Raw genomic sequence first — 144,179 nt, forward strand, 5'->3', positions numbered from 1 at the left:
ACTTCAGGTTTTCTACAACCAGACGTTAACAAATTCCCATCTGCCCATAACCGCGGGCACGGCTTTCGAAAGTTCAAATCCCTGCAGGGGTGTCCCAGCTTAGCCCATCACAAGCTCTCACGGTCAACGAAGGAATAGACCTCCTCCCGAGACATTCCAATCAGACTAGGTATCCCAGTTCTACAAGACATTTTGACAGGGTAAAACTAAACCAGCAACACCGCCCGAATGTGCCGACAAATCCCGATAGGAGCTGCACATATCTCGTTCTCAGGGCACACTCAGATGAGCCAGACGTCGGGTAGGCCAGCCTAGAGTTGCCCCTGGTAGCCCCGGACATCGCTCAGTTGGACCAACACTCAGAGGAGCACTGGCCCGGGAGGGGGGGGGGTTAAAATAATGATGACCCTCAGGAGCGCGACTCCCAAGGGAAAAGAAAAGGTCTAGGTGGCGAATGGTAAAACCAATGTTGGGCATTGCTGGAAGAGCTTTACTTAAGGCGAACGGTCAAGGGGTTCCCATTATTACCCAACCGTGTAAGGAACGCAAAATCCAGGAACATAACACCGATATGACGGAAACTAGGGCGGCAAGAGTGGAACAAAACACCAGGCATAAGGCCGAGCCTTCCACCCTTTACCAAGTATATAGATGCATTAATTAAAATAAGATATATAGTGATATCCCAACAAGTAAACATGTTCCAACAAGGAACAACATCTTCGTGTTCCAACAAGGAACAAACTTCAATCTTCACCTGCAACTAACAACGCTATAAGAGGGGCTGAGCAAAGCGGTAACATAGCCAAACAACGGTTTGCTAGGACAAGGTGGGTTAGAGGCTTGGTTCAACAATATAGGAGGCATGATAAGCAAGTGGTAGGCATCGTAGCATATGCATAGCGAAAGAGCGAGCATCTAGCAAGCAAAGATAGAAGTGATTTCGAGGGTATGATCATCTTGCCTTCAAAGTTGTCAGAGTTGACTGGATCCTCGAAAGCAAACTCAACAGGCTCCTCGTTAGAGAACTCGTCTCCCGGCTCTACCCAAACAAGACAAACAAGCAAACGGAACACAATCAACCACGTGCAAGGATCAAACAACATGATGCAACGATGGTATGCTAAGCGGGATGCAATACGGGATGCATATGCAAGATTTGACAAGGAATGCATGAACCTGGCCTCAACTTGGAAATCCAAGTGTGCCACTGGAAAGATGAGATGAAATCTCTTGAAAACGATATAAAGAACGCCGGAATCGGAGTTACGGTTTGGAAATGGCAAGCGATTCAAATATGACCACGATCTGCGATTTACAGCAAGTAGCCATATAAATGCAACAAGATGAACATGCTACAGCACTCAAACATGACAACAAAATACATGGCAGGGATCCATTCAAGATGACTAACAAAAGTCTAGCACTGAGCTACGGCCAAATCATCCATTAACAGGTTCAAACAAGCATGGCAAAAATGCATATGATAAACAGATTTCAGACTTAGTGAAATTAACACTTGTCTGGAATTTCAGATCAGATAGCACTCTTCGGAGCATGAAAACTATATGCTACAGGACCTGAACATGGCAAAGTAAAGCATGGAATGGAGCTACTCAAAGAGCTTAACAAAAGTCCCTTAGTGACCTTGAGTCAAAAGGGATCAGAAAATACATTTGCAAGCATGTGAACATGGCAAAAACATAATCAGTTCTCAGACTTAGTGAAAACTGGAGCATGCTGAAAACAGATATCAAGTAGGCATGTTAACGAGCTCGATGCACTCACTACAGAGAAAGGCATGACAATCTAAGCATACACCCATCAAGAATACACATTACACAAGTTAGACATGGCAAGAACAATAACATGGCATGCATGGATCAACTACAACATCCTCGGCAAAATTGCTAACAAGTAGACAATCTGCCCAGATTCATGAAATGATAAAAGTAGAGCTCGATTGACTCAAGCTAGGGTGCTCCATAATTGCAAACAAAGACATGGATGGATAGAGAACTACAAGATTAACAAATCATCCTTACTGATCATCCTCAAAAGAGGCACGGATCACTAGGAAACAACATGAACATATGGCCATATGGGATAAACAGATCAAGGACTTGGTGGAAATGCTAAGTCCCTGAAATCAGCATTACCAAGTGCCTCACTTAGCAAGCTTGTGCTAGTCACCACACACATCACAAAAATACATGGGTTGCACCTCTGGAAAGATGGCAAAACCCTTAACAAAACATATGTAGAGCTCATGGGCATATCATGCACACAATAATCATGGCAAAAATGACAAATATCTAAATGAAGCAGCAGATCTGACAATTATCTCAAGTAGCACTCTTCTAGCAGCATTTCGGGCATCAAGATGAACTCAAATGAAAATGATGTAATAAGATGAAATGATGTACTCTCTGAGACGAACATTTTTGATATGCTATATGCCCAAAACGGAGCTACGGATGCAAAGTTACGACATGATGAACATGAGCATATGAATCTGGGAATTTCGGGGACTTAGTAGAAATTTGGACCTCTCCGAGAAAGTCAACGGGACGGAGCAGTGCGGGATGACGAGATCCGGGACGGAGGGCGCTGTTTGGTTGGAGGAGGTGGTGGATCTGATCCCGGCGAACGGATCCGGCCGGAGTTCACGTCGGAGAGGCGCCGGAGTTGGGGAAGGTGACCGGAACGGTCGGATTCGGCGAGGTCGGGCCGCTCACCGGAGCCCCCGGGCGAGGTGCGGTGCGGGCAGCCGGGTGCGGCGGCGAGGCAAGCGCAGGCAGGCGGCGCGGGCGCGCTCGCCGGCGACATGACAGCGGCCGGAGCGGGGCGTCGGCGGCGAAGGGCGAAGACGGCGGCGGGGTTTCCGGTGGAGAAGGCGGCGACGCTCGGGCGTGGGTCTCGCGCGGGTGGAGGCAGTTGGCGCGGGCTCCCGCGGGCTCCGTGCGGGCCGAGCGGGCCGCGGCGGCGGTTGGCCGGCACGCATGCCACATGGCGAGGTGGGATTGGAGGGGAGAGGTGGAAGGGATGATGTGGCGGCCCCTGATTGGTGGAGGTGAGGTGGCCGGCGGCCGGACATGTCCGGGCGGCGCGTGGACGCGTCCGACGGCGCGAGGAGGGAGATGGCTAGGGTTCATCCGCGAAATGATCCGAAATTTCAGGGAGGGGCACATATTTATAGGTAGAGGGAGCTAGGAGAGTCCAAATGAGGTGCGGTTTGCGGCCACGCGATCGTGATCGAACGACCGAGATGATGGAGAGGGTTTTGGTGGGTTTTGGGCCAACTTGGAAGGGTGTTGGGCCGCAACACACACAAGGCCTTTTCGGCCCCTCGGTTAACCGTTGGAGCATCAAACGAAGTCCAAATGGTACGAAACTTGACAGGCGGTCTACCGGTAGTAAACCAAGGCCGCTTGGCAAGTCTCGGTCCAATCCGGAAATGTTTAACCCCCACACATGAAAGGAAAGTAGAAATGACCACCGAAGGAGAACGGAGCGCCGGATTGCAAAACGGACAACGGGGAAAATGCTCAGATGCATGAGACGAACATGTATGCAAATGAAATGCACATGATGACATGATATGCAATGCATGACACGCAAGCAATGACAAGGCAACAACATCGAATAACTGGAGGACACCTGGCACATCGGTCACGGGGCGTTACAACACTCCAGCACTACGAGAGGATCTCGTCCCGAGATCTAGAATGGCACCGGAGGGACAACAAAAGAGAAAGAGAAGAGGTAAAACTAAGTTGCTCCTTGGGCAAACGAGTGAAACCAAAGAACCTTGAAAAGGTTAAGCCATTTCGAGAAAAGAATACAACGAAGGTGAACTAGGTCGAAAACACTCCGTTAGAAAAGAGGGACAAAGAGCATTGCGAAAAACCTTGAGGTTGACGGGCAAGATATATATTGAAAAACTCCGGTTGAAGAAGGGGATCAAGGAAGACCAAATTTGGGCAGCACTCCGGTTAAATGGGCAATCATGAAAAGAACATGATCTTAGACAAACGAGATGATGGGTTGAGAAGAGCAACATCAATAGACCTCCGGGAGAAAGAATAGGATAAGGATAATTGAGACAAAAGAATGTAGAAGAAAATGCCAACTTCTGCTACAAAAGAGCTTGAAAAGGCATCTTAAGGAGAAGGGTCGAATGGAGTAGTTGGAAACACAACAACAAAAAGATAAGCTTGATATGGTCTTATGGAATACAACTCAAAATATGAGGTGACAACCTGCCACTCATGGGAAAAGGATTGGATTGATAAGAACAAGGAGACAAGAAAAAATATTTCCACCGGGAGGATAAAGAAGAACTTGGATCATTTATAAGCACCATAATTAGCAACAGTCCTTAGGGAAGGCTTTGGTGAAATATAACCCAAGATAATTCCAATGAAGAGATTGATGGATTTAAAATATCTCATTCTTGACAACATGTGAATCGTGAAAACATGAACTCAAATTATCAAGAATGACATAATACCACTTCGAATGATACGATTGAATGAATTGCACTTTAAAATGCAAGATAAAGAATACTTAAGCTCCTTTGAAAAGAATCTCAATGAACACTTGGAGAAGGAATTATTTCCTTGATGAACCATCATGTAGCACCTAGATGAAGTACTCCAGTAAACAAAAGGATGACGAAAGAAAGGGAAGTTGAAAACACAAGGTGAAACCTTGTAATGATTTAGATGGATCTCCGTGATAATTAGAGCTTTGAACTCCGGGAAAGAAATACGAGCACTTGAAACCAAGAATTTAATCATCGTGAACAAACTCCGGAAGAAAAGATTAACATATGGATGAAACAAGAATAAGAATTACATTATGCTTATCCTTCACCAATTTGATTGATGACAACCAATGGAATTGGCATACAACTTATTCTCGTAGGGAAGGATTAAAATAGATATGGCGCAAACTAGAGAAGGTCTTCAACGAACCACCGGTAGAATTGAAACCACGAATGAATTGATATAATGAAGAAGGAAGAGAACTCTTGAGCAAACCACCGTAAGAATTGAAAAAGAACAAATAAAACATGAAGAAACACCGGGAAGGATTAGCAAATAAACGAAAAAGCTTGAGAGAATTTAGACCCATGAGAACGAAAAGATTACGAGCTGATAAGAGAATACTTGAATGAAGCACCGGTAAGATTGGAGAATGATAACTGACAGCTGAGAATGAATAAGTCTTCTGAAATGATGGGCTCCGGAGAATCAAATTGAAAAGAATCTTGAATTGCTCCGGATAGGTGAAAAGAAGACAATCGAAAATAATTATGAGAGGATGGCATCAAGCTAGAATCACGAATCTTGAAAAGAATGGAGCAAAATTTAAGAGAAACTCTTCTTCGGTCTTCAAATGCAGAGAATGACGATGAGAAACACCACCATGAATTGTTGAGACACTCCGGAAGAATCAAAAGCGAAGAGGTTGAGCCAACGATGAAAAGAATTTGACAGATCTTGGAGAAAACATTTGACTGATGGTAATTCATTCTTACGTCAAACTTTGAAAAGAAATTTGAGGATATCTCCGGGAAATAAGAAGAGTCAGGTAAGATCCTGGGAAAAGACCTGTGGGTTAGGGCCCACTCAAAAGATACACCGTTGAACGATTACTAGAAAAGAGAGATTGCACCGGTTGAATTAAAAGGCTTAAATGATATAACATCCTCAAAAGAGTTTGAGCGAAAACAGAGTGGTAACATGAATCTTTGAAATATCTTGAGCACTCCGGGACAATAGGATAGCGAGAGGTGAATGATTAAGAATTGCACCGGCATGAGAAAACAATGAAACGAGGAAAGGATATGATCAACAAGCTTGACATGAAAACCACCGGAGAAGAAAAGAATGAAGAATGACGAACTTGAAGCTCCATAATAATCTTCGTGAGAACCCCCGGGTAAGAACATTGATGAAAAAGAATGGAGAGACTTCCATCAATAATATGACACTTGATTGAGAAATCTGAGTCCTTGAAGAAAAAGGGTGGGTGGGCGGGAAAACAAAGGCAACTTGGGGACGGATGAAACAAACACCGTTGAGAAGAACTGATAATTGATCTTGTGAATGTTGACAAGATTGGATCCACTTGAGGAGAGACACACCGGTGAAAAGGATTGACATGGCAAACTCGATGATCGAGAAGGGTTAGTATTCACATAGGAATATGAAAACACCATTAGGAAAAGGTATGGAATCAGCATTTGACTTCGAAGCAACTCGAATACCACAACTGAAAACAAAACAAAGGATTGGCTTGTAGAATAAGCCAGAACAAACATATGATAGAGATTTCGTTCGAAGTTTTCGTGGTGGGGCCTACACGGGCTCGATCGTACATCACCATCATGTACAAGGCAGTGCACATGACATACGAAGCGTCCCCGAGTCGGCATAGCCAAGGACTCTTTAAGACACAACGAGACCACTGTAAAACCAACCGTGAATAGGCGGACCACTAGACGTCGAACCCCAATTTCATATCATACATCTGTCGGAAAGATTTCTGAAGAGCTACTTGAATTCCCACTTATAAACTCCCGAAATTTTCCCAGTTATGCAATCAGGTGTTGGGGATACATGGGAAGCATAATATCTCACCCAAACTAGCAAATCCTACATCCAGCTGTATCCATCCTTCAACACATAACCAAGAAACCTTCGGAAATCGTCTACCTCAACCTTCGAAAAGCATCCATTATACGAGTTATGGCAATACTCACGAACTCCCGCCCCAGTACTGGGTGGCGTCGAGGTTATCTCACCAACGAACTGCATAAAGGAGATTTTAGATGTCGGCGTACTAAACTCAGGTATTCCAGAAATGCAACGATAAAATTGTGACGACAACACCTCGGAGCTCAACTCCCCGGGACACTGCCACAAAACCCCTGACAGGAGGCACCAAGACAATGTTCTCGTCACAAAACCATTGGAACGATTCCAAGATACCCGCGTGATCCTAAAATTTTTTTTAGTGAAATTTGAGAAGAGAAGATTCAAAACTCTACGTTGGGAAGCCTTATCAGAGCGATGAGGAGACTGGGAAGTAAAAAGAATTCCTAAACTCTCCGATATATAATTCCTAAATGACTCAAATTTTTTTTTCTAGACACAACTCGACCGCTAGAAACGATCAAGCAATGGGGCTCCTAAGGTCGGGGAAGGCTCTGATTACCAACTTGTAACGCCCTCGATGCGGCTATATCTCCCACGTGTCGAAGCACGACTTAGAGCCATAACCGCATTGAAAGCAATGTCGCAAGTGAGGTAATCTTCACACAACCCATGTAATACATAAGGGAAAGAGATACATAGTTGGCTTACACTCGCCACTTCACACAATTACATGAATAAAGCATTACAACAACCAAATACAATCAAGGTCCGACTATGGAACCAAAATAAAAGAAGAACCCCAAATGCGACAAGGTCCCCGATCGACCCCAACTGGGCTCCACTACTGATCAACTAGAACAAAACAACACAAAGGGGAAGATCTTCATCGAGCTCCTCCTGAGCTTGATTGCGTCATCCGCACGGACTCATCGGCACCTGCAAGCTGGTTTTGGAAGTATCTATGAGCCACGGGGACTCAGCAATCTCACACCCTCGCGATCAAGACTATTTAAGCTTATGGGTATGGTAAAGGTAAGAGGTGGAGCTGCAGCAAGCGACTAGCATATATGGTGGCTAACATACGCAAAAGAGAGCGAGAAGAGAAGGCAAAGCACGATCGTGAAACTATGATCAAGAAGTGATCCTAGAACAACCTACGTCAAGCATAACTCCAACACCGTGTTCACTTCCCGGACTCCACCGGAAAGAGACCATCACAGTTACACACGCTGTTGATATATTTCAATTAAGGTCAACTTCAGGTTTTCTACAACCGGACGTTAACAAATTCCCATCTGCCCATAACCGCGGGCATGGCTTTCGAAAGTTCAAATCCCTGCAGGGGTTTCCCAACTTAGCCCATCACAAGCTCTCACGGTCAATGAAGGAATAGACCTCCTCCCGATACATTCCGATCAGACTCGGTATCCCGGTTCTACAAGACATTTCGACAGGGTAAAACTAAACCAGCAACACCGCCCGAATGTGCCGACAAATCCCGATAGGAGCTGCACATATCTCGTTCTCAGGGCACACTTAGATGAGCCAGACGTCGGGTAGGCCAGCCTAGAGTTGCCCCTGGTAGCCCCGGACATCGCTCAGTTGGACCAACACATAGAGGAGCACTGGCCCGGGGGGGGGTCAAAATAATGATGACCCTCAGGAGCACGACTCCCAAGGGAAAAGAAAAGGTCTAGGTGGCGAATGGTAAAACCAATGTTGGGCATTGCTAGAAGAGCTTTACTCAAGGCGAACGGTCAAGGGGTTCCCATTATTACCCAACCGCGTAAGGAACGCAAAATCCGGGAACATAACACCGATATGACGGAAACTAGGGCGGCAAGAGTGGAACAAAACACCAGGCATAAGGCCGAGCCTTCCACCCTTTACCAAGTATATAGATGCATTAATTAAAATAAGATATATAGTGATATCCCAACAAGTAAACATGTTCCAACAAGGAACAACATCTTCGTGTTCCAACAAGGAACAAACTTCAATCTTCACCTGCAACTAACAACGCTATAAGAGGGGCTGAGCAAAGCGGTAACATAGCCAAACAACGGTTTGCTAGGACAAGGTGGGTTAGAGGCTTGGTTCAACAATATAGGAGGCATGATAAGCAAGTGGTAGGCATCGTAGCATAGGCATAGCGAAAGAGCGAGCATCTAGCAAGCAAAGATAGAAGTGATTTCGAGGGTATGATCATCTTGCCTGCAAAGTTGTCAGAGTTGACTGGATCCTCGAAAGCAAACTCAACGGGCTCCTCGTTAGTGAACTCGTCTCCCGGCTCTACCCAAACAAGACAAACAAGCACACGGAACACAATCAACCACGTGCAAGGATCAAACAACATGATGCAACGATGGTATGCTAAGCGGGATGCAATACGGGATGCATATGCAAGATTTGACAAGGAATGCATGAACCTGGCCTCAACTTGGAAATCCAAGTGTGCCACTGGAAAGATGAGATGAAATCTCTTGAAAACGATATAAAGAACGCCGGAATCGGAGTTACGGTTTGGAAATGGCAAGCGATTCAAATATGACCACGATCTGCGATTTACAGCAAGTAGCCATATAAATGCAACAAGATGAACATGCTACAGCACTCAAACATGACAACAAAATACATGGCAGGGATCCATTCAAGATGACTAACAAAAGTCTAGCACTGAGCTACGGCCAAATCATCCATTAACAGGTTCAAACAAGCATGGCAAAAATGCATATGATAAACAGATTTCAGACTTAGTGAAATTAACACTTGTCTGGAATTTCAGATCAGATAGCACTCTTCGGAGCATGAAAACTATATGCTACAGGACCTGAACATGGCAAAGTAAAGCATGGAATGGAGCTACTCAAAGAGCTTAACAAAAGTCCCTTAGTGACCTTGAGTCAAAAGGGATCAGAAAATACATTTGCAAGCATGTGAACATGGCAAAAACATAATCAGTTCTCAGACTTAGTGAAAACTGGAGCATGCTGAAAACAGATATCAAGTAGGCATGTTAACGAGCTCGATGCACTCACTACAGAGAAAGGCATGACAATCTAAGCATACACCCATCAAGAATACACATTACACAAGTTAGACATGGCAAGAACAATAACATGGCATGCATGGATCAACTACAACATCCTCGGCAAAATTGCTAACAAGTAGACAATCTGCCCAGATTCATGAAATGATAAAAGTAGAGCTCGATTGACTCAAGCTAGGGTGCTCCATAATTGCAAACAAAGACATGGATGGATAGAGAACTACAAGATTAACAAATCATCCTTACTGATCATCCTCAAAAGAGGCACGGATCACTAGGAAACAACATGAACATATGGCCATATGGGATAAACAGATCAAGGACTTGGTGGAAATGCTAAGTCCCTGAAATCAGCATTACCAAGTGCCTCACTTAGCAAGCTTGTGCTAGTCACCACACACATCACAAAAATACATGGGTTGCACCTCTGGAAAGATGGCAAAACCCTTAACAAAACATATGTAGAGCTCATGGGCATATCATGCACACAATAATCATGGCAAAAATGACAAATATCTAAATGAAGCAGCAGATCTGACAATTATCTCAAGTAGCACTCTTCTAGCAGCATTTCGGGCATCAAGATGAACTCAAATGAAAATGATGTAATAAGATGAAATGATGTACTCTCTGAGACGAACATTTTGATATGCTATATGCCCAAAACGGAGCTACGGATGCAAAGTTACGACATGATGAACATGAGCATATGAATCTAGGAATTTCGGGACGGAGCGGTGCGGGATGACGAGATCCGGGGCGGAGGGCGTTGTTTGGTTGGAGGAGGTGGTGGATCTGATCCCGGCGAACGGATCCGGCTGGAGTTCACGTCGGAGAGGTGCCGGAGTTGGGGAAGGTGACCGGAACTGTCGGATCCGGCGAGGTCGGGCCGCTCGCCGGAGCCCCCGGGCGAGGTGCGGTGCGGGCAGCCGGGTGCGGCGGCGAGGCAAGCGCAGGCAGGTGGCGCGGGCGCGCTCGCCGGCGACATGACGGCGGCCGGAGCGGGGCGTCGGCGGTGAAGGGCGAAGACGGCGGTGGGGATTCCGGTGGAGAAGGCGGCGGCGCTCGGGCGTGGGTCTCGCGCGGGTGGAGGCGGTTGGCGCGGGCTCCCGCGGGCTCCGCGCGGGCCGAGCAGGCCGCGGCGGTGGTTGGCCGGCGCGCATGCCACATGGCGAGGTGGGATTGGAGGGGAGAGGTGGAAGGGATGATGTGGCGGCCCCTGATTGGTGGAGGTGAGGTGGCCGGCGGCCGGACATGTCCGGGCGGCGCGTGGACGCGTCCGACGGCGCGAGGAGGGAGATGGCTAGGGTTCATCCGCGAAATGATTTGAAATTTCAGGGAGGGGCACATACTTATAGGTAGAGGGAGCTAGGAGAGTCCAAATGAGGTGCGGTTTGCGGCCACGCGATCGTGATCGAATGACCGAGATGATGGAGAGGGTTTTGGTGGGTTTTGGGCCAACTTGGAAGGGTGTTGGGCTGCAACACACACAAGGCCTTTTCGGTCCCTCGGTTAACCGTTGGAGCATCAAACGAAGTCCAAATGGTACGAAACTTGACAGGCGGTCTACCGGTAGTAAACCAAGGCCGCTTGGCAAGTCTCGGTCCAATCCGGAAATGTTTAACCCCCACACATGAAAGGAAAGTAGAAATGACCACCGGAGGAGAACGGAGCGCCGGATTGCAAAACGGACAACGGGGAAAATGCTCGGATGCATGAGACGAACATGTATGCAAATGAAATGCACATGATGACATGATATGCAATGCATGACACACAAGCAATGACAAGGGAACAACAGCGAATAACTGGAGGACACCTGGCACATCGGTCACAGGGCGTTACATAGATACTCCAATGTCACCTCAAGTATCCGTGGGTATGATTATACGATATGCATCACACAACCTCAGATTCATCTATTCAACCAACACATAGAACCTCAAAGAGTGCCCCAAAGTTTCTACCGGAGAATCGCGACGAAAACGTGTGCGAACCCATATGCATAGGTTCATGGGCGAAACCCGCAAGTTGGTCACCAAAACATACATCAAGTGAATCACGTGATATCCCATTGTCACCACATATACGCACGACAAGACATACATCAAGTGTTCTCAAATCTTTAAAGACTCAATCCAATAAGATAACTTCAAAGGGGAAACCCAATCCATTACAAGAGAGTAGAGGGGGGGGGAGAAAACATCATAAGATCCAACTATAATAGCAAAGCTCGTGATACATCAAGATCGTATCACCTCAAGAACACGAGAGAGAGATCAAACACATAGCTACTGGTACATACCCTCATCCCCGAGGGACAACTACTCCCTCCTCGTCATGGAGAGCACCGGGATGATGAAGATGGCCACCGGAGAGGGATTGCTCCCTCCGGCAGGGTGCCGGAACGGGTCTAGATTGGTTTTTGGTGGCTACAGAGGCTTCTGGCGGCGGAACTCCCGATCTATTGTGCTCCCCGATCGTTTTAGGGTATATGGAGATATATAGGCAGAAGAAGTACATCAGGGGGGCCACGAGGGGTCCACGAGGGTGGAGGGCGCGCCCAGGGGGGTGGGCGCGCCCTCTACCTCATGGCTTCCTCGAAGCTTCCTTGACGTGGACTCCAAGTCTCCCGGGTTGCTTTCCTTCCAAAAATAAGTTCCGTGAAGTTTCAGGTCAATTGGACTCCGTTTGATTTTCCTTTTGTGCGATACTCTAAAACAAGGAAAAAACAGAAACTGGCACTAGGCTCTGGGTTAATAGGTTATTCCCAAAAATAATATAAAAGTGTATAATAAAGCCCATAAACATCCAAAACAGAAGATAATATAGCATGGAGCAATCAAAAATTATAGATACGTTGGAGACGTATCACGGCTCAAGACACACTATGAGATTCCACTCGAGCCATTTCCCAATGCAGTCGTCAAGTACGTGAGCAAGACAAGAAGAAGACACTAGACGCGAAGAACAACAAGAAAGGCGAAACCGTGAACATATGCCTCGACCTCCTCCTCGGCAACCGGAACGAGTAATCCAAGACCCACCTCCACGGCACGAGCGACACCAAGAGGATCGAGTGCTTGAAGACCCCCAGCCTCGGCAAGAGCGACATCAACATCGTCACTATGATGAAGAACTCCACTATGGCAAGCTCAAGTTCACCATGCCCAAGTTCTCCGGAAGCAACGACCCCGAGGAGTATCTTTCATGGGCATTGAAAGTCGACAATATATTCCGTCTTCACAACTATGACGAGGAAAAGAAGATCGCCATGGCATCACTCGAGTTCCAAGACTATGTCCTCATTTGGTGGGAACAAGTGATCAAGCGACATCGTGAGAAGGATGAGCCACCCAACGTGACTTGGACACAAATGAGGGACGTCATGCGAGCACGCTTCGTGCCTACATACTACACACGAGATCTCTTCAAGAAGTTGCAACTCCTCAAGCAAGGCACAAAGACGGTGGAAGAATACTATCATGAAATGGAGATCGCCATGATATGAGCCAACATCAAAGAAGATGATGAGCAAAAAATGGCACACTTCTTGAACGACCTCAACCACCCGATAAGGAAAATTGCCAATGTCCAGCCTTACTTCAACCTTCTCGAGCTAGTTCATCAAGCGACCAAGGTGGAACGACAAGTACAAGAAGACTTCAAGTACGCTAGGTACTCATCCAAGACCTACGACTCATACACTCAAGCTACACCTACTTCGGCTTCGACACCTCGTACCTCGACTAGAGCATCACCAAGTTCCGGCGACAAGTCAAGTTTCAAGCAAGCGATGCCTTCCTCAACTCGTCCTCCAGAAAGAAACTACAAGAACAAGACTTCTTCTTCGGCACCACCAGACGATCCCGTTAAGACAAGTTCTATCAAGTGCTTCACATGTGGTGGCCGTGGACACAAGTCTTTCCAATGCTTCAACAAGTGAACCATACTTGCCAATGATGATGCCATGTACGACTCCATGAGCGAAGATGAGATGGAAGCTATCGAGCATGTCGCCATGCACCGCCAAGTGAACGAAGAAGAAGATGCTCAAGTCTATTGTGACAATGATTCAAGTCCCGCTCTCGTGGTCCCCAAGGTCTTGACGCTTCAACACCAATAAGACGAAGACCAATGGTGTCACATCCACACTAAAGTCAGCATCAACGGGCGCTTCGTGAAAGTCATCATCGACAGAGGGAGTTGCCATAACTTGGCAACTGAAGAGCTATGTTGCAAGCTGCAATTGGTCAAGAAGAAGATCCCTCGCCCCTACAAGGTTCAATGGCTAAGTGACTCAGGCACAATTCAAGTGGAGCACACCGTGCACGTTTCTTTCAAGATCGGCGCCTATGAGGACACCATTGAGTGTGACGTGGTTCCTATGTCTGTGTGCCATCTTCTCTTGGGAAGACCTTGGCAATTCGACCTTGGCATCATCCACAACGGGAGAACAAACCACTATAGCTTCAAGATGAAGGGAACGGAGTACGTGCTATGACCCATGTCTCCAAGCCAAGTGATCACCGACAAGCAAGCATCCACCCATCATGGAGAGACTAGTGAGAGAGTGAACCACCAAAAAGAAAGTGAGTGCCACAAGCCAAAATTGAGCGACTCTTCGCCACGAGAGAAAAACTTAATCCTACTTGCCACAAAAAAGAGAGATGAGAGAAGTGTGTGAGAACCCATCGAGTGTCATCCACTATGTCCTACTATGCAAAGATGAGGTGGCAAAGACTAACACTCCTAATCCTCTTCCTATAGTGTTGTCTCATTTGTTGCAGGAATTCGTGGACGTCTTCCCCGATGAGCTACCTCCCAGTTTCCCTGCTCTACGTGGCATCAAACATCGGATCGACCACATCCTCAGCGCACCCCTTCCTAACAAGGCACCATACCGCGTCAACCCCGAAGAAACCAAAGAAATACAAAGGCAAGTCCAACCACTACAAAAAAAGACACATCCGTGACATTTTGGGCCAAAGGATTTTTTTCCTGACATACATATGACACTTCTATGACGATAATTGTGACAAAACCCGGTATCATCATAGATGTGGTGGGCTCCTACTTCTATGACAAAAAATCATGACAGGAAATGGGCTTTTTGTCCTGGGTGGGCCGGAGACGCAGCTGCATGACATTCTTTGGGCCGTCCATGACGGAAAAAACCGTGGTAGAATCGAGGCGAGGAAAATTTTTGGTGAGTTCCCCGTTACGGTGGGAGGTCGGGGGCCGAGCGATGTGCGCTTCTCTCGTACACGTACGCGCGTGTGTGCGAGGCGTTGGCTCTAACTGAACCCGAGCGCGTTGGGCTCTAACTGAACCCGAGCGATTGCACTGCAGGCTACGCGTTACTGAACCCGAGCGATCGATCGATGGCTGTTAACTGAACCCGATCGAGCGATTCCTTCGCTACTGCTGCTAACTGAAGCCGATCGATGCTGCCTCTGGATGAACAGTGAGCGTTGCGGGGGGGGGGGGGGGGGGTTGGATGAACAGTTCCCGGTGGGGGTGGATGAACAGGACCCCATGGTGTTGCCTCTGGATGAACAGGACCCCGATCAATCGAGCCGGTTGGGGCTGGATGAACAGGACCCCGTGGAGGGCTAGATGAACAGGACCACCCCGTGGAGGGCAGGATGAACAGTAGACGGTGGAGGGCAGGATGAACAGTAGCCCGTGGAGGGGTGGTTGAAGAGGAGCTCGTGGAGAGGGCTGGTTGAACAGTAGCCGGTGGAGTAGCACGCGGTGGAGGCTGGATGAACAGGAGCCCATGGATGAACAGTCGCAGGTGGAGGCTGGAGGAGGTCGACGGTGGATGAACAGTAGCTCGTGGAGGCTGGAGGGGGTCGACGGTGGAGATGAACAGTATCCCGTGGAGTCCCGTTTTGCGGTACGCCACACCCCTCCCGATGAACAGGACCCTTGTTTCGACCGTAGCGCTCCAACACAAGTCCGTTTCCTCCGTTTTGCGGTACGCCACACCCCTCCCGATGAATAGGACCCCCGTTTCGACCGTAGGAGGTCCGTTTCCTCCGTTTTGCGGTACGCCACACCCCTTCCGATCAACAGGATCCCGTTTCGAACGTGGCCGGTCGAACACAAGGCCGTTTCCTCCATTCTGCGGTACGCCAGGCCTCGTTTCCATCGCCTGTTCCGTCCAAGCCCTCCCGATGAACATGACGCATTCCATTGCCTCCCCATGAACACGACGCATTCCGTTGCCTCCCCATGAACACGATGACGACGCTGTTTCTCCGTTCTGACCCAGCCATGTACACGAGCCCTGGCCATATGTATGCGCGAGTAGGCGTTCGAGACCCCGCCCGTATGTACACATACGTGGCCGTATTTTCTTTCTTGCACCCTGGCTGCTGTACATACGTGTACATGCTATGTGCGCGCCTCTACTACGACACGTGCACGCCTCTACATCCACCAGTATATATGTACGTACACGTTCGCGACCAGAATGACAACGCTACGTACGCTTCGACCAGGTGGGTCCCGACTGTCAGGCACTTCCTTGCGTGCGAAGATGTAGCTGGTGGGTCCCAGCAGTCAGGGGCAAACGTTTTTTTCGTGAAATACGGTGGCCCGTCCGGTGGGTCCATGCTGTCAGGTGGAGGAATAATTATTTTGCACGTAATAAGGAGGCACTTCCTTGCTGCGGCCGTGGACCCAGCTGTCAGCCTCTCCACGTATAGTCCACGTCCGATGGAAGCTGTTCCTTGACCACGTTGACCACGCCGTGCCGAGATCACCAGGGCGGTGGACGACGGCGAGGCCTAGGAAGGGGACGACACAGAGCCGGGGAAGACGCGGCAGTGGATGCCCACGCGTAGAGGAGTACGAGGGTTCACTGGTTCGCTGTGGTGTGAGGCTGCAGTCGCCGCAGAATAACAGGGGGTGTGGGTGAGTAGAGGGATGGCCTGGCCAGTGGTGGGAGTAGTAGGGGGCGGTGAGGCCTCCGCCGCATCGCAGCCGGCCACGGGAGGTAGGAGCACGAGGCACGACCGGCGCTGGTTTGGGCGGATGGAGTAAGAAGACCAGAGGTTGAAGAAGCACTACGGCCGTTGGATGGACATCGTACGATCACTGGAGCTAGAATCGTGCATATTGACTAAGTTGACAAAGCCCTCCGTCCCCGTCAACTTAGTAGGCCCACAAGTCAGCCTCCCACCAAGGTGGGTCCCAGCTAGTAGGGGGTATTCATTTTTTTGTGCGTAATAAGGAGGCACTTCCGGTGGGTCCAAGCTGACAGCAGGGGGAACGTTTTTTTCGCGAAATACGGTGGCCCGTCGGGTGGGTCCCATCAGTCAGGGGCAAACGTTTTTTTCGCGATATACTGGTGGGCGTCCGGTGGGTCCCTGCCGTCAGGTGGAGGAATAATTATTTTCCGCGTAATAAGGAGGCACTTCCTTGCGGCTGCCGTGGACCCAGCTGTCAGCCTCTCCACGTACAATATTCTTCCGATGGAATTTGGTCGTTGACCCCATTGACCAGGTCGTGCCGACAGCACCACGACGGTGGACGACGGCGAGGCCTAGGAAGGGGACGACGCAGATCCGGGGAAGACGCGGCAGTGGATGCCCACGCAGAGAGGAGTACGAGGGTTCACTGGTTTGGCTGCGCTGCCGTCGCCGCAGAATAACAGGGGTGTGGGTGAGTGGAGTGGAGGGATGGCCTGGCCAGCGGTGGGAGTAGTATGAGGGTGGTGAGGCCTCCGCGGCAGCACATCCGGCCACGGGAGGCAGGAGCAGGCGGCACGACCGGCACTGCTTTGGGCGGCTGGAGCAAGAAGACCAGAGGTTGAAGAAGCACTACGGCCGTTGGATGGACATCGTACGGTCAGTCGAGCTAGAATCATGCATATTGACTAAGTTGACAAAGCCCTTCGTCCCCGTCAACTTAGTAGGCCCACTATACTACGTCCCAGCTAGCAGGGGGAGTATTCATTTTTTTGTGCCTAATAAGGAGGCACTTCCTTGCGTGTGAAGATATAGCTGGTGGGTCCGAGCTGTCAGTGGCGGTAACGTTTTTTTCACGAAATACAGAGGCCGTTTCGGTGGGTCCCAGATGTCAGGTGGAGGAAATAGTTATTTTGCGCGTAATAAGGAGGCATTTCCTTGTGTGCGGCTGTGGACCCAGCTGTCAGCCTCTCCACATACAGTCCACTTCAGATGCATGTCGGTCGTTGACCACGCTGACCACGCCACGCCGAGAGCACCAGGGCGGTGGACAATGGCGAGGCCTAGGAAGGGAACAACACGGAGGCAGGGAAGACTCGGCCGTTGTTTTTGTTTCCCACGCGAAGGGGAGTACGACTTTACGAGGGTTTACTGGTTCGTCTGCCGTCGCCGGAGAATAACAGCAGGTGTGGGTGAGTAGAGGGATGGCTAGGCCAGCGATGGGAGTATGGTGGGGCGCTGAGGTCTGTGCGGCAGCACAGCCGGCCGTGGGGAGGAGGGAGCAGGCAGTCCCACCGGCGCTTGTTTGAGCGGCTGGAGCAGGAAGAGCAGAGATTGAATAAGCACGACGGCCATTGGATGGACATCCAACAGTATACAGGCCATCTGTGGAAAGCCTCAAATCTATGGAAAACATTATACATCCCATCTGCCAGTATTTCAAATAATTTACAACCCATTTGCTAATTCTTACGGTTTTTTTGGAGCCCATATTCTTTATGTTAGCATTACATCCCATATTGTGGCCATGGTTAAAAAATTATATGAAATTTTGCATATGTCGGTGCGGTCTGAACTGTTTTCAATCCCGAAATTTCGAGTCACATTCAGACTGATTTTAAAAATAAATGTATATCAATATAAAATCCAATAAATTTTCCACGCATAAAAATCAATGCAATTTAAAATCTCGAAATTAAAAAAAGATATTTGAAAATAATTGCCGGTTTGATGTGTTTTAAAAATGTACATCCCATTTCTCATTACTGATAGGCCATTTTCTCGGCCAGCCCAATGAAGCTCTCCCCGTCTTGAAAGATTTGCAGCCCAACAGGCCTGATAAAGCGACTTACTTGACAAATCACAAAATAACTGGGCTAGCCATTTTCAGAAAGAAAAAAAACTACTGGGCTGGTTTGTGGTAAACATAAAAGAAAAGGCTGTCTAGACAGGCCAGAGTGTCCCGCACAGCCCAGTTGACACCCTGCTTCCGTCTCAAAAACAAATTAGATAAATGCCATTCCAATTATGGCGATTCATAAAAATGCCACTGCAAGTTCCAAACTTTGAAAAATGCCACTGCAATTTTGCAAACTTTGAAAAACGCCACTGCAGTTTGCAAACTTTGAAAAACGCCACTCCAGACTTCGAAAAATGCCACTAGAAATGGCATGAAATGGCATTTTTCAAAGTTTGGAAATTGCAATGGCATTTCTCGGATACACCAGATTTGGAGTGGCATTTATGAAATTAATCCAAAACAAAAATAACTAGGCAAGCTGCTGGGTCCCTGGTGTCAGCCGCTCGTTGTGCAATTCTCTCGTTTATTGACTACATTGACAATGGCATGGGACCCAGATGTCAGAAATCCACTAGGAGGAGCCATTTTTTATTGGTTTGAAATAAGGAGGCACTTGCTTGCGTACTGCCATGACCTTGGCGGGTCCCTACTGTCATCCTCTCCACGTACAGTACCAGTTAGTCGTGCTTCAAAACTGATCGGCACGCCATTAAAAAAATAAAGGTCAATAACTAATGCGGCACCTCGGGCCAACGCGTCCAGATCGCATTTTGCATGAGAAATTACACACCATGTTTCGTTGACATGTGGTCCCGTTCCAACATATCAGTGAGACGACGGCGAGTAGTAGGAGTATTTCCGAATGGACGTGTAGGCCGGGGCGCCTCTTCGTGAACCGTGGCAAACTCGCAACCGTCCACCGATTCTTCGCCTTTCCCTCTCGATTTGGAACTGCTGTCGCACACTCTTCCTCTCCCTCCTCCATTTTCCTTCAACCCTTCACCCTTTCTTCTGCGATTGTTCAATCGTCTTCTCCATGGAGTGAACAGGCCGGAAACGACCCCGTAATTCTTGCCCCGATCTGAAAGATGACGTGGTGGAGGAACTCATTGATCGGTGCGACGTCATCACCTCGGCTAGCATGGCAGGTTCGTTCAAGCCCATTCTCGACTCAACTAATAACATCATTACAAAGAACCCAAGAGTCAAGGAGCGGTTTGATCTCCCCTATCTTCTTCGCCGTGACCCTGATGACTGGCGCCGGCACGACGGAGGCCTCGCCCTATGCCAGTTGATGCCGCTTGATAATGATATGTATGATGTTAAGATGCCATCGCTTGAGGGGAAGGCTTGGGCGGGCGCAAATGGAGATTGGGTTGTTTACATTGGGTCCAACTGCGAGTGGGAACTTGTGAATGTGTACACTCGTCACCGGGTTCCACTTCCAAAAATCTCAGCACATTGCCCAAATGTTGAGCACACCGGTAATGTACGCACGTTCAAATACGATCGTGGTGACTGTCTTCTACGGAAGATAGCAATTTGTCGAGTTCCCAACCGCTCTTGGAATTACAACAACTATCAAGTTGTTGCTATCTTCGACAAGCTTGTTACCGTCCTTCGGGGTTCGACTCGATGGATATTGCTCAAAAATCAGTTTCTGTACACGGATGAGTACTGTGATGCAATTCAATACGAGGGCCTTGTGTTTGCTGCCACCACTCGTGGCACTGTTTTTGCATGGCATCCTAGTAGTTTCGGTATGTTTGTCTTCCAGCATAATTATAATTGTTTCATCCACATGCATGTGGGTTAGCAAGTTTCCCTTTACTAATTAACCTTCTTCTTGTGTTTCCAAGGTCCTGTGAACATCCCACCACCTATACTTGAAAATTTTTATAACCAAGGGGGAGATGCTGATGGTGATGATCACGAGCAGCGCCCATATACTCTGTGGCGCCTGGCAACTAATTCCGATGGATCACCTCTTCTTGTGTGTATACAGCCCACTGATGATGTTACTGCTAAGGAAGCAGGTGTCTCCCATGGTCGCACTCTCCGGACCTATTCCAACACCCGTTGCATGGTATTTGGGATGGATACTAGTGTGCTAGCGCCAACTCCTTCTCCCTGGCACATAATTGATAGTCTTGGAGAAAACTCGCTCTTCCTTGGACAAAACTATCCGATGATGGTGAAAGGCGATCCAACTGCTATTGACACATTTATGAGAAGCAACTGTGTCTATACCTCGGACATTTGGGTGGTTCCCTACCCTGGTACTGATATAGTAGGCCGCTTCAGCCTGGATGATCGGTCCTGCGTTGGTCTCCAGATCAACAATGGATGGCCCCTCCCAGAGAATCACTTGTCGTTCAAAGCAAGCGTTTCCAATGCCGCGGAATGGTTGAGTTGAAGTTCATTTCATGGCTTGTTATTTGTTGTGTGGTGAAAACTTTAGTATTTATAATGTATCCTCGTTGTCGATGTGGGTTGATGACCTGTTGTATGTAATAAAATGATATGCCTGTGATAAACTTACTAATCTATGAATGGCTTTCGAGTCGCTTCTCTGAGTGAGTGGTGCGACGAGGCAAAAAAATATTTTCTGAATACATAATTGTACGTGCATTGCAACAGGTTATCGGATGAGGCCAATCAACAATAGTAGTACACTATTTGTACTAGCTTCACATGCTTCGCGCGTCGGGCAGGTGTTTTTACTGTAGCCATATGTTAATGTGTTCGCTGTACGTAACCAGCACCTCGAATCCTCGATACTAGTACTATATAGTAGGAGTAAGTAGTAGGAGTAGTAGGGTGGCATGGGCCAGAACAAGCATTCATGTCCAGGAGTACGGCACACGCCACCACCACGACATCCATCTGACACCATATTATTTCTTGGAGTCCGTGCTAGAGCAATCTCTTCAACCTCGTCGTTTCTCTAACTTCAGCCATCGTGCGGCGGGCGAGGTGGGGGTTTTCCGATAGTCGGTTTCCTTAACTGCGGTCCCACTTGTAAGGCCAACTCCAACGCACGACCCCAAACGCACCTCCGTTTTGCACGAACTCCAACGATAATTTTGACTAGAAAAGCAAGACCAAAGAAAACAAGAACCACAAGAATACATTTTACTACTCCTGTAAGTTGGATTAGTGCCTTCTCGATGCATTCATTGTTGATCTGTGGAGGCTCGATCTTGTGTCCGTGCTAGCTAAAAGTGATAGAACATCTACTAAATTGCGCTCTATCAATATATGGATGTACTCTTCTTCCCAATACAAAAACTTGCATCCATTCTACTCCCTCCATTGCACAATACATGCCTTCTATTTGTCAAAATATATATGTACCTAGACATGCCTTAGTATATAGGTACATCCATTTTTGGACAAATGGAAGTCAAGTATTTTGGAATGGAGGGAGTACACAATAAATTTTTTAAGTTAGCACAACTAGTCTAATCCGAGAGCAGAACCGAAGATTTGGTCGGGTTCTTCCTACTTTTGCCGACACGTGGGACATCCAGCATCCAGGTCGTGTCATGAAAGAAAATAGAGTGGTAGTTGAAGCCACGAGATGTGCATCTTGGGTTAAACTGTAAATAGAATCTTACTACTCTTGAGTAACTCCAAAAGCGGCCACCGAAGATCTTTATTGGATTTGTTTTTCATCACCAGCAAGTCGAGGTGAAAGATGTGCAAGTTCAGTGGGTCCTCTTGCATTTTCACTGACATGTGGGGACGCATGTGAGCAAACAGACGATGGGCTCCGCACGTCCACTGGCTGGCTGAGAAGAGAGATAGAGGAGGGCTGAGCACAGACTGCAGGAAATTTGTTCTACGTACCTCGATATAGGCTCGATATAGTGGGGTGGCATGGGCCATCCGACACCAATTTTCTTGGAGTCCGTGCTACAGCCATCTCTTCTCCCTCCTATTTTCTCAGCCATCGCACGATGGGCGGGGTGGGGGTTTGCCGATAGTCGGTTTGCTCAACTGCGGTCCCACTTGTAAGTGAAAATGCAACACCGCATGCATTCCCGCTTGAGCGGCGTGCCAGACCAACCGTGTGGGGGTGCGACGCGAACACGGCAGGCTTTTCCTTTTGAACTCGTAACTTGTAAAATTTGGTTCTGCTCCATGGCGTGACCGATAGATAGAAAATAACGATTTTTCCTAGAGTAATGAGAAGTTTGGTTCTGGCTCCGTTCATGCATGGAGTACGTACGGAAATTATGAAGTTGATGCGAAAGGTAAGATAATTATTGTAGTATCATATACTACTACATGGATTTGACGGAAAGATAAAAATACATATGCATCCATCAACGTTCAACGACATCCTCACACCCTAGTGCGCCGGGTCACCAACCGACGTGTGAGGAGCAGCGGCGTTGGCGGCGAGCTCAAGATGCTTCTGAACAGTGCCGTCCAAGGTTGCCCTGCGCTCCAAGAAGGCTAGCGTCCTATCGTCCTCCTCTTGCATATAGTAGTCCTTGTGGACAATTTGCGCGTAGATGTGGGTGATTATGTCGATGGTGTCTTGCCGCGCCAGGCGCTGCGCGGCGAGCGCGACCTCGAGGTGGACATTCTCCGGCGCGACGGCAGGCAGTCGCAGGGCCACCAGTGCGTCGAAGAGGTTGTTACCATAGTGGCCATTGAGGGTGGCGGGCATCGTAGAGCCTGGGCGCGTTGGCTGGAGGCTTACGTCAAAGTCGTCCGCAAGCTTCTTGACGACGGTGAACTTGTCGAGGAAACCGACGAGGACCTCGTCGAACAAGGAGACGAAGTTGTCATCCAAGCGGCCCCTCGCCCTGGCGGCCTCAAGCAATACTACCTGGAGACGTTCCTCGGTGTCAGGCCGCAGGCCGGCATCGTGGACCATCTGGCACAGCCGGCTGATGCTCGCGCTCATCTCCTCCATGGGTCTAGCGTAGCTTCTAGTCAACTGATCTTGCGATTCGAGTGATCACTCAGCCCTTGGTTAGCGTCCGTAGGTGCGTAGGATTTCGTACTACTCCTCAGCCCTCTACTGCACATGCCTTTGGCTGTATGATAGGTGGGCCAGCCACCCCTGGGGTCACGTGTCATTCACCCAAAGGCAGTTGCCGTAAGTCAATGAAGCTACGTCCCCCTCCGTGCCGGTGCAGTATAGTCATCTCACCGGACCTCTAGTTGGGGCCAAAAGAGAGAAGTTTGATGTTTACTGGTTTATTGGTCCCCTTTGCATTTTGCGCCAAGTTTTGACCTTTGATTTAACTAATAAAATGTTAATGCATGTAAACAAAAATGTTGTGTAAGTCACCTTACGAAAACCAAATAATCCCAAAATACTTAGGCACGGTGCATTAACTCCCTCCTTGTTTCTTATTTCGTGACATATCAACCAATGAGAGATGTGGGCCATGCATGCTTTCAATGACTTGAGAGTACCAAACATGACATGCGGTGTTTAGTTCATTGCATGTAATCCTATTAGTACTCTAGTTAGGAGTAGCAAAAAAACATTAAGTTCTCTCGCCGATAGGAATAAAACACCATGTATTTATTTACAGAGGGAGTAGTACATTTTTGGTGACATGCATTACTAGATATTGCTAGTCAAATAATAAAATCCAGATGGACGTGGTAGTACTCCTAAATCCAGACGGTGGTGCTACTAGTACTAGTAGTAGTACTACCAATGTAGTAGTAGGAGTACTAGCACTGTACTACCCGTTGGTCAAATTATTACGTGCTGCTCCTCACAGTGAAGTGACAAGACCCTGCACCGGAGATGACACCTGAGTATAGGCGCTGTGCATGGCATACCATAGTCAGCCTCACCGTCTACAGTCACTATCATCATGGCTGTAGAGCTAGCCTGCTTACAACTAGCCCTGTTCGACATAATTTCCCGTGCGTAGATGCCCGTGCATTGCACGGAACACCAAGATTGGGGGTGGAGGGCTCCGGCAGCGGCCATCGCGCCAGATTTTTCCACGGCCTTCTACTCCTAGATGTGATGGGGAGGAGATGAGGCTGATTGTGAGAGACAAGGAGTTGTTTGTAAATAGGGAACAAGTGCGGGCATCTTTTTGCAAAAATGGAGAAGCTTGGTTTGTATGCGTCAGATCTAGATCCGACGGCTATTGGTGAAAGATGGGAGGCACAACATCATCACCAACTCAGGACCTGTTTGATTCGCAGGGTTTTGAAAACGCATGAATAGGACACGGCAATATTACAAGTTTGAAACTGATATTACAAATGTTAGGAGTAATGCTGCACCTACGAAGAGGGAATTACTAGGAAGTTTACGTAAGAACTTTCGTTACTTTAGGTGGATGCAACATTATCGTACAAACTAAAATCCACCGCCCTGACAAGTCACTAATGGGCAAATAAGTTTTCGAGTCTCTGGCCACTTGATGTTTCAAAAACAAATTCAGCTTCTGCGGAGAAATGAGCTCCACCGTGTACCCGCATGGGTGTGGCTGGGCACGAAGCGTGAGTGCGTGCACGGTGCACCTATTCTCTTCTTGTATACGTACACCACCTACATGGGGTTGTGTGAGAGAGATACAAACCTAGAGAGATATAGTGTGTGGGTTCTTGAGAGCTTTTTTTTGGGGGGGGGGGTCAATAAAAAAATTTAACATATGCAATGTGTGTGAAATAGAGTCCTGGATATAACATATATATAGAGGGGGCGATCCACGAGAAGAGAGTGGAGGTATCATTGGCTTGAGGTGTCCATAGAATCAAAGAGAGGGATTATGTGTGTGTGTGTGTGCGCGTGCGATCGATAAAGAGTGCCATCGAATTTGTGTGTGCCCACGTCAAAGATATAGAGTGGCTGGCCTACTGGAACGTGAGATGGGACATGTGCAGTTTGTCTCTGTGGCATGGATACCTACCTGCAGCGCTCGACTATCAGTGTGTGGTGGGGGAAGCGGGAGGCCCAATTAACTATAGAGGTACAATGGTTGGTATATGTGTGGAGGAGGAGAGAGGCCTACCTCATGTATTAAGGAGATCGATCTGCCTGATGTATTAAGGGAGATCGATCGGCATCCATGCATATGTGCAGGAGATGAATAAGGTTGGGAGAGATACAGAGCTAGAGTGTTGGAGGGGGTGGTAATGGAGTTGCTTCTAACAAATTGTCGGCGTTCTGGGAACGGGGGTCCCCAGACTTGCCTGCCTGCGGCCTGCGGCGTGGCTCAAAGGGGGGCCCAGCACGGCCCGTCTTCACCAACACAAACCCAAGACCCTCGCGAGGGGCCAAGCCTCGCGGGGCGGACGACGCGGAGCTTCCTCAGGCACGACCTCGTCAGGCTGGCTCACGAGGAGGCGGAGAGATCAAGGCGGGGTACCTCACGAGGTACCCATGACGCAAGCCATGACGACTCAGGGCGCCAGGCGGGTGCCAGCCCGCGCAGTGTCCTCCTTTCCTCTTTGGTGCAAAGGGGGCAAGCGCAGCCGCGGAGTACCAAGGCATCAGGCAAAGGTTGCCTTTTCGGTGCAACGAGACCAAGACCAGGAGGACTACGAGACAAAGGTCACCGTGGAGCCCAAGACAGCGTCATCACCAGAGCTTTGCGCAGGCGAAGACTACTTTTGTCAGGATAGCTGATACTTGCTGTCCCCCTTCAAATTAGCCCGCCAATGTTGGCTCCCTTCCCGCTCGATATTTGGGAAGAGGACCAGGGCCTCTATAAATAGGACCAGCCACCCACAAAGCAAGGGTCTCTGGGAAGGGGTCGGTCGGTTCGGTCGGTTGGAGGAAGCAGAGAGAGAAAGAGAGAGAGAAAGGTGGTTGAACTCCTCCGAGCAGTTCATCGCCCCAGCCAAGAACAGACCCTCGCGAGGCTATTCTTCCTTGTATTGTTCATCATCATCAGCCCAAGAGGCAATCCACCACACCACACACTGGAGTAGGGTATTACACCACAACGGTGGCCCGAACCAGTATAAACCCTGTGTCTCTTGTGTTGTTCTTTCCTTAGTTTTAGTTCCTAGCATGGCGGAGGGGCGCAGGTAGGTAGGAGGCGAAATCTCCATGCGCACCCCAGTGTTCGAACCTCAAGGGTCTGCCGAAACCCGAAATCCGACATTTGGCGCGCCAGGTAGGGGTGCGCCGGAATTCGTCTTCCACCGCCCCGTTCTCCTCCGACCATCACGCCCATGTATGACGCTCGTCGGGCCCGCGCCGAGCGCTGGGCCGCACTCGCTTCCCGCGTCGCCCAGAAGGCCCCTGTCGGCGGGCATCCACGCCGTTCCCCGTCACCTGCCGTCAACACCGCCACCGGCCCGGCGGGGGGACAAGCGGCAAGCATCGTCCCAGCATCCATCCGTGCGGCAAGACGGCCGCACCGCCACTCCCTCGCTCTCCCCGGCTGGATCTTCGTCCCGCGCGCTTCGCGCGCCCATGGAGGCTCGGGCCGCGCTCATCGTGGCAAACGAGCTCCTGCGCTACCGTCCCGTCGACGACGTCTACGAAGAATGGCTCGACCGCGTCGCCGAGCTCATCCGCACCGCGGGGGGCTCTCCTGCGCCGTCCGTTCCACTGCACCGCACCCCGCCCCGCGCGGGCGACGAGGCTCTGGCAGCGCCCCGGCCGCCTCCTCCTCAAGAAGACGCCATGGATCCAAGGCGCGTGGCCCCTGGGCGGAACCCGCTCCGTCAGGTGCCAGCGCGTCAAGAACAGAGCTGCCAAGAAGTCCCTCGCCCGCAAGAAGCTGCCCGGGTGCTCCTTGCTCCAGCACGTCGCGACCATGCTCCTGCTCCCGCACGTCAAGATCCCGCGCTGCTCCCAGCTGCTGCGCGTGGGGACATGCAAGACCAAGCTCCCCGTCACCCAAGGCCACCCGTGCCACAGCAGGCAGCCGCGCCTACACCACCAAACTACGCAGCGTCGCATGGCCCGGCAAGTTCAAGCCAGACTTGCCTCCTCGCTACGACGGCATGGGTGACCCTGCAGAGTTCCTCCAGCTCTACGAGCTAGGCATCGAAGCTGCCAACGGAGACGAGAAGGTCATGGCGAACTGGTTCCCCATGGCACTCAAGGATGGGGCCCGCACCTGGCTCCTGAACCTAGCGCCAGGCACAATCTCCTCCTGGGACGAGATGCGCACACGCTTCATCGCCAACTTCCAAGGCACTCGCGACCGGCCACCCGCCGTGAGCGACATGCGCCGCATCAAGCAACAGCCCGGGGAGACCCTGCAGAAGTACATCCAGCGCTTCAACAACGCACGCCTCAAGATTCCCAAGGTGACTGAAGAGGCCATCATCTCAGCCTTCTCTGACGGCGTGCGCGATGTCAAGATGAAGGAGGAGCTGGCGATGCATGAAGACCTGTGCACTTCCTTGGACCCGTTCAACCTGGCAAACAAGTGCGCCAGGGCTGAGGAAGGGCGTCTCTCCCTCCTCGAGCTGCCTGTCGCAGACCCAGAGGAGAAGAAGCTCAAGGCCAAGGATGTGAAGCGCAAGGGGGCTGCCGTGCTCGCGGCAGAGCCAGACACCAAGCGGGGCAGAGATCAGCCCGAACCTTCCAAGGGCAGCCGGTACTGTGTGTACCACGACCTCCACACCCACAACACCAACAAATGTCAAGAACTCCAAGCTGTGCGAGAAGGAAGGATCGGCCGTCGCCCTGACCGCGGTGACCGGGGCTATGGTCGAGGAGGAGGAAGGAACGCAGGATGCTGGGAAGACCGTGGCCCGCGCCAAGGGTGGCGCGACCTACCTCGCGAGGATCGCTGGCATGACCCGCCTCGCGAGAGAGGATGGAGGGATCAGCCTCGCGAGGGAGACTGGAGGGATCAGCCTCGCGAGGATCGCCCGCAAGGCAACGCAGGCCTCCCACCGCTGCCGCCGCAACCAAGGAGAAACGATGACCGCCACCAGGACGAGGAGGCTGGGGGCTTCCAGGAGCCGCGCGCGATCACCTGCATCCTGGGCGGGGCTCAAGCCCCAGCCTCTCAACGCATCTTCAAGCAGTTCGCCCGCGAAGTGAACGCAGTCCTCCCCAGGCTCGAAGCCACGCGCCCTCTCAGGTGGTCGGCGTGCGCCATCACGTTCAGCTCAGCAGATCAGCTCAAGTGTGCGGCTACAGCCGGAGTTCTCCCGATGCTTTGCTCCCCAATCATCAGCAACGTGGTGGTCACCAAGACCCTCATCGATGGAGGGGCAGGGCTCAACGTCTTGTCCTTGGAAACATTCAACAACCTCCAAGTGCCCTACAGCCAGCTTTAGCCAACCAAGCCCTTCTCCGGTATCACCGATGGCTCCACGGTCCCGATTGGGCAGGTCCGCCTCCCTATCACCTTCGGGGCACGTGACAACTACCGCACCGAGCTCATCGACTTCGACGTCGCCCACATTTGCCTACCGTACAACGCCATCCTTGGGTACCCAGCGCTGGCCAAGTTCATGGCCGTAACTCACCATGGCTACAACGTCCTCAAGATGCCAGGAAGCGGCGGAGTCATCACGGTGCCATGTGAAGAGAAGGACGCGGTGTGTTCCCTGGAACGAGCCTTTCAGGCCGCATCACTGGAAGACCCGGATCGTGGAAGTAGGAGGCTTCCCGAGGCCGCCCCCAAGAAGAAGAAGACATCGTCCGGCCCGGCCCCTCAGGAGGCAGGCCCCTCTGGGTCCGCGCCTGCCCAGGGGGAACCTCCCTCTATCGCATAGGAAAGCGCGCCCGGCGCCCTCCTCAGGCAGGGCTTGAGGGCTCTCCCCTGGAGGGCCACCGACCTAGCTAGGGTCACGAGGGAGGCGCTTGGGCACCACATGGAGGCGTGTTTTGAAGCATGTTTCCCTCAAGAAGGAGCAAGGCAAGGAGATCCAGACCCTCAGGAGTTCGTCAGCAAGGCCATTCAGGAGCTACAGGAGTCAAGAGTCATGAGAGGCAGCCGTCGTCTACCAGTAGTGGCCCCCCATCCGGGCGAGGATGGCGGGCTGCGCGTCTGCATCGATGTACCAGGGCTCAACCAAGTCGCCTCCCTGGAGCGCCTCTGGCCCTCGCAAGTGGGGCACTGCGGAGGTCCACCCCACAGCTACGTTCGCATGCCTTACGGCTTGCCGAGCGCGGTTGACATGTACCAGCGCCTCATGAGGGGCATCGCGGAGGCACGAGAGGCCAGGCGTTCAGTAGCCCTGGAAGAGATGGAGATGGCCCGCGAGGAGCCGCCAGTGCCTCCGGAGCCTCCCGAGGCCCCTGGGCCTGGGGCTCATGAGGATCAGCTTCCGCAGCCCACCGAGTCTGCTACACCAACACTCCTTCATCCTCAAACATCATCAGGTGACATCTCTCTAGTTTCACTTCCAACTGGGAGCGCCCCCCCAGGGCTGCATTATTCCCAGGCCGCGTGGCTCCGTCCCTGCGGCGTGTATCCCTTTTTATTCCATGTCATTAGCTTACCTTGTTGGGGGCGCCCCTCGGGCTGCATCACCCCCAAGCCACTCGGGCCAGGCCCAGTGGCATGTATCTCATTTGCATTTATTTCCGATTATGCGTAAAACCCACCATGCATGATTATTCGATGCCGGTCCACGGCACCTCTTCTTCTCCATGTCGACCACTTGCACGTTAAAGGGGGGGGGTACCTGAGCATCGCGACTCAGGGCTCTTACTGGCTCTCCAGCCCTCACCCTCTGGCCTTGTCCATGGCATCGCGACCTGGCATACCAGCGATGGCTGAGACCAGCTCGAGGGCCGGGACCCGAGGACGTAGAGTGCAGGCATCTAACCAAATTTGCAGGGACACATCACAAGATAAGGCCCAGTGCCAGGCGCAACCCGCCTAGAGGTAGGGCCCCGTGAGTCCCGCGCTGGCTCACGGGTGCCCAGATACACCTCGCCAGGCCCTACCGTGCCAGCCACGTGTTAGGGCGGGGCTGTACACGCCCCGGGGGCTCCTCCCGGAGGGGGGACCCCTCCCACGTACCAGTGGAAGCACCATGCTCTGCGCTGGCTGACGATACTCCCGAGGAGCGGCTATGCCCGTACACATACGGTAGCACTATGCTCCGCGCTGGTGATAAACAACTGAGGGTGGCCCCCGGGCCGCATCAACCTCAGGGAGCCCAGAGCTCAGTGTCTAGCCTCATCATAATGCCTCCCCTCGGGAGTGCCGTGCGAGGGGCTGGGCACGGGGGCTGCGCCTGGGTCACACCCAGATGCACGCCGCCCAGCCAGGTCCCCCCGGGCCTGGTTCGTCGTGCGTCTCTCCCCGAGCGGAGCCAAGGTACGAAGGCCGTTTGAGCGTCAAGGGGGACTCCTGAGCATCGCGACTCAAGAGCCTAACTGGTCATGTAGCCCCTCACTCCGTGGCCCCGTCCTGGTTTCCGGTCGGGACCATCGCTGGGTGAGGCACGCACGCGGCCGGGCTCTGCAGACGTAGAACGATGGATCCACCCACCTCATACCTCCCTACTTGCTGTTCGTGCGTCAAGGGGGACTCCTGAGCATCGCGACTCAGGAGCCTAACTGGTCACGTAGCCCCTCACTCCGTGGCCCCGTCCTGGTTTCTGGTCGGGACCATCGTTGGGTGAGGCACGCGCGCGGCCGGGCTCTGCAGATGTAGAACGGTAGATCCACCCACATCACACCTCCCTACTTGCTGTTCGTGCGCCAAGGGGGACTCCTGAGCATCGCGACTCAGGAGCCTAACTTGTCACATAGCCCCTCACTCCTTGGTCCCGTCCTGGTTTCCGGTCGGGACTATTGCTGGGTGAGGTACGCGCGGGGCCGGGCTCTGCCGGCGTAGAACATAAGCAAGTAGGAAGGAAAAGCGCAAATTTCAAGGAATTCAAAAGCAAATATCACAGTCCACACTGTTATCTCGATGCCCAATGCAAGTTTAAATGCCTCCCCGAGGCATGATACATGTGCAGGAACTAAAAGCAGGACAGGAGCCGCGACGGAGTCACTTATCGGCGGTGGAGCAGCGCGGATCGGGTTCACCTCACGGAGCAGCGGGGTCGGCAGCGCCTTGCTCCGGCTTGGTGCTGAAGGCCCGGAACTTCCCCAGCAGAGCCTCCGCGCGACCCTTCACGGCCTCGGCAGCGGCAGCGGCACGCTCACCACTCACTGGCTCCAGCAGGCCGTCGAGGTCGACACCGGGATCGCGAAGGTAGATGTGGGTGAGGACCCGCGTCAGTGCTGCAGAAGACAGGACACGCGCCTCGGCCTCGGCCATGGGGCCAAGGCCAAGGGCGACATCTTCAAGAGCGCGAACCAGGAAGGGAAGCAGCTTGGCAGGGTCGTCCTTGGGGCCAGCCAGTGGGCTCTCCAGGCCGCTGTCGTACATCGTCCTCAGTGAGGAGCGAGCCCTCGCCTCCATCTCCGTGAAGGCCACGCGGTCCTCGGCAAGAACTAGGGCCTCGTCGTCCAGCTTGGCCTTCCTCACCCCCAACTCCTGCTCCAGTGCGCCTAGGCGGTTGTGGCGCTTCCTGAGCTTGGCCTCCCGGCCCTCGACAGCCGCCTCGCGAGCCTTCACGCCTTCTTCCTGCTCTTGGCGAAGGCGGACCTCTTTCGCGAGCTGATCCCGCAGGCCTTGCAGCTCGTCCTCCAGCGCCTTGCAGCGACCACGGACGTCGACCACCTCCCCTAGGGCTGCATCACGAGCAGCCTTCGCCTCCAGGACGGCCTGCTTCTCCTCGTCGCATGCCGTTGAGGCCTGGACCAGCGCCGCCCGAATCGAGGCGTCGGAGCGAACCCATCCAGAAGCCAGCTCCGGGCGCCCGGCCACCAAGCGAGGGTCGGCGCCAAGAAGATCCTGCCGCAGTCGGTCCAGCTCGGCAACAACACGATCCAGAACGGCAGAAGGAGTCGGAGAGACAGCGGCCGGTGGAGTAGGAGGAGAAGGCGGCAGCACGGCCGCAGCATCCTGAGGCGGAGTCTGCCGCGCCCCGACAGCTGTAGTGGCGGCGGCAGGCAAGAGCACCTCAGGAGCCACTTGGGCCGTGGGGGCTGAGCTCGCCCCAGCTGGCTCAGCCAGGCCTCGCGAGGACGACCGGGCAGGAGAAGCATGTGCGTCACGGTCACCCTCCTTCGCAGGCAGAAGCGCCGCCACGGATGGAACCTCGGGAGCCCCCTTCGGCTTCTTTGCTGCGGGCGCCAGCCTATCCAAAAGAATGCGGACATCAAGCCTCAGAAGCAGAGCAAGAGATAAAGACAAGAATCGAATGCTTACGGGTCGTCGCCAGTGAGCTCCAGCGGCCTCCGGCCAAATTTGAAGCCTGAAAGCCGGCTGGAAGGGTCAACCTCGGGAAGCTTGGAGGCGGAAGGTGCGTCTGCGGTTCGCCCCGGGGCCGAGGGAGACCCGCGGGAGATCAGCCCGGTCCTGTCCTTCTTCGGGATTGGGGGCGAGCTCCCGCCGCCCTGCCCGTCGTTGTCCTCGTCGTTGTCTTCGTCGTCATCCTCATCGTCATCGCTCGGAGAGAGGCGGAGAGCGCGGGACCTGCGCCGGGGGATGGGAGCCCTCGACTCTCCGTCAGTCGCCTCGGAGTCAGGCCCTTTTCCCCGCTCCCCTCCTTCCTCCTCTTCGCTGGAGTCGTCGGAGGGCACGTCCACCGGTCCCTCGGGAGCTTCTAGGGGCACGGGCCCCTCCCCGTTGAAGACGAGCATAGACTTCACCACCCGCTCCTAGTCATCGCGGAGGAACAACGGCGTAGGAGCGCCCTCCAACCTCGCCACATTGCCCCCGACCAGAGATTGGAGAACCGCAGCCAGGTCTCCGTCGGCCAAGGCCACGGGGCTCGGACGGGGCCTCCACATTGGAAGTGAGTACTGCCGAAGTGGAGCCAGCCGATGCTCCAGGAACTCCCTCAGCAGCGACGCACCGGTCAGCTTCGCCGCCGCCATGTCGGTCGGCCTCAGATCCGCGTCCATCTTCTCCAACACCATCTTCGCGCGGGGATCCGCGAGCTCCGCTCGACCCCAGTCGCTGGAGCTCGTGGGCTGCTCCGTGGGCAGGATCAGCCGAGGGTGGATGCGCCCAGTATCCGCCAAGATCCACTTGCTCCTGAAGCCCTCAATCCTCTTCCCAGAGTTCGAGATGGCAATGGCGCCGCCGTACGCTACGAAGCTTGTGCACGCGGAAGCAGTCCCGCGAGAGGTCCGGAGGTAGAAGTAGTGGCGCAGCAAGGCCACTGAGGGCTGCACCCCAACATGGGCCTCACAATAATAAGCAAAGATTGCCAGGAGAAGGACGGAGTTGGGATGGAGATGCAGAGCCTGTAGCTTGTAATGGCGGAGGACGGAGAAGAAGAACTCGGAGAAAGGAGGCACCAGGCCAGCAACAATGGCACTTACGAAGAGCGGATAGAAGGTGCTCCTTTGACCCTCAGGGGTGGCGGAGCCGGCCTTGAACACCTTCGCCCCGTCGATGCCCCACACCGTCGCTATCCGGCGCAACCGGGCAAGGCTCGCCTCCGACACGTTCGGCGAGTCCAAGGCAGACGAGTACCAAGCTGCGGCCGGGGGCTGACGAGGCGCCATGGCTCCCTAGGTCGCACGGTCGGAGCAGATCTGGAAATTTCGGAGGAAGGAAGGAGAGGCGCAAGAAAGGGGATCTGAGAAGCAACCGGGGAAAGCAAGAAGCAGGGCCTAGGCGGATGCCACTCCTTTATCAACTCGCGCGGTTGCTAAGGCGCCCACGTCCAGTCAACCGCCACGCGGCGCCCAAGGCCGCAGGCTGTTAGGGCCCGCGGCGCTTCGCCCTTGCCCTTCCACCTCCCTGCACGGCCAAGTCCGGGCGCGCCTTGGGCCCGGGGCTACTGTCGGCATTCTAGGAACGGGGGTCCCCAGACTTGCCTGCCTGCGGCCTGCGACGTGGCTCAAAGGGGGGCCCAGCACGGCCCGTGTTCACCAACACAAACCCAAGACCCTCGCGAGGGGCCAAGCCTTGCGGGGCGGACGACGCGGAGCTTCCTCAGGCACGGCCTCGTCAGGCTGGCTCACGAGGAGGCGGAGAGATCAAGGCGGGGGACCTCACGAGGTACCCGTGACGCAAGCCATGACGACTCAGGGCGCCAGGCGGGTGCCAGCCCACGCAGCGTCCTCCTTTCCTCTTTGGTGCAAAGGGGCAAGCGCAGCCGCGGAGTACCGAGGCATCAGGCAAAGGTTGCCTTTTCGGTGCAACGAGACCAAGACCAGGAGGACTACGAGACAGATGTCACCGTGGAGCCCAAGACAGCGTCATCACCAGAGCTTTGCGCAGGCAAAGACTACTTTTGTCAGGATAGCTGATACTTGCTGTCCCCCTTCAAATTAGCCCGCCAATGTTGGCTCCCTTCCCGCTTGATATTTGGGAAGAGGACCAGGGCCTCTATAAATAGGACCAGCCACCCACAAAGCAAGGGTCTCTGGGAAGGGGTCGGTCGGTTGGAGTAAGCAGAGAGAGAAAGAGAGAGAGAAAGGTGGCTGAACTCCTCCGAGCAGTTCATCGCCCCAGCCAAGAACAGACCCTCGCGAGGCTATTCTTCCTTGTATTGTTCATCATCATCAGCCCAAGAGGCAATCCACCACACCACACACTGGAGTAGGGTATTACACCACAACGGTGGCCCGAACCAGTATAAACCCTGTGTCTCTTGTGTTGTTCTTTCCTTAGTTTTAGATCCTAGCATGGCGGAGGGGCGCAGGTAGGTAGGAGGCGAAATCTCCGCGCGCACCCCAGTGTTCGAACCTCAAGGGTCTGCCGGAACCCGAAATCCGACACAAATGGTGGGATAGGCTTGCTAGACAAACGGAGGGCACGCCCGCAATATCAATAAGAGAGGAGATGGCTGCTTGTTGTCTGTGCACGTGCGTGTGAGAGACGGGTCAGGAGGCATGCACGAATGATGAGGGGGGACGATGTGGCTGTGGTAAGCAGACGTAACTACATAGGAAGATCAATCGCCCTTTGTAAGAGAAAGGAGAGACATAACTTGTGAGGTACGTCGATTGATGGGGGGATAGTTAAAGTCGATCTAGGTATATGTTGGGAGATCGATCGGTATACATGCATGTGTGTGTTAGAAGAAAATGAGGCACGAGGAGAAGGATAGAGAGAGAGAGGGATGCATGTAGGAGGTGGTACGAGATGCATACTATATCGAGGGGGAGGAGTGTGCGAGTACGAGAACGATGAAAAGAGTGGTGGGAGTGAGGCATGGACGGTGACAAGAGAAGAGGGGAAGCTTGTGTTTGTGCTAGGCACACCTGTCTAGAGAGGCATATCGATCGATGTGTGCCGTAAAGGAGCTGGGGGGCCTACACACACCGTGGGTGAATGACCTAAAGTGAAAAGACGAATTTGCGTGATGGAGCTAGAGAATGCTGAGGGAGGGTGAGAGGGATGCGGGCGTGTGCATGCACAAGAGAAAGTTAGCGCTAGCTACAAAGATAAGAGGGTTGTGTGGGTGTAAAAGACGAATAGAGATAATATATACTTCATTATAAAAAGCGAATTCAGATATTTGAAGAATTTATCATAGTGTTTCAAACTGACGGATGTGTGAATATATATAACGGTGATACACATGGTGTGGTTATGAACATGGTATACTGCATTTAATATATTTTATCTCCACTCTTATAAAAAAACAGAGTTGTTGATGATGGTGTGCCTGGCATCCTGCAATATAGGCCGTCTGATTTATATCTGGCAGATAGCAAGGAAACTATGATGGTTGAAGTTGGCAACAATCATGATTGTAGATTCTTATTGAAATAGATAAACGAATTCAAATTTAGTTCGAATTGCAGCGGTAGTATAAACATTTAGAATGCACTAAAATGTTGGTATGAGTAGGTTACATGCATTATACAGCAAGCGAAAAAAATTAATTGGACATAACATGGATTCATACTCCCTCCTTCCATCTATATAGGGCGTAATGAGATTTTTAAGACCGCCTTTGACTATTGACAAGATTAATAGTACATGACATGCACAACGTGAAAATTATATCATTGAAAGAACCTTTCACAGACGAATTTAACGGTGTGCTTTGTGTAAGTTGCATGTCATATATCATTGCTCTAATATTTGGTCGAAGTTAGCATCAAAAAACGCATTAGGCCCTATATAGATGGAAGGAGGGAGTAGCTTTGAATAGCATTTGTATAGTAAAATGGGGCAAGACTCTCTCTTTGTGTGGTGTGAATAGTTTTATTTTTTTCATTTTCTTTTTGGTTGAGGGAAGTGCAAATTGATTTGGTACGTACAAGTACAATATTACTACACGTTAGGATTGTCCCTAAAATTCAACCCGCATCTTGTTATATCCTGAAAATTTAGATATCGTGCTCCCAAAACTGACGCCTTCACAACCCGCGCCTTGCTATCCCGAAATTACAACGCGCGCGAAAACTCCCTCCAGCTGCCAAATCCCGACACGCAAAATCCCCCTTCTAACCCTGAGCCGAAAGGGCCGCTAGTTCAAATCGGTGGGGGGTACTTTTGTAACACACCCTACATTTTGGACAAGCGCGTTCCTAAGTCATGCTTCACCCCCTCCCATCGCCCCTTTTCGCCATTCGAAATCCCAGGCCGCCATAACCTCTCCGCTCCAGCCGCGAAACCCCACCCTCCTCCATCCGCCACGTCACCGCTGCCCAGTCGGAGCCTCTTCCCCGACGACGTCGCCCACCGCAACAGCTCGACGTCCCTCGTCCACCTCCCCGGATGAGGATCCGTCGTCCATCTCGCCGTCCCGTCGGTTCAGCCGCCCCGTCCTCCACCTCCAAGGAGCTGCTCCGACGATCGCCTCGTCTATCGCGGCTGCTCCATCCCCACAGCGCCGCCTTAACCCGCTCCACCGGAACCGCAACATCCTCACCGACTCCTCGGACGAAGCCGAGGCCTACTCGGCGCCACCAAAGAGGTTGTACACTCATCGCATCGCACCTTCTCCTTAACTCGACCTCCCGGCGCCGACGGTGCTCCATCCCTCACCCCCATGGAGCGGCTACCTTGAAGCCGGCGCCACGGGCGACATCTCCATGGTGGCTCTCCCCCAGTGCGAGGCCCCTTCGACGGCGGCGTCCATACCAGCCGGATCTGCTGCTGCTGCTCCAGCTCTCGCTCGATTGCTCGCTCGCCCAGCTGCTGCTGCTCTGCTCCGATTAAGCCACACTTTAGTCGACTGAATTGACTTTTGGATCAGTCGATTTTCAGGGGTTGGGGGGGGCTCGCCGGAGTTAAGGAAGAATCACCCGCAGCGGGGACGGGGACTCGCCGGAGAGGTACCCCACTATCTATCTTAGGGTTCAGGGTGGGGGGCCTAGAGGGCTGGCCGGGGCGGCGGTGGCGAGTTGTTTCGGGGCGGTGAGGTGGCGCTAGGGCCGGTGGTTCGGCCGGTGGTGGTTGGCAGCTCAGGGGGGTGCCGGTTGAAGATGAACTGCAGTCCCTCCCTAAACTACATGTCAAGTGCCTCTCTTCTACCATTGCGTTTAGTTTCGACAGTAGCATTCAGATTCCACAGTAAATTTCAGTTTTGACAGTTAAGTTCATAGTCAACAGTTTTTACCTCATCTGTTGTAGTCAGGTGGTTTTTGGTGATGTTAATTTTACATCCATTTTACATCATCTATTGGAGATGCTATAAGAATCCCACTTGAGATTGACGATGTCTGTCTTGTGCTGCTTCAGCCTTGACGTATTACGGCTCATTGGAGCTACTCCAATGACAAAACGATCCATCACAATAGAGCAGTGCCCTGGACCCCGTCTACAGATTCCTCAGATCTTCCTCCACACCTCCGACAGCCACCTCTGCCTCAACTGCTTCAGCGACCAACCCAATGATGCTGAGGTTGACACGGCTATGGCAAAGCGGTTGTACACTTGTTGCATCACTTATTACTATACATTCACGTCGATCCATTAGGGCTATTTTGGTTCAACGGAAAAACATCGATCCACTGGTTATTACCATCACTCTAAATTTCTGCATGCTCTCCTTACATAATCTCACCATATTTGTTTCGTATGCATGTCAGATATTGTACACAGTCATGTTGAACATGTAGAGAAAAAGAGAAGAGTTTTGCGCGGCAATACAATGTCATGCAGACATCGCTCCATGGTGGGTTCAATGGCAAACCCTCCCCACCCCTCTCCAGATTGTAATCCAGAGGAAGATATCTGTTCTAAGGCGGATTCGGACGCCACTGACCACTCCTATTTACCCCCCAAGGTGTTTGCTCTACCTTGGCATGATGATGTTAGTCATATCATGCATATGTTGCCTTGCAGTGCCTACTTTTGACATCATATATGTCATATGCTTAGTTTAGACATGTTCTGTAATGCCACCTGTTTAGTTTCTATATCATATATGGGATTATGCAGTCTCATGTCTTTTAGCCAGCCATAATATATGTGAAATGTGTAATGACATCATGTTTAACTAGGCATCATATATTTGAATGATATCTTGCCCATCCTTTTCTTCATTACATTTCCATTTGTCGACAATTTTTGTACATTAAACTAATCTTTCTGTGAATCATCCATTTGGGTGGGAGATGGAAAAATCTGGAGTGAAAACAAGGCCTTCAGAGCAGACAATGCTACCTGTCAAAGCAGATCTCTTGTTGGGTCCCGATAGCTCCTCAGAGATGGATTCAGAGACAGATGACCAGTCCTATTCCCCCACTGAGGTGTATGCTCTAACTTGGCACGGTTATACTGCTCATATCATGCATACAGTGTCTTGCATTGCGTACTTTAGACATCATATACACAATATTCAACACCATGTTCTTAGTTCAGACATCATATCGAATGCCCTCTCTTTAGCATATAAATCACATATGTGAATTAAATGATGCGATCCTGATTACTTAGATAACATGTAGGTGAATTATGTCATGCGATCCTGTTTAGTTATTCATCATATCTTTGAATTATGTTATGCTATGCTATCCAGTTTAGATAGACATCATATATGTGAAATTATGTCATGCTATCCGTTTTAGTTAAACAATATACATGTCAACTATTTCATGCCCTCTTTTTTCCACACTATCTATTGCATCTGTCTCTCATACAATGTCTGTACATTCAAATATGTTTCCTGTTTATCAGCCATTTGAATTGGAGCGGGTGATGCCAGTATCTAGCGGACTAAAAACACGGTCTTCAAATAAAACAGTGCTACCTCTTGGTGGAGATAGCACCCCGGTTGTACATGGACAAGAACCAGCCCTACCACACATAACCCAAACTCTCGCAGATTGTACCCCTACTAGGATGGACAGAGAACCAGCTTCACCCAATCTAACCCAAACCCCAGCCGATAGTAACCCAGTTCTTGTTGACACAGCACCATCTCCACAACAGAGCTCCCAAACAAGAGCAGTTAGTAAGGCAGCTCCAGTGCCCAAAGGGCCAGTACTATCACGGCGAACCCCAACTCCACCAATTAGTATGCCTATTCCTGTGGAGGAAGCACAACCAGCTAGTCGTAGTTTAGCATATATCGCATTTGATGTTGTTAAATCGTATGTGCGTATCTTCCCATCTTGGAAATATTATACTGAAGATGAAGTTAAATGCCAGTTGCAGGTGTTTGTCCAGGAGTTATGTGTAAGTAATGTTATTCATGGCAGTTACTTTGCTTCGTCCCATACATCCTACCTCCATGATGGTTATAATACAGCAAATTTTCCCATTTTTCTCTATAGAGAAGGACCGATTTGGAAACTCAGGATGAGGTAACCTGTGCTAATACCTCTGCTATCTTCAAGAATGCTTGGTGGCAGTATCGGAATTACCTGAAGAAAACGTACTTCACCGGCTAAGAAACTCATCAAATTCCCTTACGTTCTCCTGAGACACATTTACTGGACGATGACTGGGAACGCCTTGTTCTGTACTGGTCCCGAACCAAGAATGTGGTAAGGTCTATGAGCTCATTTTCTATTTTTAAGTATTATATTCTTGCGTCTTATTGTACTCTGTTCATGTAGAACAAGTGCCTAACCCTGAAGAACAACTGTTCTAATTTAAGATTCCATTGCTACCATAGGACATAGATATATGTTTGTTTGATGCTTTTATTATGTACTAGTACTTGGCAAAAGAAGACTTGGTAGTTTAATCCTATCCACCTTACTAATGAACTAGTTCACCGAAATGAGTTTCATATACTAGTACATGCTAAACTTGTTATCTGTCTGCTTGTTTCTTATTTTAGAATGCTGACAGAATATTGGGGAAGAGTGCCTTATTAAGCAACGGTAAAGGAAGTAATGCAGATAAGGTTCAGCATAGTGACACATCCTGTCTTGGTTTAGTGTTGGAGTTACTAGCCACTACCGCTTGCACAAGCTATTCAAACTCACTGTCTGAATCAGTTCAGTTTCTTGAGTCTCAACTACAAGCTGAAAGACATCGTTCAGCTGTGCTACGACAAGAAGCGGAAGGACTGCGGAAGTCCCTGGAGCATCCAGATGCATACTTTCTGGTGCAACAGCAAGTGTTGGAGGATTTTAGCGCCAAACAGGGCAAAGCTAATCAGCTTGCTAAGCTTATTGCCAGCATGGTGGATACCCAGGATAATGTTTCTTGAGCTCTTCTGAAGTTGTTTTAGTTATGCTCTTGTTTTGCTGTCGCGTTTATTTGCATTGGTGGCCAATTTTGACGGCCAGTGTATATGATATGCTGCTTTGTTCCCTATATTTGCACTGGTGGCGAACTTTGATGCCCAGTGGATGTAATATGTGTAATAGCCGTGATAGCCTAGCGTTAGTTGCTTGCTTATTTATTTCCTTGTTGTCTCGTTTATTTGTTTGCTTGTAGTCATTGCAGTTCTTTTTCCGTGGTTAACTAGTGGCTGCAATAACCTATTTTTTAAAACTAGGCCATAATAACCATGGGCTAATATTTACTGTAGTGACACTGGGCCTCCTACGGGCCGTAGAAACAGTGGGCCTTCTACGGGCCGTAGAAATAGTAGGCCTTCTACGGGCCGTGGAAACAATGGGCCTTCTACGGGCCGTATCATCAATGGGCCTTATACGGGTCGTATGATCGATTGGCCAAACATGGGCCAATAACAGGCCACATTATGGCCATAAACGGGCTAGAGTTGGAATCGTCCGTTCATGGGCCGACCGTAACGGGCCATCGTTAATAGGCCGTATTTGATGACGCTATGAAAATGGCCCAACGTATTAACGGACCACAAACGGGCCGACTGTAACCACGGGCTGAATTTGGCCCACTAGCAGAAAATGACAGTAACGGGCCGTAAGTAAACGAATGCTGGAAATGAGCCCAAGAATAAATGGGCTCTGAGAAGGCCGAAAGATAACATGGGCTGGAAACGGCCCAACGTAATAGCGGGCCGTTAATGGGTATAAAGTGATACACTATTCATTACGGGCCAGTTTCACCACAGGCCATTAATAGGCCAAGAGTTACATAGGGCCTCATATGGGCCAAAAGACGTCATGGGCCATACATGGGCCAGAAGTGAAAACGGGCTGGAATCATATTGGATGGCCCAGATGATGCTACTGGGCCTAATTCGGATAGGGCGTAACGGGTCTTAGGTTAGCGGGCTGTAAATGGGCTATATGCGAACATGCCGTTAACAGGCTTTCCATGGGCCGGCCTGCCACCTTTTTACCAAGTCAAACAGGCCGGCCTTTTAACAGGAATGGGCCTCTGTTGGGCCGTGCCACGTGTCGACGTATCATTGGTGCCTTCTGTCCAATGAGTGGATGACATATGTCCCAACGATGAGCCGACACGTGTTTCCTCCAGCCAATGATGATTTTACACGTGGAAAATCCCCATTGGTCGGGGCTGTTAACGGGTTATCGGATCTAAAACCCGACCCGATAGCTTAACGGTGTTCCGTTACGGTGGATGCCACGCGTCGGTCACCCTTGACGAAAGCACTTCTGTGACGCGCGATTTATCGTCATGGAAGTGGACACTTCCATGATGATAATTTTGGTAATGTCATGGAACACTTCTACGACAGCACAAGTATGACTATCTTGATTTTGTCATAAATTTGTCATGGATGTACATGCATGAAAAAAAACGCGACCTACTATGACAAACACGTATCATCACGGAAGTGTATTTTTTTGTAGTGAACATCTCATAGACCATGGACATGTGCGTGAAAGTTTGAGCCCTTTTGTGCCATACCGTTCATTCTTGTGACAAAAAGAGACAGTAGCTTTCGCATGTGTTCCGACTGTAGACCTATCAATGCTATCACCGTTCGCTATAGGCATCCCATTCTACACCTCGATGATATATTAGATGAGCTTAGCGGTGCCACTATTTTCTCGAAAATTGATCTTAAAAGTGGTTACTATCAAATCCGCATACAAGAGGGTGATGAATGGAAAACTGCTTTCAAAACAAAGTTTGGTTTGTATGAGTGGTTAGTTATGCCTATGGGTTTATCGGAAGCACCCGGTAATTTCATGCATCTCATGCATTATGTGCTTCGCCCTTACATTGGTGTGTTTGTTGTGGTCTACTTTGACGACATTCTTGTGTTTAGCAAATTCCTCAAAGAGCATGTGAATCATATTAGGGCCGTTTTGCAAACGCTTAGAAAAGAACGTTTCTATGCTAATATGGATAAATGCACTTTTGGTGTTGACAAGATCATTTTCTTGGGATTTGTTGTGTCTTCCAAGGGAGTTCATGTAGATGAGTCTAAAATTGAAGCAATTAAAACTTGGCCCCAACCCATTAATTTGCAACAAGTGCGTAGTTTCCTTGGTCTAGCGGGGTTTTATCGTCGCTTTGTGAAAGACTTTAGCACTATTACCGCACCGTGCATGCTTTGAGTAAGAAAAATGCACCTTTTTTTGGGGGACCATCTCAATCTACCGCATTTGACAAGCTCAAATCTTTGCTTACACATGCCCCAATTCTTGCATTACCCGATTTCACCAAAACTTTTGAGGTTCATTGTGATGCTAGCGGTCATGGAATTGGTGGAGTTTTGATGCAAGAAAAGTGAGCCATTGCATATTTTAGCGAAAAACTATCCGGTGCTCAACTTAACTATCCTATATATGACAAAGAATTGTATGCTTTTAGTGCGAGTATTACATGTTTGGGAGCATTATCTTCGCCCACATGAATTTTTCATACATACCGATCATGAGATACTTAAGTACCTGATATGTCTCCAATGTATCTACTTTTCCTAATTCTTTTCCTCTTGTTTTAGACTCTAATTTGCATGATTTGAATGAAACTAACCCCGGACTGACGCTGTTTTCAGCAGAACTACCATGATGTTGTTTTTGTGCAGAAATAAAAGTTCTCGGAATGGAATGAAACTTTGCGAGGATTTTTTATATCAATAAAAAGAATTTCTGGAGTCAAGAGCCACCGGTGGGGGGCACCTGGGTGGGCACAACCCACCAGGGCGCGTCTGCCCTCCTAGGCATGCCCAGGTGGGTTGTCCCCACCTGGTGGCCTCATAAACCCTGAAACCGATGCTATAAAATCCTATTTTTCCAGAAAAAAATTAGGGAGAAAGAATTATTGCGATCCACGAGACGGAGCCGCCGTCACCTCCTGTTCTTCATCGAGAGGCCAGATTTGGAGTCCGTTTGGGGCTCCGAAGAGGGGGTCTTCATTCTTCGTCATCACCAATTCCATGATGCTCCCCACCTGGAGTGAGTAATTCCTTAGTAGGCTCGCTGGTCGATGAGGAGTTAGATGAGATTCATCATGTAATCAAGTTAGTTTTGTTAGGGCCTGATCCCTAGTATCGACTATGTTCTAAGATTGATGTTGCTATGACTTTGCCATGCTTAATGCTTGTCACTTTGGGCCTGGGTGCCATGATTTTAGATCTGAACCGTTTATGTTATCACCATTATATCCATGTTCTAGATCCGATCTTGCAAGTTAAAGTCAGCTACTAAGTGTTATGATCCGGCAATCCCGGAGTGACAATAGTCGGGACCACTCCTGGTGATGACCGTAGTTTGAGGAGTTCATGTATTCACCGTGTGTTAATGCTTTTGTTCTGGTTCTCTATTAAAAGGAGGCCTTAATATCCCTTAGTTTCCAATAGGACACCACTGCCACGTGAGGGTAGGACAAAAGATGTCATGCAAGTTCTTTCCATAAACACGTATGACTATTTATGGAATACATGCCTACATTATATTGATGAACTCAAGGTTGTCAGAATCGTGATTTTGAATCGAATCGGAGCTTCAATGGCAGGATCGCAAATCGTAGAATCTTCACTATCAGGATCGTAGAAACGTAGATTCTAAGAACTAAAATCGTAGAATCATAGAGGTTAGCTTGGATCGTAAAGTCGTAGAATCATATAACAGAATCGCGATTCTGACAACCTTGGATGAACTGGAGCTAGTGCCGTATCGCCCTAGGTTATAACTATCTAATGATGAATATCATCCAACAAGTCATCGATCCAATGCCTACAAATTTACCTTATAATGTTCTTGCTAAGTTACTACTACCGCTCTTACTGTTGCACTTGTTACAAAACTACTGCTATCATTGTTACCGTTACCATTGCTGTTGTCACTATTATCAAAACTATCATATTACTTTGCTACTAATCACGTTGCTGTAGATAATTAATCTCTAGGTATGGTTGAATTGATGATGTCTACTACACAACCTTCTTCTTGTAGACATTGTTGGCCTCCAAGTGCAGAGGTTTGTAGGACAGTAGCAAATTTCCCTCAAGTGGATGACCTAAGGTTTATCAATCCGTAGGAGGCGTAGGATGAAGATGGTCTCTCTCAAGCAACCCTGCAACCAAATAACAAAAAGTCTCTTGCGTCCCCAACACACCCAATACAATGGTAAATTTTATAGGTGCACTAGTTCGGCGAAGAGATGGTGATACAAGTGGTATATGGATGATAGATATGAATATTTGTAATCTGAAATTATAAAAACAGCAAGGCAACTAATGATAAAAGTGAGCATAAATAGTATTGCAATGCTAGGAAACAAGGACTAGGGTTCATACTTTCACTAGTGCAAGTCCTCTCAACAATAATAACATAATTGGATCACATAACTATCCCTCAACATGCAACAAAGAGTCACTCCAAAGTCAATAATAGCGGAGAACGAAGGAAGAGATTATGGTAGGGTATGAAACCACCTCAAAGTTATTCTTTCCAATCAATCCGTTGGGCTATTCCTATAAGTGTCACAAACAGCCCTAGAGTTCGTACTAGAATAACACCTTAAGACACAAATCAACCAAAACCCTAATGTCACCTAGATACTCCAATGTCACCTCAAGTATCCGTGGGTATGATTATACGATATGCATCACACAATCTCAGATTCATCTATTCAACCAACACATAGGACCTCAAAGAGTGCCCAAAGTTTCTACCAGAGAATCACGACGAAAACGTGTGCCAACCGCTATGCATAGGTTCATGGGCGGAACCCGCAAGTTGATCACCAAAACATACATCAAGTGAATCACGTGGTATCCCATTGTCACCACAGATACGCACGACAAGACATACATCAAGTGTTCTCAAATATTTAAAGACTCAATCCGATAAGATAACTTCAAAGGGGAAACTCAATCCATTAGAAGAGAGTAGAGGGGGGAGAAAACATCATAGGATCCAACTATAATAGCAAAGCTCGCGATACATCAAGGTCGTATCACCTCAAGAACACGAGAGAGAGATCAAACACATAGCTACTGGTACATACCCTCAGCCCCGAGGGAGAACTACTCCCTCCTCGTCATGGAGAGCACCAGGATGATGAAGATGGCCACCGGAGAGGGATTGCCCCCTCCGGCAGGGTGCTGAAACGGGTCTAGATTGGTTTTCGGTGGCTACAGAGGCTTCTGGTGGCGGAACTCCCGATCTATTGTGCTCTCGGATGTTTTTAGGGTATATGGAGATATATAGGCGGAAGAAGTACGTCAAGGGAGCCACGAGGGGCCCACGAGGGTGGAGGGCGCGCCCAGGGGGTGGGCGCGCCCCCCTACCTTGTGGCCTCCTCGTAGCTTCCCTTATGTGGACTCCAAGTCTCCCGGGCTTCTTCTGATCCAAAAATATGTCCCGTGAAGTTTCAGGTCAATTGGACTCCGTTTGGTTCTCCTTTTCTGCGATATTCTAAAACAAGGTAAAAACAGAAAGTGGCACTGGGCTCTGGGTTAATAGGTTAGTCCCAAAAATGATATAAAAGTGTATAATAAAGCCCATAAACATCCAAAACAATAGATAATATAGCATGGAGCAATCAAAAATTATAGATACGTTGAAGACGTATCAGCATCCACAAGCTTAATTCCTACTCGTCCTCGAGTAGGTAAATGTTAAAAATAGAATTTTTGATGCGGAGTGCTACTTGGCCTAATTTCAATATAATTCTTCTTAATTGTGGCATGAATATTCAGATCTAAAATATTCAAGATAAAAGTTCATATTGACATAAAAATAATAATACTTCAAGCATACTAACGAAGCAATCATGTCTTCTCAAAATAACATGGCCAAAGAAAGTTCATCCCTACAAAATCATATAGTTTAGTCATGCTCCATTTTCGTCACACAAGAATGCTCTCATCATGCACAACCCTGATGACAAGCCAAGAAATTGTTTCATACTTTAGCATTATCAAACTTATAAACTTTCACGCAATATATGAGCGCGAGCCATGGACATAGCACTATGGGTGGAATAGAATATAATGAGGGGGGTTATGTGGAGAAGACAAAAAAGAAGAAAGTCTCACATCAACGAGGCTAATCAATGGGCTATGGAGATGCCCACCGATTGATGTTAATGCAAGGAGTAGGGATTGCCATGCAACGGATGCACTAGAGCTATAAATGTATGAAAGCTCAACAAAAGAAACCAGTGGGTGTGCATCCAACTTGCTTGATCACAAAGACCTAGGGCACTTGAGGAGGCCCATTGTTGGAATATACAAGCCAAGTTCTATAATGAAAAATTCCCACTAGTATATGAAAGTGACAAAACAAGAGACTCTCTATCATGAAGATTACGATGCTACTTTGAAGCACAAGTGTGGCAAAGGATAGTAGCATTGTCCCTTCTCTCTTTTTCTCTCATTTTCATTTTTTTCATTTTCATTTTTTTGGGCCTTCTCCTTTTTATGGCCTTTCTCTTTTTTGGGGCCTTCTCTTTTTTATGGCCTTTATCTTTTTTTATTCCTCACTTGGGACAATGCTCTAGAAAATGATGATCATCACACTTCTATTTATTTACAACTCAATGATTACAACTCGATACTAGCACAAGGTATGGCTCTATATGAATGCCTTCGGCGGTGTACCGGGATTGCGATGAATAAAGTGTGACATGTATGAAAAAATTATGAATGGTGGCTTTGCCACAAATACTATGTCAACTACATGATCATGCAAAACAATATGACAATAATGATGCATGTCATAATAAACGGAATGGTGGAAAGTTGCACGACAATATATCTCGGAATGGCTATGGAAATGCCATAATAGGTAGGTATGGTGGCTGTTTAGAGGAAGATATAAGGAGGTTTATGTGTGAAAGAGCGTATCATATCACGGGGTTTGGATGCACCGGCGAAGTTTGCACCAACTCTCAATGTGAGAAAGGGTAATGCAAGGTACCAAAGAGGCTAGCAAGGATGGAAGGGTGAGAGTGCGTATAATCCATGGACTCAACATTAGTCATAAAGAACTCACATACTTATTGCAAAAATCTACAAGTCATCAGAAACCTCGGCACTACGTGCATGCTCGGGGATAGATTGGTAGGAAAAGACCATCGCTCGTCCCCGACCGCCACTCATAAGGAAGACAATCAAATAACACCTCATGTTTCAAATTTGTTACACAACATTTACCATATGTGCATGCTACGGGACTAGCAAAATTCAACACAAGTATTTCTCAATTTCACAACTACTCAACTAGCACGACTTTGATATTATTACCTCCATATCTCAAAACAATCATCAAGCATCAAACTTCTCTTAGTATTCAAAACACTCATAAGAAAATTTTACTAATCTTGGATACCTAGCATATTAGGATTATTTAAGCAAATTAACATGATATTTAAGCCTCTAAAAATAATATAAGTGAAGCATGAGAGTTCATCTATTTCTTCAAAATAAAACTACCACCATGCTCTAAAAGATATAAGTGAAGCACTAGAGCAAATGACAAACTACTCCGAAAGATATAAGTGAAGATCAATGAGTAGTCGAATAATTATGCAACTATGTGAAGACTCTCTAACATTTAATAATTTCAGATCTTGATACTTTATTCAAACAGCAAGCAAAACAAAAGAAAATGGCATTCTAAGAATGGCAAACATCATGTGAAGAAGCAAAAACTTAGGATCAACCGAAACTAACCGATAGTTGTTGAAGAAGAAAGGTGGGATGCCAACCGGGGCATCCCCAAGCTTAGATGCTTGAGACTTCTTGAAATATTACTTGTAATGCCTTGGGAATCCCCAAGCTTGAGCTTTTGTGTCTCCTTAATTCCTCTCATATCACGATCTCCCTAAATCTCAAAAGCTTCATCCACACAAAACTCAACAAGGACTCGTGAGATAAGTTAGTATAAACCATTGCAAAAACCTTATCATACTCTACTGTAGCAAATCACTAAAATTACTATTCAACATTGCATACTAAATGCCTCTGCATATTTAATAGTCCTATCCTCAAATATAATCATTAAAGAAACAAACATATGCAAACATAACAGCAATCTGCCTAAACAGGACAGTCCGTAAAGAATGCAGCAACATCCATACTTTCCTAGCTCCAAAAATTATGAAAGAAAATTCCCACTGTAGTAAATTTATCAGATCTTAATATGAAAAAGGTTTCAACATTTTATCACATTCTGACTTTTCTAGGGAATTATTGCAACAGCGGTAAACTTTCTGTTTTCAAACAGCAACATGTGGACTTCTAAAAAAAGCATAGTAAAGGCTATCAATGCCACTTTTATTGAAATAAAAGATGCAAAACATTGTTCTAAATAACATCAAGAAAATCTTAACAAAATAAATTGACGCTCCAAGCAAAACACATATCATGTGGTGAATAAAAATATAGCTCCAACTAAAGTTACCGATGAACGAAGACGAAAGAGGGGATGCCTTCCGGGGCATCCACAAGCTTAGGCTCTTGGCTATACTTGAATATTACCTTGGGGTGCCTTGGGAATCCCCAGGCTTAGGCTCTTTCCACTCCTTATTCCATAGTCCATTGAATCTTTACCCAAAACTTGAAAACTTCACAACACAACACTTAACAGAAAACTCGTAAGCTCCGTTAGCGAAAGAAAACAAAACACCACTTCAAGGTACTGTAATGAACTCATTATTTATTTATGTTGGTGTTAAAACTACTGTATTACAACTTATCTATGGTTTATAAACTCTTTTACTAGCCATAGATTCATCAAAATAAGCAAACAACACACGAAAAAACAGAATCTGTCAAAAACAGAACAGTCTGTAGTAATATGTATCAAACGTATACTTATGGAACTCATAAAATTCTCAAATAAATTTCTGACCTGAGGAAGTTATCTATTAATCATATGCAAAAGGAATTAACTAAATATCACTCTCCAAATAAAAATGGCAGCAATTCTCGTGAGCGCTAAAGTTTCTATTTTTTACAGCATGATCGCAAAGACTTTCCCCAAGTCTTCCCAAAGGTTCTACTTGGCACAAACACTAATTAAAACATAAAAAATCAATAATAACAGAGGATAGATAAATTATTTATTACTAAACAGGAACAAAAATCAAGGAATAAAAATAAAATTGGGTTGCCTCCCAACAAGCGCTATCGTTTGACGCCCCTAGCTAGGCATGATGATTTCAACGATGCTCACATAAAAGATAAGAATTGAAACATAAGAGAGCATCATGAAGAATATGACTAGCACATTTAATTATAACCCACTTCCTATGCATAGGGATTTTGTGAGCAAACAACTTGTGGGAACAAGAATCAACTTGCATAGGAAGGCAAAACAAGCATAACTTCAAAACTTTAAGCACATAGAGAGGAAACTTGATATTATTGCAATTCCTACAAGCGTATATTCCTCCCTAATAATAATTTTCAGTAGCATCATGAATGAATTCAACAATATAACCAGCACCTAAAGCATTCTTTTCATGATCTATAAGCATAGAAATTTTATTACTCTCCACACAAGCAAAATTCTTCTCATTAATAGTAGTGGGAGCAAACTCAACAAAGTAACTATCATGGGATTGAAAATTGAAATCAAGATGACAAGTTTTATTGTTATTATTATTCTTTAAAGCATACGTGTCATCACAATAATCATCATAGATAGGAGGCATGCTTTCATCATAATAAATTTGCTCATCAAAACTTGGGGGACAAAAAATATCATCTTCATCAAACATAGCTTCCCCAAGCTTGTGGCTTTGCATATCATTAGCATCATGGATATTCAAGGAATTCATACTAACAACATTGCAATCATGCTCATCATTCAAATATTTAGTGCCAGACATTTTAATGCATTCTTTTTCTAACACTTTGGCACAATTTTCCTTTCCATCATACTCACGAAAGATATTAAAAAGATAACGCGTATGAGGCAAACTTAATTCCATTTTTTATAGTTTTCTTTTATAAACTAAACTAGTGATAAAACAAGAAACCAAAAGACTCGATTGCAAGATCTAAAGATATACCTTCAAGCGCTAACCTCCCCGGCAACGGCGCCAGAAAATAGCTTGATGTCTACTACACAACCTTCTTCTTGTAGACGTTGTTGGGCCTCCGAGTGCAGAGGTTTGTAGGACAGTAGCAAATTTCCCTCAAGTGGATGACCTAAGGTTTATCAATCCGTAGGAGGCGTAGGATGAAGATGGTCTCTCTCAAGCAACCCTGCAACCAAATAACAAAAAGTCTCTTGTGTCCCCAACACACCCAATACAATGGTAAATTGTATAGGCGCACTAGTTCAGCGAAGAGATGGTGATACAAGTGGTATATGGATGATAGATATGAATATTTGTAATCTGAAATTATAAAAACAGCAAGGTAACTAATGATAAAAGTGAGCGTAAACGGTATTGCAATGCTAGGAAACAAGGCCTAGGGTTCATACTTTCACTAGTGCAAGTCCTCTCAACAATAATAACATAATTGGATCACATAACTATCCCTCAACATGCAACAAAGAGTCACTCCAAAGTCACTAATAGCGGAGAACGAATGAAGAGATTATGGTAGGGTACGAAACCACCTCAAAGTTATTCTTTCCAATCAATCCGTTGGGCTATTCCTATAAGTGTCACAAACAGCTCTAGAGTTCGTACTAGAATAACACCTTAAGACACAAATCAACCAAAACCCTAATGTCACCTAGATACTCCAATATCACCTCAAGTATCCGTGGGTATGATTATACGATATGCATCACACAATCTCAGATTCATCTATTCAACCAACACATAGGACCTCAAAGAGTGCCCAAAGTTTCTACCGGAGAATCACGACGAAAACGTGTGCCAAACCCTATGCATAGGTTCATGGGCGGAACCCGCAAGTTGATCACCAAAACATACATCAAGTGAATCACGTGCTATCCCATTGTCATCACAGATACGCACGACAAGACATACATCAAGTGTTCTCAGATCTTTAAAGACTCAATCCGATAAGATAACTTCAAAGGGGAAACTCAATCCATTACAATAGAGTAGAGGGGGAGGGGAGAAAACATCATAGGATCCAACTATAATAGCAAAGCTCGCGATACATCAAGATCGTATCACCTCAAGAACACGAGAGAGAGAGATCAAACACATAGCTACTGGTACATACCCTCAGCCCCGAGGGAGAACTACTCCCTCCTCGTCATGGAGAGCACCGGGATGATGAAGATGGCCACCGGAGAGGGATTGCCCCCTCCGGCAGGGTGCCGGAATGGGTCTAGATTGGTTTTCGGTGGTTACGGAGGATTCTGGCGGCGGACTCCCGATCTATTGTGATCTCAGATGTTTTTAGGGTATATGGAGATATATAGGCGGAAGAAGTATGTCAGGGGAGCCGCGAGGGGCCCACGAGGGTGGAGGGCGCGCCCCCTACCTCGTGGCCTCCTCGAAGCTTCCCTTACGTGGACTCCAAGTCTCCCGGGCTTCTTCTGATCCAAAAATAAGTTCCGTGAAGTTTCAGGTCAATTGGACTCCGTTTGGTTTTCCTTTTCTGCGATATTCTAAAACAAGGTAAAAACAGAAACTGGCACTGGGCTCTGGGTTAATAGGTTAGTCCCATAAATGATATAGAAGTGTATAATAAAGCCCATAAACATCCAAAACAGTAGATAATATAGCATGGAGCAATCAAAAATTATAGATACGTTGGAGACGTATCAATTGACAACTCAACTACTAATACCTTCAAATATTCTTTGGTTCCCCTTGTGTCGAATCTATAAATTTGGGTTGAATACTCTACCCTCGAAAACTGTTGCGACCCCCTATACTTGTGGGCTATCAAGACCTTTTTCTGGCGCCATTGCCGGGGAGCATAGCTATATTTGTTGAGTCACTTGGGATTATTATCAATTTATCACTATGAAGAATCTGAAGGATGCTAAGACTAAGATTTATCCCTCTAAGACGAGAGGAGGTAAGGAACTGCCATCCAGTCCTGCTTTAGATTCACCTTCTGTTATATGTAAACTTGCAACACCATCACACGCTATTAATCCTGATATGTCGCAAGTTATTGATGATGCTACTTCTGCTATGAATGATTCTTATGATGATGCTAGTACCTTGCTTGATAATGATGATGTGCCACTTGGTGAATTTCTTGATGAACAAATTGCTAGAGTAATACAACATGATGTTGTTGAATATGATGATGAGCTTGAAACTGAAACTCCTTAAACACCTGCTAGAACTAGCCTTCCTAGATATGAATTGCCTAAGGTACCGGAAGGTTATGTTATGAATGAGGAGACAACTAGAGACATTCTTGCTTGTAAGGATAGAGATGATCTAGAGAAATTATTATGCAAGTATAAAGAAAAATCTATGAATGCTAGAATGAAATATGATCCTAAGTTTTCTACTTCACCGATCGTTATTGATGATAAGGATTATGAATTGTCTGTCGGCCCAGAGTTAATTACTTTGGTTGAATCTGATCCTTTCCATGGTTATGAAACTTAAACTGTTGTGGCACATCTTACTAAGTTGAATGACATAGCCACCCTTTTTACTCATGATGAGAAGACTCGGTATTACTTTATTCTCAAACTATTTCCATTCTCACTAAAGGATGATGCTAAAGCTTCGTAAAATACTCTTGCTCCTAGTTGTGTGCGTAGTCCCTAGGATATGATTGATTACTTCTCTGAAAAATATTTCCCTGCTCATAATAAACAAGTTGCTTTACGAGAAATATTTAACTTTGTTCAAATTAAATAAGCGAGTCTCCCACGAGCTTGGGGGAGGCTTTGCTAGTTACTTAATGCTTTGCCTGATCATCCTCTTAAGAAAAATGAAATACTTGATATCTTCTATAATGGACTAACCGATGCTTCTAGGGATTTCCTAGATAGTTGTGCTGGTTGTGTTTTCAGGGAACGGACTATTGGGCAAGCTGAAGAATTATTGAATAATATATTGAAAAATATGATGATTGGACTCTTCCTGAACCACTGCCTAAACCCACTCCAAAGAAGAGGGGTATACTATATCTCAGTCCTGAAGATATGCAAGAGGCAAACAAATCTATGAAGGAAAAAGGTATTAAAGCTGAGGATGTCAAAAATTTACCTCCTATTGTAGAAATACATGGGCTTAATACACCACCACTGCCTAAGGTGGTAGAGGTAAATTCTCTAATGAAGTTCAATGATAATGACAATCCTCACAATATGCACCCTAGCCAATGCCTTTATGAGTTTGAAAACTACATTAGAAAACAAGATCACTTCAATGCAAATGTTATGAAACAATTGAAATACAATTCTGATATGATTACTCGCTTGAGTGACTTGTTATTTAGAATCTCAAATGATGTTAGAGGTGTTGGAAAGCATGCTTCTATGGTTCAAACTCAGTTAGAACAAGTTGCTAAATCTCAAAGAGAGTTGCTTGATGAAATGAATAGTAATAAACATGACGTTGATGTTAGGTAGCAACTAGAGGAGGTAAAATGACTCAGGAACCACTTTATCCTAAGGGACACCCAAAAAGAATTGAACAAGACTCACAAAGGAACACCACCACTGCACCAAGTCCTTCTAAAAAGAAGAAGAAAAACAAAAATGATAGGACTTTGCATGCTTATAGTGAACCTGAAGTAGAAAAACCTCCTGATAATGATAATGAAACTTCTATCTCTGATGCTGAAACTCAGTTTGGTAATGAACACTCACCTTCTGATAATGAAAAAGATAATGATGAGGTTCATGAAAATACTCAAACAAATAATAAGGAACCAGAAAATGATGTTGAGATAGAACCACCTGTTGATCTTGATAACCCACAACCTAAGAATAAAAGATATGATAAAAGAGACTTCATTACTAGAAAACACGGTAAAGAAAGAGAACCGTGGGTTCAAAAACCTATGCCGTTTCCACCTAAGTCAACTAAAAAGAAAGATGATGAAGAATTTGAATGCTTTGCTGAAATGCTGAGGCCAGTCTTTTTGCGTAGTCGCTTGACTGAGATCTTGAAAATGCCTCCTTATGCAAAGTACATGAAAGACATTATCACAAATGAGAGAAAAATACCGGAAGCTGAAATCTCCACTATACTTGCTAATTATACTTTTAAAGATGTAGTACCTAAAAAACTTGGAGATCCGGGAATACCAACTATACCTTGCTCTATCAAAAAGAACTATGTGAAAACTGCTTTATGTGATTTAGGAGCTGGTGTTAGTGTTATGCCTTTCTCTCTATATAGAAGACTTGCTTTGAATAAACTCACACCTACTGAAATATCTTTGAAAATGGCTGACAAATCAACTGCCATACCTATCGGTATCTGTGAGGATGTGCCCGTTGTTGTTGCTAATGTTACTATTTTGACTGACTTTGTTATACTTGAGATGCCCGAGGACGACAATATGTCGATTATCCTTGGTAGACCATTCTTGAATAATGCAGGTGCTATCATCGATTGCAATAAAAGCAAGGTCACTTTTCACATCAATGGTAATGAGCATACAGAGCACTTTCTGAAGAAACAATTCCAAGTGAATGGTATTAATGTTATTGAAAAATCTCCAACAATCACTATTGGAAGTTTTCAAATACCTCTACCTACTGCCAAAAAGAAATATGAAATGCTTATTCTTGGGGACATCCATATCCCTGTTGAGGTAACTTAGTGATTTACGGAAGTTCTTCGGTTTCATGCTAATTGAAAGTGGTTATTAATAAGACCTGATCAACCTATGGATCATTTTTGAGAAGTATGAAGTTGATGCATTTAGTAAGCACTACTGATACGTCCATTTTGCATCATGTTTTCTTACTGTTATTTATAATGTTTTTATCCATAATAATGCTTTTTGGAGTAATTCTAATGCCTTTTCTTTCATAAAATGCAAGGTATACACAAAGAGGGAGAATTCCGGCAGCTGGAAATCTGGACCTGGAAAAGCTATGTCAGGCCACCTATTCTGCACAACTCCAAACAAGCTGAAACTTCACGAAGATTTTTTATGGAATATTTGAGGAATATTGGAGCAAATAACTACCAGAGGGGGCCCACCAGGTGGGCACAACCCACCTGGGCGCGCCCTGGTGGGTTGTGCTCACCCAGGCCCACCTCCGGTGCCCATCTTCTGGTATATAAGTCATTTTGACCTAGAAAAATAAGGAGAGGACTTTTGGGACGGAGCGCCGCCGTCTCGAGGCGGAACTTGCGCATGAGCACTTTTGCCCTCCGGCGGAGCGATTCCGCCGGGGGAAATCATCGTCATCATCATCACCAAAATCTTTCCCATCTTGGGGAGGGCAATCTCCATCAACATCTTCAACAACACCATCTCCTCTCAAACAGTACTTCATCTCTTGTGTTCAATCTTGTTACCGGAACTATAGATTGATGCTTGTGGGTGACTAGTAGTGTTGATTACATCTTGTAGTTGATTACTATATGGTTTATTTGGTGGAAGATTATATGTTCAGATCCAATATGCTATTTAATACCCCTCTGATCTTGAGCATGATTATCATTTGTGAGTAGTTACTTTTGTTCTTGAGGTCACGGGAGAAATCATGTTGCAAGTAATCATGTGAACTTGATATGTGTTAGATATTTTGATAGCATGTATGTTGTGATTCCCTTAGTGGTGTCATGTGAACGTCGACTACATGGCACTTCACCATATTTGGGCCTAAGGGAATGCATTGTGGAGTAGCAATTAGATGATGGGTTGCGAGGGTAACAGAAGCTTAAACCCCAGTTTATGCGCAGTTCCGTAAGGGACCGATTGGATCCAAAAGTTTAATGCTATGGTTAGAATTTATTCTTAACACTTTTCTCGTAGTTGCGGATGCTTGCGGGAGGGTTAATCATAAGTAGGAGGTTTGTTAAATTAAGAACAGCACCTAAGCACCGGTCCACCCACATATCAAATTATCAAAGTACCGAACATGAATTAAGCCAACATGATGAAAATGACTAGATGAAAATCCCGTGTACCCTCAAGAACGCTTTGCTTATCATAAGAGACCGTTTTGGCCTGTCCTTTGCCTAAAAAGGATTGGGCTACCTTGCTGCACTTTTGTTACTACTATCGTTACTTGCTCGTTACAAATTATTTTGCTATCAAACTACTTTGTTACTTACAATTTCAGCACATGCAGACATCACCTTGCTGAAAACCACTTGTCATTTCCTTTTGCTCCTCGTTGGGTTTGACACTCTTACTTATCAAAAAGAGCTAAAATTGATCCCCTATACTTGTGGGTCATCAAGGCTATTTTCTGGCGTCGTTGCCTGATAACCCGCAAGTATAGGGGATCGCAACAGTTTTTGAGGGTAAAATATTTGACCCAAATTTGTTGATTCGACACAAGGGGAGCCAAAGAATACTCTCAAGTATTAGCAGCTGAGTTGTCAATTCAACCACACCTGGAAACTTAATATTTGCAGCAAAGTGTTTAGTAGCAAAGTAATATGATAGTAGTGGTAACCGTAGCAAAAGGTAACAGTAGTAAAAGTAATGTTTTTGGTATTTTGTAGTGATGATAGCAATAGCAACGGGAAAGTAAATAAGCGAAGAACAATATATGGAAAGCTCGTAGGCAATGGATCAGTGATGGAGAATTATGCCGGATGCGGTTCATCATGTAACAGTCATAACCTAGGGTGACACAGAACTAGCTCCAGTTCATTGATATAATGTAGGCATGTATTCCGAATATAGTCATACATGCTTATGGAAAAGAACTTGCATGGCATCTTTTGTCCTACCCTCTCGTGGCAGCGGGGTCCTTACGGAAACTAAGGGATATTAAGGCCTCCTTTTAATAGAGTACCGGAACAAAGCATTAACACATAGTGAATACATGAACTCCTCAAACTACGGTCATCATCGGTAAGTATCCCGATTATTGTCACTTTGGGGTTAACGAATCATAACACATAATAGGTGACTATAGACTTGCAAGATAGGATCAAGAACACTCATATATTGATAAAAACATAATAGCTTCAGATCTGAAATCATGGCACTCGGGCCCTAGTGACAAGCATTAAGCATAGCAAAGTCATAGCAGCATTAATCTCAGAACATAGTGGATACTAGGGATCAAACCCTAACAAAACTAACTCGATTACATGATAGATCCCATCCAACCCATCACCGTCCAGCAAGCCTACGATGGAATTACTCATGCATGGCGGTGAGCATCATGAAATTGGTGATGAGGATGGTTGATGATGATGATGGCGATGGATTCCCCTCTCCGGAGCCCCGAACGGACTCCAGATCAGCCCTCCCAAGAGGTTTTAGGGCTTGGCGGCAGCTTCGTATCGTAAAATGCGATGAATTCTTCTCTCTGATTTTTTTCTCCCCGAAACACAATATATAGAGTTGGAGTTGGAGTCGGAGGAGCTCCAGGGGGCCCACGAGGTAGGGGCGCGCCCTAGGGGGGCAGGTGCACCCCCACCCTCATGGACAGGTGGTGGGCCGCCTGGCCTTCATCTTTTGCAGGTATTTTTTATATTTTCCAAAAAGTTGCTCCGTGAAGTTTTAGGTCATTTCGAGAACGTTTGTTTCTGCACATAAATAACACCATGGTAATTCTGATGAAAACAACGTCAGTCCGGGTTAGTTCCATTCAAATCATGCAAGTTAGAGTCCAAAACAAGGGCAAAAGTGTTTGTAAAAGTAGATATGACGGAGACGTATCAACTCCCCCAAGCTTAAACCTTTGCTTGTCCTCAAGCAATTCAGTTGACAAACTGAAAGTGATAAAGAAAAACTTTTACAAACTCTGTTTACTCTTGTTGTTGTTGTAAATATGTAAAGCCAGCATTCAAGTTTTCAGCAAAGATTATAACTAACCACATTCGCAATAACGCTTAGGTCTCAAGCTTACTCATATCAATAGCATAATCAACTAGCGAGCAATAATAATAAATCTCGGATGACAACACTTCCTCAAAACAATCATAATATGATATAACAAGATGGTATCTTGATAGCCCTTTCTGAGACCACAAAACATAAATGCAGAGCACCTTTAAAGACCAAGGACTGACTAGACATTGTAATTCATGGTAAAAGAGATCCAGTCAAGTCATACTCAATGTAAACTAACAGTAATGAATGCAAATGACAGTGGTGCTCTCCAACTGGTGCTTTTTAATAAGAGGATGATGACTCAGCAGAAAAGTAAATAGATAGGCCCTTCGCAGAGGGAAGCAGGGATTTGTAGAGGTGCCAGAGCTCGGTTTTGAAATAGAGATGAATAATATTTTGAGCGGTATACTTTCTTTGTCAACATAACAACCAAGAGATGACGATATCTTCCATGCTACACACATTATAGGCGGTTCCCAAACAGAATGGTAAAGTTTATACTCCCCCTTCCACCAATAAGCATCAATCCATGGCTTGCTCGAAACAACGAGTGCCTCCAACTAACAAGAGTCCCAGGGGGAGTTTTGTTTGCAATTATTTTGATTTAGTTTGCATAAAGCATGGGACTGGGCATCCCGGTGACCAACCATTTATCTCGTGAGTGAGGAGCGGAGTCCACTCCTCTTGAGAATAACCCGCCTAACATGGAAGATACAGACAGCCCTAGTTGATACATGAGCTATTCGAGCATACAAAACAAGATATTTACTTGAAGGTTTAGAGTTTGGCACATACAAATTTACTTGGAACGGCAGGTAGATACCGTATATGGGTAGGTATAGTGGACTCATGTGGAATAACTTTGGGGTTTAAGGGATTGGATGCACAAGCAGTATTCCCGCTTAGTACAGGTGAAGGCTAGCAAAAGACTGGGAAGCCACCAGCTAGAGAGCGACAACAGTCATGAACATGCATTAAAATTAATAAACACCGAATGCAAGCATGAGTAGGATATAATCCACCATGAACATAAATATCGCGAAGGCTATGTTGATTTTGTTTCAACTACATGCGTGAACATGTGCCAAGTCAAGTCACTTAAATCATTTAGAGGAGGATACCATCCTATCATACCACATCATAACCATTTCAATAGCATGTTGGCACGCAAGGTAAACCATTATAACTCATAGCTAATCAAGCATGTCACAAGAACTATGATCTCTAGTTGTCATTGCAAACATGTTTATTCATAATAGGCTGAAGCAGGAACGATGAACTAATCGTATTTACAAAAACAAAAGAGGTCGAGTTCATACCAGCTTTTCTCATCTCAGTCAGCCCATCATATATCGTCATAATTGCCTTTCACTTGCACGACCGAACAATGTGAATAATAATAATAATAATAGTGCACGTGCATTGGACTAAGATGGAATCTGCAAGCATTCAATAAACAGGAGAAGACAAGGCAATATGGGATCTTTTGTCAGATCAACAATAATGTATATAAGAGCCACTTCAAAAATTTAATCATGGCCTTCTCCTATCGACCCCAAAGAAAAGAAAAGAAATAAAACTATTTACACGGGAAAGCTCCCAACAAGCAAAATAAGAACAAGAAATATTTTTGGGTTTTCTTTTTAATTACTATTACAAGCATGGAAATTAAAACTAGCTAAAAGCTAAAACTAATTTTTTTTGTTTTTCTTAAGGTTTATTAAACACACAAGAAGAAAGCATAAAAAGGAAATAAACTAGCATGGATGATACAAATGAAAAAGTATGAGCACCGACATCTAGCAATGAGTGTGTGAACATAAATGTAATATCAGTGGGAAATACGTACTCCCCCAAGCTTAGGCTTTTGGCCTAAGTTGGTCTATGGCCACGGCTGGCCTGGCGTATATCCATAATAGTAGCTGGGGTCGTACTACGATGCAGTGGCTATCGCCTGCTGAGCTGCAGCGTGGCGACGAGCGGCCTCCGCTCTCCTCTCGTACTCATATGCCTCCTCTCTGGTAATAGTATATCTTCCTTTTGCCTGATGATCAATGAAGGCAGGAGCAGGGAGAGTAATATGGACAACACGACGTCTGTCAAAGATTAGTCGATACTGGAGAGGTGATTCATTCCTCTCGAAAAACTGGTGGTGAACCATAGCATTAAAGTCTAGGTAAGTAGGAGGTAATTCAATATCATCTTTGCGTATGGCTATACCAAGAAAATTAGCTATGCGGGTTGCATAAATTTCTCCAAAGAAATCTCCATTAAATCTATTAAGATGCAACCTACGTGCAACAATGGCTCCCAAATTATAAGATTTATCTCCTAACACAACACTCCTAAGAATACCGAGGTCAGGGAAACACATGTGACATGCCTCATCTTTACCATTAATGCATCTACCTATGAAGAGAGCAAAATAATGTATAGCAGGAAAGTGAATGCTCCCTATGGTGGCTTGTGTTATATCTCTAGATTCTCCCACAGTTATGCTAGCAAGAAAATCTCTAAATTCAGATTTGCGAGGATCCCTTATACTACCCCATTGTGGAAGTTTGCAAGCAGTGGTAAAATCCTCTAAGTCCATAGTATAAGAATTTTCATAGAGATCATACAGGACAGTTGGAGAATTACGTGAAGATAAAAATTCAAACCTCCTCACAAAGGAACTAGTGAGATTGTGATACTGGCTGCACTTCTCTTCCTCGAAGCTCACAAGATCAGCGTTACGCAAATAAGCGTTAAATTCTTCCTTAATTCCCGCTCGATCCATAAAGTTCTCAGAAGGCCATTCACAAGGGCGCACTGGGGCATCTCTTGGTGGCTCATCATTAGCATCACGCATTGCAAGCCTGGGTCCTTGCTTCCTTGAGGAACCACCTTGGAACATTTTCCTAAGCATTTTTCTTCCTCTGAAAAATTCTAATTTTTTAGTAAATTCAAAATAAAAGTAAACCAAACTCAATAATATTGATAGCAACTACTCCTACAAGTGCCTAGAGCCTATATCATGCATCAAAACTACTTGGAACCATATAAATTTGACATGCAAGCTCAAGAACAGGGTCACCTAAGCAGCAAAAATTTGCAATTAATAAAGCACTAGAACAAAAACTAATTGGACCAATGGAGGGGTCACATACCAAGGAACAATCTCCCCAAGCAGTTTTGTGAGAGGCGCTTTGAGCAAGGAGATCGAAAATGGCAGCAAAATGAGCTTGGACTCGGGTTTGAGCTGGATATTCATGTTTGGGGGAGGAAGAAGGAGTGTGTGGGTGAAAGGATAAGTGGAGGAGGGCCATCGTGCTCCCACGAGGCAGGGGGGCGCGCCCAGGGGGCTAGGGCGCGCCCTCCATCCTCGTGGGCAGGTGGTTGACCCCCCTGCTGTGTTCCCAGTGCCAAATATTCTCAAATATTCTAGAAAAAAACATACTTAAATTTCAGGGCATTTGGAGAACTTTTATTTTTGGGGTATTTTTATATTGCATGGATAATCAGATAACAGACAGCAAAATATTTATTTTTATTTTATTTAATATAAATAACAGAAAGTAAAAGTGGGGTACAAAAGGTTGTGCCTTCTAGTCTCATCCATCTCATGATCATCAAAAGGAATCCACTAACAAGGTTGATCAAGTCTTGTTAACGAACTCATTCCGAATAACATGGAACCGGAGAAATTTCGAATAACACTATTTTACCTCAACGGGGATACGCACACCCCCAATAATAAGAATATCATATTTCTTCTTGACAGTAGGAAGAGGAAATTCAAAACCTCCAAATATAATCGATGGAAATTTCCAATAGAATTGATACTGTGGACTTGAGGTTGTTTCCTCGGAAAGTGTATCGTATGCTCATTACCATTAACATGAAAAGTGACATTGCCTTTAGTGCAATCAATAACAGCCCCTGCAATATTCAAAAAGGGTCTTCCAAGAATAATAGACATACTACCATCCTCGGGAATATCAAGAATAACAAAGTCCGTTAAAATAGTAACGTTTGCAACTACAATAGGCACATCCTCACAAATACCGATAGGTATAGCAGTTGATTTATCAGCCATTTGCAAAGATATTTCAGTAGGTGTCAACTTATTCAAATCAAGTGTACGATATAAAGAGAGAGGCATAACACTAACACCGGCTCCAAGATCACATAAAGCAGTTTTAACATAGTTTCTTTTAATAGAGCATGGTATAGTGGGTACACCAGGATCTCCTAGTTTCTTTGGTATTCCACCCTTAAAAGTATAATTAGCAAGCATGGTGGAATTTCAGCTTCCGGTATATTTCTCTTATTTGTAACAATATCTTTCATATACTTAGCATAAGGATTCATTTTGAGCATATCAGTTAATCGCATACGCAAAAAGATAGGTCTAATCATTTCACCAAAGCGCTCAAAATCCTCATCATCCTTTTTCTTGGATGGTTTGGGAGGAAAAGGCATGGGTTTCTGAACCCAAGGCTCACTTTCCTTACCATGTTTCCTAGGAACAAAGTCTTTCTTATCATAACGTTGATTCTTTGATTGTGGGTTATCAAGATCAATAGCAGGTTCAATTTCTATATCATTATCATTACTAGGTTGAGCATCATCATGAACATTATCATTAACATTATCACTAGTTTTAGGTTCATTACCAGATTGAGTTTTAGCATCAGAAATAGAAACATCATTTGGATTCTCAGGTGTTTTAGTAATAGGTTCACTAGAAGCATGCAAAGCCCTATCATTTTTCTTTTTCTTCCTTTTAGAAGGACTAGGTGCATCTATGTTATTTCTCTGAGAATCTTGCCCAATTCTCTTAGGGTGGCCTTCAGGATACAAAGGTTCCTGAGTCATTCTACCAGTTCTAGTAGCCACTCTAACAGCATTATCATTATTCTTACTATTCAATTCATTGAGCAAATCATTTTGAGCTTTAAGTACTTGTTCTACTTGAGTGGTAACCATAGAAGCATGTTTACTAATAAGTTTAAGTTCACCTTTAACATTAGCCATATAATCACCCAAGTGTTCGAGCATATTTTAATTGTATTTCAATTGTCTACCAAAATAAGCATTAAAGTCTTCTTGCTTAGCCATAAATTTATCAAACTCATCTAAGCATGGGCTAACAAACTTAGTAAACGGTTTTAGCTTTATCATATCTATAGAGAAAATTTACCTTTACTACCTATGTCGGGTTATCAAGACCATGAGCTTCTTCAATAGGTAAAGGATTAAGATCATACGTTTCTTCAACAGGCGGTAAATTAAGACCGTGTATTTCTTCAATACGAGGTAAATTCTTAACATCTTCAGCTTTAATACCTTTTTCTTTCATAGATTTCTTTGCCTCTTGCATATCTTTAGGACTGATAAATTGAATACCCCTCTTCTTCGGAGTTGGTTTAGGAATAGGCTCCCGAGGTGTCCAATTATTTTCATTTGTCAACATATTATTCAATAGAATTTCAGCTTCATCCGGTGTTCTTTCCCTGAAAATAGAACCAGCACAACTATCCAGGTAATCTCTGGAAGCATCGGTTAGTCCACTATAAAAGATATCAAGTATTTCATTTTCTTAAGAGGATGATCAGGCAAAGCATTAAGTAATTGGAGAAGCCTCCCCCAAGCTTGTGGGAGACTCTCTTCTTCAATTTGCACAAAATTATATATATCCCTTAAAGCAGCTTGTTTCTTATGAGTAGGGAAATATTTAGCAGAGAAGTAATAAATCATATCCTGGGGACTATGCACACAACCAGGATCAAGAGAATTAAACCATATCTTAGCATCACCCTTTAATGAGAACAGAAATATTTTAAGGATATAAAAGTAACGAGTTCTCTCATCAGTAGTGAACAGGGCGGCTATATCATTTAATTTAGTAAGATGTGCCACAACAGTTTCAGATTCATAGCCATGAAAAGGATCAGATTCAACCAAAGTAATTATATCAGGATCAATAGAGAATTCATAATCCTTATCGGTAACACAGATAGATGAAGTAGCAAAAGTAGGGTCAGGTTTCATTCTAGCATTTAGAGATTGCTTATTCCATTTAGCTAATAACCTCTTGAGTTCGTATCTATCTTTGCAAGCTAAAACAGCTAAAGAAGCTTCTTTATCAAAAACATAACCCTCAGGAATAACAGGCAAGTCTTCATCATCAATTTCATCAGTATTATCAGATTCAATATTTTCAATCTCTCTAGCCCTAGCAAGTTGTTCATCAAGAAATTCACCAAGTGGCATAGTAGTATCAAGCATAGAAGTAGTTTCATCATAAGTATCATGTATAGCAGAAGTGGCATCATCAATAACATGCGACATATCAGAACGAATAGCAGAAGCATGTTTAGGTGTCGCAAGCTTACTCAAAACAGAAGGTGAATCAAGTGCAGAGCTAGATGGCAGTTCCTTACCTCCCCTCGTACTTGAGGGATAAATCTTGGTTTTTGGATCTTTCAAGTTATTCATAATGATAAGCAGATATAAATCCCAAGTGACTCAAAGAATAGAGCTATGATCCCCGGCAACGACGCCAGAAAATAGTCTTGATAACCCGCGAGTATAGGGGATCGCAACAGTTTTCGAGGGTAAAGTATTCAACCCAAATTTATTGATTCGACACAAGGGGAGCCAAAGAATACTCTCAAGTATTAGCAGCTGAGTTGTCAATTCAACCACACCTGGAAACTTAATATCTGCAGCAAAGTGTTTAGTAGCAAAGTAATATGATATTAGTGGTAACGGTAGCAAAAGGTAACAGTAGTAAAAGTAATGTTTTTGGTATTTTGTAGTGATGATAGCAATAGCAACGGGAAAGTAAATAAGCAAAGAACAATATATGGAAAGCTCGTAGGCAATGGATCAGTGATGGAGAATTATGCCGGATGCGGTTCATCATGTAACAGTCATAACCTAGGGTGACACAGAACTAGCTCCAGTTCATTAATATAATGTAGGCATGTATTCCGAATATAGTCATACGTGCTTATGGAAAAGAACTTGCATGACATCTTTTATCCTACCCTCCCTTGGTAGTGGGGTCCTTACGGAAACGAAGGGATATTAAGGCCTCCTTTTAATAGAGTACCAGAACAAAGCATTAACACACAGTGAATACATGAACTCCTCAAACTATGGTCATCACCGGTAAGTATCCCGATTATTGTCACTTCAGGGTTAACGGATCATAACACATAATAGGTGACTATAGACTTGCAAGATAGGATCAAGAACACTCATATATTGATGAAAACATAATAGGTTCAGATTTGAAATCATGGCACTCGGGCCCTAGTGACAAGCATTAAGCATAGCAAAGTCATATCAACATCAATCTCAGAACATAGTGGATACTAGGGATCAAATCCTAACAAAACTAACTCGATTACATGATAGATCCCATCCAACCCATCACCGTCCAGCAAGCCTACGATGGAATTACTCACGCACGGCGGTGAGCATCATGAAATTGGTGATGGAGGATGGTTGATGATGACGATGGCAACGAATTCCCCTCTCCGGAGCCCCGAACGGACTCCAGATCAGCCCTCCCGAGAGGTTCTAGGGCTTGGCGGCGGCTCTGTATCGTAAAACGCGATGAATTCTTCTCTCTGAGTTTTTTCTCCCCGAAACACAATATATAGAGTTGGAGTTGGAGTCGGAGGAGCTCTAGGGGGCCCACGAGGTAGGGGGGCGCCCCCCCCACCCTCGTGGACAGGTGGTGGGCCCCTGGCCTTCATCTTTTGTAGGTATTTTTTATATTTTCCAAAAAGTTGCTCCATGAAGTTTCAGGTCATTCCGAGAACATTTGTTTCTGCACATAAATAACACCATGGTAATTCTACTGAAAACAACATCAGTCCGGGTTAGTTCCATTCAAATCATGCAAGTTAGAGTCCAAAACAAGGGCAAAAGTGTTTGGAAAAGTATATACGACGGAGACGTATCATTGCCGGGGAGTGAAGCGCCTTTAGTAAGTGGAATTTGGTAAGGAAATACATTTATATAGTGTGCTGAAATTTATTGTCACTTGTTACTATGGAAAACAATCGTTTGAGGGGTTTTATCGGGGTATCTTCACCTCGACCGGAACCACAATTAGCTACCCCTCAACCTACTGCACCTACTGAAAAAAATTGAATATGAAATTCCTTCGGGTATGATAGAGCAACTGCTAGCTAATCCTTATGCAGGAGATGAAACCGAACATCCTGATATGCACTTGATATATGTAGAACAAATTTGTGGATTGTTTAAGCTTGCAGGTTTACCCAAAGATGAAGTTATGAAGAAGGTTTTCCCTTTATCTTTGAAGGGAACAACATTTTCATGGTATAGGCTATGCGATGATATTGGATCTTGGAATTGGAATCGCTTGAAATTGGAGTACCATTATATTTGGTAGACCTTTCTTGAACACCGCTAATGCTAAAATAGACTATGAAAAACAAATTGTCGGTGTTAGTTTTGGTGATGAGTCTCATGAGTTTAATTTTTCCAAGTTTATTAGAAAGCTTCATGAAAAAGAATTGCCTAGTAAGGATGAATTATTTGGTCTTCCTTCTATTGTTGTACCCGCTACTAATCCTTTAGAACAATATTTGCTAGACCATGAAAATGATTTTCATATCCATGAAAGAAATTAAATAGATAAGATTTTCTTTGAACAACTCCTCTACTTAAACACAATTTTCCTATTGAAACTCTAGGAGGTCCTCCTCCACCTAAAGGTGATCCTTTGTTTGAATTAAAACAATCGCCAGACACTTTGAAATATGCTTATTTTGATGAAAAGAAGATATATCCTATTATTATTAGTGCTAACCTTTTAGAACATGAAGAAGAAAGATTATTGAAAGTTCTAAGGAAGCACCAAGCTGCTATTGGATATACTCTTGATGATTTAAAGGGCATCAGTCCCACTCTATGTCAGCACAAAATTAATATGGAACCTGATGCTAAACCCGTTGTTGATCATCAACGTTGGTTAAATCTGAAAATGAAGGAGGTGGTAAGAACGGAAATCTTAAAACTTCTGGAGGTAGGTATAATCTATCCTATAGCTGATAGTAGATGGGTAAGTCCTATTCATTGTGTCCCTAAGAAAGGAGGTATAACTGTTGTTCCTAATGATAAGAATGAACTTATTCCACAAAGAATTGTTACAGGTTATAGAATGGTAATTGATTTTAGAAAATTAAACAAAGCAACTAGAAAAGATCGTTACCCTCTGCCTTTTATTGATCAAATGCTTGAAATATTATCTAAGTACACACACTTTTGTTTCCTTCATGGATATTCTGGTTTTCACAAATACCTGTTTCTCAACCCGATCAATAAAAGACAACTTTTACTTGTCCCTTTGGAACCTATGCTTATAGACATATGCCTTTTGGTTTATGTAATGCACCTGCTACCTTTCAAAGATGTATGACTGCTATATTCTCTGACTTTTGTGAAAAGATTGTTGAGGTTTTCATGGATGACTTCTCTATTTATGGGAAGTCTTTTGCTGATTGTTTAAGCAATCTTGATCGAGTTTTGTAGAGATGTGAACAAACAAATCTTGTCTTGAATTGGGAGAAGTGCCACTATATGGTTAATTAAGGCATTGTCTTGGGTCATAAAATTTCTGAAAGAGGTATTGAAGTGGACAAAGCAAAGGTTTATGCAATTGAGAAAATGCCATGTCCTAAAGATATAAAAGGTATTTGTAGTTTCTTAGGTCATGCTGGTTTCTATAGGAGATTTATCAAAGACTTTTCTAAAATTTCTAGGCCTCTTACGAATCTTTTGCAAAAGGATATTCCTTTTGTTTTTGATGATGATTGTTTAGAAGCCTTTGAAACACTCAAGAAAGCCTTAATTTCTGCACCTATTGTTCAACCACCTGATTGGAACTTTCCTTTTGAAATTATGTGTGATGCAAGTGATTATGCTGTTGGTGTTGTTCTAGGACAAAGAGTTGATAAGAAACTGAATGTTATTCATTATGCTAGTAAAACTCTAGACAGTGCTCAACAAAACTATGCTACTACTGAAAAATAATTCTTAGCAGTGGTGTTTGCTTGTGATAAATTTAGATCTTATATTGTTGATTCCAAGGTAACTATTCACACAGACCATGCTGCTATTAAATATCTTATGGAAAAGAAAGATGCCAAACCTAGACTGATTCGATGGGTTCTCTTGTTACAAGAATTTGATTTACATATCATTGATAGAAAAGGAGCTGAGAACCCCGTAGCTGATAATTTATCTAGGCTTGAAAATGTGCTTGATGACCCACTACCTATTGATGATAGTTTTCCTGATGAGAAGTTAGATGCAATAAATGTTTCTTACAGTACTCCTTGGTATGTTGATTATGCTAATTACATTGTTGCTAAATATTTACCACCTAGCTTTACATATCAACAAAAGAAGAAAAAATCTTCTATGATTTAAGATATTACTTTTGGGATGACCCACATCTTCATAAAGGAGTAAATGGTATTATTAGACGCTGTGTACCTGAGCATGAAAAGGGACACATTCTACATAAATGTCACTCCGAAGCTTATGGAGGGCATCATGCTGGAGATAGAACTGCTCACAAGGTATTGCAATCTGGATTTTATTGGCCTACTCTCTTCAAGGATGCATGTAAGTTCGTCTTATCTTGTGATGAAAGTCAAAGAATAGGTAATATCGCTAAGCGTCAAGAAATGCCTATGAATTATTCACTTGTTGTTGAACCATTTGATGTTTGGGGATTTGATTACATGGGACCTTTTCCTTCCTCTAATGGGTATACACATTTTTTGGTTGCTATTGATTATGTTACTAAATGGGTAGAAGCCATTCCAACCAGTAGTGCTGATCACAAGACCTCTATTAAAATGCTTAAGGAAGTTATTTTCCCAAGGTTTGGAGTCCCTAGATATTTAATGACTGGTGGTGGTTCACACCTTATTCATGGTGCTTTCCATAAAATGCTTGCTAAGTATGATGTTAACCATAGAATTGCATCACCCTATCATCCTCAGTCTAGTGGTCAAGTTGAACTTAGCAATAGAGAAATAAAATTAATTTTGCAAAAGACTGTCAATAGGTCCAGGAAGAATTGGTCTAAGAAATTAGATGATGCACTTTGGGCTTATAGAAGAACATATAAAAATCCTATGGGTACGTCTCCTTATAAAATGGTTTACGGAAAAGCTTGTCATTTGCCTCTTGAGTTAGAACATAAAGCATATTGGGCTATCAAAGAGCTCAATTATGATTTCAAACTTGCTGGTGAAAAGAGGTTATTTGATATTAGCTCTTTAGATGAATGGAGAACCCAAGCTTATGAAAATGCAAAATTATTCAAAGAAAAAGTTAAAAGATGGCATGACAAAAGAATCCAAAAGCGTGAGTTTAAAGTCGGAGAATATGTTCTTTTATATAACTCTCATTTCAGATTCTTTGCAGGAAAACTCCTCTCAAAATGGGAAGGCCCCTATGTTATCGAGGAGGTTTATCGGTCTGGAGCCATCAAAATAAATAATTCCGAAGGTACTAACCCGAAGGTTGTCAATGGGCAGCGAATAAAACATTATATCTTAGGTACGCCCATTAATGTTAAAAGTAAGATTATCCAAACTATGACACCGGAAGAACACATAAAAGAGTCCTTCCAGAACACTCCATAATCGTGAAAATAAGGAGGTACATGATACAGTAAGTAAACGGACTCTGAAAAATCCGCAAAAAATATATTTTATCAGTTTTGGAATATTTAGAAAACTAGGAAATAAAGAAACTACCGGGAAGCGTACCCTGGTGAGCACAAGACACCAGGGCATGCCTGGCGCACCCAGGTGGGTTGTGCCCACCTGGGACACCTTCCGGACTTTGTTTTTCTTCCGTTTGCTTGCCCCCCAAGATAAAACATCGATATATACTTCCCGAACCTATTAACCACCGCATCACACAAAAATCCTCTGTTCTCTTTTCTTGTTATTTTCTGCGCAGTTCTGAAAATATGTCATCCCAAGACTCTAACGGAGAGAGCTATGCCTCACATCTCATTGCTGACCCAAAGACCTATGGGGACCTGTCTCCTTATGGTCGAACTACTGATGACGAGGAGGATGCTCACTTGATGAGGATCGATGATTCAAGCTTGAAGGAGGAGGATGTCCCTCTACCTCAACCTGGGGATATGCACGTGGAGTTCAAGAAGTCAAGTCTCCCTAAGAGATCTAATCGGTCTAAAAACCGATCTATTCCTCTTCGTTTTCGGCGGAAAAGCAAAGGGGATTTATGTGATAAGATCTTGAAGCTGGAGCTGGAAGTCAACGATTTAAAAGAGGAAGTTGCTCTCCTCAACTATAATATGAAAAAGTTGAAGGAACAATTCTCTTCATCACCACCATCATCTTCCTCACCACCAAAAGAGAATTGAGTATCGGGTATCGGCACTCCCCTTGGCTTCCACCAAGCTTGGGCGAGGTGCCCCGGTATCATATCATCCCACTATATTTTTGCCTCTACTTATTTTAGTTCGATCTTTTTCTTTAGATGAATAAAGTTTAGTTCGATCCTTTCTTTTCGAGAGTTTGCTTAGTGATCTATCCTTGTAATCGTGTGCAAGTTATGTAATAAAGTCTAGTTTGAGTTTTTGCTTTCTTTACTTTCATGTTGCAAATTAAAGAAAAGAGAACAGGAAATAAATAAAAGAAATGAGATAAATGAAGAAAAGATCATGTACTAATCTTATGGTAGGTGATGACACCACATAAGGAAAAGTATAAGTAGAAAAATTTATTAGAGATTGACAAACATAGCATTAGTCAATGATGCAACTCATGAAAGAATTAATAAGGGAAGAGAAGATTCACATATAAATATACTATCCTAGAAATGTTTTGTGATTGTGAGCCCTCATCAAAATATTATATGCCAAAATTGTTGACATTGGACAAGGAAGACAACTTAATGGTTTATGTCTATTTATATTCACATAGAAGTCATATTGTCATGGACCCTTTAACATGTGGTGCTTGCCCCCTATCTTTGCTAGCCAAAAAATCCACACTACATAGAGATACTACTTGTGCATCCAAAAACCCTTGAACCCAAATCTTATTTTCAAATGTCCACCATATCTACCTAGGGAGCAAGATCCCTCAAGTAAGTTGTCATCGGTGCAAAAAGGCAATAAAAATTGCTTCTAAATGTGTAAGATCATTTAGTGTAAGAGAAAATTGAGTGTTGCACAAACTTGTGATGGTGAAGGATAAAAGAGACAGACTACATAATAAAGATCACTATCACAAGGGGCAATGCAACATGACGTTCTTTTGCACAAAGGGGTTGAGCATACAAACAAAAAAGCACATGGCAATCTTTGCTTCCCTCTGCGAAGGGCCTATCTTTAACTTTCATGTATTTACTTTCATGCAAAGAGTCAAAGTTTTTCTTCTATTCCTTTTTATTTTTCTCCTTTGGCAAGCATCATGTGGTGAGGAAAGATCTAGGCACATATGTACAGTTGAATATAGATAGCATGAGTTATTATTGTTGACATCACCCTTGACGTGAATATGTTGGGAGGTGAAACTGCAAGCCCCTATCTTTCTACGTGTCCGGTTGAAACGTTTTGCTCACGTGTATGCGATGAGTGTTAGCAATCAAAGAAGTCTATATGATGGTTGAGTATGTGCACTTTCCTAAAGGCTCCGATACGTGACCCTTCCTCAAAAGATGATGAATTGTAGTTGCAAAGTTGACCGAGAACATAGTTTGTTGGTTTCTAACAGAGTTTTTGCTTTATACTTCAATTGTGTGATGAATTGTTACTTATTTACGAGAAGTATATGATAAAAGTCTTATGTTTAATTTTGTAGTTGTTATAATAATCTACATGATGCTTCTATGTCCGTATTTTTTTATCGACACCTCTCTCTCTAAGCATGTGGATATGTTTTTCGATTTCGTTTTTTCGCTTGAGGACAAGCGAGGTCTAAGCTTGGGGGAGTTGATACCTCCATTTTGCATCATGTTTTCTTACTATTGTTTATAATGTTTTTATCCATAATAATGTTTTTTGGAGTAATTCTAATGCCTTTTCTCTCATAATATGCAAGGTATACACAAAGAGGGAGAATTCCGACAGCTAGAAATCTGGACCTAGAAAAGCTACACCAGGCCACCTATTCTGCACAACTCCAAACAAGCTTAAACTTCACGGAGATTTTTTAGGGAATATTTGAGGAATATTGGAGCAAATAACTACCAGAGGGGCCCCATCATGTGGGCACAACCCACCTGGGCGTGCCAGGGAGCCCAGGCGTGCCCTGGTGGGTTGTGCTCACCCAGGCCCACCTTCGGTGCCCATCTTCTGGTGTATAAGTCATTTTGACCTTGAAAAAATAAGGAGAGGACTTCCGGGATGGAGCGTCGCCGTCTGGAGGCGGAACTTGGGTAGGAGCACTTTTGCCATCTGATGGAGTGATTTCGTCGGGGGAACTTCCCTCCCGGAGGGGGAAATCATCATCATCATCATCATCACCAACAACTCTCCCATCTTGGGGGGGGGGCAATCTCCATTAACATCTTCAACAACACCATCTCCTCTCAAGCCCTAGTTCATCTCTTGTGTTCAATCTTGTTACTGGAACTATAGATTGGTTCTTGTGGGTGACTAGTAGTGTTGATTACATCTTGTAGTTGATTACTATATGGTTTATTTGGTGGAAGATTATATGTTCAGATCCAATATGCTATTTAATACCCCTCTGACCATGAGCATGTTTATCATTTTTGAGTAGTTACTTTCGTTCTTAGGGTCACGGGAGAAATCATGTTGCAAGTAATCATGTGAACTTGATATGTGTTCGATATTTTGATAGTATGTATGTTGTGATTCCCTTGGTGGTGTCATGTGAACGTCGACTACATGACACTTCACCATATGTGGAGTAGAATTTATATGATGGGTTGCGAGAGTGACAGAAGCTTAAACCCCAGTTTATGCGCTAATCCGTAAGGGACCGATTGGATCCAAAAGTTTAATGCTATGGTCAAAATTTATTCTTAATACTTTTATCCTAGTTGCGGATGCTTGCGGGAGGGTTAATCATAAGTAGGAAGTTTGTTCAAGTAAGAACAACACCTAAGCACCGGTCCACCCACATATCAAATTATCAAAGTACCGAACACGAATTAAGCCAACATGATGAAAGTGACTAGATGAAAATCTCATGTACCCTCAAGAACGCTTTGCTTATCATAAGAGACCGTTTTGGCCTGTACTTTGCCTCAAAAGGATTGAGCTACCTTGCTGCACTGTTGTTACTACTATCGTTACTTTCTCGTTATACATTATCTTGCTATCAAACTACTCTGTTACTTACAATTTCAGCACTTGCAGACATCACCTTGCTGAAAACCACTTTTCATTTCCTTTTGCTCCTCGTTGGGTTCGACACTCTTACTTATCAAAAAGAGCTACAATTGATCCCCTATACCTTGCCGAATCAAAGTAAGACGTTGGTGGTAAGTAGTATGACTATTATCGCCCACAACTCTTTGTGTTCTACTCGTGCATATCATCTACGCATAGACTTGCCTCTAATACCACTATTGGGGAATGTAGCATGCAATTTCAAAAAAATTCCTATGATCACGCAAGATCTATCTAGGAGATGCATATCAACGAGAGGGGGAGAGTGTGTCCACGTACCCTCGTAGACCGAAAGAGGAAGCGTTAGGTTAACGCGGTTGATGTAGCTGAACATCTTCACGATCCAACCGATCCAAGTACCGAACGTACGTCACCTCCATGTTCAGCACGATGACATCCCTCGAGCTCTTAATCCAGTAGAGGGTCGAGGGAGAGTTTCGTCAGAACGATGGCGTGGTGACGGTGTTGATGATGTGACCCACACATGGCTTTGCCTAAGCACTACGACAATATGACCGAGGTGGTAAACTGTGGAGGGGGCACTGCACACGGCTAAGGAACAATTGATGAGCCTTTGGGGTGTCCCCCGCCCCCATATATAAAGGAGGAGAGGTTTAGTCAATGGGTCTAGAACATTCATATCCGTATGTATCTTGCAAATCTCTATGTCTCCCTCCTTGACTTGATCGAGGATGGAATTGAAGCGTCTTTTGATGTGTTTGGTTCTCTTGTGAAATCTGGATTTCTTCGCCAAGGCAATTGATCCAGTATTGTCACAAAAGATTTTCATTGACCCGATGCACTAGGTATTACACCTAGATCAGATATGAACTCCTTCATCCAGACTCCTTCATTTGCTGCTTCTGAAGCAGCTATGTACTCCGCTTCACACGTAGATCCCGCCATGACGCTCTGCTTGGAACTACACCAACTAGCAACTCCACCATTCAATACAAATACGTATTCGGTTTGTGACTTAGAGTCATCCGAATCAGTGTCAAAGCTTGCATCGATGTAACCATTTATGACAAGCTCTTTGTCACCTCCATAAACGAGAAACATATCCTTAGTGCTTTTTAGGTATTTCAGGATGTTCTTGACCGCTATCGAGTGATCCACTCCTGGATTACTTTGGTACTTCCTTGCTAAACTTATAGCAAGGCACACATCAGGTCTGGTACACAACATTGCATACATGGTAGAACCTATGGCTGAGGCATAGGGAATGACCTTCATTTTCTCTCTATCTTCTGCAGTGGTCGGGCATTGAGTCTGACTCAACTTCACACCTTGTAACACAGGCAAGAACCCTTTCTTTGACTGGTCCATTTTGAACTTCTTCAAAAAAATTATCAAGGTATGTGCTTTGTGAAAGTCCAATTAAGCGTCTTGATCTATCTCTATAGATCTTGATGCCCAATATATAAGCAGCTTCACCGAGGTCTTTCATTGAAAAATTCTTATTCAAGTATCCTTTATGCTATCCAGAAATTATGTATTATTTCCAATCAACAATGTATCATCCACATATAATATTAGAAATGCTACAGAGCTCCCACTCACTTTCTTGTAAATACATGCTTCTCCAAAAGTCTGTATAAAACCATATGCTTTGATCACACTATCAAAGCGTATATTCTAACTCCGAGAGGCTTGCACCTGTCCATAAATGGATTGCTGGAGCTTGCACACTTTGTTAGCACATTTAGGATCGACAAAACCTTCTGGTTGCATCATATACAACTCTTCTTTAAGATATCCATTAAGGAACGCAGTTTTGACATCCATTTGCCAAATTTCATAATCATAAAATGCGGCAATTGCTAACATGATTCAGACAGACTTAAGCATCGCTATGGGTGATAAGGTCTCATCATAGTCAACTCCTTGAACTTGTCAAAAACCGTTCGCAACAAGTCGAGCTTTGTACACAGTAACATTACCATCAGCGTTAGTCTTCTTCTTGAAGATCCATTTATTCTCTATGGCTTGCCGATCATCGGGAAAGTCAACCAAAGTCCACACTTTGTTCTCATACATGGACCCCATCTCAGATTTCATGGCCTCAAGCCATTTCGCGGAATCTGGGCTCATCATCGCTTCCTCATAGTTCGTAGGTTCGTCATGGTCAAGTAACATGACCTCCAAAACAGGATTATCGTACCACTCTGGTGCGGATCGTACTCTGGTTGACCTACGAGGTTCGGTAGTAACTTGATTTGAAGTTTCATGATCATCATCATTAGCTACCTCTAATTGGTGTAGGAATCACTTGAACTGATTTCTGTGATGAACTACTTTCCAATTCAGGAGAAGGTACAATTGCCTCATCAAGTTCTACTTTCCTCCCACTCACTTCTTTCGAGAGAAACTCCTTCTCTATAAAGGATCCATTCTTAGCAATGAATATCTTGCCTTCGGATATGTGATAGAAGGTGTACCCAACAGTCTTCTTTGGGTATCCTATGAAGACACATTTCTCCAATTTGGGTTCAAGCTTATTAGGTTGAAGCTTTTTCACATAAGCATCGCAACCCCAAACTTTAAGAAATGACAACTTAGGTTTATTGCCGAACCACAGTTCATATGATGTCGTCTCAACGGATTTAGATGGTGCCCTATTTAACGTGAATGTAGCTATCTTTAATGCATAACCCCAAAACGATAGCGGTAAATCGGTAAGAGACATCATAGATCACACCATATCTAATAAAGTACGATTACGATATTCAGACACACCATTACGTTGTGGTGTTCCGGGTGGCGTGAGTTGCGGAACTATTCCATATTGTTTCAAATGAAGACCAAACTCATAACTCAAATATTCACCTCCACGATCAGATCGTAGAAACTTTATTTTCTTGTTACGATGATTTTCCACTTCACTATGAAATTCTTTGAACTTTTCAAATGTTTCAGACTTATGTTTCATTAAGTATATATACCCATATCTGCTTAAAACATCTGTGAAGGTCAGAAAATAATGATACCCGCCACGAGCCTCAACACTCATCGGGCCGCATGCATCAATATGTATTATTTCCAACAAGTCAGTTGCTCACTCCATTGTTCTGGGGAACGAAGTTTTAGTCATCTTGCCTATGAGGCATGGTTTGCAAGCATCAAGTGATTCATAATCAAGTGATTCCAAAAGCCCATCAGCATGGAGTTTCTTCATGCGCTTTACATCAATATGACCTAAATGGCAGTGCCACAAATAAGTTGCACTATCATTATTAACTTTGCATCTTTTGTCTTCAATATTATGAATATGTGTATCACTATAATTGATATTCAACAAAAATAGACCACTCATCAACGGTGCATGACCATAAAAGATATTACTCATATAAATAGAACAACCATTATTCTCTGATTTAAATGAATAACCGTCTCACATCAAACAAGATCCATATATAATGTTCATGCTCAACGCTGGCACCAAATAACAATTATTTAGATATAAAATTAATCCTGACGGTAGATGTAGAGGTAGCGTGCCCACGAAGATCACATTGACTTTGGAACCATTTCCCACGCGCATCGTCACCTCGTCCTTGGCCAATCTTCGTTTAATCCGTAGCCCTTGTTTCGAGTTGCAATCTGAGCAACAGAACCAGTATCAAATACCCAGGCGCTACTACGAGCATTTGTAAGGTACACATCAATAACATGTATATCAAATATACCTTTCACTTTGCCATCCTTCTTATCCGCCAAATACTTGGGGAAGTTCCACTTCTAGTGACCAGTCCCTTTGCAGTAGAAGCACTCAGTCTCAGGCTTATGTCCAGACTTGGGCTTCTTCCCTTGAGCAGCAACTTGCTTGCTGTTCTTCTTAAAGTTCCTCTTCTTCCCTTTGCCCTTTTTCTTGAAATTAGTGGTCTTCTTAACCATCAACACTTGATGCTCCTTCTTGATTTCTACCTCCACAGCCTTTAGCATCACGAAGAGCTCGGGAATTTTCTTTTCCATCCCTTGCATATTATAGTTCATCACAAAGCCTTTATAGCTTGGTGGAAGTGATTGAAGAACTCTGTCAATGACACTATTATTAGGAAGATTAACTCCCAGCTAAGTCAAGTGGTTATGATACCCAGACATTTTGAGTATATGTTCACTGACAAAACTATTCTCCTCCATTTTGCAGCTATAGAACTTGTTGGAGACTTCATATCTCTCAACTCAGGCATTTGCTTGATATATTAACTTCAACTCCTGGAACATCTCATATGCTCCATGACATTCAAAACGTCTTTGAAGTCCCGATTCTAAGCCGTAAAGCATGGCACACTGAACTATCGAGTAGTCATCAGCTTTGCTCTGCCAGGCATTCATAATGTCCAGAGTTGCTCCTGCAGCGGGTCTTGCACCTAGCGGTGCTTCCAGGATGCAATTCTTTTGTGCAGTAATGAGGATAATCCTCGAGTTACGGACCTAGTCCGTGTAGTTGCAACCATCATCTTTCAACTTAGCTTTCTCTAGGAATGCATTAAAATTCAAAGGAACGGTAGCACGGGCCATTGATCTACCACAACATAGACATGCAAAAACTATCAGGTACTAAGTTCATGTAAATTAAAGTTCAATTAATCGTATTACTTAAGAACTCCCACTTAGATAGACATACCTCTTGTCATCTAAATGATCACGTGATCCATATCAACTAAATCATGTCCGATCATCACATGAGATGGAGTAGTTTTCAATGGTGAACATCACTATGTTGATCATATCTACTATATGATTCACGTTCGACCTTGTCTCAGTGTTCTGAGGCCATATCTGCATATGCTAGGCTCGTCAAGTTTAACCCAAGTATTCTACACGTGCAAAACTGTCTTGCACCCATTGTATGTGAACGTAGAGCTTATCACACCCGATCATCACGTGGTGTCTCGGCACGACGAACTGTAGCAACAGTGCATACTCAGGGAGAACACTTATACCTTGAAATTTAGTGAGGATCATCTTATAATGCTACCACCGTACTAAGCAAAATAAGATGCATAAAAGATAAACATTACATGCAATCAAAATATGTGTCATGATATGGCCATCATCATCTTGTGCCTTTGATCTCCATCTCCAAAGCACCGTCATGATCTCCATCGTCACCGGCTTGACACCTTGATCTCCATCATAGCGTCATTATCATCTGGCCAACTATTGCTTCTATGACTATCGCTACCGCTTAGTGATAAAGTAAAGCAATTACATGGGGATTGCATTTCATACAATAAAGTGACAACCACAAGGCTCCTGCCAGTTGCCGATAACTTGTACAAAACATGATCATCTCATACAACAATTTATATCTCATCACCTCTTGACCATATCACATCACAACATGCCCTGCAAAAACAAGTTAGACATCCTCTACTTTGTTGTTGCAAGTTTTACGTGGCTGCTAGGGGCTTCTAGCAAGAACCGTTCTTACCTACGCATCAAAACCACAACGATTTTTCATCAAGTGTGCTGTTCTAACCTTCAACAAGGACCGACCGTAGTCAAACTCGATTCAACTAAAGTTGGAGAAACAGACACCCGCTAGCCACCTGTGTGTGCAGCACGTCGGTATAACCAGTCTCATGAGCGTGGTCATGTAATGTCGGTCCGGGCCGCTTCATCCAACAATACCGCCGAATCAAAGTAAGACATTGGTGGTAAGTAGTATGACTGTTATCGCCCACAACTCTTTCTGTTCTACTCGTGCATATCATCTACGCATAGACTTGGCTCTGATACCACTGTTGGGGAATGTAGCATGCAATTTCAAAAAATTTCCTATGATCACGCAATATCTATCTAGGAGATGCATGGCAACGAGAGGGGGAGAGTGTGTCCACGTACCCTCGTGGACTGAAAGCGGAAGCGTTAGGTTAACACGGTTGATGTAGTCGAACGACTTCACGATCCAACCGATCCAAGTACCAAATGTATGGCACCTCCATGTTCAGCACACGTTCAGCATAATGACGTCCCTCGAGCTCTTGATCCATTAGAGAGTCGAGGGAGAGTTTCATCAGCACGACGACGTGGTGACGGTGTTGATGATGTGATCCGCACAGGGCTTTGCCTAAACACTACGACAATATGACCGAGGTGGTAAACTATGGAGGGGGGCACCGCACATGGCTAAGGAACAATTGATGTGCCTTTGGGGTGCCCCCTGATAACCCACAAGTACAGGGGATCCCAATAGTTTTCGAGAGTAGAGTATTCAACCCAAATTTATAGATTCGACACAAGGGGAGCCAAAGAATATTTGAAGGTATTAGCAACTGAGTTGCCAATTGAACCACACCCAGAGATTAATTATCTGCAGCAATATGATCAGTAGCGAAGTAGTTTGATAGTTTTGATAGTAGCGACAGTAGCAACGGTAACAGTAACAGTGATAGCAATAATTTGTAGCAAGTGTAACAGTATGATAGCAATAGTAACACAACAAGATCAATAAGGATAAATTCGTAGGCATTGGATCGGTGACTTGTTGGATGATATTCATCATGTGACAGTTATAACCTAGGGCGATACGCACTAGCTCCAGTTCATCGATATAATGTAGGCATGTATTCCATAAATAGTCATCCATACTTTATTAAAAGAACTTGCATGACATCTTTTGTCCTACCCTCCCGTGGCAGCGGGGTCCATATTCTAAGGGATATTAAGGCCTCCTTTTAATAGAGAACTGGAACAAAGCATTAACACATAGTGAATACATGAACTCCTCAAACTACGGTCATCACCGGGAGTGGGCCCGGTTGTTGTCACTCCGGGGTTGCCGGATCATAACCGTAGTAGGTGACTATAACTTGCAAGATCGGATCTAAAACATGGATATAATGATGAATTCATAAACGGTTCATATATGAAATCATGGCACCCGGGTCCAAAGTGACAAGCATTAAGCATGGCAAAGTCATAGCAACATCAATCTAAGAACACAGTGGATACTAGGGACCAAGCCCTAACAAAACTAACTCGATTACATGATGAATCTCATCCAACTTCTCACCGACCAGCGAGTCTACGAAGGAATTACTCACCCCCGGTGGGGAGCATCATGGAATCGGTGATGGAGATAGGTTGGTGATGACATGATCGAAGATCCCCCTCTTTGGAGCTCCAAACAGACTCCAGATCTGCCCTCCCAAGGAAGAACAGGGCTTGGCGGGAGCTCCGCCTCGTGGATTGTGATAATTCTTTTTTCCTGATTTTTCTGGAATAATATGAATTTATAGTATCAGGGGGTCATGTGTGGGGCCACCAGGTGGGTACAACCCACCTGGGCGCGCCAGAAGAGGGGGCGCGCCCTGGTGGGTTGTGCCCACCCAGGGGCCCCTCTCCGGTGGGTCTTGGCCCCAAAAATTCTTATTATTGTTATAAAAAATCCTTAAAAAGTTTCGTTCCATTCCAAGAACTTTTATTTCTGCACAAAAACAACACCATGGTAGTTCTGCTGAAAACAGCATCAGTCCGGGGTTAGTTTCATTCAAATCATGCAAATTAGAGTCCAAAACAAGAGGAAAAGCATGAGAAAAAGTAGATACGTTGGAGACGTATCAACTCCCCCAAGCTTAAACCTTTGCTTGTCCTCAACCAATTCAGTTGATAAACTGAAAGTGAGAAAGAAAAACTTTTACGAACTCTTTTGCTCTTGTTTGCATAAATAAGCTTAAACACAACCCAGGTTTTCAGCCAACATTATAACTAACCATGTCAACAATAAATCTTAAAGATTATAATGATTCATATCAATGACATAATCAGCTAGCGAGCAATAATAAGATATCTTAAACAACAACACGTTGTCAAAACAACCATGATATAATATGACAATAATGGTATCTCGCTAGCCCTTTCGGAGACCGCAAAACATAAATGCAGAGCACCTCCAAAGTTCAAGCAGCGACTAAACATTGTAATTCATGGTAGAAAAGATCCAGTCATGATGCACCCAACATTAGCTATACACAATGCATAAATCATGAGCGCTATGCTCTACTCAGTTTCTGGCGCTTGTTTATAGAAGGTGATGACACAACATAAAAGTAAATAGAAAGTCCCTTTGCAGAGGGAAGCAGTGATTTGCAGAGGTGCCAGAGCTCAATTTTTAAAATAGAGATAAATGGTATTTTGAGACATGCACTCTTCTTATTCACTTCACGACCATCAGTTATCAACATCTTCCATGCTAAGCACGCTAGTGGTGGTTCCCAAGCGAAAAGTAAAGGTTTTGACTCCATTGGGAGTTTTTGTTTGATTATGTAAGAGATGAACTCTTTTTGTATTTTACAGTTTGGGACTAGGCATACCTATTACCGCCCATTTCCTCATGCGATGGTGAGTGAATAAACACTCGACCTGAGGATAACATGCTTAGCACGGAAGATATCGACCACCTCCTATTGTTCCATGAACGATCCAGGCACACAAAACAAATAATTCTTTAGAAGTTTTTAGAGGTGGCACATGCAAATTTACTTTGGACGGCAGGGTAATACGGTATATAGGTAGGTATGGTGGACTCATCTGGAATAACTTTGGTTTCAAGTTTTTTGATGTACAAGCAGAATCCCCACTTAGTACAGGCGAAGGCTAGCAATTTAAGACTGGGAAGCGGCCAGCTAGAGAGCAACAACGATCATAACTAGGCATTATGCATAAGTAACATTGGACACTAGCATGAGTAGGATATGAACACCATGAACATAAACATTATAGAGGCTATGTTGGTTTTGATTCAACTACATGCATGAACATGTACCAAGTCAAGCCACTTGAACATTCAGAAGAGGGTACCATATCATCATACTACATCACAATCATTTTAACGCTTCATATCCAAGATAAATCATTATTAACTCCCAGCTACTTATGCATGGCATGAGAAACTATAATCTCTAATTGTCATTGCAAACATGTTTAATCATAACGGGCTGAATCATGGGCACTAGGTTAAACATATTTACACAGACAAGACAAGTCGAGTTCATACCAGTTTCTCTTTGCCACGGCCAGCTCATCGAATATCGTCATTATTGCCTTTCACTTGAACGACCGAATGATATGAATATAATAATAGTGCAAGAGTTCCATGGACTAAGCTGGAATCTACAAAACATTTTATTCAACACGAGAAGACAAGGTAAAATGGGCTCTTATTAGTTCAACAGTTATTCATGTGAGAGCCACTCAACATTTTCATCGTGGTATTCTCCTTGGTACAACTCGAATAAAAGAAAAGAATTTCATAGAAATACACTGAAATATTTTTGGAGTTCTTGGTTTTCTTCAACAAGCAAATATAAAGCAAAAACAAGAAAAACTATTTACACGAGAAAGCTCCCAACAAGCAAAAGAAGAACAAGGAAATCTTTTTGGATTTTCTTTTTAGTACTACTAGTAAGCATGCATAGAAAGTAAATTACTATAACTAATTTTTTTGGTTTTTTCTAAAGTTGTTCAAATACACAAGAAGAAAACAAGAAAATAAATCTAAGCATGGATGATACAATGAAAAAGTGTGAACACCGACAAATGGAATGATATGTGAACATGAATATAAAGTCAGTGAGAACACGTACTCCCCCAAGCTTAGGCTTTTGGCCTAACTTGGCAATCGATCGGTAGTCTGGAGGATAGTAGTCGGCGTGGTAGCTCATAGAGGCTCTGGGTGCGGATGCCTCGGCCTGCCAGGCTGCCACCACTACTGCATTGTGATCTCGGGCCTCGCTCTCAAGAACAAAATATCTCCCCTTGTCGTGACAATCAAAGAGAGCAGGCGCAGGCAAATATGTGTCCACAACATGTGATTGGTTAAACAACAAATTATAAGTGAAGTTATTAGCCCTTCCCGAGAGAATCTTATGCTCTTTTAAAGCATCAAAATGTAAATACCGTGTGGGAAGGATAGGATCAAAGGGCAAAGGTGAAACACCTAGTCCTCGTGCTAAACGTGTGGCATAAATTCCACCATAGAACCAGCCACTTTTGGCATTATTCTGAAGTCTACGTGCAATAATTGCTCCAAGGTTGTAATTCCTTTCACCAGTGAGAGTAGTGTGAATGAGGCTCAAGTCCGGAGAACAAAGTATGCTACAGTCTTTCTTGCCTACTATGCATTTCCCGTTAAATAATGCAAGGTACTGAATTGCGGGAAAGTGAATGCTCTTTATTCTTCCTTGTTTCACTCCCCTATTTTCACCATAACAAAGGCTAGTCAAGAAAGACTCATACTCAGCCTTTGCTGGCTCATCAAGCGAACCCCAAAATGGAAGTTTGCAATGGTAAGCAAAGTTCTCTAGTGAAATGGCATATGGTTCATCATAAAGCATAAATGACACCCTAGACTCACGTGGAAAATATTTAAATCCTTTGACAAATGATTCAGTGAGAAGATGGTGTTGTGCATACTTATCTGATAGGTAGGGACCGAGACCAGCATTGTGAACATATTTCTCAAATTCCTCCTTAATTTCCACCTGCATCATATATTCATCGCAAGGCCATAAGCATGTTTTGGTGGCTGCATCTCGCATGGAACTTTCACTTGGTTCAACGTAAGACCGGCGGGTAGAACTGTCACTAGATGATGCCCCCGAGGATCGTCTCCTCGAAGAACTCCTTCCAAATAGGTTCATCATGTCCGCGTACAAATTTCTGAAAATAAAAATTTTGGAGTGACAATGTTTTTTGAACAAATCTTTGTAAGATTGATAGCAACTACTCATAGGGATACATAGAGGCCATAACAAGCATTCAAACAACTTAGAACACTAAGAATTCAACATGCAAGCACATCTACAACAACAACAAGAGTAGCTAATTATTCAAAGTATAATCCACTAAAACAAAAACTAATTGGAAAAATCGTGGAGTCACATACCAAGCAACAATCTCCCGAAATAGTTTTAGAAATGGAGCTTTGAGCAAAGAGATCGAAATTGGCAGCAAAATGAGCAAGAACTCGGGAGAGAGAGGGAGAGTGATTTTTTTGGGAGGTAGGTGACAATGTGGGATGAAGAGATAAGTGAGGGGGCCCACGTGGGGACCACAACCCCCAGGGTGGGGGCGCTGGCGCGCCCAGGTGGGTTGTGCCCACCTGGTGCACCCCCTCTGGTTATTTTTGCACCAAAAATTCTCAAATATTCAAAAAAAATCATGTAAAATTTTCAGGGCATTCTGAGAACTTTTATTTTTGGGTCATTTTTTATTGCATGGGAAATTCAAAAAACAGACAAAACATGGCATTTTATTTTATTTAACTAATAATAACAGAGAATAAAAAGTAGGGACAGAAAGTTGTGCTTACTAAATTCATCAACTTCATACCGTTAAAAATGATTCATTAATAAGGTTGATCAAGTCTTATTAACAACCACTTTCGTTTAGCATGAAACCGAAGAACTTTTGTAAATCACTAAGTTACCTCAATGGGGATATACATTTCCCCAACAATAAGCATTTCATATTTCTTTTTGATAGTAGGTAGAGGTATTTGAAAACTTCCAATAGTGATTGTCAGAGATTTTTCAATAACATTAATATCATTCACTTGGAATTGTTTTTTTGGAAAGTGCACTGTATGCTCATTACCATTGATATGAAAAGTGACCTTGCTTTTATTGCAATCAATAACAGCCCCTGCAGTATTCAAGAAGGGTCTACCAAGGATAATCGACATGTTGTCGTCCTCGGGCATCTCAAGTATAACAAAGTCAGTCAAAATAGTAACATTAGCAACGACAACGGGCACATCCTCACAAATACCGATGGGCATGGCTGTTGATTTATCAGCCATTTGCAAAGATATTTCAGTAGCTGTGAGTTTATTCAAGTCAAGTCTTTTATATAAAGAGAAAGGCATAACACTAACACTAGCTCCTAAATCACACAAAGCAGTTTTCACATAATTCTTTTTGATAGAGCAAGGTATAGTTGGTATTCCCGGATCTCCAAGTTTTTTAGGCACTCCATATTTAAAAGTATAATTAGCAAGCATAGTGGAGATTTTAGCTTCCGGTATTTTTCTCTTATTTGTGATGATGTGTTTCATATACTTTGCATAAGGAGGCATTTTCAAGATATCAGTCAAGCGAGTACGCAAAAAGACTGGCCTCAGCATTTCAGCAAAGCGTTCAAATTCTTCATCATCATTCTTTTTAGTTGACTTAGGAGGAAAAGGCATAGGTTTTTGAACCCACGGTTCTCTTTCTTTACCGTGTTTTCTAGCAACAAAGTCTCCTTTATCATACCTTTTATTATTAGCTTGTGGGTTATCAAGATCAACAGGTGGTTCTATCTCAACATCATTGTCTGGTTCTTTATTATTTGGTTGAGAGTCTTCATGAACATCAGCATTATCTTTTTCATTATCACTAGGTGAGTGTTCATTACCATATTGAGTTTCAGCATCAGAGATAGAAACTTCATTATCATTATCAGGAGGTTTCTCTATTTCAGGTTCACTAGGAGCATGCAAAATCCTGTCATTTTTCTTTTTAGAAGAACTAGGTGCAGTAGTGTTATTTCTTTGTGAGTCTTGTTCAATTATTTTTGGGTGTCCCTCCGGATAAAGTGGTTCCTGATTCATTTTACCTCCTCTAGTTGCAACTATAACAGCAAAGTCATGCATATTATTATTCATTTCATCAAGCAATTCTCTTTGAGATTTAGCAACTTGTTCTAACTGAGTTTGAACCATAGAAGCATGCTTTCCAACACCTCTAACGTCATTTGATATTCTAAATAACAAGTCACTCAAGCAAGCAATCATATCAGAATTGTATTTCAATTGTTTCATAACATTTGCATTGAAGTGATCTTGCTTTCTAATATAATTTTCAAACTCATAAAGACATTGCCTAGGATGCATATTGTGAGGATTGTCATTATCATTGAACTTCATAAGAAAAGTTACCTCTACCAGCTTAGGCAGTGGTGGTGTATTAAGCCCATGTATTTCTTCAATAGGAGGTAAAATTTTAACATCCTCAGCTTTAATAACTTTTTCCTTCATAGATTTATTTGCCTCTTGCATATCTTCTGGACTGAGATAAAATATACCCCTCTTCTTCGGAGTGGGTTTAGGTGGTGGTTCAGGAATAGTCCAATCATCATAATTTTTCAATATGTTATTCAATAATTCTTTAGCTTGAGCAATAGTTCGTTCCTTGAAAACACAACCAGCACAACTATCTAGGAAGTCCCTAGAAGCATCGGTTAGTCCATTATAGAAGATATCAAGTATTTCATTTTTCTTAAGAGGATGATCAGGCAAAGCATTAAGTAACTGGCAAAGCCTCCCCCAAGCTTGTGGGAGACTCTCTTCTTTAGTTTGCACAAATTTAAATATTTCCTGTAAGGCAGCTTGTTTCATATGATCAGGAAAATATTTTTCAGAGAAGTAATAAACCATATTCCGGGGACTACTGAAACACCCTCGATGCGACTATATCTCCCACGTGTCGAGGCACGACTTAGAGGCATAATCGCATTGAAGGCATATGTCGCAAGTGAGGTAATCTTCACACAACCCATGTAATATAATAAGGGAAAGAGTTTACATAGTTGGCTTACAATCGCCACTTCACACAATTACATGAATAAAACATTACATCATCCAAATACACTCATGGTCCGACTACGGAACCAAAATAAAAGAAGAACCCCAAAAGCGACAAAGGTCCCCGATCGACCCCAACTGGGCTCCACTACTGATCAACTAGAACGAAACAACATAAAGGACAAGATCTTCATAGAGCTCCTCCTTGAGCTTGGTTGCGTCATCTGCAAGGACTCATCGGCACCTGCAAGCTAGTTTTTGGAAGTATCTGTGAGCCACGGGACTCAGCAATCTCGCACCCTCGCGATCAAGACTATTTAAGCTTATGGGTAAGGTAAAGGTATGAGGTGGAGCTGCAGCAAGCGACTAGCATATATGGTGGCTAACATACGCAAAAGAGAGCGAGAAGAGAAAGCAAAGCACGGTCGAGAATCTATGATCAAGAAGTGATCCTAGAACAACCTACGTCAAGCATAACTCCAACAACCGTGTTCACTTCCCGGCCCCCACCGGAAAGAGACCATCACGGTTACACACGCGGTTGATTCGTTTTAATTAAGGTCGACTTTAGGTTTTCTACAACCGGACATTAACAAATTCCCATCTGCCCATAACCGCGGGCACGGCTTTCGAAAGTTCAAATCCCTGCAGGGGTGTCCCAACTTAGCCCATCACAAGCTCTCACGGTCAACGAAGGAATAGACCTCCACCCGAGACATTCCAATCAGACTCGGTATCCCGGTACAACAAGACATTTCGACAGGGTAAAACTAAACCAGCAACACCGCCCGAATGTGCCGACAAATCCCGATAGGAGCTGCACATATCTCTTTCTCAGGGCACACTCAGATGAGCGCTCCATACAACTAAAACCAAACCTCGAGTTTCCCCGAGGGGGCGCTGCACAGGACTCTAGTTTGGACCAACACTTAGAGGAGCACTGGCCCAGGGGGGTTAAAATAATGATGACCCTTGGGCTGGCTGACCCAAGGGAAAGAAAAAGGCTAGGTGGCGAATGGAAAAACCAATGTTGGGCATTGCTGGAAGAGCTTTACTTAAGGCTAACTGTCAAGGGGTTCCCATAATAGCCCAACCGCGTAAGGGACACAAAATCCGGGAACATAACACCGATATGACGGAAACTAGGGCGGCAAGAGTGGAACAAAACACCAGGCATAAGGCCGAGCGTTCCACCCTTTACCAAGTATATAGATGCATTAATTAAATAAGATATATAGTGATATCCCAACAAGTAAACATGGTCCAACAAATAACAACATCTCCATGTTCCAACAAGGAACAAACTTCAATCTTCACCTGCAACTAACAACGCTATAAGAGGGGCTGAGCGAAGCGGTAACATAGCCAATCAACGGTTTGCTAGGACAAGGTGGGTTAGAGGTTTGGTTCGACAATATGGGAGGCATGATAAGCAAGTGGTGGGTATCGCAGCATAGGCATAGCAAAAGAGCGAGCAACTAAGCAAGCAAAGATAGAAGTGATTTCGAGGGTATGATCATCTTGCCTGAAATCCCGCAAGGAAGAAGAACGCGTCCATGACGAAGACAAACGGACGTAGTCGAACGAATCCTCACAACACGACGTTATCGGAACCAACCCGAAGAAGCAACACCAGAAAAGAAGCACACAACATAGTAAACAACCAACACATGAACATGATATTATATGCGGGATGCGGTATGCGATGCATATGCATGATTTGACAAGATATGAAAGAACCTGGCCTCAATTTGGAAATTCAAGTGTGCCACTGGAAAGGTGAGATGAAATCGCTTGAAAACGATATAAAGAACGCCGGAATCGGAGTTACGGTTTGGAAATGGCAAGTGATTCAAAAATGACACCGGTCTGCGATTTACAGCAAGTAGCCATCTAAATGCAATGAGATGAACATGCTACAGCACCCAAACATGACAACAAAATACATGGCAGGGATGCATTCAAGATGCTTAACAAAAGTCTAACACTGAGCTATGGCCAACTCATCCATTAACAGGTTCAAACAAGCATGGCAAAAATGCATATGGCAAACATATCTCAGACTTAGTGAAATCAACACTTGTCTGGAATTTCAGATCAGATAGCCCTCTTCGGAGCAACAAAACTACATGCTACAGGACCTGATCATGGCAAAGTAAAGCATGGCATGGAGCTACTCAAAGAGCTTAACAAAAGTCCCTTAGTGACCTTGAGCCAAAAGGGATCAGAAAAATACAATTGCAAGCATGTGAACCTAGCAAAAACATAATCAGTTTTCAGACTTAGTGAAAACTGGAGCAAGCTGAAATATAACTCAAGTAGGCATGTTTACGAGCTCGATGCACTCACTATGTTGCAAGTCATAGCAAGACAAGCATACATCCATCAAGAAGGCACAAAATGCAAGCTAGACATGGTAAGAACAATAGCATAGCATGCACGGATCAACTACAACATCACCGGCAAAATTGCAAACAAGCTGACAATCTGCCCAGATTCACAAAGTAGCAAAAGTAGAGCTCGATTGACTCCAGCTAGGGTGCTCCATAAATGCAAACAAAGACATGGATGGATAGAGCACTACAATATTAACAAAACTCCCTTACTGATCATCCTCAAAAGAGGCACGGATCACTAGGAAACAACATGAACATATGGCAACATGAGATAAACAGCTCCAGGACTTAGTGAAATTACTAAGTCCCTGAAAACAGAATTAGCAAGTGCACCACTTTGCAAGCTTGCACAAGTCACCACACACATCCTAAAAATACATGGGTTGCAACTCTGGAAAGATGACAAAACCCTTAACAAAACACATGTAGAACTCACTGGCATATCATGCACACAATAATCATGGCAAAAATGACAAAAGTGCTAAACGGAGTAGCAGATCTGACAATTAACTCAAGTAGCCCTCTTCTAACAGCATTTCGGGCATCAAAATGAGCTCAAATGAAAATGATGCAATGGAATGAAATGATGTACTCTCTGAGATGAACATTTTTATATGCTATATGCATGAATCGGAGCTGCAGATGCAAAGTTACGATGCGATGAACAAGGGCACATGGATCTGGGAATTCCGAGGACTTAGTAGAAATTTATACCCTGTGCAAAAAGTCAACGGGACGAGGACATCCCGGGACGGAGGGATCCGGGTCGAGATGACGGCGTTTGGATCGGGGGACGGGTGGATCTCATCCACCCGCCCGGATCTGACCGGAGCGGATTCCGGCGAGTGGCGGCTCGCCGGCGGCGGAGAGGCAAAGCCGGCGACGCGGGGCGGCGCAACCGGCGCGAGGCAAGGCGGTGGAGCGTGCCGGCGATGGTCGGTGGCGGCGGGCACGCAGGAGGCGGCGGGCGAAGCCGGAGGGGGCGGCGACCGGCGCGGTCGGTGTGGTGGTGCGCCGGCAGGGCGAGGCCGGCGGACGGCGGAGGCGGCGGACATCGGCGAGCGCATGGCGGCGGTGGCAAGGCGCGGAAGGGCGCGGGCGGCGACGGCCCGATCTGGCCCGGGGCGGGCCCGATCCGGGCTCCCTCGGGCCCGGTGGCGGGGAGGAGAGAGAGGAGCGGCGGCGCTGACGTGTCGCGCCCGGATTCGTCCGGCGCGGCGGCTGGACGTGTGCGGCGGCGGGGTGGACATGTCCGGCGACGAGCGGGGGAATTTTAGGGTTTTGACTGCGGGATTTTCGGAGGGAGACACATATTTATAGGTAGAGGGAGCTAGGAGAGTCCAAATGAGGTGCGGTTTTCGGCCACGCGATCGTGATCGAACGCTCTAGATGATGGAGCAGGTTTAGGTGGGTTTTGGGCCAAATTGGAGGGGTGTTGGGATGCAACACGCACGAGGCCTTTTTGGTCCCTCGGTTGACCGTTGGAGTATCAAACGAAGTCCAAATGGTACGAAACTTGACAGGCGGTCTACCGGTAGTAAACCAAGGCCGCTTGGCAAGTCTCGGTCCAATCCGGAAATGTTTAATCCCCACACATGAAATAAAGGTAGAAATGACCACCGGAGGAGAATGAAGCGCCGGATTGCAAAACGGACAACAGGAAAAATGCTCGAATGCATGAGACGAACACGTATGCAAAAGAAATGCACATGATGACATGATATGAGATGCATGACACGCAAGAAATGACATGGCAACAACAGCGAATAACTAGAGGACACCTGGCACATCGGTCTCGGGGCGTTACAACTACGCACATAACCAGGAGCAAGAGTATTGTACCAAGCTTTAGCATCACCCTTTAATGAGAAAGGAAATAATTTGAGAATAAAGTAATAACGAGTTTTCTCATCATGTGTAAAAAGGGTGGCTATGTCATTCAACTTAGTAAGATGTGCCTCAACAGTTTCAGTTTCATAACTATGGAAATGATCAGATTCAACCAGAGTAATTAACTCTAGGTCGATAGAGAATTCATAATCCTTATCATCAATACAGATAGGTGAAGTAGCAAACTTAGGATCACATTTCATTCTAGCATTGAAAGATTTTTATTTATACTTGCATAGTAATTTCTCTAGACCATCTCTATCATTACAAGCAAGAATATCTCTAGTTGCTTCTTCACTCATAACATAACCTTCCGGTATCTTAGGCAATTCATATCTAGGAAGGCTAGTTCTAGCAGGTGTTTCAGGAGTTTCAGTTTCAAGCTCATCATCAGATTCAACAACATCATGTTGTATAACTCTAGCAATTTTTTTATCAAGAAATTCACCAAGTGGCACATCATCATTATCAAGCAAGGTACTAGCATCATCATAAGCATCATTAATAGTAGAAGTAGCATCATCAATAACTTGAGACATATTAGAATTTATAGCATGTGGTGGTGTTGCAAATTTACTCATAACAGAAGGTGAATCTAAAGCAGAACTGGATGGCAGTTGTGGCACCCCGATCTGCATGGAGCAGGGGGCCTTCGTACGTCAGCCCAGGATAACACCTGACGCACGACAGGTCCATAATATAGCATTCTAGGTACAATAATATTCATCAAATACATGTATAAGAAGTTACACCATTGATGAATACAATTATATGGCATAGCCCTAAGGCTATTAAACGACAACGGAAGTCCGATTGAATGGCGGCGGAAGTCTTGGTTTGGCAGCATAACAACTCTGGCTGGGCTCCACAACTCACAGGACTGGCAAGGTTATGGCCTAGCACGACGGGTCAAGTGAACAACTCGGGTACGACCTACAAAACTGGCATGACACGCCAGGTCAGTACATTGAATGTACTTGCAAGACAACCAAATACATAGCATCCAAACAAGCAGAAGACAAAGCAAGAATGAGCGCATGCAACAACCTATCTCATATCAATTACTAAATATGGCATGATAAAAATCAACTAAGCATGAACAAAATCATAGCATCTACTAACATGGCACTGACATGGCATATCAAATCATGCTTCTAACATGGTAAAGGCAAAACATAGCATATCATCTCAATCATGGTATAATTTAACGTATCAATCAAAACATGACATGGCATCATGAAATTATGCTGAAAACAAACTACCAATAATATCCAATGCATACGTAGCATAGTAACTTTATGCAATCATCTTCTGTTCTATCATGGTTCTTTAAATGCAAATAATGACATATTACTCATGCAGTGTGCCCAAACTTGTACACCGAGTCCCTCGGACTCTCTTATCAACGGGTTGCCTCGTAACCGAACAGTGACCTTTCCGGCGATCACAACCATGACCAACACTTGTTCTCTAACACTCATCGAGACCTCGTATCGTGATCATATCAAAATATCGTCGTGACTCCTCGCGACTATCTCATAGTCCAAGTCACCATATTGTTGTTATCACATATTTATCTACCAACTTAGTTATTTTGGTTTATCCTCCATTTCGACAAATACCTGATAGTGGGACCTACTACGAACTGTTGCTATCGATAGACTTTATACACTCTGCAGAGGTAGCACACTGTACCCACACCAGGAACCCATGGCCTCGTCATCCCATTCGGGTGGACCAACGGCATTCCGACGAAACCAATCTACTGCCATGACGCTCTCCCGGCCACTCCGACCCAATCCCCAACGGGCTGGTCCTGGGTGGCCCCGTGTCGACCAAAGACACCCCGACCACCGTCGTGGTCAAAACACTCCCACTCGGGGACACTCCCACTCGGGGACTCGGTACCATAATCTCATCAACGAGCACACAAGGTTATGTATGCCTACCTGATCAGGGTAAGCACGCCCATAACCTTCCCTAGTTGGAGGCACCGGCGAGAGGTCATGACAATAGCTCGCATTAAGGCCTTCCCACAAAGGCAAATGTGGCTGCACTGAAAAAAAGTTCGATTTGGCGGCACTATGACTCGATCCCATCGATGACAGAGGAGGTTTGTTATTACTAAGTCATTTTATTTCCTTCTCCATCATCTTGAGCATATTTAACATGGATGCAACAATGAGCATGCAGCATACAAATGCATGGCAAAATATCGAGCTCCTCAAGTGCACAACTATAACATATAGAACATGACAATAGCATATCAACAGTGCATTACAATCCTCATATCATTTGATAATGATGCCATGTAAATAAAGTAGAGTAGGGACATGGCATTATTAATAATAACATTCTAATTAGCATGGCAAAAGATATCATGAAAACACAAGTACGCGAGACAGCATAACGGAATAACTACAGATAAAAATGATATGAAACAACTTCAACTACACACACAAGGTGCAAGCAAAGTCAACATGCAAGTTCGGGTCTCATGATAAGAGGTTGGCTTGCCTGGGGGTCGACAAATACTCCGGGAAGAAGTGGGAAACGATCACGAAAAGATTTGCCGGAAACAGTTCTCTCACGGAGGGGGCTGTTTAGGGGCAAGGGTAAAATGGTCATTTTCACTATGTGAAAATATTATGAAAATGACATCAACAGAACGAGCTTGACGAAACGAGGATGTGGGCTTTGGAATCACCTGATTCGGAGTTACGGTAAAAAGATACGGACGTTTAAAGCTCAGGGACTAGTCTGTAAAAATACTTCTACAAACAGGTCCCTGGTAGTTTAAACAAAACGTGTCTTTTTTGAAAATACGTCTTCCAGAGAAGGAAACGTATTTCCGGCCGAAGGCGAGGAAGAATGCGCTTTCTGAGATTGAAAAGGCATTTTTCGGAAATGCGCTTTCGCGCGAGGAAAGCGGCGTCGTGGCGGGGGCGCCGCCACTTATCCACGTTGGCACTGGGCCAGGCCCATCGGTCGCCGACAGGTGGGGCTGCGCGTGGAGGGGCCCGCCTGGCCTGGCGTCTTCAACCTCCCGCTCGGGGGCGCAACAAGCCGAGGCAGGGGATCTCCCCGACGAGGATCGCCGGCGACTCCGGCCACCTCGCGGGTTGGGGGACCTACCAAAATGCTCAGGACGCCAAGGGGCACATTAGGGTGGTGCTATCTTCCGCCGAGGAACGCTGGGGAGGGAGCTGCACGGTGAGGGAGAGGGGAGGCCGAGGCTACGGGGCGACTCACTGGAACATGGGGGATGCGGTGGTGGTGAGAGAATGGAGAGGGGAGGCCCTGGTCGCCGGAATCAGAGAAGGGCGAGGCGGCGGCCATGGCGATGGGGAGGAGGCCAGAGAGGCTCCGAGGCGAGGGGGAGAGCTGCGAGAGGTTGGGGAGGGTTTCTGATGATCTCCAGAGGCTCGAGGGCGGGCTATATATAGCCGGGGCAAAGAGGGGAGGAGGTGGCATGCGGCGGGCGATGTGTCCGTGCGCTGGCGAGGGCGCAGCGTCGGTAGACACGGCCAAAGCTCACGGGGAGTGGCGGGAAGGCGACGAGGAGGGTGCAGACAGGCGCTAGGAAGTCACGGAATCGAGCAATGCTCGCAGACGAGAGGAGGAAACGGACACCAGGGAGGAAGGCGACGATGCATAGGGGCACACTATTCCGGTCATTGGCCCGGCTCGCCGGACAAGAAAACGAGGGGGGGGGGGGGCAGCGGTCCAGAGGGAAGACGACGACGAGGGGGAGCTGCTGGATATTAATGGCGAGGCCAGAGACGGTCGGGGCAGCGATGCTGACGGGCATGGTGCGCTCTGAGGTTTTTACTGAGGTAAGATCATGTCTACCGCGTAGTCCTTCTAGCGTGGAGTATTACTACGGTAAAGAGAGGGCTAGAGACAAAGTGAGCTGAGTGAAACAAGCTCCACAAATTTACTGCTGTAAACTTTACCACACTCTAGAGAGTAAACCAGAGAGGATAAAAGGTAAACCTGATGTCTGGGAGGCTTAGGGTAGAAAGGACTATGGTCCTGGGAGTTTTGAGGTAAAATGGACAACTATTTACCATAGTTGCTGTACAACCACCAAAACTGACCCAGAAACTGAATCATGATGAAGCACTCACTAGGAGTGATGGATTAGGCTGAAACTTGGCAAATCTTGATGATTTGTACATACAATGATGCTGTAAAAAGTTCATACCAAATGGAATCACCAAAATGGTACTTCCTTCACAACTATCATTTCTGTCCAAAAACTTCAGAAAAATCCTCAGGGCAATTGGCTAGATTAAATGATCCCAAATCTTGTGGAGATTGGTTATATAGATAGGAGAAGGCTTGGGAAAATTATCAGCCATAATGGAGCAACATAAAATACACTTGCTTCACAAACTAAAAATGTGGACAGAAACAAAGAATTGCTCCTGTGCTCACATAGTTCAATGAAATGAACTGAATTTGGGTGGAGGCTAATTATTTGAGATACTAGAGAGGATGGAAAAGTTGCATCCCATTTGGAAGCCATATGAAGGTACTTGCTTCACAAATTTGTATTCTGGTCAGAAACTTTGAAAAAATGCCAAGGAAGATTGGATAGATGGATTGAGCTGATTTTTGGTATCCAAAGGTGATTTGTCATTATTAATAACCCTGCCAAATTATAGCCCAATTGGAGTTAGTAAATAAGCACTTCCTTTGCGCAATTTTAGAAAAGGTAGAAGCTTGCATTGGATCATGTGCCAAATTTGTGAACTGAGGAACATGAGATTATTATGGAACTAGTTAATATATAGCAAGGACAATCTCCACAATTTATGTGGGAATTTTCCTTGCTATAAAAATACTAGTTCCTTTGGAAAATGGCAGAAATGCAATATTAGCATTAAATAGGAAAAGGCAATTTTCCTTATTTAATTATGGCCAATATACTTGCCAGAGCTTGGACTAGGCATAAGTATCAACTCCACCAATTCTCATGGATTTAGGAGATGGCTAGCTATGCCTTTGGATTTTATTCCTCAGAAAGGCAAGAAAATGAATAAATCATAATTCAAAAATATTGCATTGGACTTGGCAATATTTTTGCATATCCAAGGTTCAGAAAGATAGGGTGATCTCTGGAAACAATTGGGAGGATCAACAGATCAAAGGAAATGATAGCTCCTTTGTAATAAAAAAGGGCACATTCAAATTCCAAAATTTTGGAATTAGGGTTTGAGAGGGTTTGGGATGATGCAAATGAGATCTTGCCCACTGAAAAAGACATGAGCAAGATTTTGAAAGGTTGAAAATGACAAAATTTCTCAGAGTCATCCAGCAAACTCAGGAGAAAATTTTGAAAATGAGTGCCAGGAGAGAATAACAGCACAAAAATTGATAACCCAATTTTGGGGCTGTTACAGTAGTTCCTTACCTCCCCTCATCTTAGAGGGATAAATCTTAGTCTTTGGATCCTTCAGATTCTTCATAGTGATAATATAATAATCATCCCATGTGACTCAACAAATATAGCTATGCTCCTCGGCAACGACGCTAGAAAAAGGTCTTGATAACCCACATGTATAGGGGATCGCAACAGTTTTTGAGGGTAGAGTATTCAACCCAAATTTATAGATTCGACACAAGGGGAGCCAAAGAATATTTGAAGGTATTAGCAGATGAGTTGTCAATTCAACCACACCTAGAGATTAATTATCTGCATCAATATGATCAGTAGCAAAGTAGTTTGATAGTTTTGATAGTAGTGACAGTAGCAATGGTAACAGTAACAGTGATAGCAATAATTTGTAGCAAGTGTAACAATGATGATAGCAATAGTAACACATCAAGATCAATACGGATAAATTCGTAGGCATTGGATCAGTGACTTGTTGGATGATATTCATCATGTGACAATTATAACCTAGGGCGATACGGCACTAGCTCCAGTTCATCGATATAATGTAGGCATGTATTACATAAATAGTCATACGTGCTTTATTAAAATAACTTGCATGACATATTTTGTCCTACCCTCCCATGGCAGCGGGGTCCATATTGGAAACTAAGGGATATTAAGGCCTCCTTTTAATAGAGAACCGGAACAAAGCATTAACACATAGTGAATACATGAACTCCTCAAACTACGATCATCACCGGGAGTGGTCCCGATTGTTGTCACTCCGGGGTTGCTGGATCATAACCGTAGTAGGTGACTATAACTTGCAAGATCAGATCTAAAACATGGATATAATGATGAGTTCATAAACGGGTCACATATGAAATCATGGCACTCGGGCCCAAAGTGACAAGCATTAAGCATGGCAAAGTCATAGCAACATCAATCTAAGAACATAGTGGATACTAGGGATCAAGCCCTATCAAAACTAACTCGATTACATGATGAATCTCATCCAACTCCTCACCGACCAGCGAGGCTATGAAGGAATTACTCACTCCCGGTGGGGAGCATCATGGAATTGGCGATGGAGATAGGTTGGTGATGACGAAGATCAAAGACCCCCCCCTCTCCGGAGCCCCAAACGGACTCCAGATCTGCCCTCCCGAGGAAGAACAGGGCTTGGCGGCGGCTCCGTCTCGTGGATCACGATAATTCTTTTCCCCTGATTTTTCCTGGAATAATGTGAATTTATAGTATCAGGGGGGTCATGAGCGGGGCCACCAGGTGGGTACAACCCACCTGGGCGCGCCAGGAGAGGGGGGCGCGCCCTTGTGGGTTGTGCCCACCCAGGGGCCCCTCTTCGATGGGTCTTGGCTCCAGAAATTCTTATTATTGGTATAAAAATCCTCAAAAAGTTTTGTTCCATTCCGAGAACTTTTATTTCTGCACAAAAACAACACCATGGTAGTTCTGCTGAAAACATCGTCAGTCCGGGGTTAGTTTCATTCAAGTCATGCAAATTAGAGTCCAAAACAAGAGGAAAAGCGTGAGAAAAAGTAGATACGTTGGAGATGTATCACCCCCCGCCCCCGTATATAAAGGAGGAGATCTAGAAGGCCGGCGGCCATGAGGGGGCGCGCCAAGGGGGAGTCCAACTAGGACTCCCATTCCTAGCTGGACTCCCTTTCCTATTGGGGGAAAGAAGGAAGGAGAGGGAGAGGAAAGAGGGGCCACGCCCCCTCCCCCTAGTCCAATTCGGACTCCCTTGGGGGGGGCACGCCACCCTGCGGGCAGCCCTCTCCTACTCCCTTATGGCCCATTAAGGCCCATAACTCCCCTCCCCTGGGGGGGGTCTTGTATCCCCTTGATTTCCCGATAAATATCCGAAACGTCCCAAAACCTTTCTGGTGTCTGAATACCTTGTCCAATATATCAATCTTTACCTCTCGACCATTTCGGGACTCCGAACAAACTTCGGTCACAAAAAAACACATAACTCATAATACAAATCGTCATCAAACGTTAAGCGTGCGGACCCTATGGGTTCGAGAACTATGTAGACATGACCGAGACACATCTCCGGTCAATAACTAATAGCGGAACCTGGATGCTCATATTGGCTCCTACATATTCTACGAAGATCTTTATCGGCCAAACCGCATAACAACATACATTATTCCCTTTGTCATGAGTATGTTACTTGCCCGATATTCGATCGTCGATATCATCATACCTAGTTCAATCTCGTTACTGGCAAGTCTCTTTACTCGTTCCGTAATGCATCATTCTGTAACTAACTCATTAGTTACATTGCTTGCAAGGCTTACAGTGATGTGCATTATCAAGACGACCTAGAGATACCTCTCCGATACTCGGAGTGACAAATCCTAATCTCGATCTATGCCAACTCAACAAACACCATCGGAGACACCTGTAGAGCATCTTCATAATCATCCAGTTACATTGTGACGTTTGATAGCACACAAAGTGTTCCTCCGGTATTCGGGAGTTGCATAATCTCATAGTTAGAGGAATATGTATAAGTCATGAAGATAGCAATAGCAATAAAACTAAACGATCATAATGCTAAGCTAACGGATTGGTCTTGTCCATCACATCGTTCTCTAATGATGTGATCTCGTTCATCAAATGACAACACGTGTCTATGGTTAGGAAACATAACCATCTTTGATTAACGAGCTAGTCAAGTAGAGGCATACTAGGGACACTCTGTTTTGTCTATGTATTCACACATGTACCAAGTTTCTAGTTAATACAATTCTAGCATGAATAATAAATATTTATCATGATATAAGGAATTATAAATAACAACTTTATTATTGCCTCTAGGGCATATTTCCTTCATGTTCTTGCTCTCAAACCCGCGGATTTCGATCTCTTTGCTCGAAGCTCAGTTTCCGAAACTGTTTTGGGCGATTGTTACTTGGTATGTGACTCCACCATTTGTCCAATTAGTTTTTGTTTTAGTGGTTTATATTTTGAATAATTAGCTACTCTTGGTGCTGCTGTAGTGAGCTTGCATGTTGAATTCTTAGAACTCTAAGTATTTTGAATGCTTGCAATGGCCTCTATGTATCCCTATGAGTAGTTGGTATCATTTTTGTGAAGTTTTGTTGAGCAAATTTTGTGGACTAAAAATTTCAGAATTCTTGTTCGTAGGAAAAACATGAATATCTTTAGGAAGTTTGGTTCCAAGAAGAACTCAAAGGGAGTTATTGGGGAGTCGTCTGACAGTGATCTCCACCCGCGGAGGTTGGCGGAAGTACGACCGTGCGAATGGTCGCACACCCAGTTCATGGAAGAGGCTGGAATCCTTCAGGAGTTCACACAATATGTTGCTAATGCCGGCCTCACCGACTTCATCGCAGTTCAATGTGAACAGTATCATCTCCTCACAAACACCTTTGTTCAAAGTTTTACTTTCCTTCCTTGGAATAATCCTCCTGAAGTGCAGTTTAATTTATATGCTGAAACCCGCCAGATACCACTTACTGAATTTTGTAACATATGCATGATCCCTTCTAACGAAAGTTTAGTTGAGCCTAGGCCAGCAGAGTTTGAGGCCTTTTATCACACTCTGACAGTGGGAGATGAGAGAGGGTGTCGGCCGTCACTACCACTAGCATACACTTTCTTGTCGTGCATTATTTTGCTTTATTTGTTGCTAAGTGTTTGCTTGCTAGGAAAAAAGTAGGTGAGCTTAGCGCACCAGACTTTGCTGTTTTACGTCGTGCACTAGAGGGCGACAACACTTATAGCTTGGGAGCTATTATGGAACGTCGCCTCCATGTCAATAAGTCCAAGGGTAAAATACATGGTGGGATTTTCTCTACTCGTTTGGTGACTCACTTTAATGGTGAGATACGCCTTCATGATTACCCTCTGACCAAGGTTTACCTAGACCGCGCGGCCATGGATCACCACCATTTTACTGATATCGATTCTCCTAACATCCCTGTTCCATATAACCTGGTTTTTTGTGTGAAGACTCGTGATATTATTCCATTGCCCGCTACTACTTTGTTTGATCCTATTGCCAGGGGCGGATATTGGAATATGCCCGCGGACATCATCGCCTACCGGAACGATCAGGCTGCAGCAGAGGAGGAGCCTCAATAGTGGGATCAGTGGATGCCCGCTCCTCAGCACCCCGACTACTATCCAGGTTTCTAATCGACTGCCAAGTTAGGACAAAAGCCTAAGCTTGGGGGAGTATGTGTTCCTCACCGACATTACATTCATGTTCACACATCTCATTCCAGTTGTTGGTGTTCACACTTTTTCATTGTATCATCCATGTTAAATTTATTTTCTTGATTTCTTCTTATGTTTTTGAAAAACCTTAGAAAAACCAAAAAAAGTTGTAGTTAGTTTACTTTCTATGCACGCTTAGTTGTAATACTAAAAAGAAAACCCCAAAAGATTTCCTTGTTCTTCTTTTGCTTGTTGGGATCTTTCCCATGTAAATAGTTTTTTCTCGTTTTTGCTTTCCCTTTTATTTGCTTGTTCAAGAAACCAAAAACTCCAAAAATATTTCAGTGTGTTTCTCTGAATTTCTTTTCTTTTTTATTTGAGTCTTACTGAGGAGAAGACCACGATGAAAATGTTGAGTGGCTCTCGTATGAATAATTGTTGATCTAATAAGGAGCCCATTTTACCTTGTCTTCTCCTGTTGAATAAAATGGTTGCAGATTCCAGCTTAGTCCATGGCACTCTTGCACTATTATTATTTTCATATCGTTCGGTCATGCAAGTGAAAGGAAATAATGACGATATTCGATGAACTGGCCGTGGCAGAGAGAAACGGGTATGAACTCAAATTGTTCTGTATGTGTAAATATGTTTAACCTAGTATCCATGATTCAGTCCATTATGATTAAACATGTTTGCAATGACAATTAGAGATTATAGTTTCTCATGCCATGCATAAGTAGATAGGAGTGGATAATGATTTATCTTGGGTATCAACATTGCATTAAAATGATTGTGGTGTAGTATGATGATATGGTATCCTCCTCTGAATGTTCGAATGGCTTGACTTGGCACATGTTCATGCATGTACTTGAATCAAAACCAACATAGCCTCTATGATATTTATGTTCATGGTGTTCATATCCTACTCATGCTAGTGTCCAATGTTACTTATGCATAATGCATGTTCATGACCGTTGTTGCTCTCTAGCTGGCCGCTTCTCAACCTATTTGCTAGCCTTTGCCCGTACTAAGTGGGAATTTTGCTTGTACATCAAAAACCTTGAACCCAAAGTTATTCCAGATGAGTCCACCATACCTACCTATATGCGGTATTACCCTGCCGTCCTAAGTAAATTTGCATGTGCCACCTCTAGAAACCTCTAATAAATATCCTTTTTGTGTGAACGGATCGTTCATGGAATGACAGGAGGTGGTCGGTATCTTCCATGCTAAGCGGGTTATTCTCAGGTCGACTGTTTATTCACTCGCCATCGCACGAGAAAAGGGCGCTAATAGGGATTCCCGGTCCCGAACTCAAAAATGCAAATAATTAAAGAAAACTCCCCCGGGACTGTTGTTGGTTTGGATGACACCTGTTGTTTCGGACAAGCCGTGGAGTGTGATTGTTGGTGGAGGGGGAGTAAACCTTTACTTTTATTGCTTGGGAACCGCCACTAGCGTGCTTAGCATGGAAGATATTGATAATTGATGGTCGTGAAGTAAATGAGAACGGTGCATGTCTCAAAATATCATTTACCTCTGTTTAAAAACTTGAGCTCTGACACCTCTGCAAATCACTGCTTCCCTCTATGAAGGGACTATCTATTTACTTTTATGTTGTGTCATCACCTTCTAAAATAAGCGCCAGAACCTTAGAGCACTGCTATCATGCTTATGCATTGTGTGTAGCTAATGTTGGGTGCATCATGACTGGATCTTTTCTACCATGAATTACAATCTTTAGTCGCTGCTTGAACTTTGGAGGTGCTCTGCATTTATGTTTTGCGGTCTCTGAAAGGGCTAGCGAGATACCATTATTGTCATATTATATCATGGTTGTTTTGACAACGTGTTGCTGTCGCGATCCACTAGACAGAGCTGCTGTTACCTCCTGTTCTTCATCGGGAGGCCAGATCTGGAGTCCGTTTGCGGCTCCGGAGAGGGGCATCTTCGTTATTCGTCATCACTAACCCTTCTCCATCGCCAATTCCATGATGCTCCCCACCGGGAGTGAGTAATTCCTTCATAGGCTAGCTGGTCGGTGAGGAGTTGGATGAGATTCATCATGTAATCGAGTTAGTTTTGTTAGGGCCTGATCCCTAGTATCGACTATGTTCTAAGATTGATGTTGCTATGACTTTGCCATGCTGAATGCTTGTCACTTTGGGCCCAGGTGCCATGATTTCAGATCTGAACCGTTTATGTTATCACTGATGACCCACAAGTATAGGGGATCAATTGTAGCTCTTTTCAATAAGTAAGAGTGTCGAACCCAACAAGGAGCAGAAGGAAATGACAAGTAGTTTCCGGTAAGGTATTGTCTACAAGTGCTGAAATTGGAAGTAGCGGAGTAGTTTGATAGCAAGATAATTTGTAATGAGCAAGTAACGATATTAGTAACAAAAGTGTAGCAAGGTAGCCCAATCCTTTTGAGGCAAAGTACGGGCCAAAACAGTCTCTTATGATAAGAAAAGCGTTCTTGAGGGTACACGGGAATTTCATCTAGTCACTTTCATCATGTTGGTTTGATTTGTGTTCAGTACTTTGATAATTTGATATGTGGGTGGAACGGTGCTTAGGTGCTGTTCATACTTGAACAAACCTCCTACTTATGATTAACCCTCTCGCAAGCATCCGCAACTACGAGAAAAGTATTAAGAATAAATTATAACCATAGTATTAAACTTTTGGATCCAATCGGTCCCTTACGAAATAGCGCATAAACTGGGGTTTAAGCTTCTGTCACTCTCGCAACCCACCATCTATTTGCTACTCCACAATGCATCCCTTAGGCCCAAATATGGTGAAGTGTCATGTAGTCGACGTTCACATGACACCACTAAAGGAATAACAACATACATACTATCAAAATATCAAACACATATCAAGTTCACATGATTACTTGCAACATGATTTCTCCCGTGACCTCAAGAACAAAAGTAACTACTCACAAATGATAAATGTATTCATGATCAGAGGAGTATTAAATAGCATAATGGATCTGAACATATAATCTTCCACCAAATAAACCATATAGTAATCAACTACAAGATGTAATCAACACTACTAGTCACCCACAAGTACCAATCTATAGTTCCGGTAACAAGATTGAACAAAAGAGATGAACTAGGGTTTGAGAGGAGATGGTGCTGTTGAAGATCTTGATGGAGATTGCCCTCCCCAAGATGGGAGAGTTGTTGGTGATGATTATGACAATGATTTCCCCCTCCGGGAGGGAAGTTCCCCCGACAGAATCGCTCTGCCGGAGGGCAAAAGTGCTCCTGCCCAAGTTCCGCCTCAACGCGGTGGCGCTTCATCCCGAAAGTCCCCCTCTTATTTTTTCTAGGTCAAAATGACTTATATACCAGAACATGGGCACTGGAGGTGGGCCGAGGAGGCCACAACCCACCAGGGCGTGCCTGGGGGGCCTGGCGCACCCAGGTGGGTTGTGCCCACCTGGTGGTCCCCCTCTGGTGTTTAGTGGCTCCAGTATTTCTTAAATAATCCATAAATATTCTCCGTAAAGTTTTAGGTCATTTGGAGTTGTGCTGAATAGGTGTCCTGACGTAGGTTTTACAGGTCCAGATTTCCAGCTGCCGGAATTCTCCCTCTTGATGTGTTCCTTGCAAATTATGAGAGAAAAGGCATTAGGATTACTCCAAAAAGCATTATTATGGATAAAAACATTATAAATAACAATAAGAAAACATGATGCAAAATGGACGTAACTACTCCCCAAGCTTAGACCTCGCTTGTCCTCAAGCGAAAACCGAAATCAAAAAACATGTCCACATGCTTTGAGAGAGAGGTGTCGATAAAAACAAAATACGGACATAGAAGCATCATGTTGATTATTATAATAGCAACAGATTAAACACATGACTTTTATCATAGAACTTTTATCATAGAACTTTTATCATATACTTCTCATGAATAAGTAATAGTTCATCACACAATCGAAGTATAAAGCAAAAAACTCTATTAGAAACCGACAAACTATGTTCTCAGTCAACTTTGCAACTACGATTCATCATCTTTTCAGGAAGGGTCACGTGTCGGAGCCTTTAGGCAAGTCCACATACTCAACCATCGTATAGTCTTCTATGATTGCTAACACTCACCTCGTACCCATGAACAAAACGTTTCAACCGGACACATAGAAAGATAGGGGCTTATAGTTTCGCCTCCCAACATACTCACCTCAAGGGTGATGTCAACAATAATAACTCATGTTATTTATATTCAACTGGACATATGTGCCTAGATCTTTCCTCACCACATGATGCTTGCCAAAGGAGAAAAATAAAAGGAATAGAGAGAAAAACTTTGACTCTTTGCATAAAATTAAAATATAGGCCCTTCGCAGAGGGAAGCAGAGGTTTCCATGCGCTTATTTGTTTGTATACCCAATCCCTTAGTGCAAGAGAACGTCACGTTGTATTGCCCCTTAAGATGACAACATTTATTATGCAGTCTGTCGCTTTTATTCTTTGTCATCCAAGTTCGTACAATGCTCAATTTTCTCTTACACTAAATGATCTCATACTTTTAGAAGCAATTTTATTGCCTTTTTGCACCGATGACAACTTACTTGAGGGATCTTGCTCAATCCCTGGGTAGTATGGTGGACACTTGAAGAAGATTTGGGTTTAAGGGTTTTTGGATGCACAAGTAGTATCTCTACTTAGTACGGAATTTTTGGCTAGCAAAGATAGGGGGCAAGCACCACATGTTAAAGGATCTATGACAATATGACTTATATGTGAATATAAACAAACATAAACCATTAAGTTCTCTTCCTTGTCCAACGTCAACAATTTTGGCATATAATATTTTGATGAGGGCTCACAATCACAAAAGATTTCTAGGATAGTATATCTATATGTGAATCTTCTCTTCCCTTATTAATTCTTTCATGAGTTGCATCATTGACTAATGCTATGTTTGTCAATCTCTAATAAATTTTTCTACTTATAGTTTTCCTTATGTGGTGCCATCACCTACCATAGGATTAGTATATAATCTTATTGATTTATTTCGTTTCTCATTTCTTTCTTTATTTGCAACATGAAAGTGAAGAAAGCAAAAACTCAAACTAACTTTATTATATAACTTGCACACGATTTCAAGGATAGATCACTAAGCAAACTCTCAAAGAAGAAAGGATCGAACTAAAATAAGTAAAAGCAAAAGGATAGTGGGATGATACGATACCCACTACAAAAAAATACACTTCCGTGATGATACGTGTTTGTCACAGTAGGTCGCGTTTTCTGTCATGCATGTACATCCATGACAAATTTATGAAAAAATCAAGATAGTCATATATGTGCTGTCGTAGAAGTGTTCCATGACATTAGCAAAATTATCATCACAGAAGTGTCCACTTCCATGATGATAAATCGCGCGTCACAGAAGTGCTTTCGTCAAGGGTGACCAACACGTGGCATCCACCGTAACGGAACGCCGTTAAGCTATCGGGTCGGGTTTTGAATCCGATAACCCGTTAACAGCCTCGACCAATGGGGATTTTCCACGTGTAAAATCATCATTGGCTGGAGGAAACATGTGTCGGCTCATCGTTGGGACAGATGTCAACCACTCATTGGACGGAAGGCGCCTATGATACGTCGACACGTGGCATGACCCAACAGAGGCCCATTCCTATGAAAAGGCCGGCCCGTTTGACTTGGTGAAAAGCTGGCAGGCCGGCCCATGGAAAGCCTGTTAACGGCCTGTTCGAATATAGCCCATTTATAGCCCGCTAACCCAAGGCCCGTTATGCCCTATCCGAATTAGGCCCAGTAGCGTCATCTGGGCCATCCAATATGATTCTAGCCTGTTTTCACTTATGGCCCATGTATGGCCCATGACGTCTTTCGGCCCATATGAGGCCCTATGTAACTCTTGGCCTATTAATGGCCCATGGTGAAACTGGCCCGTAATGAACAGTGTATCACCTTACACCCATTAACGGCCCATGGTGAAACTGGCCCGTAATGAACAGTGTATCACTTTATACCCATTAACGACCCGTTATTCCATTGGGCCGTTTCCAGCCCATGTTATCTTTCGGCCTTCTCAGAGCCCATTTATTATTGGGCTCATTTCCAGCATTCGTTTACTTACGGCCTGTTACTGTCATTTTCTGCTTGTGGGCCAAATTCAGCCCGTGGTTATAGCCGGCCCGTTTGTGGTCCGTTAATATGTTGGGCCGATTTCATAGCATCATCAAATACGGCCTATTAATGATGGCCCATTATGGTCGGCTCATGAACGGACGATTCCAACTCTAGCCCGTTTACGGCCATAATGCGGTCTGTTTGGCCCATGTTTGGCCAATCGATTATATGGCCCGTATAAGGCCCATTGATAATACGGCCCGCAGAAGGCCCATTGTTTCTACGGCCCGTAGAAGGCCCACTGTTTCTACGACCAGTAGGAGGCACAGTGTCACTACAGTAAATATTAGCTCATGGTTATTGTGGCCTAGTTTTAAAAAATAGGTTATTGCAGCCACTAGCTAATCGCGGAAAAAGAACTACAATGACTACAAGCAAACAAATAAACAAGACAACAAGGAAATAAATAAGCAAGAAACTAACGCTAGGCTATCACGGCTATTACACATATTACATCCACTGGGCATCAAAGTTCGCCACCAGTGCAAATATAGGGAACAAAGCAGCATATCATATACACTGGTTGTCAAAGTTGGCGACCAGCGCAAATAAACGCCACAGCAAAACAAATCCAGAACTGAAACCACTTTAGAAGATCTCAAGAAACAATATCCTGGGTACCCATAATGCTGGCAAGATGCTTAGCAAGCTTATTAACTTTCTCTTGTTTGGCGCTTAAATCCTCCAGCGCTTGCTGTTGCACCAGAAAATATGCATCTGAATTCTGCAGGGACTTCCTCAGTCATTCAGCTTCCCGTCGCAGCACATCTGATCGATGTCTTTCAACTTGAGGTTGAGACTCAAGAAGATGAACTGATTCAGGCAGCGAGTTCGAAGAGCTTGTGCCAGCAGTAGTGGCCAGTAACTCGAACACTACATCAAGACATGACTTCTGGGTTCCCTCACTGTCGTCAAGATAGTTTTTATCAGCTTTCTTGGAGACCAACAGGGATGTCTCACTATCTTGATCCTTATCTGCATTACTTCCTTTTCCATTGGATAACGTGGTACTGTTCTCCAATATTTTGTCCGCATTGTAAAAGAGAAACAAGCAGACACATCACATGTTTACCATGTTGTATATGAAATTCATTTTGGTAAATGAGTTCCGTAGTAAAGTGGATAGGATAATAGCATGAAACAAACATATATCTATGTACCATGGTCACTTTATGGTCTATATGATTCTAGTTTTTGTTGCCAAATCAAGATAGAGACACAGTTCAAATAATATTTGTTCAAGACAAAGCAGAATAGACAGAAAATAAGTGTGGGTAACTATAGAGCAATAACAACACTTGTAATGTGCATGACATGAGAACATAACTGTTTATTCAATTGAAACTGAAATCAACATAGAGCAAGTTACAACAGCAAACCAGTTAAAGAAACAGGTTTAAAACATACCTGTTGCGCCATTGGAGTTTCAATTCCATCCTTCAAATTTGAAAATAGTTGGTATGAGTAAATACAGTCATGCAAGAGCAAAGGAGTATGAACCATAGGTACAGAACCTGGCCCGAGAACAAATCTTCTTCTCCTTTAAGCGTTGAGTTGGGATTCATAGTGGTGGTCCTTGTGCTTTGGGCACTGCAGTTCCCTTACTAACTGATCGTGTTTGGGTGCTCTGTGGTGGAGATGGTGCTGTGTCAACTGGAACTGGGTTACTATCTGCCGGGGTTGGGGTTAGAAGGGGTGTAGCTGGTTCTCTGTCCAACTGGGTAGGGGTACAATCTGCGAGAGTCTGGGTTATGTGTGGTGGATCTGGTCCTTGGGCAAGTACAACCGTGGTTCTATCTGCATCAACTGGTAGCACTATCTTTTCTGAAGACCGTGTTGTTACTCCCTTAGATACTGCCATCACGCTCTCCAATTCAAATGGCTGATAAACAAGAAAAGTAATTGAAAGTATAGACATTGTATGATAGACAGGTGCAATGGATAGTGGGGAATAAAAGAGGGTATGAAATAATTCATATTTATGTTGTCTAACCAAATAGGATAGCATGACACAATTTCACATATATGATGGCTAACTAAACAAGATAGCATGACACAATTTCACATTATGATGGCCAACTAAAAAAGATGGAAAGACATAGTTCAAAATATGAGACTATGTAAACAGGATGACATGACATAACTATATAGTGTGTTTATTAAATAGGTTGGCATGCCGTAATTCACATACATTCACGGATAGAATGCCATAATTCAAAATATGATGACTGTAAACACTAAATAGGATGAGATGATATAACTATATGATGTCTTTATTAAATGGGTTGCCATGCCATAATTCAGATAGATGATGTGTATGTACTATGTAAACATGATGGCATGATATAATTCAAATATATGATTTATATAGTAAGCAAGTAAGCAGATGGCAATCCATATATGATGTAAAAACTAAGCAATGCAAGACAACATGCATGACATGGGTAATATAACACTGCCAAGTTTGAGCATAGACCTTAGGGGGAAAATAGGACTGGTCATCAGTCTCTGAATCCTCCTCTGAGGAGCTCTCTGTAACCAGCAAGATGTCTGCTTCAGCAGGTAGCATTGTGTGCTCTGAATACCTTGTTTTCACTCCAGATACTTCCATCACCGCTTCAAATGGCTGATGCAAAGGAAGAGTTGTTGAATATACAAATGTTGTCGACAAATGGAACATGTAATACAAAAAATGATAGCATGATATAATTCACATACATGATGATTGGCTAAACAGCATGGCATTGCATAATTCACATATATAATGCCTTTGCAACAAGATAGCATTGTATAATTCACATATATAATGTCTTGCAAAAAGATGGCAATGTATAATTCACATATATGGTAATTAGACACTGAACATGTGGCATTCACACAAAGCATGTCTAAACTAATCAAATGACATAGCAATGCGAGACACCATACACACGATATGAGCAACATAACCCTGCCAAGTTAGAGCATACACCTCGGGGGGGGGGGGATAGGATTGGTCATCTGTCTCTGAATCCTCCTCTGAGGAGCTATCCGTAACCAGCGAGATATGCGCTTCGTCAGATAGCATAGTCTACTCTGAAGACCTTGTTTTCACTCCAGAATTTGCCATCACCATGTCAAATGGCTGATGCACACGAAGAGCAGTTGAATGTAATAACATTGTTGACAAATGTAATATGTAACGAAAAAAGGATGGCCTAATATAATTTACATATAAGATGACTGGCTAAGTAGGATGGCATTGCAAAATTCACATATATGATGCTTGGCTAAACAAGATGGCGTTGCATAATTCACATAAACAATGAATAAACTAAACAGATTGCATTCGCACAAAGGATGTGTAAACTAAGCAGATGACATATTTGATGTATAACGTAAGCAATGCAAGACACCATATGCATGATATAACCAACATCAGCATGCCAACTTAGAGCGAAGACCTCAGGGGGGTAAATAGGAGTTGTCTTCTCCTTCTGAATCCTCCTCAGAACAGATATCTTCCTCTCGATTACAATCCGAAATGCGTGGAGGGGGGGCTGCCTTTGCGGCTACCATGGAGCGACGTCTGCATGCAATTTCATTGCCACGCAAGGCTCATCTCTTTTGCTCTACATGTTCAGTTCCATTGTTTACAATAACTGTCATGCATAGGAATAAAACATAGTGAGATTATGTAAGGAGTGCATGCAGAAATCCAGAGTGATGGTAGCAACCATTGGATAGACCCAAAACCAATAATAGCAGGCAGATAATGGCTTTAGTTAAAAAATACAGATAATGGCGTCTTTACTGTTTGTTTCCCACCCAACATGAAACTCATAGTAGACACCGGAGATTAACCAGATAGTAGATAGATACTATTGACAGCGGCCCCGATATGTACCCCACAACCATTTAAAAACTCAAGTTTGACCATTAGTTTGGAGCTGACTCAGAGTCTAATCGGTGAACAGGACGATAAAGTAGCATGTAATATTAAGCGATGCATAACGTAAGCAGACACGAAAGAGTGCGACCTCTCTTGCAGACCCGTGTAGTCCTCGAGGTCATCTGCTTGATTGATGATGGTAGTGCAGTTTTCATGGCTGCGAGCAGCGGGGAAGAAGATCTGAGGCGGCTAAAGACAGTCTAGAGGCCGGATCCCTGCTGTGCTGGACCCTTCTGTCGTTGGAGCAGCTGAGCTGGGGTGGACGACGGTGCAACAGGAGTGGGACAAACCACGCAAGGTTTTCTTTGACAACTATCTGTAAGAGAAGGAATTCTGTAAGGGCTCGTTTGAATTGGAGGATTCCAACAATGCAGGGATAGGAAATAGACAGGAATAGGATAGGAATGCACGTGCAAAACAGAGAATTTAAAAACACAGGATTTCTGCCAATCTAGGTGTTTGATTCACAACAATTGGAAGATCACAGGATGCAAAGAAGCATGGTGAGATTAAGTCAAACCACAAGAAAATGTATGGTTATAATGCTATTATGCTACTATCTCTTAGTCTTGTGCTTCATGAATAGGAATTTAAAAAGGAGGACAAGTGAAAATTAAAATTCCTATGTTTTTTCTTTCAAGGAGACACTAAAGGAACAAATCCGTGTGCTCAGTGGACAATATATATATATATAACATGTAGAGTAAAAAAGAGATGCAACAAGTGTACAACCTCTTTGGTGAAGCCATGTCGATCTCAACGTGATTGGGTTGGCCGGTGAGGATGCTCCGGATGACTTGGCTGTCGGAGGAGGGGAAGAAGATCTTAGGCATCTGGAGATGGAGCCCGAGGTACTGCTCTGCTATGATGGAGGGTTTCCTCGTTGGAGCAGCTCCGGTGAGTTGTACGACGCCGAGGCTGAAGCAGGACAAGAGAGACAACGAACAACGTTAACCTGAGTGGAATTCTAATAGCATCTCCAATACATGACGTAAAATACATAAACACAAAGTGCTAGATGTAAAATACATCAGCCGCTCATCTCTGAACTTAACTGTTAAAACTGAATTTAACTGTCGAAACTAAACTTAACTGTCGAAACTGAACTTAACTGTCGAAACTGAATTTTGCTGTCGAAACTGAATTTTGCTGTCGAAACTGAACGCACTAGCAAGGTGAGGCTACACGTCGGTCGGCTGACTTTTTCATCTCTGGTCAGTCGATCTTGCAGCCGTTGGATACGAAATCAAGGGCCTATGGTTCATCTTCAACCTCCACCCCCCTGAGCCGGCCAAAGAGCAGTCCCCCGCCGCCCGCGGCCGGCGGTGCGCCGCCCCGCCTGCCCCGAAAACACTCCCCACTGCCAGTCCGCCGCCGCCCCGGCCATCCCTCTAGGCCCCCCTGTGCCGAGCCTTTTCTCCGACGATCCCCACGCCACCGCCCCGCCACCACCGGTGACTACCGCCCCCATCCTGAACCCTAAGATAGATAGTGGGGTACCTCTCCAGCGAGCCCCCCTCCCCGCTGCGGCTGGTTCTTCCTTCACCCGGCGGCATCGGAGTGACGTGTAGCTAAATCGGAGCAGCATGGCAAGCAAGAGCAAGAGCGAGAGCAGCAGCGCGAGCAAGAGCAATAGCAAGAGCAGACCAGGCAGGGGACCGAGAGCAAGATCAGAGCAGCAGCGCGAGCGAGAGCTAAAGCAGCAGTAGGTCCTACTGATGTGGACGTCGCCGCCGAGGGAGCGACGCCGTGGAGGAAGTGGCCGGTGATGCCGCCGTGGATGGAGCCGTGCCGTGTTGGCTCGGGACCGAGCGCCGGCAGCACCGTGAGATCGAATCAAGAAGAAAATGCGGCGATTATTATACAACCTCTTTGGTGGCGCCGATTAGGCCGCAGCTTCATCCGAGGAAACGGTGATGATGATGCTCTTCCGGTGGTGCAGGTGAAGACGGCGGTGTGGGAATGGAGGTGGCGCGAAAGACGAGGGGAACGTCGGGGCAGCTCCTTGGAGGTGGAGGACGGGGTGGCTGAACCGGCGAGACGATGAGATCGACGACAGATCCTCATCCGGTACGGTGGATGAGGGACGTCGAGGTGTTCCTGTGGACGATGTCGTCGGGGAAGAGGCTCCGGCTAGGTGGCGGATGGAGCAGGGTGTGGGGTTTCGTCGCGGGTTTCCGCGGCCTTGGTGTACGAATGGGTGGGCGGATGGGATGGCAGTGGGGAACCATGGCTTAGAGACGCGCTTGTCCGAAATGTGGGGTAAGTTACAAAAGTACCCCCACAGATTTGAGGCGGTTCTTTCGGTTCAGGGGTACCACGGGCATTTCGCGTGTCGGGATTTCACAGGAGGTGGGAGTTTTCGCGCGCGTTGTAATTTCCGAATAGCAAGGCGCGGGTTGAGATGGAGGGAGTTGTCGGAGCACAACGAGACAAAGATATATCTTAAATATTTTGGGCTAACAAGGCGCGGGTTGAAATTTCTGGACAAGCCTAACGTGTACTGTACCAAATCAATGCGCCCTACAAATGTCATTCAAAACTTTGAATTCATGTTATGTTCAATTAAAATATTTCGCTACGTGTATAATGCATGCAACCTACTACTCAAATGAACGTTCTAGTGCATTCGAAACATATATACTACCGCTTCAATATGAACTAAATTTGAATTCGTTTCTCTATTTGAATAAGATCTACAGTAATGATTGTTGTGAAGTCAAAGCATTTGAATTCGTTTCTCTGTTTTAATAAGATCTACAATCATCATTATTGCCAAGTTAAACCATTGTCTGTGTATTATCTTCACAGCACACCACATGATTAGTCTCGAGTTACATATGAACTATGTGTACTATATGAACTCGAACTAGATTTTTTGAATCCACTTTATTTTGATTTCAAATCACATTACATTTCTAGCTCTAGCTAGATCTTCATAATCTAAACCATGTCTCATATGTATAATGTGTTTATCACATTATGTATGGTGCCCCGCCCCCTACGCCTACAAGTATTTAGATGTGAGTTGCAAACACCACACATTACCACAAATTCAAATAAAATGTGAGAATGTTCGATATATATTATTGTTTAGATTGTTCAATATTTAGTTGTAAGCTGCAAACGCCACACATTATCACCAATTCAAATAAAATGTGAGATTGTTTTATGTATAGTATGGTTTAGATTGTTCGGCATTTAGCCATGAGTTGCAAACGCCATGCATTATCACATTATGGTATAACATGTGCACAACACGTGTATCACCGCTATATTCATGCATGCAATGTTTAAAACACTATGATCTCCTATTCAAATATATGAATCCACTTTCATATCAAATTATGATCTTTGTTAGTCTCTTACACCCACACAATCCTTTAAGCTTTGTAGCTACCACTAAGTTTCTCTCGTGCATGCACACGCCCTCCTCGCCCTCCCCCTCCCTCGGCATTCTATCCACCGGGCACATTCATTTTTTTCGTTAGGTCGTTCTCCCAGAGTCTCCACAACCCCTTTTCGACACACACCGATCGATAAACCTCTCCAGTGATGCCTGCCTACAACATACAAACACACCTTCAATCTCCTCCTTTATGTGTCCTTGCCTCGTGTCTCTCATACGGTCAGACACACGTGTAAACTCTCGCCCCTCTTTTCATCGCTCTCACAACCGCACACTCCTCCCCCTATGTAGCTAGTAGTTGGGCCTCTCGCACCACCTCCTAGCTCCATTCTCTCTGTCTATCCATCTCGCTGGGCCTTATTTGCCTCTAACAAATGGACGTACACCGACCGATCTCTCGCTATACATATAGCTAGCTAGGTCCTTATAACTCGTTTTTACCCACACGTCAATCGATCTACCTCATTAGTTGTGTCTCTTCCTTCCTCCGACAAACAACAATTGATCTACCGATCTAGTTAGGTTTGCTTACCAAACACATGATTCCCCTTCATCATCCATGGATGCGTCCCGACAGATCTATCACGCACAGGCACACACAGAAACACATCCCCACTCTTATTGATAACATTGCAGTTCCACCCTCAGTTTGTCTAGTAGGCCTCTCCCACCATCTTCGAGAAGCAACTCCATCACCCATCCAACACTCTACCCCTCTCCCTCCCTCTCCCTCCCTCTCTCTCTCCTCTCTCTCTCCCATCATATTTCCCGTCCTTCAGTTATGTATGGATGTCGACCGATCTCCCTCAAGACATAGCTGGCTCTCTCCTTCTCAACACATATACGAGTCATTCTACCTCTATAGTTAGGCCTCTGCCTACCCCTCCCACCACCCCCTCCCCCCCACACACACCGATACATCGAGCACTCTAGTCATGTCTCCCTGCCACACACAAAGTTGACGTGTGCCCTCTAACATTCCAGTAAGCCAGTCGCCCTATATCTTTGACTTGCACACACACACAATTTCGATGGATCTCTTCATCGATCTCACACCCACCCACTTGATCCTCTCTTCGACTCTATCGATAGCTATGACCCCTCCCTCTCTTCTCGTGGATTGCCCGACCCTCTATGTATGATATGGATAGGCCTCCATTTCACACACATTGCATGCAAAATTTTGTTTGAGATGTCATCGACACATATTCCCACAAATAATTCACGAAATCAACCCCCACCCCAAAACAAAAAACACTCACGAACGCGGTTTGTATCTCTCTCACACACCCACGTAGGTGGGGGACGTGCACGAAGAGAAGAGGTGCATGCACGGTGCACGTACTCCCGTCTCTTTCCCAACCCCCGCGCGGGTACACGGTGGAGCTCATTTCTGTACGAAAAAGGCAGACCACGTGGTAATTTGGCACGTGTACGGGTTGTCGAGTTGGTGGAGGGAGGATCGTCTACCACGGGTGAACAAACAAATTGTGACTTGACGTGTTATGTTAAAAAAGAGGAAAACCATGTGGGGCCTACCTTAGAGGCAAGGCTCTATACACTGGAGTACTTTTGATGTGTCCCGTCAACTCGCAGAACAAGGAGAAGCTTGCTTAGTACGCCGTCTCCCCCGCCCACGGTTGTGGTGGTTCGCAGGATGAGGTGAAGCTTGCTTACTACGCCTTACGCCCGCTCCCTCGCCCATGCGCACGGTGGCTCGCAGGACGAGGAGAAAAATTTACTACTCCCTCCGTTTACTCCTTGTCCCTACTACCTTGGTTATAGAGATTATATCATATTGTTTGGAATATATATGTCCTTTAGTAGATTTCAATATGAACTACTAGTACATACTCCAAACACTGATGTGTATAGACATATTTTAGAGTGTAGATTCACTCATTTTGCTCCGTATGTAGCACTCTCCCTCGCCCCTCGACCCTCGCCCACGTGGTGGACGTGCAGCAATTCATTCTGTCTCATATAGCCAGAACGATATATACTGCACTACCATTATTGCTCGACTTCCCGAAGAGGCGAACAGCCAATCGCAAGGTTAATATTTTGGAGATGCCAAGCGCAAGGTTATAGGAGAACAAGTAGTAGGTGCCGCGTCATTTATAAATAAAGTTTTTTTCTTCAGTGGCACGTACGCAATATGATAGGTTCATATGGAGAGAAAAGGAAACTGCTCCACTATATACATAGTCAGGACGGGCCAGCCTACACGGTTGCTTGCTGGGGTTGCTCTCTTCACACTCTCGCACAAAACGACTGTGGCCACATCCCTAACATCCCGATGGATCACGTCCGCTTGGGGAAGGGGTGGATGCTTAGTGTAGATGCGGTGACCGTCGCCGATGGCGAAAACCCACTGTTGGCACGTCCTGATCAGGGGTCCCCGCCGTTCTCTCTCACAAAGCCTGTGAGGTTGCCTTCATCCCTTGCTCACTACCGCGACATGGGCAGTTGCCGCCTCCCGCCGCCCTCCTCAAGGTTGAGCTACGTCCCTCAGGTACAACTCCCTTTACAGCCGGCTTGCACCACTGCTCCAGCTGCCTACATCACTCCCTGTGGATATTTCTCTACTTCTTTGCCCCCCACATACCTCTACTGGCTTCTACGTACTGTATTTGTGATGAGTTTATGTCTCATCAACTAGTCCCAGTAATCTTATTCTAATCATGCTTGTTCAATTTCTTTGCCACAGGGATGCTCATCTCGATTTTGGTGAAACTGCACAAAATGATCCGATGGTCAAAAGGTTGCAAACTTCATTTATTAGGAAGCTCAAACGTTGCCAGCAAATTGAAGCCTAGTCAGGGTTCACGGTTCAAGGTCTAGGGACTGCATGGATCGTTTTTTCTTTAGCTGCCTCTGTTCCAAAATAAGTGTCAACTTTAGTAGTAGTACAACTTTGTACTAAAGTTTGCACAAAGTTGAGAAACTTATTTTGGAACGGAGGGAGTACATATTTGCTATGATCTGTCAATCATTGAGATGCAATAGCATGCATGTTAGTCTCCTTTGTATTTGGTGAAATGTTGCAACGGGCAACCTTGGACGCAAGATACATGTAACAGAAGCTGGAAGCTTCATAGCATTGTACAAATTTATCTCGCTGATAAATTACAGTATGTACTATACTAGTACTTCCTCCGTTCCTAAATATAAGTCTTTGTAGAGATTTCACCATGAACCACATGAGGATGTATATCAATGCATTTTAAATGTAGATTCATTCATTTTGTTCCGTATGTAGTGGAATCTCTACAAAGGCTTATATCTACTAGTAATAGCTAGCCCCCACTACTAGGAATTCTCTATCCTCTCCTTGAGCCACATCATCAAAATTGATGTAGCCGTTAGATGAAGTAAATCAGTCCATAATAGCCGTCTGATCTTGACATTGAGAGGCTCCGCACTAAGCCACATGCAAGCATGCAGAAATACTGTGCCACATGCATGTGAGTGGGTTTTAAATCACATCAACATGTCTGCATGCAAGCATGCACCGGTAGCATGCATGTAAGTGAGCTTTCAAGTCCCATTAACATGTCAAAAAGAAAAATATAATCCCATTATGCAGTAGGAGTTGGCTGATCTTTTTTCCTTACGTGGGATGATCTAAATGATGATGGGAGTTTATTTAGTTTGGCTACCACATTTGTCATGCGGTTATAGAGTTTTTTTTGTTCTATGAAATCGATCATTTTGCGCAGAGAGATATACTGCTGTTCCGCGCCAACGCGCGGGGACTCATCTAGTAATATTTAGGAACGGATGGAGTACTATGTAAAGAGTTAGGTGTCGCACGGTAATAGTGTGAGGTGGGCCATGTAATCACTGAGCCTACGTGTTTTCACTGCTCTTGCACGCCTCCGCTGTAAGAATAGAGAAAATTGTAATCTAGTAGTAGTATACCTCCTTTCGCCGAAAGCGTGGGACATCCAGTAGTTCTACCACCTCAGTAATAAAGACCAATGAGCCATAAAATCACATAGACCCAGCAGTAAGTTGGACGGACGAAGCAACCATCACGCTTGCACCAGTGAGAGGTCGCGTCCGCTCTGCCCGGGCATGAATGCGACACTGATTCTTTGGAGCGGCACTGACCGTTTCAGGCGGGAAGCGCGCGCGGGCGATGGAGGGGCTTTGGGTGGGCCAGGCTGGTCAGGTGCGGGCGTGGCAGTTGTCCGCATGTCCCTACCGGACACGCCCAGAAATGATAGGATGCACTGACTCTCGCGGCTAAAATCGTACACTACACAAAATCTCTTTGTAGGAGTAGGTCGATCTGTTGCTCTCTCTAACACACACATGGTGTTAAACACACACACACACACACACACCTTGGTCCCATTGCACCTTCTAACGTGACTTAATACACCTAGACGGAAGGAGTAGTAAGTATACGAGATACGGTGGCATACTGACTTAAGTCGAATACAAGTGCCCAAAATTTGTGTGCATGTTATAATAAGGGTTCACTTAAAATAGTACGTGAGCGAACAGAGGGATCAATTGGACAGTGTTCCCGAGCAGTAGCGAGATGTGTGAGGTAAGATACACCGCTGTCGCTTTTAATTTTTCTTATTAATTTGTTTGTTTCACCCTCTGACCGGTGGGACCCAACATACTAAGTGGAGAGAGGTAAGGTGACTAAGGCTGCATTATTTCTGCACCACTGTGGATAGTCTTACCACCAAAGCCACATGACACGATTATGATTGAAATCCCAATGACTCCCACACACACAAAAAAAACACGGCATGCTTGTCACACGAATGCAGGAATGTATAAAAGGTTCTTTCCCTCTCGTTGAACCTAACAGGAGGGTTGTGTAGCTGGTTAGCCTGTTCGCTCATCAAACTTGAGGTCTCGGGTTCGATAACTACACTTGAGCATAATTTGTGCCAGGAGGATTCTTTGACTGGTCAAAATGTTTTCTAGGGTTTGCACGCTTCACACTCTCTCTCTCCAGTATATATATACACGCTAGAGCCTCAGCGCTTGTAGTTGCTCTCTTCACACTCTCTCGCCCTCTCCCGCTGGAGCCTCAGTGCTTGTAGTTGCTCTCTTCACACTCTCTCGCCCTCTCCAGATCTAAACAAGACTTTGTTGGCCTCTCTCTCCCCTCACTTCTGCTCAAAGAGCCGGCAGGATCCGTCCGCCGGGAAGGGAAGGAGGCTTAACGCTGTCGCCGTCGGCGAGGGACTACCGACGTAGCTGTTCACTTTCCACCCAGCGGCGGCACGGGAGGGCCTCCGACCCCTTCTTCTTCGCCGTCGTCCCGTCGCCCACCGAACCACGCCCCAAGAACCTTAAGGTATAATTTACTTACTCCACATGCATTGCTCTAGCTGCATGTATACCAGGAATCTAGGACATGGTTCAAAGAGGAAAGGAGTGGGGGTAAGTAGTGGGAAAAGTTGTATATAGCATGAATCTAGGACATGGTTCAAAGAGGAAATGAAGGGGGAAAGTTGTATAGCATTAATCTAGGACGTGGTTCAAAGAGGAAAGGAATGGGGGAAAGTAGTGGGGAAAGTTGTATCGCATAAATCTAGGACGTGGTTCAAAGAGGAAAGGAAGGGGCGAAAGTACTAGTTAAAAAAGGAAAGGAAGGGACAAGGCTGTAGAGTTTGAGCAGGACTAGATTTGCTGCGCTCACATAGGGAAAGGCGTCTAAAGATAACAAAACTGGGACCAACACAAATATGCTCCTTGGTTGTTTGTTCTTTGTTGCAACAGACTATGCATGACCACAGTACATCGGTAGATGCACATGGTGCTGGTGCGTCCACTGTCCCGTGCAACTGATTAGCTGTTGTTAATCTAAGGCCTTGTTTGGTTAAAAACTCCCTAGTCCCTACCTGCTGGGTTCCAGGGACTGAACATGGACTAGAGGTTATTAAATGACATGCTAAAAGACCATGTTACCCCTAGTAATGAACTAATAGAGACAAGGTGCGATGCATGGCAGGGGAAACTGTTGGAAAAAGTCCCAAAAAGACTCCCTCGGGGTCTTCTTTCTTTAGTCCCAAATGCCCACTTTTAGTCCCTAAAAGTCCCTCCTCTTTGGTTTAGATGGGACTGCCACATAGTTTTTTAGTCCCTACACCAAAATGTCCCTGTAAACAAACACCCTCTAATAATGCCACTGGAAAATTGATGCAATGCCACAGTTAAAAGCTAATTACATGTTTAATGAATTTTATTGTTAATACAATCTCTATGTTAATATTAATCAATGTCACCGTTTGAGAAATGCTACTGTCTTGCTTTCTTTCCCATTTAGATAAGGTAGATGCTTCTTTTTGTTGGCTTTTGTGTCATCCACCGTTATTGACCACTAATTGTTTCCTTTGCACCTCTGTGTAAACAGGGTTATCTGCTTCACCTCGTTGCCATTGTGACCTTTTGTTGCACTGCACAAAACACTTTTGTTTTAAGAGTGTTTTGTGCAGTTCAACCAAAATGTCACACCGACAACGTTGCTTGATTGCTTGATATTAGTGGAACTGCACAAGAGGAGATCTTACTTCCTATCCATTAAGGCGAATTTGGTTCAGATCTTCTTCTTGTGAGTTGTTTGAATTCCGCATCATGAGAGGTCAGTACTAGCCTTCTTTCACATGATTCTGCAGTGTGCATTCATATGTTGTGCTACTTGTACGATAATATTGCTTGATTTTAGTGAACTACACAAATGGAGACAAGACTTCCAATCTGTATGTGCACCGTAATATCCCATTGAGGTAAGATAAGGATATTTCACAACTGCTGGTCTGTATTTTGCCACTTTCATCAGAAAATTAAGTTTAGTACTATACTTGTGCTCCCTAATTGACATGCGAAATCTTACATTGAAGGCGAAGCTTGTTTGTTATTGAACCAAGTGATGAAGGGGAAGAACAAGGGGAAGAAAAACAAAAATCAACTCCCGGTGCTGTAATGAAGCACCGGAACTGTGATGTCACAAGTAATGATATAGTTTTGCATCTTAATTTATTGCTATGGCTGGAACGAGCAATTGTTTTGCCACCGATTTGACGCCACTCTTAATGTAATATGTAATTATCTCTACTTGTGCAAACAGGGATCTTCTTTGAAGATACCATATATTTTAGTGGAACTGCACAAGAAGATGTTGGAAACATTAAACTAATCGAGGAGTATATAGTAAGCATGGCCACCACCGTAGATAGCAACAGATGGTTCCAGAGAATTGCTTCATCTGTATGCTCTACACAATAAGCCTCCTAACAAAGGTTGGTACTCATCCACTGATTTCATCCATATGATTGAGCTTTTTCATCTCTATTGGTGTTGTGCTACTGTTTAGATACTGTCATGAAAAAGTGGTATTGTCCTTGAGAAGTGCTTCATCTGTACTGTTTTAAATATTTCCTTTCCTCTGAATAAGAATATGGAGTACGTGAAGTGACTAGTTCTGATTATGCCAGGATGAAGAAGCCCTGTCTATCTTATCATCAAAAGGAGCAGTTGAAGGATGGTTCCATTACTCCCCACAAGACCAAACTAACTTCAGATCAGAAGGACTGACAAAATCTCCATTTTTTTGCTGTGATGTGCGAGTACAATGTTGTTCTAGGATTCTTTCTGGTGAGTTCCATTTTTCTAAAAGTGTGCTCTACATGGACCATGTATGTGCCTGTTGAAACTGTCAATTCATAGTACAGTTTGCTTTATACTAATCACTTTTTTGTATTTGTGCAAACAGGGGTGCTCAGCTTGATTTTAATGGGAACTGCACAAAATGTTCATGAATACATCGAATCATTCATTTCCACCACAAGAAAGGAGGTGCCGATAAGTTCAAGGCGTTGCAACATATACGGGCGAAATCATACAAGCTATGCGCGAATTTGGTTGATTTTGGTGAAACTGCACAAAAAGAACAGCTAGTTTATTTAGCACGAGGTGCCATGCCAATGTCCGACGTGATGGCAAACCCTGCCCATTCCACAATCGTAGGCATTTGATATTTTGGAATGGGACAACCTTGTCAAATTTTGCTCATTGATTTTAGCAAGACATGCGTTTGATATTTTCGAATGGGACGCCCTTTGCTGTCAGCAGCGTCGATCAATTTTTTCTTTATTCTTTAGTTACGAAGTAAATATTGCCTCTGACATGTGAGTCGCTGAGATGCATAATCATCGATTGTTTTGAATGTTCTCTATGAATTGCCAGTCATGTGTGTTTGATTGCAATGTACAGAAACGCTAAAAAGCTGCTCAAACTCTTTGTACTCCTTCTGTTCCTTTTTACTTCGCACATTGTGAAAGTGCATACTTTTTTGTATAAGATTGGTCAAAGTAGAGATACTTTGACTGCAGACAAAACTTGTATGCAGACTAGAAAGGACCGGAGGGAGTACATGTGAAACTGCTGCAAACGAGGTGATCACCTTGGGAATAATGCTAGTACGTATTGTTTTGCATGTTCATCCAATGCCAGTGATACAGGAATTCGAGCTAATCGAAATAAATTCATTCATATACGGTCAGATTTCATATAAACATGCCAGATTTCATTACATTTCATACATTCTTCAACTAAAAAGGGGTGCGCTGGAGGTATAATTAATTAACCGAAGCTACCCACCTGTGTCCCGCTAAGCCGAACAGAAGCTTCAGTGACTTAACTGCAGGTGCAGTTGCGTAACTGACATGTGGCCTGTTGGGCCCACGTGTCAGTCAGCCAACTGCACCAGTAGTTAAGTAGAAGCAACGTTATTCTCCAGCAGAACTCCCCGACTCCAAGTCGCCGCCAAGAAGCTAACCAGCCGTCAATGGTCAACCCGCCTAGCTTGGCTTCAACACGAGAGTAGCAGCGGTGGCCTTACTTGGACCCGAGCGGCGGCGACCTACCGTGTTCTACTCTTCCTCGTTTTCTGTGTGGCGCGGCCTCGCTGGCAGCGGGGCGGGGCCTTGGCGGAGCCGGCGATGTCCACTGTCTCGTTGCCGGCGGGCGGCGCCTCGGCGGAGCGGTGGAAATCCTCCCCCGCGTTGCCGGCAGGGTGGGGCCTCGGCTGAGCCGGCGATGTCCTCTGCCTCGTTGTTGTCGGGGCGGGGCCTCGGCGGAGCCGGCGGTGTCCTCTGCCTCGTTGTTGGCGCTGCGGGGCCTCGGCGGAGCAGGGCCTCGTCGACGCCAGCAGAGCGGGGACTCGTCGGAGCCTGCATTGTCCTCTGCCTCGTCCTCGGTCTCGCCAAACAGCGCCTCGCCCGCTTCATCGCCCTCTTTGCTAGCCTCTTTGTAGGCGGCCGCAGCCTCCGCCACCCGCATGCGGTACTGCCAGCGCTCGAGGCGGCCCTTGCGGGCGGATCGGTACGAGTCGAGCAACGCCTCCTGCTCCGCCCACTCTGCGGCGATCTGCTCCTCCGCCTGCAGGTGCTCCTAGAGGAGATGGTGGTTGTAGGCGGCGTCTGCCTGCGCCTCCCGGAACTGCTCCTGACGCATCTGCCTCACACTGTCCATATATTGGGCACGGGCCTCACCGATGGTCATGGTGCAATGCACCAGCAAGGATGGTGCGGAGGAGGGGGTTGGCCCCGGATCGTGGACTACCATGTTCTCCATTGGGACGTCGTCGTCCTCCGGCTGCCTGCCGGCCAGCCTGTCGGCAGCAATGGCTGCCATCTCCTTGTGGTCCATCATCCGCCTGTCCCGAAGAGCGCTGGAGCGCGAGGAAGCAATGGTGGGTAGTAGTGGTGTGGACAGGAGAAAGGGAACGGATGCAGATGACTGCGGCTATGGCCGGCGCAACAGTTTATATAGCAATGGTGGGCGGGTGGAGGTACGAATGTGTGGCGCCGGAGTAGCCACCTCGGCAACCGCGTATCATTAATGTGGGCGGCAGATGGACGAACGGACGACACTTGTGTCGTTTGAAGGCGGAGCAATCGCCTGCACCGGGAAGCGGGGCGGGCGACGCTGACTGTTTCGGGCGGAAAGCGCGCGCGGGCGAGGAGATGACTTTACTTGGAGAGGATGACAATGGGGACCCACCAGGTCCATAGCCTCACGTACGCAAGTGCCTCCTTATTATATATATATGTATAAAACTATACTCCCTCCGTCTAGGTGAATAAGTCGTATTAGAAGGTGCATCACGACCTAGGTGCAAGCAGATTGGTGGAAAAGAAGAATATTTCTCTCTTCTAAACACAACATTTAATCACAGCAGTTAAGAGGATGCCTTATTAGCTACCCATGCAGGCCATCATAATTCATAGCATGCAAAGTGCTTTTATTTCTTGCCTAATAACCGCATGGACGTGCTGCATGCATTGGTCCTTGCCCGAGCAAAAAAGGGAGGAAAGGGGTTTCCACGGGAGACAACGAGGCAGAGGTGGAAGCGCTCGCTGGAGTAATTTATTTTGCTTCCCCCTGGTTTCCTGACATCACGGTCCCACACCATTGTCAACCTATGTAGTAGTCAATATATGAGAGAACTGCACAAGAAGCGGTCGACAGCTGGGACCAAGCAGCTCGAGCAGTATTTGTGTTTGTGAGGTGTGAGCACTGCAAAGTTTTTCGATGTTTAGCCCAGATATTAATTTTTCTCCTCTGAACAACAACGAAAACATCGCTGCAGGTATTAACTGGGCGGGCTGTGGCCCGTCTAGCCCAGCCCAGATATTAAATTTTTCAAGCTGAAAATGGCTAGCCTAGCTATACTTTTTTTAGGAATACCCAGGCAAGGTCAAGTTGTTATTCTCCGCCCCGCTGGGCTGCAAATCTTTCCTAGGAGGGATGCATTAGTCTTAACAAGAAAATGGGCTTTAAGAAATAATAAATGGGATGTAATTATAAAAACTGGGCAGTAACTATAAAAAATGCACCAAACACATGATTAATTTATAAAATATTATTTTTGGATATTGAAAATTTTAATTTCATTAATTGTTGTGAGCGCAATGTTTCCTTGGATTTTTACGTAATATAAATTTATATTGAAATTGTATTTAATCTGACTAGAAATTTCGGGATAAAAATATTTCGGATCCCATCAAAATGTGGGAATTTTTATTGAATTCTGTTTTGAACGGTTGGTTGAAATGGGCTGTACTTTTAACAAACTGTAAATGGGCTATAGTAAATTCCATTAGAATTCAAAAATGGGCTACACGTTCTTACAAATCTCAAATGGGCTATAAGTTCTCTGCCACACACTTCTGGCCTTACTAAGTTGACGCGTCCCCTAAAAAAACAAAGTTGACGTGTATGCAAGGCTTTCTCAACTTATAGTCAACACACGGTTCTAGCAGCAGTGGCCTTGGATGTCCATCCAACGGATGCCGTGCTTCTTCTTCAATCTCGGATATTCTAGCTTCACCCGCCCAAAAAATGATTCCTCCCCCTGACATCTGGGGCGCACCATTTCGGAAGCTGACCCGTGGGCCTGCTAAGTTGACGTACCAAGGGCTTTGTCAACTTAGTCAATATAAATGATTCTAGCTGCAGTGACCGCACGATGTCCATCCAACGACCGTAGTGCTTCTTCAACCTCTGGTCTTTTGCTCCAGCCGCCCAAAGCAGCGCCAGTCGTGCTGCCTACTCCTGCCTCCCGTGGCCGGCTGTGCTGCCGCGGAGGCCTCACCGCCCCCTACTATTCCCACCGTTGGCCAGGCCCTGCGGCGACGGCAGCCTCACACCGCAGCCGAACGAGTGAACCCTCATACTCCTCTCCGCGTGGGCATCCACTACCGCGTCTTCACCGGCTCCACGTTGTCCCCTTCCTAGGCCTCGCCGTCGTCCACCGCCCTGGTGCTCTTGGTGCGGCGTGGTCAACGTGGTCAAGGAACGACTTCCATCAGACATGGACTGTACGTGGAGAGGCTGACAGCTGGGTCCACGGCGGCAGCAAGGAAGTGCCTCCTTATTATGCGGAAAATAATGATTCCTCCACCTGACACCAGGGACCCACCGGACGGGCCACCAGTATTTTGCAAAAAAAATCGTTTCCTCCTGACTGCTGGGACCCATCGGACGGGCCACCGTATTTCGCGAAAAAACGTTCCCCCCGCTGTCAGCTCGGACCCACCGGAAGTGCCTCCTTATTACGCACAAAAAAATGAATACTCCCCCAGCTAGCTGGGACCCACCTTGCTGGGAGGCTGACTTGTGGGCCTACTAAGTTGACGGGGACAAAGGGCTTTGTCAACTTTGTCAATATGAACAATTCTAGCTCCAGTGACCGTACGATGTCCATCCAACGGCCGTAGTGCTTCTTCAACCTCTCGTCTTCTTGCTCCAGCCGCCCAAAGCAGCGCCGGTCGTGCCGCATGCTCCTTCCTCCCATGGCCGGCTGTGCTGCCACAGAGGCCTCACTGCCCCCTACTATTCCCACTGCTGGCCAGGCCCTGCGGCGACGGCAGCCTCACAGCGCAGACAAACCAGTGAACCCTCATAGTCCTCTCCGCGCGGGCTTCCACTGCTGTCCGGACCCCGATTCTAAGTCACACCGATCTAGCCTGTAACACCTCATATCACTTTGCGGCCTCACGCACGGTATTCCCACGGGTGTCGCCTTACCATGGCCCGGGACCGTTTGCGCCTTTTGGCTCACGTATGTGATAGTGTCGCTAGCATCCATACGACAGAGAACCTGGGCCGAAATGACTAGCTGTGAACCCAAAGTGGCACTAACTTACGGGGACAAGCATACATGAGTCAACATCGAGAATGTCGGTCAGCAGCGTGTGAATACTGGCTGTAGCACTGGGCTAACAGGACTTTGGGAACCCAGGCTGTAGCAGGCTAGGCAGGACTCCAGATGTCACCGCGTGACATTTCCCCGAAGGGACAGACACAGGAACAAAGTGAATCACATGCCGGCCAGTCAAGTGCTCTGGAGCAGTAGTGCTGGGCTAGCAGGACTCCGGTGAACCGGGCTGTAGCGGACTACTATGGCTCATGGAAGCACAAGACTATGTTTCCCCATAAGAGAGGCTACCAAGGATAAACAACTAGGTTGTCGGATCCCACACATACCAAGCATTTCAATCATACACACAATATGCTCGATATGTGTAAATACAACATGGCATCACAACATAACTCTATGACTGTATTTATTCATAAGACTCCAAAGAGCCAGAAATTACAAACATGGGTCTCATGACCCAACATTCAGAGCATACAAGTCAAAGCACATGCGGAAGCTTAACTTGTCTGAGTACAGACAACTAAAAATGAAGAAGGCTGAGGAGCCTGACTATCTACCAGACCCTCCCAAGGGTACAGGATCGTAGCTGAGGTAACAAGCTAAACGTCGAAGTCCACATGGAACTACTAGCGAGACTGACGTCTCTCTGCAAAACATAGAATAAGCAAACGTGAGTACAAATGTACCCAGCAAGACTTACATCAGAACTATCTACATATGCATCAGTATCAACAAAGGGGTGGTGGAGTTTAACTGCAGCAAGCCAGCTTTGACTCAGTGGCTAACCTGAACTATGACTGCAAGTAACTGTTTGAGGTGGCGCACACGAGTCCACATATTCACCATATCAATACTCCACTATGGACCCGCTCCCATCTCCCTATGAGAACGCCATCCCTAGCACTCACGCTTATCTTGCGCATTTTAGAGTATCCACTTTCACTTGTCTATGAACCGTACAAGGGGTCCAAGTTTCCATATCCGAGGAATCCGGCTATTCGAAGATATAATGATAACCCTGCAGGGGTGTACTTCTTCACACACGCTCTCGCCACTTACCACCATGTACACATCGTGTATCTCGGCAACCTTCAAGCGGAAGCCTGGCGAGGGAGTCGGCCATGACCTGACTAACCAACAAGTCTCTAGTCCAGGTTTATCGCCTATTCGGGTTCCATCCATAAGGAGATCCGGCCGGGGTGTCGCTCACGGCCCCAAACGATGTGAGCAGGGTTCCCAAGCCCACTATCCGGGTGCCACTTGGTACACCGTGCCACTGTGCCTAGTCTGTCCCAAGCCCACCTGTACCGGGTGCCACTTGGTAGACTACAAACACTACCTACAAACTCCAGAAACTAGTTGCAACTCCTGGACAGAGATCATGTTGATTAATAAGTCGAGAGGGGCACTTAAGCATTCCAATGCGTGGTAGTAGCTATTCATGGATCACAAACAAAAAAATCAGTTCCTGAGGACGGCTGCAATGAGACAACCCACCATGTACTCCTACATGGCCTCTCACCGCTACCTTTACCAAATCATGTTCACACACTTAGCTCTCAATGGTAGGACATGTTCACCACATTCCAATTCATCCCCGATGAATCAGACCTGACTCAACTCTAAGCAGTAGCAAGCATGACATACAAGCATGAATGAGTAGGCACATCAGGGCTTAAACAACTTCTACTCATGCTGGTGGGTTTCATCTATCTACTGTGGCAATGACAGGTCATGCAGAGGAAAAGGGGTTCAACTACCACAGCATGTAACAGTTGAATCATCGTTGTCCTAATGCAGTAAAAGAGAGCAGGAGCGAGAGAGTGGGATTGTATCGGAATGAACAAGGGGTTTTTGCTTGCCTGGCACTTCTGAAGATAGTATAGTTCTTCATCGGTGTCATCGATCTCATCGTCGGAACCACGTCTATCGAGAGGGGACAAACACCGGCAACTAAGAAAGAACACAATCAATGCAATGCCACAATATGATGCATGATCATGACATGGCAACATGCTGTGATTTGAGCTAATGCACATCTAGCTATGATTTAAATGAAGTTGGTTTGAATACATGATTCAAATTCCAACTCCATATATGATTATTTAAATGCCCTTTATTTGTTTTGTCCAAAATAGAGGACAAACATTGTTCAAACATGCATGAAAATGGTACAGATGGATTCCTTGAATTTTTCTGATAATTTTTCATATATAACTTATTTCGTTCTGAGCTATGGTTGAATTTCTATGATTTTTTGAAGTTTGCAACAATTTCTGGAATTTTCTTTATAACAATAAATCCAGAAATTAGTTATTGCGTCAGCAGTGTGTCAGGGTGATGTCAGCGGTCAAAGGGGACGTCCAGGTCAAACCTGCCCAGTGGGTCCCGTGTGTGAGGTCATTAGTCTAACTAATAATTAGTTAACACTAATCCTAACCTAATTAACATGCCGGCCCCACCTGTCATAGGCTCAAGGGGGAGTCAACCTGGGCCCACACGGGTCAAACGTGGTCAAATGGGGTCAAACTCGCCGGCGTTTAGCCGCCGGCGAGGCCAGACGCGGCGGTGCGGTGCCGGTTTCGTGCTTCGGCGACCAAATCGACGGCGGAGAGCAGCTACGTGATGCGGGGAGCGAGCCGCGTCATTTGGTGGTAGTGGTGGAGCTTGGGGTGGCCGGGAACGACGCCGACGACGACCTTGGCGGTCGCCGGAGTTTGGGCGAGGTCAAACCTGAGGCTACGGGGCGCGGAGAGGCGTGTGGAGCGGTGCTACGGGCTACTTGGGCTGCGACGAACGCGATGGCGTGCTCGGAATCGAGCCAGCGTGGCTGTGGCCACGACGGCGACGTGCATAGGCGGCGACGCGTGTGGGCGAGCTCGGTGTGGTCGCTGTGGTGCACAAGAAGGCAAACTGGGAGGAGCAGGAGGTAGCAGGGCTCACGGCGCGTCGGGCGAGCGGGTCGGAGGAGTCGGGGACAAGCCGGAGCAAGCGGGGCGGTGAAGTGGATCTCCGGCGACGGGCGGTGAAGATGAGGTCGATGCGGTGGCTTCAGGGCGAACGAGCGCTCGGGGCTCAGTCTGCTCAACGGAGAGGACGGTGGCGGATCTCGTGGACACGGCGGGGCGGCGCGAGGACGACGGTGGACGTGAGAACTACGGTGGCGTGGCTGCGGCAGCGTCGGCCATGGTGGGAGAGAGCGAGGGTGGGAGACAGAGGAGTCAACGAGGTGTCCACGAGGTCGAGGCGGCGCCGTGGAGGCGTTTCGAGGGGTCGCGCTGGCGCGGGCGAGGGCAGGCAGGCAGGGAGGTGGCGTGGCGAGCTCGACGGCGTCGCGGTGTCCCTCCTCTACCTACTGGCAGAGGTAGGTGATAACTGGCACATGCCAGATGGGCCGGGCCAGCCAGGTAAGTGGCCTCTGGCCTTTCTCTCTCTCGCTCTCTCTAAATTGTTTTCTGTTTTCTAATTTTCTGCAACTGTTGGGCTCTATTAAAAATACTAAAACGTTTCCAGAAATCCTGAAAATAATTGTGGGCTCTGTTGGGATTATTCCTAACAGCCCTCACTTAAATCCAGAATTATTTGGGCATTTAAAATATTTAATAGCATTTATATGCCCAAATGCAAATACTATATGATTTAAATCAGGGCCCAAATATGTCCTGCAAAAATGTAAACCATTTTTGGTAGATGCTTCCACCTCAAACCAGAAATGTTGAACATTTTCAAAGGGCATTTTTGAGTTCAATGAAAAAGATTTTATTTTGACCCTAGTTGAATTCATTTGGTGCTAGGGTTTAAGCATCCCCATTTCAAAATTAATAGAAGTTGAAAATGATGCATGGATGCAAGGCCACTAATTACAAGAAGATTTCTAGGGCTGTGACAACTCACCCCCACAAAACAAGAATCTCGTCCCGAGATTCAAGACGTGAGGTAAGAAGACAGAGGAGGCACAAGCTAACACGGTCTTCACGATCCAGGTTGCACTTCATAAGAACGTTGACACGATCACCATCTTTGTCTCAATGTCTTGCTCTGAGAACTCCAACTAACATGACAATGAGACGAAAGGGAAAACTCCAGAGGGATCGATCTTCTCGAAGATCGAACAACTCAGGATCACTCATCGAGTGAGACATTGAAACATCTCTCGAGCTGAGACACGAAACACATCAAGAGGGATGGAAGAACAAGCGACAGGGTTTGATTTGGTGGGCAACAATTCCACGCTTAGAAAGATGGTGGATGGTGTCAAGGTGGCGAGGAAATAATTGCCATGATCCTGTAACGGGGCACTTTGGAAAAGGTGACTCGAGGAACTATTCCCTTAAGTGGCAAAAAGAATTACTTTTGATTCAGAGATCATTGAAACTCTTTATACCAGCCTAAGGCAATTCACCACAATTGTTTGGCGGAGTACAAAGGGATGGCATACCTGGAATAGAATGGATGATATGGACTACCTTGTTGAAGACAACGCAAAGGATGATTTTCTTATCATCGGAGGTGGAGGGAACCCATGGTAAGTCCACTTTTTAAGATGATATTGGACAGCAACTACCGAGAAGGGCAGCCCATGGGGGATTGGCACAATGGCAGTGCAAGATGGGAACAAGATGCAGCTGTTGGGAATGTTCCAACCATCATATCTGCCTGAGATTCAGATCCGATTGGTAATAGGATACTTCAGACTCAGCATGTCTGAAAAGAAAGTTTGCAACACAATTCGACGAGATGGCGTTGCGAGATTCTCAAGGAATGAACTAAGATAGCAAGCTCCAAAACATGAGCTGATTCTGCTACATACATGTGAACATGATGTCGAAGACAAGCATGATCATGTAGAAGTCTTCAACAAAACACTACCGAGTTCAGGTGGGGAACCATCATCGAGGATATCGAAGTCCTTGTATAAGTCTTGCTCTTATGAAGGGACTCCTTCTCCTTGAGCAAATCAGTCAGTGGCTTGGTGTGCTAGGAACACATATGCAGTGGAGGCGGCCAACCTATCAAACCATAGAGCACTTCGCACGTGCATGACTGACTTGGCATGGTACCATAGGAAACAAAACAATCTTCCTCAAACTCACGGCGGCAACTTGCACCAGATGCACGTGAATCAGAGAAAGTCACTTCTTTCACCAAAACATATACCTCATGAACGGAACACAAAGGCAATGCTTACAAAAGTTTCCAACACTAGCTCAATGTTCAACATGAGTCATGGAGGAGACAAGATGCTACTGATGGGCTCAACAGAAACTCATCGAAATTTCCATATCACTGGACTTCCACCATCACGTGAACACGGTGATAGCATTGGTCAGACCAAAAGATGTAATGGTGTATGCTCGAGGGGTCAACCACGAGTAAGGCAACATTACAAACATCGTTGGTTCTGATTTGACTTGACGATAGCCCATACTCAAGTCAAAGTTTTGACAAGATGATAGATCCAGCAACTGATCACGAGGACCAATTGATGAAGATATCATCTTTCTTCAACACACACTACACAAGAGTATCCCTTTGGAATGAACTAAGTTAGGCAAGCTTTTATCTTCCAACTCTCCAAGTTGTTGTTCGGCTTAACTAACTAGCTCAGGGTATTCAACACAGATTCTTGGAGAAGGGGTGGTTGCAAGAAACCAACTTGATCACGAACTCAACATAGCGGTCAGGTGACAACCTGGTAACACTTCCGAGAAGATATCCGGAAAATCACGAACCACCGATATGTTGCTAGGCTCGAGAACAATCTTGTTTTTCAAGGCAGGACGATATGATCAAAAGAGCGAGGGATTGAATAACCCTAACTCATTGATCGAAGAGTGCACCAGAAATAAGGACTAGGTAGCACAATCTATCCTAGAATGATGATTCAATAACCAGCACGCTAAGAATGAGAGTATTGTCCATTAACTACCAAGCAACACGGTAGCTAAGAGTATTGATTTCACACACCATGGTTCACTTGTCGGCATTCCGGTTGCCATAACTCGGGTACCGAGAAATGAACAATGATGGCAAGAAGTATCACTGCGTCAAGATTCATAAGAGATGGTGCAATTCCTATGACATTCTTGACATGAAGATGGTAACACTTCAAAGTAGAATAGAGCAAAAACTGGATTGGCATTTTGATCTGCGAAATACAATTGCTTTGACCCAATCCTAGAAATGGACAAGGTACTGGAGTTTGTTTCTCCTAGTCATTCCGGAATAGAATGGCTTGACGGACCACAAAAATAATAGGCATCGATAACATGAATGCACAACTATTCTTGACTATCAAATCATAGACGGGGGTCAGAATACAACTAAAGAGAACAACTCAAGGAACATATAACTTTTTCAGTTGTGGATTCATGGGTTAGTATGTCAAACGAGTTCAACATATTTCTTCCGAATAACCCATGCAGAATGATAGAACTGGCAGAGTCACAATATGAATGGAGTACTCCTCAAGAGCACCCTGGTTGTGATCTTTTGGTTCAAAAGAACTTCTGCCATGATGGTTCATGGTATTGGAAGAATGAGATACCATGGACCTCGAGGACTATCGCAAAGGTTACTAATATGTTAAGGGAACTAGCAAATACTAACAACATGAATTAGGGTGAATCTCGGGTTCAAAAACCCATGAGTAGAATACCTACTACTAAGTAGCATCATGGGATGCTTTCGGGAATGATGGTCAGAATCATCACACCGGAACACAAAAACATGGCTAGATTACTAGGTGACTCCCTAAAATATCCAGGGTCATAATAATAGCTCCGACATATATGCCGAGGCAATGGATTACCTCAACTTACCGACTAGTGTGGTTAATCTGGCTCAAAGGAACACCGGGAACGGGAAGGAAGGATTTGCAAATGCATCAGACTATTTAGAGACCTGAGATGAGTCGGACAGCATAACGGCTGTAATTGCTCAAAAAGATTTGAGACAACCTGCAAAAAAAATGGTGGCATGGCCACTTAGCATCACAATATCAAGGTTCTGGGGCCAGCTATGAACATATGGAAGTACTAGGAACTGAACTGAGGCTTGAACTCAACAATCCTAGGCAACTACGGTTTAGTAACAGGTCATCCTGAGAGATTGAAGAGAAGCCTAGTTCTTAACCCCATAGAAAAGATAAGATGACTTAGATCAGAAGGTCATGAGGATAAGGAGTAAAAAGAGCCTTACATTCCCATCCACAATCAATTCCCTTATATAACTAAAGCATTTCTAGACACGACTTTGACCAGCTTGGCTTGGTAATCCTAAAGGCAGTCAGGCTCTGATACCAAAGCTGTCAGGACCCCGATTCTAAGTCACACCGATCTAGCCTGTAACACCTCATATCACTTTGCGGCCTCACGCACAGTATTCCCACGGGTGTCGCCTTACCATGGCCTGGGACCGTTTGCGCCTTTTGGCTCACGTATGTGATAGTGTCGCTAGCATCCATATGACAGAGAACCCGGGCCGACATGACTAGTTGTGAACCCAAAGTGGCACTAACTTACGGGGACAGGCATACATGAATCAACATCGAGCATGTCGGTCAGCAGCTTGTGGATCCGGGTTGTAGCACTGGGCTAACAGGACTCCGGGAACCCGGGCTGTAGCAGGCTAGGCAGGACTCCGGATGTCACCGCGTGACATTTCCCCGAAGGGACAGACACATGAAGGAAGTGAATCACATGCCGGCCAGTCAAGTGCTCCGGAGCAGTAGTGCTGGGCTAGCAGGACTCCGGTGAACCGGGCTGTAGCAGACTACTATGGCTCATGGAAGCACAAGACTACGTTTCCCCATAAGAGAGGCTACCAAGGATAAACAACTAGGTTGCCGGATCCCACACATACGAAGCATTTCAATCATACACACAATATGCTCGATATGTGTAAATACAACATGGCATCACAACATAACTCTATGACTCAAGTATTTATTCATAAGACTCTGAAGAGTGAGAAATTAAAAACATCGGTCTCATGACTCAACATTCAGAGCATACAAGTCAAAGCACATGCAGAAGCTTAACTTGTCTGAGTACAGACAACTAAAAATGAAAAAGGCTGAGGAGCCTGACTATCTACCAGACCCTCAAAGGGTACAAGATCGTGGCTGAGGTAACAAGCTAAACGTCGAAGTCCACATGGAACTACTAGCGAGACTGACGTCTCTCTGCAAAACATAGAATAAGCAAACGTGAGTACAAATGTACCCAACAAGACTTACATCAGAACTATCTACATATGCATCAGTGTCAACAAAGGGGTGGTGGAGTTTAACTGCAGCAAGCCAGCTTTGACTCAGTGGCTAACCTGAACTACGACTTCAAGTAACTCTTTGAGGTGGTGCACACGGGTCCACATATTCACCATATCAATACTCCACTATGGACCCGCTCCCATCTCCCTACGAGAACGCCATCCCTAGCACTCACGCTTATCTTGTGCATTTTAGAGTATCCACTTTCACTTGTCTATGAACTGTACAAGGGGTCCAAGTTTCCATATCCGAGGAATCCGGCTATTCGAATAGATAATGATAACCCTGCAGGGGTGTACTTCTTCACACACGCTCTCGCCACTTACCACCATGTACACATCGTGTATCTCGGCAACCTTCAAGCGGAAGCCTGGCGAGGGAGTTGGCCACGACCTGACTAACCAACAAGTCTCTAGTCCAGGTTTATCGCCTATTCGGGTTCCATCCGCAAGGAGATCCGTCCGGGGTGTCACTCACGGCCCCAAACGATGTGAGCAGGGTTCCGAAGCCCACCATCCGGGTGCCACTTGGTACACCGTGCCACTGTGCCTAGTCTTGCCCAAGCCCACCTGTACCGGGTGCCACTTGGTAGACTACAAACACTACCTACAAACACCAGAAACTAGTTGCAACTCCTGGACAGAGATCATGTTGATTAATAAGTCAAGAGGGGCACTTAAGCATTCCAATGCGTGGTAGTAGCTGTTCATGGATCACAAACACAGAACTGAGTTCCTGAGGACGGCTGCAATGAGACAACCCACCGTGTACTCCTACATGGCCTCTCACCGCTACCTTTACCAAATCATGTTCACACACTTAGCTCTCAACGGTAGGACATGTTCACCACATTCCAATTCATCCCCGATGAATCAGACCTGACTCAACTCTAAGCAGTAGCAGGCATGACATACAAGCACGAATGAGTAGGCACATCAGGGCTCAAACAACTTCTACTCATGCTAGTGGGTTTCATCTATTTACTATGGCAATGACAGGTCATGCAGAGGAAAATGGGTTCAACTACCGCAGCATGTAACAGTTGAATCGTTGTTGTCCTAATGCAGTAAAAGAGAGCAGGAGGGAGAGAGTGGGATTGTATCGGAATGAACAAGGGGTTTTGCTTGCCTGGCACTCCTTAAGATAGTATAGTTCTTCATCGGTGTCATCGATCTCATCGTCGGAACCACGTCTATCGAGAGGGGACAAACACCGGCAACTGAGAAAGAACACAATCAATGCAATGCCACGATATGATGCATGATCATGACATGGCAACATGCTGTGATTTGAGCTAATGCACATCTAGCTATGATTTAAATGAAGTTGGTTTGAATACATGATTCAAATTCCAACTCCATATATGATTATTTAAATGCCCTTTATTTGTTTTGTCCAAAACAGAGGACAAACATTGTTCAAACATGCATGAAAATGGTACATATGGATTCCTTGAATTTTTCTGATAATTTTTCATATATAACTTATTTCATTCTGAGCTATGGTTAAATTTCTATGATTTTTTGAAGTTTGCAACAATTTCTGAAATTTTCTTTATAACAATAAATCCAGAAATTAGTTATTGCGTCAGTAGTGCGTCAGGGTGACGTCAGCGGTCAAAGGGGATGTCCAGGTCAAACCTGCCTAGTGGGTCCCGCGTGTCAGGTCATTAGTCTAACTAATAATTAGTTAACACTAATCCTAACCTAATTAACATGCCGGTCCCACCTGTCATAGGCTCAGGGGGAGTCAACCTGGGCCCACACGGGTCAAACGTGGTCAAATGGGTCAAAATCGCCGGCGTTTAGCCGCCGGCGAGGCCAGACGCGGAGGGGCGGTGCGGGTTTCGTGCTCCGGTGACCAAATTGACGGCGAAGAGCAGCTACGTGACGTGGGGAGTGAGCCGCGTCATTTGGTGGTAGTGGTGGAGCTCGGGGTGGCCGGGAACGACGCCGGCGACGACCTTGGCGGTCGCCGGAGTTCGGGCAAGGTCGAACCTGAGGCTACGGGGCGCGGAGAGGCGTGTGGAGCGGTGCTACGGGCTACTTGGGCTGCGACGAACACGATGGCATGCTCGGAATCGAGCCAGCATGGATGTGGCCACGACGACGACGTGCATAGGCGGCGACGCGTGCGGGCGAGCTCGGTGTGGTCGCTGTGGTGCACAAGAAGGCAAACTGGGAGGAGCAGGAGGTAGCAGGACTCACGGCGCGTCGGGCGAGCGGGTCGGAGGAGTCGGGGACAAGCCGGAGCAAGCGGGGCGGTGAAGTGGATCTCCGGCGACGGGTGGTGAAGATGAGGTCGATGCGGTGGCTTCAGGGCGAACGAGCGCTCGGGGCTCAGTCTGCTCAACGGAGAGGACGGTGGCGGATCTCGTGGACACGGCGGGGCGGCGCGAGGACGACGGTGGACGTGAGAACTACGGCGGCGTGGCTGCGGCAGCGTCGGCCATGGTGGGAGAGAGCGAGGGTGGGAGACAGAGGAGTCAACGAGGTGTCCACGAGGTCGGGGCGGCGCCGTGGAGGCGTTTTGAGGGGTCGCGCTGGCGCGGGCGAGGGCAGGCAGGGAGGTGGCGTGGCGAGCTCGGCGGCGTCGCGGTGTCCCTCCTCTGCCTACTGGCAGAGGTAGGTGATGACTGGCACATGCCAGATGGGCCGGGCCAGCCAGGTAAGTGGCCTCTGGCCTTTCTCTCTCTCGCTTTCTAAATTGTTTTCTGTTTTCTAATTTTCTGCAACTGTTGGGCTCTATTAAAAATACTAAAACGTTTCCAGAAATCCTGAAAATAATTGTGGGCTCTGTTGGGATTATTCCTAACAGCCCTCACTTAAATCCAGAATTATTTGGGCATTTAAAATATTTAATAGCATTTATATGCCCAAATGCAAATACTATATGATTTAAATCAGGGCCCAAATATGTCCTGCAAAAATGTAAACCATTTTTGGTAGATGCTTCCACCTCAAACCAGAAATGTTGAACATTTTCAAAGGGCATTTTTGAGTTCAATGAAAAAGATTTTATTTTGACCCTAGTTGAATTCATTTGGTGCTAGGGTTTAAGCATCCCCATTTCAAAATTAATAGAAGTTGAAAATGATGCATGGATTCAATGCCACTAATTACAAGAAGATTTCTAGGGCTGTGCCAACTGCCGCGTCGTCCCCTTCCTAGGCCTCGTCGTCGTCCACCACCATGGTGCTCTCCGCGCGGCGTGGTCAACGTGGTCAAGGAACGACTTCCATCGGAAGAGTACTGTACGTGGAGAGGCTGACAGCTGGGTCCATGGCCATAGCCCAGTTTTTTTTGTGATTTGCCAAGTCGCTTTGTTAGGCCTGTTGGGCTGTAAATCTTTCAAGGCGAGGAGAGCTTTCATTTGGCTGGCCGAGAAAATGGCCCATCAGTAATGAGAAATGGGTTGTACATTTTTAAAACACATCAAACTGGCAATTAGTTTCAAATATCTTTTTTTCATTTCAAGATTTTAAATTACATTAATTTTTATGCGTGGAGAATTTGTTGGATTTTATATTGATATACATTTATTTTTAAAATCAGTTTGAATGTGATTCGAAATTTCGGGAAACAGTTCGGACCGCACCGAAATATGCAAAATTTCGTATAATTTTTTAACCGTTGCCACAATATGGGCTATAATGCTAACAAAAAGAATATGGGCTCCGAAAAAACCTTAAGAATTAGCAAATGGGCTGTAAATTATTAGAAATAATGGCAAATGGGTTGTATGCTATTTTCCACAGATTTGAGGCTTTCCTAAAAAAAGGTTGACGCACAAGCACTGACTGTTGGATGTCCATCCAACGGCTGTCGTGCTTCTTCAATCTCTGCTCTTCCTGCTCCAGCCACTCAAACGAGCACCGGCGGGACTTCCTGCTCCCTCCTCCTCGCGGCCGGCTGTCCTGCCGCGCAGGCCTCACCGCCCGACCGTACTCCCATCGCTGGCCTAGCCATCCCTCTACTCACCCACACCTGCTGTTATTCTCCGGCGATGGCAGACGAACCAGTAAACCCTCGTACAGTCATACTCCCCTCCGCGTGGGAAACAACTGTCGAGTCTTACCTGCCTCCGTGTCGTCCCCTTCCTAGGCCTCGCCGTCATCCACCGCCCTGGTGCTCTCGGAGTGGCGTGGTCAACGTGGTCAAGGAATGACTTCCATCAGACATGGACTATACATGGAGAGGCTGACAGCTGGGTCCATGGCTGTAGCAAGGAAGTGCCTCCTTATTACGCGAAAAATAATGATTCCTCCACATGACAGCTGGGACCCACCGGACGGGCCACTGTATTTCGCAAAAAAACGTTTCCCCCTGACTGCTGGGACCCACCAACTACATCTTCGCACGCAAGGAAGTGCGTCCGAAAAAAAACGATTCGCCCCCTGACTGCTGGGACCCACCAGCTACATCTTCGCAGGCAAGGAAGTGCATGACAGTCGGGACCCACCTGGTTGAAGCGTACTTAGCGTTGTCATTCTGGTCGCAAACGTGTACGTACATACTGGTCGATGTAGAGGCGCGCACGTGTCGTAGTAGAGGCGCGCACGTAGCATGTACATGTACGTACAACGACTAGGGTGGAAGAAAGAAAATACGGCCACGTATGTGTACATACGGGCGGGGTCTCGAACGCCTACTCGCGCATACGTATGGCCAGGGCTCATGTACATGGCTGGGTCGGAATGGAGAAACAACATCGTCGTCGTGTTCATGGGGAGGCAACGAAATGCGTCGTGTTCATGGGGAGGCAACGGAATGCGCCGTGTTCATGGGGAGGCAACGGAACGCGTGGGAGCCAACCGGTTGGGTCGGAACGGAATGCGTGGTCGTGTTCATCGGGAGGGCTTGGACGGAACAGGCGATGGAAACAAGGCCTGGCTTACCGCAAAACGGAGGAAACGGCCTTGTGTTCGACCGGCCATGTTCGAAACGGGATCCTGTTCATCGGGAGGGGTCTGGCGTACCACAAAACGGAGGAAACGGACCTCCTACAGTCGAAACGGGGGTCCTGTTGGTCGGGAGGGGTGTGGCGTACCGCAAAACGGACGAAACGGACTTGTGTTGGAGCGCTACGGTCGAAACGGGGGTCCTGTTCATCGGGAGGGGTGTGGCGTACCGCAAAACGGGACTCCACGGGATACTGTTCATCTCCACCGTCGACCCCCTCCAGTCTCCACGAGCTACTGTTCATCCACCGTCGACCTCCTCCAGCCTCCACGTGCGACTGTTCATCCACGGGCTCCTGTTCATCCAGCCTCCACTGCGCGCTACTGCACTGGCTACTGTTCAACCAGCCCTCTCCACGGGCTCCTATTCAACCACCCCTCCACGCGCTACTGTTCATCCTGCCCTCCAACGTTTACTGTTCATCCTGCCCTCCACGGGGTGGTCTTGTTCATCCAGCCCTCCATGGGGTCCTGTTCATCCAGCCCCAACTGGCTCGATCGATCAGGGTCCTGTTCATCCAGAGGCAACACCACGGGGTCCAGTTCATCCACCCCCAACGGGAACTGTTCATCCACCCCCCCCCCCCCGCAACACTCACTGTTCATCCAGAGGCAGCATCGATCGGCTTCAGTTAGCAGCAGTAGCGAAGGAATCACTCGATCAGGTTCAGTTAACAGCCATCGATCGATCGCTCGGGTTCAGTAACGCGCAGCCTGCTGTGCAATCGCTCGGGTTCAGTTAGAGCCCAACGCCTCGCTCGGGTTCAGTTAGAGCCAACGCCTCGCACACACGTGCGTACGTGTACGAGAGAGACACGCATCGCTCGGCCCCCGACCTCCCACCGTAATCGGGAACTCCCCGAAATTTTCCTCGCCCTTGCTTCTACCACGTTTTTTCCCATCATGGATGGCCCAAAGAATGCCATGCAGCTGCGTCTCTGGCCCGCCCAGGACGAAAAGCCCATTTTCTGTCATGATTTTTTGTCATAGAAGTAGGAGCCCACCACATCTATGATGATACCGGGTTTTGTCACAATTATCGTCATGTAAGTGTCATATGTATGACAGAAAAAAAATTCATTCGGCCCAAAATGTCACGGATGTGTCTTTTTTTTGTAGTGACCGGGACACCTCCCCCAAGCTTGGTGGAAGCCAAGGGGAGTGCCCATACCCGATACTCAATTTTCTTTTGGTGGTGAAGAAGATGATGGTGGTGGTGAAGGAGAGATCTTGTCCTCGGATTCCCATGGCAGTGGCCCACCATCATAAGAGGAGGAGTGAGTCTCACGGGTCCTGCAACGAGCAGCCAAACTCATACCTTTAAACCTCGCCTCATATTCAAAGACTTGGTTTTGAAGATCATAGATCTAGCTTTGGATAATGATGATTTGCTCACTGAGGGTGAAGATGATGTCCTTCATGGGCTTGCCATCCACCTTAAGATAACGGGAAAGGTCCGTGATCATGAGGTGATTGGTATTGAGCCCACGCTCCACCATCCCCTTGCACCGGAAAACATCTTGCTCCACATCTTCAAGCCTGGCCTTCACGGTTCCCGTCCCCTTGGGACACGACACATCGCGGAGGTGAAGCACCCCCTCATGCATCTGGATGACCTGAGGGTGCTGCACCAATTCCCGCAAATATGGGCTGATGACATTCTTGAAGAACTTGTCCTTGGACGAGCTTGAAGAGGCCATGGTAGATGGGGTCTGACAGAAAACAACAAGGAAAAAGAGAACAGAGGATTTCTTCGCGATATGGTGATCAACATGTTCGGGAAGTATATATAGATTTTTTTATCTTGGAGGACAAGTATATGGTAGAAAAACAGAGTACGGAAGGTATCCCACGTGGGCACAACCCACCTGGGCGCGCCAGGCAAGCCTAGCGCACCCTGGTGTCTTGTGCCCACCAGGGGACGCTTCCTTGAAGTTTCTTTATTTCCAAAATTTTAAAATATTCCAAAACTAACAAAAAGTTTTTTCACAGATTTTTCGGAGTCCGTTTACTTATCGTATCATGCACCTCTTTATTTTCACGATTCTGGAGTGTTCTGAAAGGACTCTTTTTTGGTGTTCTTCCGATGTCATGGTTTGGATAGTATTACTTTCAACATTAATAGGCATACCTGAGATATAATGTTTTATTCGTTGCTGTCGGATTTCGGGTTCCGGCAGACCCTTGAGGTTCGAACACTGGGGTGCGCACGGAGATCTCTCCCCTACCGATCTACGTCCAATATCCTCGCGTGATTTGAGCTGGAAACAACGAACAACACAAGGGACACAAGGTTTATACTAGTTCGGGCCACCGTTGTGGTGTAATACCCTACTCCAGTGTGTGGTGTGGTGGATTGCCTCAGGGGCTGATGAGGAACAGTACAAGGGAAGAACAGCCTCGCGAGAGGTGTTCTTGAGCTGGTGCGATGAACTGCTTGGGCGAGTTCAATCGCCTCTCTCTCTCTCTCTCTTTTTCGGTCC

This window comes from Triticum urartu, chromosome 1A, assembly GCF_056163025.1.
Source record: "Triticum urartu cultivar PI428250 chromosome 1A, HENAU_Tu73, whole genome shotgun sequence".
Lineage (NCBI taxonomy): Eukaryota > Viridiplantae > Streptophyta > Magnoliopsida > Poales > Poaceae > Triticum > Triticum urartu.